We start from the raw sequence: 144179 nt of genomic DNA on the forward strand, positions 1-144179 counted from the left end.
ATCAAACTGATGTCGAATGATTAATAAGCCACAACCTCAGAAAAACTCTATTAAGAATTGCTACTGTAGAGGTGTGGTAAGGTTACAATAATGAAATCAACGACTCCCTAATACACGGTGCATGAATGCACTATATAGAGATCCTATAACCCTAATAAATGACGGTTAGACAGGCCCAAAACCGTATACATAATGGACTAAAGCAAAAAGCCCAATGACACAATCTTCTATACCCAACACTAGACATAAGCTGTGGGGTAGAAAGGGCAAGCCAGGCTTATGTTGTGGACTTGGGAGCAATCCAGACATAAGTTGTGGGCCTGAAAGGTAAGCCAGACTCATGATGTGGGCTCAGGGGTAATCCAGTTCGATGACTGTGGGCCAAGTATGAATATTGTTGTATTGTTGTGTGGTGGTATTCTGGGGAACTCACTAAGCTTTTACTTACAGTTTATGTGTTATGTTTTAGGTACTTCTGATGATCGGGTAAAGGCGAATGCATGATCGTACACGTCCTTCGGTGATATATTTTGGAGATTTTATGATATACTGATTTCATGATAATTCTATTGGAAACTTGGTTTCTTATGACTTGGGTTTTGATTGAAAACAATGATTATACTTTAACTAAAAATGAAAAAAATTATTGTGATTTTGGGATGTAACATTTTTCGTCCTCTTTCTATAGAGATCCATATTATATATAAAAAATGAACTTTTTTTTTCTTCAAAAAAATCAACTTCATTTTCTTGGTTTTTTGAAAAGTTACGGTCTATTTTTTATCGAAAAAATTAATAAATATATCAAAATTCATATTTTTGGTACTCTTTAAAGATAAATTCATATTGATGTTAAAAAAAATTGAAATTTCAGTTCAGATTCACATTGCGAATCTGTTCAAGTTCACAATGTGAATAATAGTAAGTCAAATTCACAAACTGAATTCTGAATACTAAATTATATGCAGTTCAAATTCACAATGTGAATAAATCAATTTGTTGATTTTACAAAACTAATTTATAAGTAATCAAAATGTTAAAATATTATAAAACTACATAGAAATATATTCCGATTCATATGTAAATTTCACTTCATTTGTGAATGATCAAAGACTTGAAATAATAAGTCAGATTCATATTGTGAATGTTAAAATTGAAATATTTATAATTTAGATTCACAGTGTGAATCTAAATTGATCGAGTTTTTTTAGTTGATGATGATGTTTATTAATATACGACAAGAAATTACGATTTTTTGTATAATTACTTTTTTTTATATAATAATCTTAAATATTGAAAAATAGCAACAAAACAAAGTTGATTTTTTTCGAAATTTTTTTTTGTTATATATATATATATATATATATATATATATATATATATATATATATATATATATATATATATATATATATATATATCAACATAGATCACTATGGAAAGATGACGCAAAATCGTGAACAACGGTACACTCAGTTTTTTTTTTTTTTTTTTTTTTTTTGATAAAAAACGTGGCTTAAAGAGGTGGGTTTTATGGTATAATCTGTCGTATGTGCGTCCAATGTATACGTGTACATCCATTCCATTGGTCGTTGATCATTTTGATTTCCAACGCTCATGATTGGTTCATTGGTTCCTTGGTTCATTGTTAATAATGGTTCTCTATTTAAATTCACCTCATATATATATATATATATATATATATATATATATATATATATATATATATAGGTCCAAATGTTTCTCATATCTATTGTGTTTTAGAATGCACCAATAGGAATTTAGTATTAATTATATGTATATTAAGTGATATCCATACTTATAACTTATTTTTATGGAAACTAATTAAATTTTTCATTAATGTCAACAATAATATTCTTTCAGAATGAATTCATATGTAGAAGAATGAGAGTGTATTCCAGCAGAATGAGAGTGTATTCTAGTAGAATACACTCTCGTTCTTCATATATTCCATGCAACTTTATTATATTTTAAGTGAGTGGGTCCTGAAACAAAATACAAACTCATATATAAAAATGTAGATGCGAATTCATTCTAAAAGAATGTTATTGCTGACATTAATGACGGATTTAATTAGTCTCCATAAAAAAAGAATTATAATTATGGATATCATTTAATATACATATAATTATGGAAATCATTTAATATCTATATTCATTTAATTAAATAATTATTTAATTTTACTAAATTCTTATTGGTGCATTCTAGCACACAATAAATGTAAGAAACAAAATAACCTAGCCATATATATATATATATATATATATATATATATATATATATATATATATATATATATATATATATATATATATATATATATATATATATCGATTGGTTCAAATGAGAATAAAAAACGGCTAGTAATTCTAGGAATTATTTTTTTCATTAAGGACATTTTAGACAAGTCAAACATTAATAATATATTACTCAAAAAATTTTATTCCCTAATTTACAACTAGTTGCCACTTGTTGTTGGACAGTCGTCAGATCACCATCGTACCACCGGACCGTCGCTGGACTAACACCAAATTCAATAACATTTTCTTGTCATATTCCCAGCTTAATGTAATAAACATTGTAGTTCTCATTTCTTTGGTAATACATTTTAATACATACCATTTTATTTTTGCAAACAAATATACAAAATTTTAATAAAAAAGTAGATTTAGGCCTTGACAAATTCAATTTCTTTTTTTCTAAATTGTAAATTTCTTTAAAAGTATTGTGTATAAGACATATTTATAATTTAAAATACCATATTTACAATTTAATAAACATATTAGTTCACCAATAAACATTTTAATATTTTCCTGCATACATACATTCATATTTTAACCGGAAATTTATGTAAAATACACAACTTAATATAATCAATTTTTGGTTTAATACATAAAATTCACAACATAACATAAAAATAATTCGTTATAAACTAATTCACCTATTTAAAAAAGTTCAACCAAAACTGTATCACCACCACCAACTACGAAACGCCACCACCAACCACCTATGTCACCGTCACAATCATCTTTCTTTCAAAATTAGATGTGTATATAAAATCATTGATTGATAGCTTAAAGATTATATTCACAAATTAATAAACCAATTAAATCACTTATTCATAATTTAATGCAAAATAATTATAAAAAGTAATATATTCTTACATATTCATACAACACAAAAAATAACTATATTCAAAGGAAAATTAACAAAAAGATTCATACAAAATTTATTCATATTTTAACATAAATATTATTAAAAATCCACAGCTTAATGCAATCATTTCATACTTCAGTACACAAAATTCACAAATGAATATAATAAATTCACAGTTTAATGCACAAAAATTTGACATTCACAACCATATTTTCAACCTAACACTTACATGTATACCTTCAGATCTATATGCTAGTGCTTCTTTCAAAGTTTATTTTCACAAATATTCACAATTTAAATTTTACATACTTTATTCAAAATTAGATAAAATCGTATTCGTGTATAATGTTTCTTCAATATTATATTTCAAAATCAAACAAAAATGTTATAAAAAAATCACAACTTAATACTAGTCAATTCAAAGCATAATATAGTCAATTTACAAATTAATACAAAAAAATCATAGCTTAATATAGTCAATTTACAGTTTAATGCAATCAATTCAGATTTTAAAACACAACAATAACATCTTAATACATAAAATTCACAATTTAATACACAAAAAGTATGCATTCGCAGCCATATTATCAACTTAAAACTCTTAATACAGTCAATTCACAACTTAATACAATCAATACATAAAATTCACAACTTTAATACATAAAATTCACAATTAAACACAAATAGCACACCTTAATACATAAAATTCACAACTTTATACAATAATTTAACAGTTTAATACACAAAAAGTATGCATTCATAACTTAATAACTTATCAAATTTTACTAAGGCATTTCATCAAACACCTTGTGTGCATCGTTTTTTAGAGCTTCTTTTTTTAAACACTATCATTTGAGACCATATCTAATGCAACGGTGGAACCACTGCCAACCAACATGAAATACATCATACACACACAAACACCAAATTTAACCTGAGAATGCACAAACACATCAGATCTGATGTCGATTTGATGGAGACGAGTCAGGGAGGAGGAGGAGGAGGCGGTGCATAACAGATTTGGTACAAATTTGGAAAATATTTCATTAGTGATGGAATAAATCAGAGAAAAAAATGACTTCAAGAGTTCTGGAACAAAAGGAGTTCAAGATTAGCTCCTGTAGGTTGCAATGATGACTGTGATTTGTGATTTTTGATGTTCTGACAATGACACCAACGGTGGTAGAACAAATTTGATGTAGATCCCATGATAGAATGATGAAATAGAAAGAAAAACCTTTATAAAATAACACAAAATTAGCAGATCTATGGTGTGAGTGATGATAGAGGCGGTCTCCAGTGGTCGTCTAAAGAACAAAGTAGATTTGGAGATGGTCAAACATATGGAGGTGATAAAGATCTTCATGCTTCGTCGGATATGTTATTATTGAAAGCAGATTGGAGAGTTTTTCTTGTGCTTCATCATATCAAGACATCAGATATATGGAGAAATATCATACTCATACTTAGAAATAGAGTGTGGTGTTTTTTTAGTGTTCCGGCAAAACAAAATGGTTGATGGTAGGCGCCGATCGACGTTGGTGACATAGATGATGGTAGAAGGAAGAAGTGAATCGGTGGTGGCAGTAGATCTAAAGGTAGAGGTTAAAGATTTGAAGGCAAAGGTTCTAGATCTAATGGTGGAGGTTCTAGATCTGTAGGCGACGACTCCATATCTTAAGATTATTGTATGTCGCCGACGACAGTGATGCCGATGATGGCGGTGAGAGAGAGAGAGAGAGAGAGAGAGAGAGATAGAGGGAGAGAGGGAGAGAGAGAGAGAGAGATGAGAGAAAGGTTGTTTTATTAGAGAATAGTAATTAGATATATGTCTGGTGAGTTAGGTTATAAACATACATTTGATAAAAATACCATTTTAGTCTTTATAAATACATATTTTAAAAAGTATAAGTGTACTATCATTTATAAGGAAAAAAAGTGGTTCCTAGGGTTTGTAACCTTTTAGGTTTCTCATTTTATCGTATGTATATATATATATATATATATATATATATATATATATATATATATATATATATATTGATGGTATTGGGTTGATTCACATGACCCAATAACTTGACAACCTGGCGGCCTGGTAGTAGTGCTGGCAAGCCCTACCTGGATGCAAACATTGCGTACCTGTCATCTTTGCACTACCACTCGACTGTCTGGCACTACCGCCAGCTAGAAGGGCCTAAATTAGGTTTGCCCAAAGCCTAACCAAATTCCCTTTGACCTAATTATCCCTTATAAATAGCATGTTTCCTCCTCTATGAAGGGGAACTTCAACAAATCTCTTCCACATTCCCTCAACCTTTATTATGCCCGTACATTCTCCTATCACACATAGATGGTTCCCTCTTGTCAGGAGGAACGATCTCCTCTCATACACCGATCTAACTTAATCGTCAGAGCATACTCCCGGGTTACAATACATGGGACATTTCTAATGGTCTTGTTATCTGTTGCAGCTACGAATCTTGTCGGGAACATGCTAACGGCACACATCTCCGATCCATGATCTAGATCTGACACTAAAACCCCAAATGACCGAATTCCAATGTCGCATACTTGGTGCCATCCTTGTGACCTCGAGTAAATAGTTACCATCTCGTTTGGTCCTAACCTTGTTTTCACCCGATATGTTTAGATATATTATGTTTCACCCCCAAGTTTGTCCAGATCTATTCATTTCGACCATCATCTGTTCGGATCTGGTGGGCTCTTGCTAAGATCTGTCGAAATCTGTTTCGCCATCACTTATATCTTTAGATCTGCTACGTTTTTGTTCCTTCGAACATGTTTTCAAGCTTACAAAGACCTTTTCAGATCTGTTTTGTTTAAGTTTTGGTGATCTCTATGGCAACCTGCGAAGAAAAGAAAATTTTATGAGGTTTTACCTGTCTCTAGTTCACATATTATCCGAAAATCCCATTTTAGATAAGGTTTTTCTATGAAATACTTATTCTTTGAAACACATGTTAGTAAACAATGTTGTAGAGCTTGTATATCCCTTAACCTCCAAAAAATCATATGTATTTTTACCCAAGCACACCTACTACCTGTACAACACAATATTGTACAAAGAATAGTAAAAATTACAAGAATGGTATCTTTTGTGTTCCCTTTTCAATCAACTGTAACATCCCATATATTAAATAAATAAATAGATAAGGGTTAATATGAGTAGAAACCCTAAAATAATTAATAATTTAGTAAGGTGTTGGTTTCGAGGAGTAATCCGTCATAATTTTAGAATTTGGGGGTTAAAAGCGTAAGTTCCGAATTGGTTTTGTGAATATTTATGAAGGCGGGGGCTGCAATTGTAAATAATAAATAGAAAAGGGGTTGCTTGGTAATTTTGGAGTTATTGTGAAATGAAACTATGGAATTAAGGGCAAATGTGTAATTAATGGATTAATATTGAAGGAAATCTAGTGAGGAGGGACTGAATTTGTAAAAAAGCTCGATTGTTTGAAAGTGAGGCACGGGTTATACCCATCACTCCTTCCTCGTCCTTTAACCCTAAACCTAGAAGCATATACTACAGCCTCCACCCTTATGAGAGCCTTACAACAACCACCTCCTTCCCATTCGTTTTTCCGATCAAATGAGGCAGCCAAACGGCTACCTTGCCATTGTAACGCCGCCACAACCCTGCTGCCGGCCGAAGACGTCATGGGCGGCTGGAAGGGCCGCCGAGATCAAGTTGGAGTTGGCTCGTCATGTGTGGCTGAGAACGACTTGGGAGCCATCGGTAGGTCACCGCAACCCACCTTCTTTCCTCTCTCTTGCTGGTTCTGTGGGTGCGACGCCGGAAGCGTCATGGCCGACGCTAGTGGCTGTAGGGCTGCTGTGTGCGTTTTTCCGGGGACTCCCACCACCTAGGCGGCGACTGTGTTGTTGTGTATTCGAGAACTTTTTGAGTTATGTGTTCAAGAGGACTATACAGTTGTGTTTGGCGTGAAAAACCCACCATGGTTGCCAACCATGGTGGCTGCCTCCTCCTGCCACCACGTCACCACCACCAGCCGCCATATAGTGGTGGCTGTGTGTATTTTTTGTGATGATTATGAGTATGTCTTGTGGAATGGGACTTGTGTTAGCATTTTTGGTGGAGGGATTGAGGGAAAAACCACCACCACCGTGAGGTGGTGGTCGCCGCCATGAGCCTCCCATGACCACCACTACCCGGGGTGGTAGTAGGTGGTGCTTGGAATAGTGAACCCTAATCGGACCAAATGCTTGATTTGGGCTTGTTGGATGGTTATTGGGCTAGAAAACCCTAAATTTTGGGTTTGTTGGTTTGGGCCGATTGGGACCCGCATTTGGACCAGTGGACTCAAGATATAACTCATGACGATTTATTGTATGATGGCTTAGTGGAATAATGGACTTAATGGGTTAAGTGAGAAACACTTAACCCTAATTGTCATTTTATGTGAAAACCCTAATTTTGCTTAGGCCTTGAGTTGGGCCTTTTTATTGGGTTTGGTGTTTGGGACATTGATGAGTCATACAAGAGCAGTCACGTGGACCAGATTATTTAGATGGGCTTTAGGGTAAGGCCCATGTGAGGGTTCGGGCCCAATTTGGAAAATTGGGCCATAGTTGGGCCATTAGAGGACTTTTTGTGAACCCATTTGGTATTGGGCCTTGGTGGGCCCATTGGGCTTGGATTATTTATGGACCGGATTGGTGAACCACATTTAGACCTAATAATGTGAAGGTTTGTCTTATATCCTAATGGGGTTATTTGTGAGTTTGGCTTACTGATAGAAGCCGGAGTATAGCAGCAGCATTTTTAGGATCTGTTCGCCATCCGAGGTGAGTCTTCTCACTATACTTTACCTAGAGTGGTAATTAGGTGTGACCAGAGGGTCTTATGTGCTTGCTTGAGTTATGCATTACTATGTGATTTGTGCTGTGTACCATACTATGTGATATTTAGACTGGACCAGTGGGTCCAACGAGCTATGACCGGACCAGTGAGTCCAACGAGCTATGACCGGACCAGAGGGTCCAACGAGCTATGGGACTGGAGGGTTCCACTGATACACATTGACCGGAAGGTCTTACCGAGCTATATCCTCGAGTGGCTGATTACTTGTGTGTGGTATTTTGGGGAACTCACTAAGCTTTGTGCTTACCGTGTTATGTGATATGTGTTTCAAGTTCTATCAGGATCGCGGGAAGGTGCCGGCTTGATTGTACACACCAGAGAAAGAGTTATACTTTCAGGATCCTGGATTTTATTCAAATAATTATGAACACGTGTTTTGATAATTGATATATTGAGATTTTGTGAAACGTGTTGATGTCATTTATGTGAATTTAAAATGAAAAATTTGTTTGAAAATTTACGTTGTTACATCAACAAAGCAAAGAAAATAAAGAAATTTGTCCCTACATTTGTCCAAAAGCTTGCAGAAAAGACAAGAAAAACCATACGTGGGCCCCACACATCTCAAATATGAAATACAAGACATAAGACTCAAGGTGGGCCTTCACTCATCTTCTCTATTAGAAGACCATACGATGTAATCTTTACAAATCGTGTCACCGACATTAGCAAACGGAGTCTAAACGAAAGTTGTACAGTATAATCTCACCTATGCGTGGATATAAAGAACGTTAAAAACGGAGCTCGTATGTGAAAGATACGAATTTTTGAAGTTTATGGCCCAAATATCAAGACTAGTCTGAGGAGGTACGCCCCGCGTAGAGGCTTACGCCCAGTGTTCGCATAGCAGGGCCTCGGATTGACCACGTCACCCGTCTTCGCATGGTAGCCACGTCACCCGTCACCCGTCTGAGCCACGTGCCCTCCTCTCTGAGAATCAGACGCATGTCTCGAATGCCCCGCGTACTGCGATGTCACACCCCAAAAACGATGGCGAAAACGTTCCGGGGCGGAGTGACGTCATGCGTAGTATCACAACAGTTGTATCATAGTAAGCGAAGTAAACACAACCATTACATTATAATATGAATGTTTACATTGTTTAAAAACATGATTTGTACATAACAGTATATAGCAAAAGTAAAAAGACGTGACTTTAGAATGTTCCGTCTTCTCTAAAAGTTGGCAAGAGTACCTGTCTATTGATGCCCTGAGAATACAAGCAGTTTTAAAATATCAGCATAAAGCTGGTGAGTTCATAAGCGTTTAATTATGGTGAAAGAAATGTTTCTTTGATTCTTTGAAAAGTTGTTTCTCAAGAAAATCCTATATTTTCTTATGAAAGAGGTTTGATTATCCATTAGTTACGCGTTAAACAGCCTGTATATGAGAGGTTAAGTTATCCCAGGAAAATCCTATATTTTCCTTAAGTGTTGATAGTCGATTTTTGATTCTGATACGAGGTGTACAAGTATCTACCATACTTGTATCGATAGATGTAGTTTCCTTGAAAAACCCTGGTTATTCGCTGTGAGATGTATTAGCCTTATTACATAAATAAAACTAATAAAATAGGTAGTGAACTATATCCTAAGGGCGTTACTGATGCCCTCTAGTAATCAAATCAGATATTACTTTGAGGTTAGTTCACTCGTTTCATTATGACAAAAGTAAATTCTCGTTACCTAAGTTGTGAGTGCCATAACTGTACTTAGACTGGATAAGGCACGAAACGGGGGCCAGTATCTTTTATGACTTTGTCACCCACGAACCTAATGGTTCCGCTGTAGCTAGCAGCGAGGGTGCGGGATAGTCAGTCCCATATAGATCTATACACAAAAGTCACGTTCTCCTCCAAGAGATTCTGGTTATAAGTCGTAGTCCTCCACTCACGAATCCGATGGAGTGTTACCAAGGACATGTCTCAAACTTAGCCTATCAAATTTACAAGTAACAATATCGAAAATCCTTTTTGTGGTTTGCATGAATCCTTTATAAAATAATACATATTATAACATGATTCACAAGTTTCTTGCTTTAGATTTGCAAACTGTTTCTACAAGTTGATTTCTTAATCGATTGGTAAAACGGTTTTCTGAGTTAAAAACATACTGAACATAAAATCATTCTATGCAAAATGAGATAATTTGAGCACAGTTTCCTTGTACTTTTGCTTGTATTCCCCCCCTGAAAACAGGAAAAACTCAGAAAAAGCGTAGGGGTATGAACTCACTGATTATCGTAGGATCCGAAAGCACAATTGGTTATGAGTGTTGAGTGTCAACCGATGTTTCGTACGCAAGAGGATCTTATTAACATGTGATAACACATATGCGTGTTAGAATTAGCGTGTTTCATGGCTAAACATTACAGGAAACCACCCTAAGGACTTGGAAATGCTTGTCGGGACCCTATATGATCAAATAACGGAGGTGTACGGCCATTTGAGTGGGTATGCGGTTGCACACAGGAGTGTGCGGCCGTACACTCCTCATTTGTGCCGAAATGTCGATTTTTGAGGTGTTCTTGTGCTAATACCAAGTCCTACTAGTGAATGAAGGCCAAACTCTTCACTTTGGAGAGCTTTAAGGTGTGTGCGGCCACCTTATGAAGGTGTGCGGCCGTACACCTTCAAAGGCTGAAGAACACGAAGAACACTATGAGTTTTTGGCTTAGATTCAAGTGTCTTACCAATATAACAAGCTGAATGATGAAGTAGTTCACGTTTTTTAGGCCTTTAGAGTGTTCTTGGATGAAGTTTTTAGAGAGAGAAAGTAGTGAGAGAAAGTAGAGTGCAGCCAAAGGAAAGAAATGAGTGAAGGGGGTCTCCTTATATATATAAGGGGGAGTGTGCGGCTGGAGGGTGGGTGTGCGGCCGCACACCCATGTGTGTGGCCGTACAAACCTCTCAGGAGGGTGTAAGGCCCGGTTTTGTCTCTATACGACTTGTTGACTCATTTCTAATCTCATTCCCGACTGTACTCAAGCTTACAACACTTAAACTAACTCTAAAACGATGTTAAAAGATGATAAAATCGAGTTTAATATTGATATACAGATCAATTGCACAGGATAAAAGTTTCGGGTTGTCACATCATCCCCCCGTTAGAGGGAATTTCGTCCCGAAATTTGAACATAGAATATAAATAGAGAATTTAGGGAAAGAGATAAGGATACTTCAGTTTCATCTGATCTTCGCGCTCCCAAGTGAATTCCGGTCCCCGCTTGGCATTCCAGCGAACCTTCACTATCGGGATGCGACTTTGTTTTGTTCGTTTGATCTCCCTATCCATGATTTTGATTGGTTCTTCGACAAAGTTTAGATTCTCGTTGATTTCAATCTCATCGAGAGGGATAACAAGAGTCTTGTCGGATAAGCACTTCTTCAGGTTCGAGACGTGGAAGACGGGATGAATGTTACCAAGCTCTTGAGGTAATCAGAGTTTGTAGGCTACATGACCGATCCTGGCGAGGATCTCGAACGGTCCTATGTACCTCGGGTTTAGCTTTCCACGCTTTCCGAAGCGTATCATGCCTTTCCAGGGTGAGACTTTTAGCAGGACAAGGTCTCCAACCTGGAATTCCAAGGGTTTTCGTCGTTTATCAGCGTAGCTCTTTTGTCTATCTCGAGAGGCCTTAAGTCGTTCTCAGATTTGTACGAACTTTTCTGTGGTTTCACGGATGATTTATGAACCAGTGAGAGTGCTATCTGGGACTTGCCCCTTGTCTAGCTGCGTGTCGCCCACCTCAGCCCAGCACAGAGGGGATCTGCACTTGCGGCCATAGAGAGCTTTGAAAGGCGCAGCCTTGATGCTAGTATGGTAACTGTTGTTGTAGGAAAATTCAACCAAAGGAAGATAAGTGTCCCATGACGCGCCGAAATCGATGACGCAGGCTCTTAACATGTCTTCCAAGTTTTGGATGGTTCTCTCACTCTGTCCATCTGTCTGAGGATGGTAAGCTGTGTTCATATCCAACTTAGTTCCAAGAGCCTTATGTAGTGACTGCCAGAACCTCGAAGTGAACCTACTATCTCGATCGGAGATAATAGACACAGGCACACCATGCAGTCGAACTATCTCTCGGATGTAGATTCTCGTGAGCCTCTCCATTTTGAAGTTTTCCTTGATTGGTGGAAAGTGAGCGGATTTAGTTAGGCGGTTAACTACTACCCAGATGGCGTCGTGCCCACTCGAATACTTGGGTAATTTGGTGATGAAATCCATAGTGATCCTCTCCCACTTCCATTCGGGTATATCTAGTTGTTGGAGTAGACCTGAGGGTTTCTGATATTCGATTTTCACCTTGGCGCAAGTCAGACACTTGCCCACAAACGTAGCGTTCTCTGCTTTCATGTTTGGCCACCAATACAGTTTCTTGAGATCGAGGTACATCTTGTCCGATCCTGGGTGAACGGAGTATCTAGTCTTGTGAGCTTCATTCATTACAACCTCTCTGTAACCACCAAACTTTGGGGTCCAGATTCGGTTCATGAAATAATAGACTCTGTCACCCTTGATCTCTAGGTTCTTATCCATTCCTCTCAAGGCCTCATCCTTGACGTTTTCTGGTTTTAGGGCTTCCAGCTGAGCCTCTCTGATTTGTGCGGATAAATGGGAATGGATAGTCATGGTCAGTGCCTTCACTCTACGACCTGAGTACTCCTTCCGGCTGAGGGCATCTGCCACCACATTGGCCTTGCCGTGATGGTAGAGGATTTCGCACTCGTAATCGCTGAGTAGCTCAACCCATCACCGTTGTCTCATGTTCAGCTCCTTCTGGTCGAAGATATGTTGCAGACTTTTATGGTCAGTGAAGATAGTGCACTTGGTTCCGTAGAGATAATGTCTCCATATCTTTAATGCGAAGACCACTGCTCCTAATTCCAGGTCGTGTGTTGTGTAGTTGACTTCGTGTGCTTTCAGCTGTCTTGAGGCATAAGCAATGACTTTTCCCCGTTGCATGAGCACACAGCCTAGGCCCTGATTGGATGCATCACAGTAGACAACAAAGTCCTCCGTCCCTTCGGGCAGAGACAGGATATGTGCGCTGCATAGGGCCTGCTTCAATGTTCGGAAAGCAACGTCTTGCTTTTCACTCCAACAGAAAGGTACACCTTTCTGAGTCATAGTGGTTAAGGGTTTGGCAATTCTGGAGAAATTTTGAATAAATCTGCGATAATAGCCAGCGAGACGCAAGAATTGACGAATTTCCGTGGGTGTCTTCGGTGCTGACCAACTCTCTATCGCTTTGATTTTGGAAGGGTCCACGTGTATGCCTTCCTCGCTTACCACGTGTCCTAGGAAGGTTACTTTTCGAATCCAGAATTCAAACTTGGAGAATTTCGCGTACAGTTTCTCCGTCCTTAAGGTTTCCAGCACCGATCTCAAGTGTTGTCGATGATCTTCTTCGCTTCTGGAAAAGACAAGTATATCGTCGATGAACACGATAACAAACTTGTCTAGGAAAGAACGGCACACTCGATTCATCAGATCCATGAATACTGCCGGCGCGTTGGTTAGACCAAAGGGCATTACTACAAATTCGTAGTGTCCATAGCGAGTTCGGAATGCCGTTTTAGGAATATCACCCTCATGGACTCGTAGCTGATGGTACCCTGATCTTAAATCTATTTTCGAGAAGTAGCTACCTCCCTAAAGTTGGCCGAAGAGGTCGTCGATTCGAGGAAGAGGGTAACGGTTTTTGACTGTGAGCTTGTTCAGCTCCCGATAATCGATACACATCCGAAAGGATCCATCCTTCTTTTTCACGAACAAGATCGGGGCTCCCCTGGGTGAGGAACTCAGTCTGATGAATCCTTTGCTGAGCAGCTCATTGAGCTGACTAGATAGCTCCTGCATTTCTGCTGGTGCTAGGCGATATGGAGATTTAGCTACAGGGGTATCTCCGGGGACTAAGTCGATACGAAACTCGACTTGGCGTTCAGGAGGGATTCCTGGAAGCTCTTCGGGAAAGACAACAGGAAAGTTGCAGACTTTGGGAATGCTCTCAAGGTCTTTAACTTCCTGTTTTTCGTTAACAACATGGGCTAGGAATGTATGACATTCCTTTCGTATAAGTTTTGAGCTTTGATGCACGAGATGATGCGAAGGTTTGTGCTAAGTTTATCGCCATAAATTACGAGGGTTTCATCAGAGGAGAGGTTGAGACGGATGGCTTTTTCGAAACAAAGGATATCAGCACGATTGGGGCTCAACCAATCCATGCCGATGATGACATCAAATCTTTTTATAGAGACTGGCATAAGATCGATGGGAAATGAATGGTCGTTCAGAGTAAGGGTACAACCCACGAATATGTCATTAGTGCTCTCTTTCTCACCGTTAGCCATTTCGACGGTAAACGTTTCGGTTAATGGTTGGGATTTATGTTTAAGAAAATGCTTGAATGCATGACTAACAAAACTTCTTTCAGCACCAGAATCGAAAAGAATGCATGCATAAGAGTTATCGAGGAGGAACGTACCCGTCACAACGGTAGGGTCAGCCACGGCTTCCTCTTGCCCCATAGTTAGTACTCTCCCGGTGTTGCCAGGTGTTGCTGCTTTGGGGCAGTTCCTCTTGTAATTCCCGACTTCCCCACAGCCGTAACAGGCTTGACCAACACCTGCTCCAGAGGCCTGATCGGTTGGTTGGACTGGGTTTTTGCAGCCACGAGCCAGGTGGCCTTTTTTACTACAATTGTTGCAGAGCATCTCACGACATGGACCAGGGATGCAGGGATGATAACTGCACTTATTGCACCAAGGGAGGGTACCAGTATACGTACTGGTAGGTGCTTGAGTTGCAGGAGCAGCGACAAGGGTAGTAGCAGCGTGGAGTGCCACCGTTTGTTGTCTCTTTGAGGGCTCTTGCAAAGATTGACCCTTTTTCTACTTCCAGAATTTTCTCTTCTCACCACTCCCTTTAGCCGGTTCAGGAGTGGCGGTCACTTCATCGAGATCGACTCCATGATCGATCAGAGTCTGCGCCAGCCACTTAGCACTGTCGAAGGTACTTGGCCTAGCAGCCAAGACATTTCCTTTGGTCAGCTGGGTCAGCCCCCAAATGTATCTTTCAACCTTTTTGCTTTCCGGGGTGACCATCCCCGGGCAGAGAAGCGCTAGGTCTTCAAACCTAGATGTGTAGGCGGCAATGTCAGAACCCTTCATTTTTAGGTTCCAGAGTTTGTGCTCCAGTTTCTGTATTTCGCCCCGTGGGCAGTATTCACCAAGCATGAGCTATTTCAAGCTCTCCCAACCCATAGCATTTGCTATTGGCAGGGTTAGGGACTTAACTCGAACATTCCACCAGGTCAGTTCCCTGTTGGCGAAGGTGCAAGCGGCGAATTTCACCTTGTTAGCTTTAGAACAAGAGCAGATTTCGAAGATGGAATCGATCTTTTCGAACCACTGAGTCAGGGAAATAACTCATCCTTTGCCGTCGAAAGATGTGGGTTTTGCGTTCATAAAGTCCTTATAAGAACACTCCTTCTGGTGTCCTTGACCACCTTCTTGATTTTGGGGATGAGTACCACCTTCTTGATTTTGGGGATGAGTACCACTCCTTCTGGTGTCCTTGAAACAAAATATATCTCATCCTAATAATAAAGTGTTCTACCAAGCGATAAGCGAAGGAAAGGTTACTAATGCAAGTAAGTTATCGCTAAGAAACGAATAGGTAGCAACACTAGGATTGAATTTCTACAATGTATTTGGCTCTGACTGAAATACTCCTATAGTATTTTAAGTTGTATGGATATCGGGTAAGTTTTAGGCCTGTTCCAACACCACAATCACTCCCAAGCACATGTTGGTCATGTCTCAAATGAATATAGTTGATCAGGCTATATTGACCCTAGACATGCTTACATAACTGCCCAGGTTTAACCGCAGTGTTCAACATCCAAAGACTTTTGCTTTGTTTTACTCATGTGGTCGTTTCCGGTACGTAGGTATACCTGTATACTTTTTGTAAAAATACTTATATTTTAGAAGAATACTTTTAGTTCAGAGCACTTTAGCCCCTTTGTGTTTATAGTTGCATACCATGTAAGGTTCGGTATACTTAGTTCACTATAAACAATAGCTCTGATACCAATCTGTCACACCCCGAAACCGATGGCGGAAACGTTCCGGGGCGGAGTGACGTCATGCGTAGTATCACAACAGTTGTATCATAGTAAGCGAAGTAAACACAACCATTACATTATAATATGAATGTTTACATTGTTCAAAAACATGATTTGTACATAGCAGTATATAACAAAAGTAAAAAGACGTGACTTCAGAATGTTCTGTCTTCTCCAAAAGTTGGCAAGACTACCTGTCTATTGATGCCCTGAGAATACAAGCAGTTTTAAAATATCAGCATAAAGCTGGTGAGTTCATAAGCGTTTAATTCTGGTGAAAGAAATGTTTCTTTGATTCTTTGAAAAGTTGTTTCCCAGGAAAATCCTATATTTTCTTATGAAAGAGGTTTGATTATCCATTAGTTACACGTTAAACAGCCTGTATATGAAAGGTTAAGTTATCCCAGGAAAATCCTATATTTTCCTTAAGAGTTGATAGTCGATTTTTGATTCTGATACGAGGTGTACAAGTATCTACCATACTTGTATCGATAGATGTAGTTTCCTTGAAAAACCCTGGTTATTCGCTGTAAGATGTATTAGCCTTATTACATAAATAAAACTAATAAAATAGGTAGTGAACTAGATCCTAAGGGCGTTACTGATGCCCTCTAGTAATCAAATCAGATATTACTTTGAGGTTAGTTCACTCGTTTCATTATTACAAAAGTAAATTCTCGTTACCTAAGTTGTGAGTGCCATAACCGTACTTAGACAGGATAAGGCACGAAACGGGGGCCAGTATCTTTTATGACTTAGTCACCCACGAACCTAATGGTTCTGCTGTAGCTAGCAGCGAGGGTGCGGGATAGTCAGTCCCATATAGATCTATACACAAAAGTCACGTTCTCCCTCCAAGTGATTCTAGTTATAAGTCGTAGTCCTCCACTCACGAATTAGATGGAGTGTTACCAAGGACATGTCTCAAACTTAGCCTAACAAATTTACAAGTAACAATATCGAAAATCCTGTTTGTGATTTGCATGAATCCTTTATAATATAATACATATTATAACATGATTCACAAGTTTCTTACTTTAGATTTGAAAATTGTTTCTACGAGTTGATTTCTTAATCGATTGGTAAAACGGTTTTCTGAGTTAAAAACATACTGAACATAAAATCATTCTATGCAAAATGAGATAATTTGAGCACAATTTCCTTGTACTTTTGCTTGTATTCCCCCCTGAAAACATGAAAAACTCGGAAAAAGCATAGGGGTATGAACTCACTGATTATCGTAGGATCCGAAAGCACAATTGGTTACGAGTGTTGAGTGTCAACCGATGTTTCGTACGCAAGAGAATCCTATTAACATGTGATAACACATATGTGTGTTAGAATTAGCGTGTTTCAAGGCTAAACATGACGGGAAACCACCCTAAGGACTTGGAAATGCTTGTCGGGACCCTATATGATCAAATAAGGGAGGTGTACGGCCATTTGAGTGGGTGTGCGGCCAGGGTGTGCGGCCAGGCTGTGTGTGCAGTTGCACACAGGAGTGTACGGCCGTACAGAGGGTGTGTGCGGCCGTACACAGGAGTGTGCGGCCGTACACTCCTCATTTGTGCCCGAAATGTCGATTTTTGAGGTGTTCTTGTGCTAATACCAAGTCCTACTAGTGAATGAAGGCCAAACTCTTCACTTTGGAGAGCTCTAAGGTGTGTGCGGCCACCTTATGAAGGTGTGCGGCCGTACACCTTCAAAGGATGAAGAACACTAAGAACACTATGAGTTTCAGGCTTAGGTTCAGGTGTCTTACCAATATAACAAGCTGAATGATGAAGTAGTTCACGTTTTTGAGGCCTTTAGAGTGTTCTTGGATGAAGTTTTTAGAGAGAGAAAGTAGTGAGAGAAAGTAGAGTGCAGCCAAAGGAAAGAAATGAGTGAAGGGGGTCTCCTTATATATATAAGGGGGAGTGTGCGGCTGGAGGGTGGGTGTGCGGCCGCACACCCATGTGTGCGGCCGTACACACTTCTCAGGAGGGTGTAAGGCCCGGTTTTGTCTCTATACGACTTGTTGACTCATTTCTAATCTCATTCCCGACTGTACTCAAGCTTAGAACATTTAAACTAACTCTTAAACGGTGTTAAAAGATGATAAAATCGAGTTTAATAGTGATATACAGATCAATTGCACAGGATAAAAGTTTTGGGTTGTCACATGCGAGTCTACGCCCCGCGTAGTAAGTTGCTTCGGACCCTATATAAGGGATGCGGGGCTGCCCGTATTTTGGTTGCCATTTTTCAATCTCTTTCACTCTAAAACCCCTTTCTAGCCTACTTTTAACCCCCGAAGTCCCGGTATCATCCCCGACACCCGAAGCAAGTCCCGACGCCCCGAAGTTCCCGAAAAAATCATATTTTCAGGTAGAAACTTTGTCGCGTAAGGCCCGGTTTTGAACTAAAATCTCTGGTTTCGTCATAGAAAGTCATTTTTAGAGTCGAAGTGGTGCCCAAATTATCATTTATTCCTTCGGCTATTTCACGGTGAGTTCAATATATAGGAACAATTGTATGTTATGTGTTATATGTTCAATGTGCTTTCCTGTGTTATTATGATAATGAGTTATACCTTAGACCACAAAGTGTATGACATAAGCATCACTTGGGTACATGTATGTAGCCTTTGGCCATAAAGTGTATGACATAAGCATCACTTTGGTATTGGCAGAATGCTAAGATAGGGCTGAAAGCCTGTGTATTCTAGCAAAAATTATATTCTGAAATTATATTTTCTGCGCTACTTGGGCTGAAGTCTTATTGATGTATATCAAGTATTGAAATTGTTATGTCTCATTGATTGTAAATCTTTGAATCAGATTATTCGTTGATATGGAAAGCATGTCATATGATACTCATCTGCCTTTGTTGTTCTTTGTCCCTCTTTGCTTCTGTCATATTGATATATATATATATATATATATATATATATATATATATATATATATATATATATATATATATATATATGGCATAGCGTTATTTTGTATCTATTATTGAACTCACTAAGCGTCACCTCTTACCCCTCTCAGTGTTTAACAATTGCAGGTAATAAGTATCCAGTTTAGTCATATACTGTTGGAAGATTTAGAATAGTTTATACTATTACTTTTGTACTTGGGTTTAGGTTTGTATAAAAGCTTTAATATCCTGGGTAGTTATGTAATATACTAAAAACTTTGTCGGTTTGTATCCAGTGTTTTGTAATCAAATTATCAATGTAAAATATTATTTTTGAATATGCATGTAGCATGTTTTGGAGTAACTTGGAGTAACAATGTCTTTAGTATGAAAGTTTGGGTCTTTCATTACACCTAGATGGTTCCCTCCGTCCAGGAGGAACCATCTCCTCTCACACACCGATCTAACTTGATCGCTGGAGCCTACTTCGGGGGCACAGTCCCTAGGAGGTTCTAACGGTATTGTTGCTTGTAGCAGCTAGGAATCCCATTGGGAACATGCTAACGACGCACATCTTCTATCCACGATCCAAATCTGACACTGAAGACCCGATGATATATATATATATATATATATATATATATATATATATATATATATATATATATAGATACTATATTATAAAGCATATATCTTCAAAGTCTTAATTACAAATTATAACGCCTAATGTACAATGAAATTCAACATCTCTTAAAAAAGTGTCTTAAAGACAACTTGTAGAGCATTGTGTACAAATGTCCAATGCTTGATCAGTTAGGCTCCAAAACCAGTCTTTAAAATTCGTTTTGATTTTTTTTTGAAATCTTGATTACCTCGCTAGGTCTACCACAGGGTCCATTCAAATCCTTCTCTACATTCAATTTCCCAAGAAACCCTAAAACTTTCCCATCTAAATTGATCCTTCTTTTCTTCCGGTCATCAGTCAGCCTGTGCTTAAAACCTTGCTTAACTAATGGAGTTTTTTATTTGCTTTTGTAGATGTAATAAGAGTTCCATGCGAAGATGAAAACTTCCCTGCACCCGTTCGTCTTTCCTCTCTATCTGTACAAACCAAGATTAGAAGAAAACACTATTTTTTCTTTCTTTGAGATCTAAAAACTTCGTTTCTTTCTTACAGGTAGCATTTTTTACGAGTTCAGACAACCTCCACTCATTCCCCTTATCCGACTCTGCGGAGATTACTGCTACATCGTCACCCCATTGGGTGATTCTGTGATGGTGGTGTAAGATCATGTATCCCCCCTTTCTCTCTCTCTCTCTCTCTCTCTCTCTCTCTCTCTCTCTCTCACACACACACACACATCACCAAATCATTAACGTCATGGTAAGATCTATTATATTCTTCGTCGTTTGTGATGGCATGGATGAATGTTAGGATGGGAGATCTTGGGTTTGTATGAAATTTTTTTATATCATCCATATTTTCATTTGTATTTCCTATTTCAAATTTCTTTGTATTCTGATTTTTCTTCTGATAAACGATTTAGGTCATTCGACAGACTTTGGATTCGGATGAAGGTTATGAAGAGAAATATAGATCTTGATAGAGGTTAAGAAGATAGATTTAAACACATCCAGATGCACAACATAATCTAACGGAGAGGTAATAGACTCGAAATATGAAGAGGGGAAGAAGGGAAGCAGATATGTGTTCTCTCTTCTTTTTTCTCGGTTTATCTCTCTATTGACATAAACACATACATAGATGTGAGCTTTTAATCTTTTTGACCAGGTACACTATTTTTTTGATTTGTGATTTTAGTCCCCTTTGACCTAAATTAGAGAATTTGTTTAAATGTCAAGACTTATGTGTGGTTCATGCATTTCAGGATCGGATGAAGAAGCAGATGGTGAAAAGAACAAAGATATAAGTACCAGATAATCAGAGTAGGTATTTTTTTCATTCAAACTTAAGTTTTATACAAACCATGTTCACAAGTTTGTTTCCTTAACATCTGTTCTTTCGAGTTTTAAGGAAATAATAGAATTGAATATATTCATATGATCTCTTTTTTTAGTGAATGATTCTTGAAAGAGGATCTGGTTGGAAGGGTAAATTAAAAATTGAGCTAACCATTAAATTTACCACCACTGGTTGGAATTTTGAGTGATTTCAAAATTGTTGGAATAAAGGGTAATTTCATGTCATGGTAAGAACATCTTGTAAGGGCATCTCCAACCCACCCCCAAACTCCATTTCTTCCCCCTTTCTTCTCCAACCCTACCCCATTTTCACCTCCATTTTTGGAGATATGAATAGTATTCCCCCATATATGGGGGAATACTATACATATCTCCATTATGGAGGTGAAGTTTGGTTGCCAATTTTAGTCCCTCTCATTTTTATTTTATACATTTCTAGTTTATTTTATCTACTAATTATAATTTAAATGCAATATTTAATATTTATAATATCATCTTATATACTAATTTATATTAATTAATCATGAATATAGAGTTTAATTAGTAGAGGATGTATTTGACAATATATATAAGTTATAAAAACGAAATATTCTAGGAATATACTTTTTGGGGTAAAAAATGGGGTAGAAAATAGAGTATGTTTGGAGATGAAACACTAATTACTCCATTTTTTACTCCATTTATGGGGGGGGGGGGGGAATACAAATGGGTTGGAGATGGTCTAAGGCTCAAGTTTAATTTAGATTTCTTTTTATAAGTTTGTAATTTTTGCAAAAGGGCATATGCCTTATACTAATTTTAGGACCAAGTTGCAACCTACTATTTTTGGTTTATACCATCTCCAACCCACCTCCATTTTTTTCCCCAAAAATGGAGTAAAAAATATGGCAAATAGTGTTTCATCTCCAACCCTACTCCATTTTTTACCCTATTTTTACCCCCAAAAAGTATATTCCTAATATATTCCATTATTCCAACTTACATACTCTACTAATTTAGTTTTAACAAATATATAATCTATATTTTTTTTCATTACATTAATATTAAATATAAACGATTATATTTATAATAAACTTATAACTAAATATTATAGATGCATTTATAAAAATATTACACATACACACTTTTAAATAAATATTAAATAAATAAATAATAGTATTGTCACTTGTTGGTTTTTATTAGATTATTATTGTAATATATAGGTTAACTACAAGTTTAATAGCATATGTTATCGTGTTTGTAATATATATTTTAATTATAAGTTTTTGTAAAATACGTTATCAATTTTTAAAATTTCAATATGTATTTAAATTTTTATATTAATTTGACGAACAAAAAACAAACTTTACATTTATAATTAATTAATATAATTTAATATATAACAAAATATTATAAGTATTAAATATTATATTTAAATTATAATTAGTAGGTACTAGAAATGTAAAAATATACAACAGAGGGACTAAAACCGATAACACAAAGTTCACCCCCATTTTGGGAGAAATGAATAGTATAACACCATATTTGGTGTAATACTATTCATATCCCCCAAAATGGGGGAATAAATGGGAGAGGGTTGGAGAAGAATGAGGGAAGAAATGGGGGAAAAATAGAGAATGATAGTGGGTTGGAGATGCTCTTACCCGTGCATTGTTTTTCAAACATGCATTAGCTTTTTCACAAGAATATCAAATTTGCATAAGATGGGTATGGTGAGTTAGACATTTTATAACATGTTTATGTTCTGAAAATTTATTTAAATTTTGTATCTAATTTGTAAGTTAAAGCGGTTTTGATGTTGATCAATAAACAAAGGATAAAGTATTTAGGTAAATATTTGGAGGTTAAACTTGCTTTTCCCATAATTCATGGCCTATATAAATTTTTGTTTGGTTTTGAAGGTGAATAAGACATTTAAATTGTAGAAGAGCATGTTTAATTTTTGGTCTTAACAGAGGCTGCCATGGCTGACCTCTGGAGGATTCAACAAATATGATCATTGTTGCTTCAAAGGGTATTTTTTAAATTAAATGGTTTTTATAATGATTTTGTAGTATTTAACGTTGCTATAGGACGGTGGTACTATTCATTTTGCGTTGTTTTGCCCATTCTTGTGGTTTACTTTCATCTGAATAGTCTTTGGATTGTATCGACTGCTTTTTCTATGCAATGTATATTGCTTTTAAAGCTATCTCGTAATGATTAATTGGCACAATAATGTAGACATATGTGGAGAGCTTCATGCGGTTTTTACCCTGTAAAATGACAGTTGAAGAATAATGTGATTGGTTTATCATATGAGTTTTTAGTAAACAGGACATTGATTTAGTGTTTAGCCATTTGTCATAAGCATTATGAAATTGATGGAAACAAATATAATCTGTATGAGAAATTTATATTCCACATAAAATAAGGTTGAGATACTGTAATAACTAAAAGATTTATCCTTATTATGTTACGTCATCTTAGTAAAATATCTTTTTTTAACCTAAAAGCTTTTTTTTTCTTAAAAACAATATTATATTTTTATTTGTAATAAAAAACAGACATAATTTACTTTTTAACCTAAAACTGCGATATGATTAATTTTTTTTAATACAAATCAACAACATATTCTTCTTGAAAGAAATTAATCACCACCATAAACAATTCGCTAAATGAATCACTTGGCTATCTTTAGCTGATAAAATTAAATAGTTTTTTTAATACGATGTTTTCATATTGAACTAATCGTTGAAAGAAAAAACCATTTACTGAAATAAACTATAAAAAAATCATTTATTATATTTAATCATCATATTAATTTGTTCTTTCTAAAAATGCATAATCCAATATATTTTGTATATTATGATTTAACAATAAAGGAGTAAGTACAAAATGTTTTAAAAGAACAATGAACTTTCATATATAATATAAAATATTCAAATATTTTTGTTTGAAACAAAAAAATAATGTGCTTTTGATTTGAACATAATATTAACTTTTTTATCCATAATAGCGACATATGTTTACTTATATTCTGAAAGAGTTAACCGATACAAAACTCATCGTCGAATAAAACTATTTGTCATCGTTGTATCTACGTACCTAGCTAGAAACTATTTGTCCAAATGAACTATCTGCCACAAAACAATCATCAAAAAAGTTGAATTGAAGTATCTGACACTAAAAGGAAACTAATAGCCGCATTAAAAATATCTGCCCAAAAAAACTATTTTGTGTCGTCGCATCGCACGAGTACTCTACTAGTATGTGTGTGTGTGTGTGTGTGTCTATATATATATATATATATATATATATATATATATATATATATATATATATATATATATATATATATATATATATATATATATATATATATATATATAGGGAAAACATCAATAGAAAACCATTGTTAATCAAGGGACCAATGAACCTATCCAAATCGTCGAAATTTAAAGCGATTGGTGGCCGAAGAAACGGTTGTAGATTGGTATATTGGAGGCAAATGCATCAGATTATACTAAAACTCATTTTTCTTAGTATTATTTATTTAGGCCATGTTGTTTGTCGAAAAAAACGTAATATACCATTGTTGATGATTTTTCTTCATTTTCAAATAAAGATCTGTATTGATATAAAAAAAATGATTTTTTTTTTCAAAAAAAAAAACTCATTTCATTTTATTTGTTTTTTGAAAAGTTAATATTTATTTTTTATCGAAAAAATTAAGAAATATATCAAAATTAATTATTTTGGTACTCTTTAAATATATATTCATATTGATGTAATATATATATATATATATATATATATATATATATATATATATATATATATATATATATATATATATTAAATTTTAGCTCAGATTCACATTGTCATTCATGTGAATCTGTTGAATAAAAAATATCACACAAAAAGTTTGCATTTTAGAAGTTGTTCGCAAGAATATATATATATATATATATATATATATATATATATATATATATATATATATATATATATATATATATATATATATATATATAAAGTAGTAACTCAAAAAATGGTAGAAACCGCGATGACAATTTTTGCCCTTAATATTGAAAAAATAAATTGCCAAGATTTGATTTTATTTATCGTTAAAATCTTACGAGATGATATGACATTTTGGTAATTAATTGCGAGATTTTGATAACTTTTCTGGAAATGTTAATTGTTTGGAGGGTATAAGTGACAAGCAAAAAGATTAAATGAAAAAAATAAAAAATATGCCCATGTGGCCTCTCTAGACGCTGATACCTGCCTCATCCAAGCATGACAAATGTCCAATCCTTATCGGCTGGTGGGTTTAATTCCATTCGCTTAGTTTTTCAGCCATAACGTTTTTTTTCTTTGAAAAAAACTTTTCTAAAAAAATCAAAGTACTTAAAATTTAATTCTCTACAAAATGAGCACAATTATGAAAATTTGATTTTTTTTTATTTTTTTATATTTATAAAAGTATTGTAGGAGCCCATTCGGACGATCGACTAGGTGCGGAATAATATGATCTTGTGATTTATTGATAACAAAATATATATGAAGAACATGAGATGAGTAATCATATGATTATAATAGAAAGAGAGGGTACAATATGAAGAATGAAGAACAATTTGGTGGGAGAGATCCCAACCGAGAGTTTCTTTCCAACTAAAACAAAAGACTACACATTTGGTGCACACTAAAACAATGACCATTCCATCTCTATTTATAGAGACGGGTACCAAATGTAACGCCCGCAGATTCGGGCTAGTCAATTTAGAGACAATAAACGTGAAAATATGAATTTTTGATGGAAGATTATTTAGAATGAATAATCTTTACCAAGTTATAGTATATGTTACAAGGATTCCATACATATAAAGAACGCCGAAATCCGAGTTATAACGAAGAAGTTATGGTCCGTCGAAGTTTTACGGCTAAACCGGCACGACACCGCGTAACGTAAAAAGTGAATTTTTGATAAATTACTTTTAAGCCTTAGAGATCTAAATCAAAGTTGTAGTATATGTTAAACCAAGAGCGTGCACAAAAAGAACGCCCAGATCTGACTTCGTATGAGGAAGTTATGATTTTTTTAAGATTTGACATAGTAGTGCACAGCCCGGAATTCGAATTTTAGATCGATCAATTTTTGGCCAACGCAACCTAAATGAGAATTGAAGATCTCCATAAAAGGATCTAAACGATAAAAAGACAGACGAAAACGGAGTCCGTATGTAAAAGTTATGAATTTTACACGGTCGTTTAACAGTATAATCTTCTCATACTGCTAAATTTAAAATCAATCGAGAATTAGCCAATAGAGTAAAAAGGAGAGTTGTAGAACTTGTCAATACCTACGCGTGGATACAAAGACCATCGAAAACGGAGCTTGTATGCGAAAGTTACTGGGTTTAGAAGCTGATAGGGTGCTGCTGCAAAAATGGTGACGTGGCACAATATAGGCCACCCACGTTTTGCCACAAGAATGGTGACATGTGGCTCCAACTCAACGAGTTGGAGGCCCAACTCGATGCGTTGAACCATATTTCAGCTATAAATAGAGGTGCGAAGGTGCCTTCATTCCTCACACCTTTACCCTCATCTTTCTCTCTCTACACACTCTCTAACTCCCCTAAAACCCCGCTAAAGCCCTAGGAAATTCCCCTAGTGCTAGAAGAAAGCTCCTGAGCGCCTGACGACTCCAAGAAAAAGAGTTTTTCGGGTTAGAAACTCTGCTCCAGCGGAGCACGGTTTTTAGCAAAACCCGCTGTAAGTGCAATACGCCTACCCTATTATAAATGTAGCTTATGTTTAAATATAATGTCGTTATTATGAACCTATGAATAAGATTTATCAATGATTGAAAGTCGTTATACTGATTGATCTACTTACGGTAATGATGTATAGGCTGTGATTTAGTGAGGTGTTTAAAGTGAGATTTCCAAACAGTATACTTCGTATACCAAACGGACCCTACCTCCGATATCATCCTACCTGGTTGTTCCTTACTTGATAGATCATGAAAGTATACTTTGAGTTAATGATGAATCTAGACTAATAATTAGTCGCAATAAAGATTAGACTAAAACTTAGCGATAATAATGTTAGGTTTCGTCGAAGGAAAATAGAATCGTTAGAGGCGAAGAGTTGCCCGAGTTTGGAATCATCACTTTGACAAGTGAGTGCATAGTTACTTTCATCTTACACATATATATGAAGTATTTTATATAAATTACGTGCTATGTGTGCATATTATTTGAATACTTGTTGTCTATGTTGGATGAACGATTTTATACATGTTTTAAATGAGTTAAACTGTATATATGTGTTTTATATCTACGGATATGTTGGGTAAAACATGGTTAAATGAATGAGGAGGGATGAAAGAGGATATAAGTAAACACTGGCGACTACGGACTTAGTGCCTATTGTATAAACCCTGGCGACTATGGACTTAATGCCTATTGTATAAACCCTGGCGACTATGGACTTAGTGCATATTGTATAAACCCTGGCGACAATGGACTAAGTGCCTATTGTATAAACCTTGACGACTATGGACTTAGTGCCTATTATATAAACCCTGGCGACTATGGACTTAGTTCCTATTGTATAAACCCCGACGACTATGGACTTAGTGCCTATTGTATAAACCCTGGCGACGATGGACTTAGTGCCTATTGTATAAACCCTGGCGACAATGGACTTCGTGCCTAATCTTTAGGATAATCCTTTGGAATGAATGAACGAAGAATAGCTAATTGTCATGGTAGAACCTAAAGAGTAAAGAAGATAATGGGGATAGGTAATTGGGTTGATTGTTTGATGTTTAAACATAATAACTATATTATTGTGGGTTGAAAACCCTATGTGCTCACCATGTTTCCAACCTGACCCACTCAGATTATTTGTATTACAGGTTTTGATACGAGGCTATATTACACTGAGAGATTAAAGAAGATGCGAATCACTAGTGTAAAATAACGTAAGGTCTGTTTATGCTTATGTTTCTGTATTGACAATGACATCCCGATGTTTTAAAATGAATAAAATACATTTATGCTGAAATGCTTTGATAACGTATTTATCATGTTTTTCTGGGAACAAATTCCACAACATTTTTCTTTAAAAGTTTACTTTGATTTTCAAACAAAGCATAAACAAATCGGTCTTTTCTAGCCGTGAAAATGGGGATGTCACACTTTACAAACAATAAAGGGCAATAAAATAACCTAACTTATCACTCATAATTTGTAGAGGATTTCCGTGCTCCAACAATCTCTCCTTAAATGTTGGAGCATGAAAGTGCTCTACAATGATGAGTGCGTATTAGGTTAGAATATTCTCTTGTATGGAAAGCATATTCCCTCCATTAGTATATAAAGTGGAGGTGAGGGTCATTTGTATGTATTAGTGCACTATGTAAACTTTAGAGAGAGAGAGAGAGAGAGAGTTTTGGGTGGGGGTACTCTCCATCCGCGTAACGTAAAAAGTGAATTTTTGATAAATTACTTTTTAGCTTTAGCGATATAAACGAAAGACGTAGTATATGTTAAACCGAGAGTGTGCATAAAAAGAACGTCCAAATCTGACTTCGTATGAGGAAGTTATGATTTTTCTAAGATCTAGCTTAGCAATACACAGCCCGAAATTTGAATTTTAGATCGATCGATTTTTAGCCACCATAATCTAAACGAGAATTGAAGATCTCATTAATCAGAACTCAACGATATAAAGACAGACGAAAACGGACGTCGGATTACAAAGTTATGAATTGTCAACGTATTTTAACTATCTAACTCTGCTAAAATATAACTTTAAAAATAAATTCAAAATTAGTCGGCAGAGTCGAAACGAAAGTTGTAGATTACGTCGTTACCTACGTGTCGATATAAAGAACGTCAAAAATGGAATTTAGAAGTTTATTAATTTATAAGAGGATGTGAGGGTGACATGTGGCACGAGTACTCCCCGCACAACCGACATTACGCCCCGTGTACTCGCATACGCGGTCCTAGCTTTCTCCACGTGGCACCATCCGAACACTTGCTTCCTCCCCATGGTCTCGCATGCGGAGCTGGCAACTGCCCCCTTGTATGCGCATCATAGCCTCTCGTACACATAGTGTGCTACGAGGATTACACCCAGCATAATATGAAGTTGCCCCTATAAATAAGATGCGAGGTCCCTCATTCTTCTTCACACTCTTCCCATTATTTCTCTCTCAAACATCTCTCTAAACCCCTCGCAATCCCTAGTACTTCCCAAGTGCTAAGAGGCGAGTCCCGGAGCGCCAGAAGGCTCCGAGAAGAAGAGTTTTCAACTCAGAAGTTCTGCCCGCGCAGAGCGCAGTTCTTCGCTAATCTCCATTGTATGTGATTTATGCTTACCATACTTTAAGTATAGCTTATGTTTAAGTTCATTATCGTTATTATGAACCTATAAACAATATACGCGCTAAGTATTATAAAATATAAAGTGTTATTATAATATCTTTTAACTTCTCATGGTATGGGGAATCTAGTTTGAAGGGCCGCATATGATTGTTGAATTTCAGAACAATTTAAATGCCAAAACACTATCGCTCGTAAGTCTAGACTAATAATTAGTCGCAATAAATATTAGACTAAAATCTAGTGGTAATAATACTAGGTTTTTTCGAAGGAAAAGACGATTGTTAGAAGCGAAGCGCTGTCCAAATTTTGAGTCATCACTTTAACAAGTGAGTGCATAGTTACTTTCATCTTACACATAGATATGAAGTATTTAATATAAATTACGTGCTATGTGTGCATATTATATGTGTTCTTGATATCTATGTTTGATGAACAACTTATACATGTTTTACTTGATTTAAATTGTATATGTATTTTTATACCTATAAGTATAATGGGTAAAGATGGGTAGATGAAATATGAGAGGAATGATGAGAGGTGAAAGATGATATAGATGATGAGAGGTGGAAGCTGATGAGAAGCGATGGACCAATCATCTAGCAGAGTATAGATGATGAGAGGTGTTATGAATGATGTGTTCACCATATGTACTCTTAAAACCCTGGAAGCTATGGACTTAGTGCCTTATAGATGAACATTGGAAGCTATGGATTTAGTGCCTTATAATTGAACATTGGCAGGTGTGGACTTAGTGCCTTACAAATGAACATCGACAACTATGGACTCAGTGCCTGTTATATAAACCCAGGCAGCGATGGACTTCGTGCCTATTCCTTATGACAATCCTTAGGAATAATAATTGAGGAATAGATGGATCTTAGGAAAGATTCTTAAGAACAAAGAAGATAATGGGGATGGGTAATTCGGTTAATTGTTTGATGATGAAACATAATAATTATATTATTGTAGGTTGAAAACGCTATATACTCACCATGTTCCCCTACCTGACCCACTCAGTTTATTTGTATCACAGGTATCGATACGAGGACACATTACACTGAGAGATTGAAGGAGCTGTAGATCATTAGATAAATGAATGGAAGGTCTGTTTATGCTTATGTTTTTGTATTGACGATGACATCCCAAAGTTTTAATATAAACAAAATACATTTCTTCGGAAATGCTTTGATAATATCTTTATCATGTTTTCTGGGAACAAATTCCACAATATCATTCTTTAAAACGGATACTCTGATTTTTAAATAAGCATAAATAAAAATTTTAAAATGGCCATGAATTTAGGGATGTCACAGTTGGTATCAGAGCATTAGTTTAAGCGAACTAGGAATAAGGATTTATTTCTAGACTTAAACTTAGAATGCTAAGCGATGATTGTGAGATGAGTGTCTGCAATGTTTTAGACTCAAGGACTAGATTATTTTAGGAAATATGCCTAAAATGCTTTTATGTGCTAAATGAAGTATGCCATAGCTAGAGAGATGCCTTATATGCTATTAATTGATCGGATCTATGGTATGTTGCCTACCAGATCTGGAAACTTTATGTGTTCAGATTTCTAAACGTTTAATTACGATATTAGAACTGGCATGTTTCTTTTCGAAATGATAAGGAGATTTATACATCAATCGTAAATAAAGATTTCCCTATCTAAATTCTCGTCACTGCACACCGAACTTCTTATTTGGTGTATAGATCGACATGGTGGGAACTAGAATCGGATTCGGAAACGCTAATGGAAATTATAATGCTAATCAGCAGCCTGTGATTGAGCGTTCACCAGAGGTAGCAGCTGCACCCGATCCAGTCACGATGGCAGGAGTCCAAGAAATGATTCTCGCTATGATGGTCAAACAAAGGGAGGAGATGAGGAAATTTTTTATTAATAGGGATGAACCTACTGTACTCATTGTACAACCTGAATTGAATGAGGGTCAGTTAGAAGAAGCAAACTATAGTAGAACCGTTGGCCAAGATGAGCCGCCAGTGGTTAGAAGAAATAACCACGACGAAGGGATTGAAAGAAATGGATGCAAGTACAAAGACTTAACGAAATTCAAGCCATCAAATTTCTGGGAAGGAAGATCCAATCGGAGTTATGGACTGGATCTCTGAAATGGAGCTAGTTTTCAAAACGTATGGTTGCAATGGCAAGCTATAAACCACTTATACAGTGCGTTAGTTTAGAGGTGGTGTCGTTCGCTGGTGGAACACCTTGGGGAAGACCATAAGCCCCAATGCGACACTACAAGTGACATGGGTAGAGTTCTTGGTCCACTTTAAACATAAGTTCTTCTCAGCCCAAAACATGTTGGAACTAGAAAACCAGTTTCTAACATTGAAGAAGGGCAACATGTCCATTGACGAGTATACCAATGTCTTCACAGACAAGATGGTGTTTGCTTTGCACATTGTCCCTAGCAAACTAACAAAAGTCGATAAGTATACGAAGGGAATACCATGGGCGTATGATGTGCCAGTACACTAGGCATCTACTCTTGAGGCGACTATCTGGGCTGCTAAGTCTGTTGAGCAGATGATCAAGAGTAGAGCCACCAACAAGGTTGAAGTTGGCGAGAAGAGAAAGTTTGATTGATCTTCAAGGTCTAACGAGAAGAGAAAATTCTCAAAGTCTGGTTCAAAGAAGTTCGGAGGAGGAAGAGGTGAAGCAAGATCGTGCGATAAGCGCAAGAAGAAACACTTTGGAAAATGTGGCGAGGAGGTGACATGTTTCAAGTTTGGAAAGACAGGGCATTACGCCAATGAGTGCACATTCAACAAGAAGGTGTGTTTCAGATTTAACGAAAAAGGGCATATTTCTAGGGACTGCCCGAAGAAAAATGAAGCAGCATGGCCAAATGCACCGCCAAAGCCAAATCAAGAGCATTCCAGCTGATCCTCGACGAAGAAGCCATATAGATAGTATCATGCGGTGTAGCCTAATATAAGAGGCCTAGTGTAGGGTGAACTTGAACAACTATGTAATCGTATCAAAAAATAATATAAACCTTAGTTATGTTGTTCGATGTGTTAAATGACTATGTGAAAAACTTGTATGGTGACTTGGAGAAATGCGAGACAATACTTGGGACGAGTATGAGTAGGTGTGAATAGTAGTAGAGGCCTATACTACTGGAAGCACAAGACTCACACTTGGATCAGGGAAAGTCACAAGGATACCAAGGCACTAGTAATTGATTTTGTTTGATTCATGTTTGTCGTTACCATCGTTTCGATAATGACTAAAAGGATGATCATTATTCCGACCCTAGTGGTCATATCAAATTGAGTCCGACTAAGATAGTATGTTATGTGGTTCAGAGAACCAAGTTCGATGTAGCTTCTGACTTAAGCCATAAAACTGAAGTAAAAGATAATCGAAGCGATCAATAGAAGTATCACAATCGTTGTTAAAGTAAGAAGCTTGTAGCTAGAAGTGCTACATGCTATAATTTGATTATATCACATGAGAACATGAAGGAAGGTATATTCCAAATCTAGAATCTGACACTAAAAGACATGAGTATAAGCATTGCATCATACGATGGGTGGTCATTAGAACATGACCCATCGGTCCATTATGGTAATCGAAGGAAATAACTTATCTTAAGCTTGTAAAGAAGAAGAAGGAGTTTCCAATGAGAATCGAGATTGTAACTTGAAGGTTACAACTGAAAGTCCAACATAGTACGAAGAGCAGATGCAAGATTGAGCATCGCCTGCAGTCGAGAAGTCCAAGAGTTAGATACTTATATGACAGGACAAAGGAGTTACGATTATTACCTAGGATGAAAAGATGACATATGGATTCATTATACAAGCCTTGTTTTGTTGATGATTCTAGGACGTAATCATCCTAAGGGGGAGATAATTGTAACGGCCGCAGATTCAGGCTACTCAATTTAGAGACAATAAGCGTCAAAAATGACTTTTTGATATAATATTATTTAGAATAAATAATCTTAACTAAGATATAGTATATGTCACAAGGGTTCTGTACATATAAAGAACACTGAAATCCGAGTTATAACGAAGAAGTTATGATCCGTCAAAATTTTACGGCTAAACCAACACGACACCGCATAACATAAAAAGTGAATTTTTGATAAATTACTTTTTATCCTTAGTGATCTAAATGAAAGACGTAGTATAGTTTAATGCAAGAGCGTGTGTAAAAAGAACGTCCAAATCTAACTTCGTATGAGGAAGTTATGATTTTTTGTAACATTTAGCATAATAGTGCACAGCCCGGAATTCGAATTTTAGATCGATTGATTTTTAGCCGACATAATCTAAATGAGAATTAAAGATTTCATTAATAAGAACTCAATGATATAAAGGCAGACAAAAATGGACGTCGGATAACAAAGTTATGATTTTTTAACGGATTTTAACTGTCTAAGTCTTTTAAAATATAACTTTAAAAATAAAGTCAAAATTAGCCGATGGAGTCTAAACAAAAGTTCTAGATTACGTCTCTACCTACGCGTGGATATAAATAACGTCAAAAACGAAGCTTGTATGCAAAAGCTACGGAATTTAGAAGTTTATTAATTTAAAAGAGGAAGCGAGGGTGACACCTGGCACGAGTACGCCCCGCACAAACGACATTACGCCCCGCGTACTCGCATACGCGGTCCCAGCTTTCTCTATTTGGCACCATCCGGACCCTTGATTCCTCCCCACGGTCTCGCATGCGGATCTGACAGCTACCCCCTCGTACGCGCAACGTTCTCCTAGGATTACGCCCAACGTAGTCCAAAGTTGCCCTTATAAATAAGATGTGAGGTCCCTCATTCTTCTTCACACTTTTCCTATTCCTTCTTTCTAAAACATCTCTCTAAACCCCTACCAATCCCTAGTACATCCCAAGTTCTAAGAGGTGAGTCCCGGAGCGCCAGAAGGCTCCAAGAAGAAGAGCTTTCGGCTTAGAAGTTCTGCCCGCGCAGAGCCCGGTTCTTCGCTAAACTCCATTGTAAGTGAGTTATGCTTACCCTAGTTTAAGTATAACTTATGTTTAAGTTCATTATCGTTATTATGAACCTATAAACAATGTATGCACTATGTATTATAAAATATAAAGTGTTATTATAATATCTTTTAACTTCTTGTGGTACGGGGAATCTGGTTTGAAGGGTCGCGTAGGATTGTTGGATTTCTGAACAACTTAAATGCCAAAATGGTCCTGCCCTCCGGTGTTTCATGTCTGGCCCCTATCTGTACATAGTAGTTGGAAAGTATTGTTTAACACTTATAAAACAATATCGCTCGTAAATCTAGACTAATAGCTCGTCGCAGTAAATAGTAGAGTAAAATCTAGTGGTAATAATAGTAGGTTTCGTCGAAGGAAAAGACGATTGTTAGAAGCAAAGCGCTGTTCAAATTTCGAGTCATCACTTTAACAAGTGAGTGCATAGTTACTTTCATCTTACACATAGATATGAAGTATTTAATATAAATTACGTGCTATGTGTGCATATAAACTGTGTTCTTGATATCTATGTTGGATGAACGATTTATACGTGTTTTACTTGATTTAAACTGTATATGTATTTTTATACATATAAGTATAATGGGTAAAGATGGGTAGATGAAAGATGAGATGTGAAAGATGATATAGATGACGAGAGGTGAAAGATGACAAGAAGCGTTGACCCAAGCGATGGCCCAATCATCTAGCAGAGTATAGATGACAACCACAAACTATTCTAGACAGTCCAAAGGAAGGCTAGCAGGCTCGTAACGTGTACGTGTTATGAATGATGTGTTCACCAGAGGTACTCTAAAAACCCTGGCAGCTATGGACTTAGTGCCTTATAGATGAACATTGACAACTATGGACTTAATGCCTTATAGATGAACATTGGCAGCTATGGACTTAGTGCCTTACAAATGAACATCAGTAGCTATGGCCTCAGTGCCTATTATATAAACCCTGACAGCGATGGACTTCATGATTATTCCTTAGGACAATTCTTAGGAATAAATATCGAGGTATAGATGGTTCTTAGGAAAGATACTTAAGAATGAAGAAGATAGTGGGGATGGGTAATTGGGTTAATTGTTTGATGATGAAACATAATAACTATATTATTGTGGATTGAAAACCCTATGTACTCACTGGGTTTCCCAACCTGGCCCACTCAGTTTATTTGTATCACAGGTATCGATACGAGGACACATTACACTGAGAGATTAAATGAGATGTAGATCATTAGTGTAAATGAATGGAAGGTCTGTTTATGCTGATGTTTCTGTATTGACGATGACATCCCAAAGTTTTAATATAAACAAAATACATTTCTTCGGAAATGCTATGATAATATCTTTATCATGTTTTCTGGGAACAAATTCCGCAATATCATTATTTAAATTGGATATTGTGATTTTTAAATAAGCATAAATAAATTTTTTAAAATGACCATGAATTTGGGGATGTCACACCAATCAAAAAATGAGTTGCTACAATCTCACGGGTAGATGTTCAATTCAAGCGGGAGCTTGTGATGCTCCATCATATCCGACATATTCTCTTCCCCGGTTTCATGATTATTTTTGATTTTTATTGCATGGTTGATCAAAAATAGGGGGAGAATCATGAGCATTCATTCTGATTTGTTATTGAAGTTTTGAAATTAGAGACATTTGAAGACGGATATTGATTTAGTATTGTGACGTGGCATTTGTTTTTGATCTTCTGATCACATTTTTGGCATTGCTAGACCATGTCTTCGGACTCACATTATTTATTATTCGGACTTCACTTTTGGATGCTTCACATTGTCAGCAATTTATTCTTTAGAGATTATTTGGTGCATTATCACTCGAGTTCGTAATATTAAAGACATTGTGTGATTCGACATTGTGCTCTTCGGTTCAACAATCGAGGGGGAGACTGTGAACATGATTGGTTTTGGGGGCTGATCACATTCGAAGATTGGGATTTCATATTTTATTCATAGTTGGTTCCTTTATATGCTTCAAATGGAGCAGCCTTTATGCTCGTGTGATAACTATTGTTATAGGAAAACTCGACAAGGGGCAAATGAGTATCCCATGCCTTCCCAAATTCAATCACGCAGGCTCGAAACATATCTTCCAAAGTTTGAATAGTCCTCTCACTTTGTCCGTCGGTTTGTGGATGGTAGGCTGTACTCATGTCCAACCTAGTTCCTTGGGAACTTTGTAGCGACTGCCAGAACCTCGAAGTGAATCTTCTATCTCTATCAGAGATAATGGATATGAGAACTCCGTACAGTCGTACGATCTCCCTAATGTATGTTCTTGTTAGCTTCTCCATCTTGTCAGTCTCTTTGATAGGCAGGAAGTGTGCGGACTTTGTTAACCTGTCAACGATCACCCAAATGGTATCGAGACCACCCGTTTTCATGGGCAACTTGGTTATGAAGTCCATCGTGACCCGCTCCCACTTCCATTAAGGTATCTCTGGTTGCTGTGTAAACCTGATGGTTTCTGGTATTCGACCTTAACCTTGGCGCAAGTAAGGCATTTACTCACGAAGGTAGCAATCTCTGCTTTCATGTTAGGCCACCAGTATAACTTTTTAAGATCCAGATACATCTTATCTCAACCTGGGTGGACGGAATATCGAGTGTTGTGCGCTTCGGTCATGACCAAGTCTCTGAAACCATCGTGTTTCGGTGTCCAGATCTGATCCATGAGATATAAGGCTCCGCCACCCTTGACTTCCAAGTTCTTATCCATCCCTCTCAGGGATTCACCCGCCACATTTTTAGGTTTCAAAGCTTCGAGCTGAGCCTCCTTAATTTGTGTGGACAAGTGTGAATGGATAGTCATAGTCAATGATTTGAATCTACGACCAGAGCATTCTTTCCGACTCAGGGTGTCAGCTACTACGTTGGCCTTGTCGGGATGATAATGAATTTATTGATTCTTAATCACTGAGTAGCTCGACCCACCGTCGTTGTCTCATGTTGAGCTCCTTCTGGTCGAATATGTGTTGTACGCTTTTGTGGTCTGTAAAGATAGTGCTTTTCGTACCATACAGGTAGTGTATCCAGATCTTCAGAGCAAACACTACAGCTCCTAACTCAAGATCATGTGTGGTGTAGTTGACCTCGTGCGTCTTCAGCTGTCCTGAGGAATAGGCGATGACCTTACCTCATTGCATCAGAACACAGCCGAGCCCTTGATTAGATGCATCGCAATAGACCACGAAGTCTTCTATGCCTTCTGGGAGGGATAGTATCGGTGCGGCGCATAAGGCTCGCTTCAGCGTTTGGAACGCTTTCTCTTGCTTCTCTTCCCAGTCAAAGGCCACGCCCTTCTGGGCAATGTTGTAAGAGGTTTCGCAATCTGCGAGAAGTTCTGAATGAACCTGCGATAGTAGCCAGCGAGGCCTAGAAATTGACGAATTTCCGTAGGCGTCTTCGGTGGTGACCAGTTCTCAATGGCTTTGATTTTGGAAGGGTCCACGTGTATTCCCTCTTCGCTAACCACGTGCGCCAAGAATTCGACTCTTCAGATCCAAAATTCGCATTTCGAGAACTTTGCATAAAGATTCTCTGATTCGCAGCGTTTCTAAGACCTGTCGCAGATGTTGACTATGCTCCTCCTTACTACGAGAGTAGATAAGTATGTCATCGATCAAGACAATGACGAACTGATCCAAGTAAGGACGACACACCCTATTCATTAAGTCCATGAATACTGCGGGCGCATTGGTTAATCCGAACGACATCACTATAAACTCGTAGTGCCCATAACGAGTTCGGAAGGCTGTCTTCGGAACATCCTCCCCAAGCACTCGTAACTGGTGATACCCGGACCTCATGTCTATCTTTGAAAAGAAGTTCGCCCCTTGAAGTTGGTCAAACAAATCGTCAATGCGAGGCAGAGGGTAACGATTTTTGACGGTTAGTTTGTTAAGTTCCCTGTACTCGATGCACATACAGAACGATCCGTCTTTCTTCTTGACGAACAAGATCGGTGCTCCCCAGGGTGAGAAGCTCGGCCTAATGAAGCCCTTGCTGAGCAGTTCGTTAAGTTGAATAGATAGTTCCTGCATCTCGGCTGGTGCTAGACGATAGGGCGATTTGTCTACGGGGGTAGCCCCTGGAACTAAGTCAATTCTGAATTCAACTTGACGTTGCGGAGTTAATCCTGGGAGTTCTTCTGGAAAGATGTCGGGAAAATCACGTACCACTTGAATGTTATTTATGTCCTTCGTCTCTTGGCTCACATCGACAACATGAGCAAGGAATGCGCGACATTCCTTTCGTAGGTACTTCTGGGCTTGTATGCTCGAGATGATGCGAAGGTTCGTGTCGGGTTTGTGGCCGTAGATAACTAGGGTTTCGCTAGACGGCAGATTAAGGCGAACAACCTTTTCGTAACACATGATGTCGGCACGATGAGAACTCAACCAATCCATGCCGATTATGAGGTTGAAACTTTTAATTGAGACCGACATGAGGTCGATTGGAAATGAATGGCTATCTAGTGTTAGTGTACATCCTATGTATACGCAGCTAGTACTCTCTGTCTCCTCATTAGCCATTTCTGCAGTGAACGGTTCTTAAAGTGCATGAGACTTATGTTTAAGCAAGTGAGCAAATTTTTGGTTCACGAAACTCCTCTCCGCTCCACTATCAAACAAAATGAATGCATAAGAGTTACCAAGGAGAAACGTACCAGTGACCACTGTAGGGTCGGCAACCGCTTCCTCGTGGCCTTTAGCCAAAACCCTTCCCACTCCGCCGGCATTCCCTGCCTTCGGGCAGTTCCTTTTGTAGTGGCCCACCTTGCCACAACCATAGCAAGCCTGGCCCACACCAGTGTCGGGGACTTGGGTGATTGGCCTTGCCGGAGCCTTGCAGAAACGGGCAGTGTGCCCCTTCCTGTTGTAGTTAGAGCACTGCATTTCCCGGCAGGCTCCATTGTGGTGGAAGCTGCATTTGTTGCACTTCGGCAAGTTTCCAGCGTACTGCTTTACCGGTGCAGGAGCGGCAGGTACTATCGCAGGATGAACCACTACGACCTGCTGCTTTTTGGCAGCTTTCTTCTTCTTGTCATCCCAGAACTTCCGCTTGTTATCAGTGGCTTTGGAGGGTTCTTGTAACACCAAAAATTTCATATAAAATTTTATCGTTTTAAATTCATATATGTCACATCAACACATATCACAAAATCCCCAAAATGTCAAATTATTAAAACACATGTTCTTAATTGTTTGAATAAAATCCAGGATCCTCTGAAACATAACTCCATCTCTTGTGTATAATCAAGCCGGCGCCTTCCCGTGATCCTGAGAAGTACCTGAAACACATAACATGTAACACGGTAAGCACGAAGCTTAGTGAGTTCCCCAAAATACCACACACATCTCATAAGCCTCTCATGGCCATACACAACTAAGACCCTCTGGTCAATGTGTCTCAGTGGGACCCTCTGGTCCCACAACACGGAAGGACCCTTTGGTCCTATCTCAACAATACGCAGGATAATATACAACAAAAATCTCAAGACAGAATACATTATATCACACGTCTCATTATAAGCACAAAAGATTAACATATACACAAAGTACTTTAACAACATAAGTCACAAAGACAATATGCACAATAAGACATATCACATTATAAACAAATAAGACCCACCGGTCAATAATGTACTAAGACCCTCCGGTCTACAATGTACTAAGACCCTCCGGTCAAGAATGTACTAAGACCTTCCGGTCAATAGTGTAAATAAGACCCTCCGGTCTGTAACAAGAATAAGACCCTCCGGTCACACATAAATTACCTCACAGGTAAGTACAGTGATAAGACTCACCTCTGATGGCGGATAGATCCTATAAATGTTGCTGTTGTACTCAAGCCTCTAACACTGAGCCAAACCCACAATTAACCCCATTAGGATCTATGACCAAACCTTCACATATTAGGTCTAAATATGGTCCACCAATCCGGCCCATAAATAACCCAAGCCCATTGGGCCCACCAAGGCCCAATACAAAAAGGGTCCACAAGGTCCACTAAAGGCCCAACTATGGCCCAATTTTCCAAATTGGGCCCAAACCCTCATTTAGGCCTCACCCTAAAGTCCTAACATCAGTCCACTGGTCCAAACGCGTGTCCCAATAGGCCCAAACCAACAAACCCAAAATTAGGGTTTTCTAAACCCTCATTAGGGTTTCTAGCCCAATCACAAAGTAGCCCAGTCCAAGATTAAGTGTTTAGGGTACATTACGGTTCCACTAGATTGGACACCACACACTGCCACCTCGGGCGATGGTGGTCGGTGGCGGCTCACGGCGGCAGCCACCACCTCACGGTGGTGGTGGGGGGTTTTCCGGCCATACAAACACTCATTCAACCTCATAATTTCCGAAATCAAGAATTACACTCAAAACCAAACACATAAACACACCCATATCCACCTCCCACGGTGGCTGGTGGCGGCGAGACATGGCAGAAACAGCAGCCACCATGGTTGGCTGCCATGGTGGTGCGCCCAATCCTCCGACCAGCAATAAAACGAGTCCAACAACATCCCATGAACCAAAATACGATGATTAACACAACTATCAACCACTATTTGAAAGCTGGCAGCGCCATGGGCGACGGTACCGGCGGTTGAGGCCGACAGCAGCAGCTGGGGCGTACTCACGTCACCCACACACGCCGGAAAGATGAAAGAGGAGGAAGAATCAGATTGCAACTAGCTTACCAAGGGTTTTCGGTCATCCAAGACTCACAACGTCGTTCACAGCTCCGTCAGAGGATTCCAGTGGCTCTTTCCGGCTTCACCCCTCATCACCGGCAGCAACATCGGCGCTCAGCGATGGGGCAGCAGGCGGCATCTTCTCCTGATCGGAAAAGTGAGGAGAAGGAATAGGTTGCGGCTGAATGCTTATGCTAGGGTTCACGATGCAACAGGTAGTGAACGAGTTTAATCCCGCATCCATTCAACTTATGCCCATTTGTTCACTTCTAACCCCTCCCCAACATTTCTTTTTCATATTAAATCCAATAGTTCCCTTTTGACCCCTGATTCCATAATTCATTACAATTTAAATCCAAAAATTACTCTTTTAACCCTCAAAATCCAAAATTATATCCATTAGCTCTCCAACACCAACACCCCGCTAACTATTATTTACTTTAGGATTATTATTCACGTTAACCCTTATCTATTTATTTATTTAATAGACGGGATGTTACAATTCTCCCCCACTCAAATTAGATTTCGTCCTCAAAATCTTTCCTCACCATCCCTTACACGCCCGACAACTTGAATGGCATGGCCACAAGCCCGAGCATAACCCCAACCGTTCAATCCAATAAAGCTATCTCGACCAACAGTGTATACATGCCATCCCTAAGTTCTCTTTACTCCAAGTAATGTTACAACCAATCTGTAGTCACACATCATTTTTGACCTCTGTCGCCTAACACTCACTAACTCCATTGGATGTTGCAATCCTTCTCAAGCCAATCGAACCGACCATCCCAGGTCTAGAACATCAGATGCAAACCATGACCACTAAAAATGAAATCCATCAGGAATCTGAAATCTCAACTCATCTATCCTTTACACAGATAGGGCCGAACTCAAGCTCGAGAATTTGGTTCGACAGCAACATTGGAACCACTCATATCCAATCTGATACTCAACTCACAACCCGTCATCCGCGAATCTACACACATACATTACTTCTCCAATTCCTTCCGATTTGCGACAACCTCTCCCCAATTTGGGATTTAACGGATCCCGACCATCATGGAGACCCCAGTCTCGCTCCTGGCCCGGCCACCAGGTTCCCAAAGACTCAGTCGTCAAGGCTACCAAAGCCTAAGAACTCCTATGCGTCATGCCATGACTAGTGAACACCACGGCTCCCCGCAGTGTTATAACACTCTCACACTGACTCATGAATGTTGCGGCTCCCCGCATGCTTACATCACTCACTCACTGACTCGTGAATGCTATGGCTCCCCGCATGCTTACATCACTCACTCACTCGCCATGCGCTATCCCCATGGTTTTCCCTGATAGTAGAAAGTGATTACTTCTACCTGGATCCTCCCACTCTCTTACCTTCCCACAATCTCATCATTAATCCATCACCATATTGCGTTTGCTAAACTCTTGCTCCGCGATCCATCATGGACAGGTGCACACACCCACCCAGATTAAGCATCACTACCCCTAACATGAATCGCTACTACAAAATTCTTTCCCTTGATACATCTCACATTCTTGGACAATCCCCATCTGATGACAATTAGCTTATGGGTTCCCACTGGAACAATAATCACTCGTTACTCCACTTGCCGCCTCACAAGCCCGAGTCTCAAAATAACCTAACAATTTTGGGTATCATACTCAGATACCTCGATACATAATCATAGGATCTCACGCTAGCTTGCCACTACCTCGGATCTTCCGCTTCTACCCCCCGGAACCCTTAAAACACTTTATCTCATACTTGAAGCATGGACGAATCATCGGTGACTGAGAACGCGTCAATGACAATCCGAGACCCTATACCCTACTGATCAATCCCATGCGAATCTACTCATACCGACGCTGAAGTTAATTGAAAAATCAAGTGCTGCCCCTCCCGGAGTATAGATAACAATCTATACATTGAACTAACAAATCTCAACAATCGAAACTGGACCTCAACGAACCAACCGTCTCGAACTCAACCATTGCAAACCCGAAGAGTCCTGACCATAATAAGATCCCTGACCAACGGCTACCCGCCGTGGACACAATCGTTCTTTCCTAATCACGTACAATATGCCTCATCTTGCTCTGCACCTTGCCTCGTCCAACAATAAACCCAAGGCTCATATGTTCGTACCGCAGATCCCCATAACCAAATCTTCTAACCACAGCTTGAACAGATTGTTGATATTCTCGACAAAATACCCAGTTCTCCCCCACTTAGGGTTCAATCTTCACCAATTGACATATCAACAGTCTATTCCACAGAATGTTTCCACCAATTACTCCCCACTTGACTCTTGGAACGTACTACGTAACATTTAATGATCTTCCAAAGTAGGACCAAGAAACTCCACGTATCTCGTATCTCAGATGAAATCCTCAGAACTTCCCATTGTGACTATCTCCAGTCACCCAGAATCTCGTCCGGCTGCACATGCGATTATTCCGCCGGTCCTAAAATAGCACTTTCTCCTTTTATGGAATAATGGACTATCACACACTTCATTCTATGAATCCACAATCATCACCCCACTGCAAGAATCGACACAGCACGGGAGGCCTCACTCTCACAGTCGATCTGCTGCATAGCCACGAAAGTCGTTGTCTCGATATACGCCTCTCGTTTTCCTAAAACAGTTGCTAATATACGACATACCAACTCAAACAAGGCGTACTCGAGCCCTCATTGTCACAGTCGCCACTGAGTACTCCTTCCTGGCATAAGAATGTAACTCAATGCTCTCCTACAACAAAATACTCTTGGTGCCAATTATTGCAACTACCTGGTGCCCCACAGGGTCTTCTTCTAATCTCTGACATCGGAAACTCACTCACCCATCCTCTCAAAAATGTGAAACTGGAATAATATGATCCTCAATATAGAACTTTGACATCACATGTCATCGCCCGACCACTCACTCAGACTGCAATTCTCTACTATGCATCATTTCTACCCCCTATTTGAGTCTTGCGACTCTAACTGGCACCTCACCAGTCAAAACACTCGAGATCTAATCTCAGATTCTCCCACCCAAGGCATACTCCATTTAAACTCAACCGACATGGCCCTCTGGCCCCACAATCTCCCATATCCACTCCAAGTCTAGACAATCACAACCGTATAACTGATAAAGGCGAAAACACACCCTGCTACGAATTATGGTATACGAATCATGTTATTTCTCCTCATCCTGCTACTCAGAACCTTTGGGATTCTCCCTGCTTCGAGTATCGGTCCTCTACTTTCAGTAGTACGGGCCCATACTACCTGCCACATCTACCCATACTTTCCACACGGATCCTCTCAGATTTTCTAAGTAGCTGCTCAACCTTCTCGATCACCCTTCCTGTTACACATGTTCGCTCTCGAGCGAATACTCACCTCTAAACAGCATACTCCTCAAACTAGAATTACTTCCCGGGTTCTCACACTTCTCTGCCATCAGCTGCTGAAGAACTCCTTATGATGCCAACCATCTACCTCCTGAATATCGTCATATTCACTTAGTAGCTGACTCCCATCATTCAAGAGTTTCACAAAGCACAAAGCAAACAGCATTCGGGCATCGAAAACCAGCACATGAAACCGCCCAAGCATACCACTCCACTCTCTCTTTTCATGACTCAAAAGGCATCACCGAACTCAGGCAGTCCTAGTTCTCATGGATCTCTAACTACTCTCCTAGATTCCTCAAATACTCCTTGACTCAAGACTCTCTCTAAAAGATTCCTGCTAGGCTTCTACTCAGTACATACATGGCAAATAGCAGATAATATCAACTAATAGCATCCCCTAAGGCATCATGAATCAGGCAACTCTAGCCTAATTTCTGAAATACGTAGCCTATCATCTAGCATGCAGCTCTAATATATCATAAACATCTCATAATACAACAAATAATGGTATTTTGGGAAATCACCGTTCGGGCTCTGGGTGATTGTACACACTCCTCCATCTCGTTTTCTCTTTAAAACTCTTACTCATTTTAGAAAAATCATTTCTTTTAAGAAATTTTCTGAAATCCTCAGTTTGAGTTCAGAGATACCCGAGAGCACATCTGAATCCCTCAAACCAAGGCTCTGATACCAACTTGTAACACCGAAATTTTCATACCAAATTTTTTCGTTTTAAATTCATATAAGTCACATCAACACATATCACAAGATCCCCAAAATGTCAAAATATTAAAACACATGTTCTTAATTTTTTGAATAAAATCCAGGATCCTCTAAAACATAACTGCATCTCGTGTGTACAATCAAGCCGACGCCTTCCCGTGATCTTGAGAAGTACCTGAAACACATAACACATAACACGGTAAGCACGAAGCTTAGTGAGTTCCCCAAAATACCACACACATCTCATAAGCCTCTCATGGCCAGACACAACTAAGACCCTCTGGTCAATGTGTCTCAGTGGGACCCTCTGGTCCCACAACACGGATGGACCCTTTGGTCCTATCTCAACAATATGCAGGATAATATACAACATAAATCTCAAGACAGAATACATGATATCACACGTCTCAGTATAAGCACATAAGATTAACATATACAATGAGTACTATAACAGCATAAGTCACAAAGACAATATGCACAATAAGACACCTCACATTATAAACAAATAAGACCCACCGGTCAATAATGTACTAAGACCCTCCGGTCTACAATGTACTAAGACCCTCCGGTCAAGAATGTACTAAGACCCTCCGGTCAATAGTGTAAATAAGACCCTCCGGTCAATAACAAGAATAAGACCCTCTGCTCACACATAAATTACCTCACAAGTAAGTATAGTGAGAAGGCTCACCTCGGATGGCGGACAGATCCTATAAACGTTGTTGTTGTACTCCAGCCACTAACACTGAGCCAAACCCACAATTAACCCTATTAGGATCTAAGACCAAACCTTCACATATTAGGTCTAAATATGGTCCACCAATCCGGCCCATAAATAACCCAAGCCCATTGGGCCCACCAAGGCCCAATACAAAAAGGGTCCACTAAAGGCCCAACTATGGCCCAATTTTCCAATTTGGGCCCAAACCCTCATTTAGGCCTCACCCTAAGGTCCTAACTTCAGTCCACTGGTCCAAAACGCGGGTCCCAATAGGCCCAAACCAACAAACCCAAAATTAGGGTTTTCTAAAACCCTAATTAGGGTTTCTAGCCCAATCACAAAGTAGCCCAGTCCAAGATTAAGTGTTTAGGGTCCATTAAGGTTCCACTAGATTGGGCACCACACATTGCCACCTCGGGCGGTGGTGGTCGGTGGCGGCTCACGGCGGCAGCCACCAACTCACGGTGGTAGTGAGGGGTTTTCCGACCATACAAACACTCATTCAACCTCATAATTTCCGAAATCAACAATTACACTCAAAACCAAACACATAAACACACCCACATCCACCTCCTACGGTGGCTGGTGGCGGCGAGACATGGCAGAAACGGAAGCCACCATGGTTAGCTGCCATGGTGGTGCGCCCAATCCTCCGACCAGCAATAAAACGAGTCCAACAACATCCCATGAACCAAAATACGATGATTAACACAGCTATCAACCACTATTTGAAAGTTGGCAGCGCCATGGGCGACGGTACCAGCGGTTGAGGCCGACAACAACAGCTGGGGCGTACTCACGTCACCCACACACGCCAGAAAGATGAAAGAGGAGGAAGAATCAGATAGCAGCTAGCTTACCAAGGGTTTTCATTCATCCAAGACTCACAGCGTCCTTCACATCTCCGTCAGAGGATTCCGGTGGCTCTTTTCGGCATCACACCTCGTCACCGGCAGCAACATCGGCGCTCAACGATGGGGCAGCAGGCGGCATCTTCGCCTGATCGGAAAAGTGAGGAGAAGGAATAGGTGGCGGCTGAATGCTTATTCTAGGGTTCACGATGCAACAGGGAGTGAACGGGTTTAATCCCGCATCCATTCAACTTATGCCCATTTGTTCACTTCTGACCCCTCCCCAACATTTATTTTTCAGATTAAATCTAATAGTTCCCTTTTAACCCCTGATTCCATAATTCATTACAATTTAAATCCAAAACTTACTCTTTTAACCCTCAAAATCCAAAATTATATCCATTAGCTCTCCAACACTAACACCCCGCTAAATATTGTTTACTTTAGGATTATTATTCACGTTAACCCTTATCTATTTATTTATTGAACACACAGGATGTTACAGTTCTGAGATGACTAGGGTTGTTGTTGTTGACGGGGTACGGACCCCATGGTCAATGAGTCGTGGTGCCAATCGCTTGGCACTATCGAAGGTAGTGGGGTTTGAAGCTAGTACATTCCCCTGAAATGGAGGCACCAGCCCCCAAATACGCCTCTCCACCTTCTTTGCTTCAGAAGGGACCATTCCTGGACATAGCGCTACCAGATCGCTGAATCTGGCAGTGTAGGAGACTATGTCGGATCCCTTCATGGTTAGGCTCCAGAGCTCCTGCTCCTAGTTCTGAACTTCGCTCCTTGGGCAGTACTCTTCGATCATGAGCTCCTTCAGAGCTTCCCAGCCGATAGCATTTGCCACTACAAGAGATAGTGACTTGACATGGCTATTCCAACACGTCAGGGCTCGGTCCGCGAAGGTGCAGGCGGCAAATTTTACATTGCTGCCTTCCGGACAGGAGCAGATCTCAAAGATCGACTCCGTCTTCCCGAACCATTGCGAGAGGGCAATGATTCTGCCAGTTCCATTGAAGGCCCTGGGTTTGCAGATGTTGAAGTCCTTGTACGAGCACTCCCAAGAGCGCACTGGAGCTTCGACAATAGTGGGAGGCACATTAGTCCCACTCCCACTAGTACCGGTAGTGGTGAATTGTGCTAGAGCTGCCATAACAGCCGCATTCACAGCAGCTTGAATAGCTGCTGGGTTGTATTGAGGAGGAGGTGTTTGATTTGGAGTTATTGGAGTAGTGCGCCTTGCTAATCAACGTGGAGGCATCTTGTAGCTATAAGATCACAAAGATGACGATATTGGTAAGAATTTAATTAGAGAGAATGATGAGGATGACTCATGGACTAACTCTCCATAGCCCAACAACACAGATGAAAGTAGGATTGAATAGAGATCTAGAACTAGAAAGATGAAAGCATTTGGATATTAATTTCCATGAGATTAGATATCTGTCAATAATACTGGTATTATAGATGAAACAAGTTCGGGAAAAATGACCTAGGAGTAGGTCTTACATCAAACCAAGATAAGCAAATTTTGACAGAATAAAGACCTATCGACCGAAAGTTCAAGGTCTTAAAATAACAGGAAATTACAGGGGAAAAGTGTTAATTAGAGCATAGATAAGAAGGCTAATCCTTAGACAAAAGGAAATTTGAGCAGAGCATTCCCTACTAGCGACGGGAACCCCTTGGGCGAACCCTTAGGTCAGCCAGCTGTCGCTCCATGTCAAGAAGGCGTCGCTCTTACACTCGCTGGCGCACGCGATGCTCTATGACTTCAGCCCTAGTCTCAGCTAGTGCTTGTAGTAGAGACTCATTGTCTCTTTCAGCTCTCTTACGAGCATCTTCCAGCCGACGAATGCGGACAGTATTGACTCCTGCATTGGCGTCAACTTCCGCAATTCGGTTGAGGGCTGTCCTACCCTGAATCTCATTACGAGCAACTCTGCGGACCAGAATAGGCAGGACTCTGTCCGCTGAGCCTCCTTCGCTCACATTGTAGAAACTCCTGTCTCCATTGTATGGGATGGGTTGGCCTTGTTCCTGACTCCATGTCTCCAGACTTTCCACCCACACAGGCGTCGGACCTTGAAAAGTCGGACGAGGGTTTGGATTTGGTTTTGGTGCTGCCAGGAGTTGATCGTTGACTTCTGGCTCGGAGTCAGAATCCTCCGGGAAGTTCTCAGCAAAGTCATCGTCCAGTGGAATTGCAGGTTCTTCTTCTGGCTCTACATCGAGCCATCCACCGTTACCTTGGTTGGGGAAGTACGGGTCGCCGGGGATATGGAATCCAGCCATGTTATCTACGCGAGAATAGGGGTAAAAGAAATAATTAATAGACGTACTAATTAAGATAATTATAACATGATCCTTACCAGTCACTCCAACATTTGCGTAGTGCATACCAGTCATAAGTAACCAAGACAGGACAGACCTTCGAATAAGTGACCCTAACTCTAAGCCCACAACCAAACAAGGAACATGAAGTAAAGCAAAGATCACAAATTCCAATTCTATTACACCCTAGTCACATATAACCTTAGCGTATCCACTCAGCAACTATTGACATACTAATAAAGACCTTTTTAGTTTGCACATAAGTAATTATAGTAACACAAAATACTCCTATAGTATTTTAAGTTTATGTTCTGTTCTAATGTTTTCATTGTAGTAGTGTTGGTAAGTTTTTAGTCTTGCTGCAACACCACAACCATTCCTAGGCACATGAAATCACTTCTCGGAAAGATATAGTTGATCAGACTATATCATTCCCAGATCTGATTATATGTCCCCAAGCCTACTTGTGCTGTCCAACAATCATAATACTTTTGTTCTGTCCTAGTGACACTGATTTTAGTATGAATGCAGGTATGTATACTTTGGTTAAATATTTTATTATTTAAAAGTATAAACTCTTGGTCAGAGTATTTTAATCTTGTTGTGTTTATAGTTGTATATCTTTTATGGGTTGATATACTCAATTCACTATAAACAAGGCTCTGATACCAATCTGTCACACCCCCAAACCAGAACGGCAGAAACGTTCCGGGGCGGGGGACGTCATGTACAGTATCACAACAATGCATAATAGTAAACAGGCAACAACATCATCCATTGCATTAATAGTATAATTTTAATAAAAGTGTGTTCTGTAGTTTATAAGACACCAAAAATGAATAATCAAAATAAAGACGAGTCTTGAAAGCTCCGTCTTCTCAAAACCTGGTCATCGGTACTTGTCTGCTGGCGACCTGAAAAATACAAGTTATCTTGAAATCATAGATCAGCATTAAAGCTGGTGAGTTCATAAGTATTTTAGTGTCATTGTTTGTATCAGTTTGAAGAAAGTAGTTGTAAAAGTTGATGTAAAATTTTGTAAGTGTTTGATGTAAATGTTTGTAAACTTCCTAGAAAATCCTATATTTTCTACTAAAATAGTCTTCTACCAAGACCCAACTGTTCTTTATGTTTGTTATTTTGTAAAAGTGAGTATTTTCCCAAAGTATGACTATCATTATCAAAATATAGTTTTCATTACCGTTTATGTGAGAAGATCACAATGTGAATGAAATGGGAAAAATAAAGATGTACTGTAGTTTTATCTAAGTAACTACCAATGTACTAACTACCTTAAACTTGTTAGTTTAATTAAGGTAAAATGTGATATGATTGTAACCATACTTGATTGACTAGTATAACACGACGTTCGAGACGTCGAAATAATATGACATTCGTCACCCGTAGACCTGCAGGTCCTACTGTAGCTAGCAGCAAGGTGTAGGGGGGTTAGTCACGTATAGATCTATACACAAATTCATGCTCTCCATCCAGGAGACTCTGGGTACGAAACGTGACGCATCAGTATATTGCCGAGCCATGAAGTAGTATCTCACATTATTGTTATAGTATTCTTGTATTTGTATAGTATGTTCTAGTGTAGTGTATGTTCTCTCTGTCTAGTGTGTACTATGTTCTCTAGTGTATAGTGTGTAGTATGTATTGTTTCTCGTTATAATATGATCTATCTGTTTCTCTTTATAGTGAGTATTGTATCTCGTTATAGTATGCTCTATCTATTTCTCTTTATAGTGAGTATTGTATATCGTTATAGTATGTACTGACTCTTGTATGTTTCATTGTTCTAGTAATAGTAAGTACTGACTTCCTAAACTATACCTATTATAGTTTACTAGCTATGTTGTTTGTATGAATGAACATGTTTATACACCTTTTCCACCCAAAGGTATTAAACTGAACGAAGAACTTAAATATCTATATACATATACATAATATATAACTAAGATTCAAACGACCTTCGGACAAACAACGATACCCTAAATCCACAACCAAACAAGGAACAGGAAATAAGGCGAGTTATCAGTCATAAGTCCTTTCAATCCTACTTATATAACTATATCTATATAGACATGTTTTGACAAAATATAAGTCTAAAAGAGTTTAATAGAAAGAATTTAACATGTAAAAGATTTTATAAAACGATTTGAAGCAGTTTGTTTGATAATACAGTTTGAAATGTAAGAAAATCCACTGGTTTGATAGTTATTAATCACATGTGATTGATATAATAACTATAATAGTTCTACTGGTATTCCCCCCCCCCCATAAAAGAATTTAAAATCATTTAAAAGATAAGTTAAGGGGTATGAAATCACCTGCAGTGAGTGATACGAATGAAAGATCGATTTGTAGGATGCTAAGTGCCAAGTGAAGCCTTGAGCATAATGGATCCTAATATGCATATAATGACACATATATGTATATAATTAGTGTATATACCAACTAATCATGTGAGGGAACCACCTTAGGGACTAGGAAACACTTGAATGGAAGTGCTACAATCACATATGATTGCTTGTTACGGGTGTATGGCCACACAATGGTGTTTACGGCCAAGGGTTTACGACCCTATGTGTTTACGGCCATAGGGTTTATAGCCTTATGTGTTTACGGCCATAGGGTTTATGGCCCTATGTGTTTATGGCCATAGGGTTTACGGCCCTATGTGTTTACGGTCGTAAACTCATGAAGTCTTGTGCCAAAGAGGGGAGTTAAGGTCTTACAAGAATCAAGGAAGTGTTCTAGACCCATTCCTAGCCTTAAGAATAGTTTATGGCCAAACTAGTAGCCTTAACAAGGGTTTACGGCCAAGGGAGATGCTCCTGGCCGTAAACTCTCATTGTTCTTGGGATTTGGTTGATTTCAAGGATGAAAATCAAGGGCTTCTACTAGATAACAAGTATAGGGAAAAGATACTTATGATATGGATGCAAAAAGGGTTGATTTCGGCCTAAAGAACTAGTGTGTGTTCTTAGTGTTGTTGAAGATCAAACCCAAAAGATGAAGTTAATGGATGAAATCAAAGGGTGATACTAGTTAATGAGATGTATCAACTAATCAAATGATGAAACACTTACATTTTTGAAGATAAAAATGAAGATCCTTGTGATACTTGAGAGAGAAATTGGTTTTCTTGACTTGAAATGGTGAATAATGAGGAAAAGTGAAGGGATCAAATGTTTAAGGCCATGAGTTTACGGCCACATTGAGTTTACGGCCGTAAACTCATATGATGTGGCCGTAAACTCCTCATGAAGGAGTTTATGGCTTTCTTGGTGGTTTTGAACTTCAGCAAACACTTCCTAACACTCATTCCTTGGATGTACTAGACTTAGAACGCTCAAACAGACCCTACACAATGCTAAAAGATAGCAGAAACAAGTCTGACTTTTGATTGAGTTGAAATGTTGTACAAGATAGAAATTTCGGGTTGTCACACTATGATTCAAAATAATTTGATTCAAAATTTTATGATCCAAAAATAATATAATTAAAAAAAAGTATAAACGGAAAATAATATAATCTTTAATATTCTTCTTATTTAAAATTTTATAATCGTTAAACATTAAAAACTCAAACCGATATTTAGATTAAAGAAGCAAAAAACAAATCAAAGAAGCAAAAAAAAATCAAAAAATAAAAACAAAAATAAAGAAAAAAACCCTAATATCTTCAAGTATGTAGTAAAGATATTAAAAAATGAAAAAAAAGGGAAAAAAATTTAAAAACGAAAAAAATAAAAAAAAAATAAAAAAATAAAAAGAATAAAAGTTAAAAACGTTTAAAATGAGCATATATTTATTTATTTAATTTTTTGAATTTTTTTAACAAAAAAATAAAAAACAAGAAAAAAAGCAAAATAAATGAAAAAAAAAACTCATTTAAATGACGATCTATTGACGTTCCTCACATACAATTATTCATTTGAGACCGTATTACGTTCCATGGACGTACGTGACTAAGCAATGAGTTTGACGTTTGGGCAATTGTCGAAATGATTGGTGAAGGATAGTACTCGCGGTTCCTATCAATTTTTTGGTTCATATCAGATCCAGACCATTATATATATATATATATATATATATATATATATATATATATATATATATATATATATTCTCATCATTACTAAGAAAATAATTTGATTTAGAGATTACTTTTAGAAAAGGGAATGACGTCTAAAAGTCCATCTTTTCATTAATTAGTTGGTAAAATGTTCACATTAGTGTTTATAACTTCTTAATATATCTAATAAGTTATTTTAATGAGATATTATGAAGACCAATATCATTTTATGTCATCGTTAACGTGTTGAAAAAGAAATAACGTGTATAAATCCATTTCGTATCCATTATTAGGTGTTGTTTGTTTTTTTCAGATACAAAAAGTCTGCAGTATGTAGATCATATTTGTAAGCATCTGTAGAATAAGAGGTTGACCAAACGTCTACAGTGTATAAGAAGAAAATTTGAAAGGTCTTGTCTTCGTGGTTTGGGCTAGGAAATCATATGTGTCGGTCTTAGTGGGTTAATGGTCATGTTTTGTGTGTACGGTCAGGATTGTTTGTACGTTCTGAGTTGTGTGTTCGCTCAAGATTATGTGTACGTCGTACACGGGTTTACGGCCGTAAACCCATGTACGACCAACTATCCCCTATATTTTACGGCCCTGCTATAAAATCGTGTGCATTGCTTGATTTATTTCTTATTCTACTTCATTCTCATTGTGTTTGATTGCTATTTGTTTGATTACTGGTTTGGATCTTCAGATTTAAGGGACTAACAATTGGTATCAGAGCCATTCCGGTGTCATACTTTATTCTAGTGTTTACTGCTAAAAAAATCTTTATCAATTTCGTGATTAATTCGAGTTTACTTGTTGGATATCTGCTTTTGATTGACATACAAGGCTTTTGAATCAGAATTTGCTTGGAAAACTGCTGAGTTTCGTGTGTACGGTTGAACATCGTTGAAGCTTGTACGGCCGTAAACCATTCAAAGTTTATAGACGGTACACTACATTTCGACTGTAATCCCTTCATTTACCGTGAAATCTTCAACTTTGACTGTGTACAGTTGTAAATTGCTGTGTACGACCGTAATCCTCGTATACGACCGTAATCCCCGTGTTCGAACGTAATCCCAGTGTACGGCCGGAATCCCTTGTGCGGCCGTAAACCCTCTCAGTTGTTGTTTGAGCATTTTAAATTTTAGCACCTTTCTTGTTAGCTTGTTTGTTTAATCAATTTAAAAAAAATGGACTCACAAAACTCAGCGATTCATCATGAACTGAATTCCATAATGGGAACAACCACACATATTCCACGTCTGTTATTTGCCGAAGGCTTCCCAGAATGGAAATATCGGATTGAGAAGTACATCAAGATGAAAGATTTCAAAGTATGGCTTAGCATTCTCAGAGGACGTGTCAGGATTACTACCACACTTGCAAATGGAACAATAATTGACAAAGTGTATGCAGACGACACTGATGAGGATTTTGAAAAGGTGGAAGAAAAAGAAAGGGCTCTGGCTACTCTGACCATGGCTTTATCTCCCGATATAGCTCAAGGTTTCAGAGAATATGATTCAGCCAAAGCACTATGGGAAGCTCTAGTTGAAGTCTACGAAGGAAACAAAGACATGAAACAGAGCCGTCAGGATATGCTAAGACAAAAATTCAATATGTTCAATCATATTCTTGGTGAAACCCTGGAAGCTTAGTTACAGCGATTTACCACACTCACTACTGAAATGAGTTCAGCCGTAATTTTTGTGCCTAATTCTGAAATAAACAAGAAGCTGCTCAATTCTCTGCCGAGGTCTTGGAATATGAATGTTGTTGTGATCAAGAAAACAAAATACCTCAATCGTCTAAGTTCAGCTGAAACAATGGCAATCATAAAAGCTTGTGACTTGGATGACAAGCAGAGAGAGATCAACCATGTCAATTCATACTCCTCTGCGAATCTCGGGATTCAATCCAACAATGCCTTTTCATCTTTCACCACTCCTTAAGTTCAACTGTTTGCTGCTTCCCAACCATCATCATATGTCATTCCATCTATGCAAAGTGTTCACTCTCCAGTGTCCAATCCACAAGTTGCTTCTTCTTCAAAGGCACATGCTCCAGCTCTCGCTCCAACCCTTGCTCCTAAAGAGAATGACGAAAATTTGGCTCTTGCAACTGGTTTAGTAAATTGTTATAATCCTTTTGTAGCCGGTGAAATACCCCCTCAATTGTCATTTGCCGATTTGGACCAAATTCATCTCGAAGATGTTGAAGAAATGGATATTACATGGCAGAATTGCGATGACAGTATTCAGGGCAAAGCAATTTTCAAAGAAAACTGGAAAGAACAATTGGGGAATGAATGCAGAAAAGAAGGTAGGTTTCAACAAGGGGAAGCTTTGTTGCTACAACTGTCACGAGCCGAGTCACTTTGCTCGTGATTGTTTGAAGCCTGATAGACGAGTAAACACTAATCGAACGATGGTACCAGTTGGGAACAATCGAGGAAATGTTGTTGTTAACAGTGAGACTGCAAATTTGGCAGTGGTAGCTCGGTCATTTGACTGGGAGGACCAGATTCAGGCCATGAATATTTCAGGATCTGAAAATGCTCACTTGGCTCAAATCAATGACACTCCTGGAGAGAAAGCTGAATTGGACACAGAGGAAGAAATGATGGAGCTGTAATTTGCATTCATGGTGTCTACCACTCCAAAGACTGAAAAGAAAGAGGTAAGTCAGACTTCTTGTTCTCAAACATGCATTGATAATGTTAAAAATCTACTTTAGCATATAGAATTGTTACGTAGAGAGAACGAGGACCTAAAATACCATAGATATCAAGTTAGGAAAGGACAGAAACCTCTGCAAGCACAATTAGAAGCAAAAACATAAGATTTTAAGAAACTTCAGGAAGAACACAACAATAAATGTGCAAACTATAGATATATAACAGAACAACTTGCAGAGTTAAGTGCTGAACTTGACGCATTAAAACATAAGTTTGAAAATGCGGATTTTAATTTCAGAAAATTTAATGCGTCGAGTGAAGTAGTTGCATCAATGATGGAAAATAGTTTGAGATTTAAAAATAATCAGTCAAAGGGTTTAGGGTATGATAAAGTGCCTCCTCCTTTTAATCATACCTATCAGTATAACCCTTTGACAAAAGAGGAAATGAACAGAGAGGCACATCTCAAATATGGCAAACCTACTGTATTTGTGTCGGGATGTGGTCCTCAGGTTGCTAGTACTAATGTTTCTACCTCTTATGCAGATCAACCTTTAAGTCAACTCAAGCAAGAAGCTGAAGAAAATGTGTCTGATAATAAGATTGTTTTGAACCTGATGTTTTTGTTTCTAATGATGTTGCTTTTGTTTCTGATTCTAAAACTAATGTTGTGTCTTGTGATGATTTTGCGTCAAAGTCTGATAACTCAAATTTCTTTGATATGTTTGATGATTTGTTTGACAATACTGATGTTCCTGTCTCAAGCACATCCACTTCACCCTCACCCAACACACACCCTGACCCTTGCACATGTACTTGTGGGAAAATTAAGGGCGTCATTAAAGAAAATAAATCAGAGAAAGGCAATACCAGTTTTCGTGATAAAAAACAAATTTGTTTTAACTGTGGTACTGCCGGCCATATTGCTCGTAATTGTTCTAACAGGGCATTTGTACATTTTTTCACACCAAGGAGAGAAAATGAGTCTCGAGGAAGGTCTTTAACGAGAAAATCCTCGAGATCTCGTCTTCGTGAAAATGATCGAAAAATTCATAATAATAAGAAAAGGGTCGATGTTAAATCAAACAAACAGGTTTTCTCTAAACTAGTCACAGGTCCTTTGCCGAAATCGACTACGGCTGAGCCAAGGTCAATTTCGTCAAAGGGTGCATCTGGATCTTTGACCAATCCTAGTCAAAAATCTAAATTCACAAAGAAAAGGAAAAATATTTCTAAATCACCTGTGTGTCTTTTAAAACCTAATTACCAGTGGGTGACCAAATCTCAACTTGTCCAATCAACATCATCTCCTGAGTGTATTTCTGATGATAAAGAAAAATCAAAAGATCAAAAAGGAAAATTTGTGGATGTTAAAGGTAAACCCAAGGTTGTAATGACCTAGGTTCCAAAATCTAATTAATCCCGCTCATCGTGCAGGAACAGCTGCGGAGGAATGTCGTCAGACCGTGCTATGTCGACAGCGGTTGTTCCAGGCACATGACAGGAGACATCTCCCAATTGCATGACATTCAAACATTTAATGGGGGTTATGTTTCCTTTGCGGGAGGGGATGGCGGCAAGATCACTCAAATAGGAACCGTTTCGCAGATTTGTGGGAGGGGATGGGGGTTTGTTGAGCGTCTCGCAGATTTGTGACAAGGGCTATTCGACGCATTTCACAGATAAAGAATGTCTAATTTTGAAGCCAGGCATTGTCATTACAAATGACTGGATTCTTGTAAAATCAAAACGGGATGGCAATGCATACATCATTGACATGAACAGTAATATTCCGGAACAAGTCACTTGTCTCTTCTCAAAAGTCTCCGAACAAAATGCTATGTTATGGCACCGAAGACTCGGACATGCTAACACAAAGAACTTGAATCGTCTTGCGAAGAATGATATGGTGCGTGGACTTCCTGTCAAAGACTTCATCACATCTGAAAAGTGTGTGTCATGCGCCCAAGGAAAGCATCACAGAAAACCTCACCTACCAAAACAGGTCAATTCAATCAACCAGGTGCTCCAATTACTGCATATGGACTTATTTGGTCCGGTCAATGTCCTTAGCGTCAACAGAAATTCATATTGTCTGGTTGTGATCAATGATTTCTCGCGTTATACGTAGGTCTACTTCTTGTCCAACAAAGCTGGGGTTGCTGATCTGAATAAGAAGTTCATTGTGATGATAGAGAACCAAACCAACCACCGGGTGAAGGCGCTCAGAACTGATAACGGGACAGAATTCAAGAATGATTTCCTTTATCATTTTTGTGCGGAAAAAGGGATTGTGCGTCAATATAGTGCTGCTCACACACTGCAACAAAATGGTGTTGCTGAGCGGCGAAGTCGAACGTTAAAAGACGCTGCAAGAACGATGTTATGTGACTCCAAACTTCCAGTTTTCTTTTGGGCCGAGGCGATCAACACATCGTGCTATGTCCAAAATCGTGTCCTGATCAACAAAGCTCAGATGAAGACTCCATATGAAATTTTGTACGGTCACAAGCCATCTGTCAGTCATTTCCGTATTTTTCGCTGTCCTTGCACCCTCCTTCACCTGGAATCCAACCCCAAATTCAATGTCAAAGTCGATGATTGTTACTTTGTTGGGTATGTTGCTCGCACGGCGTACAGGGTCTACAATAAGAAGACAAAGCAAATCGTAGAATCCTTCGACGTGCACTGATTGGAGGAGAACGAGACGGATGCTAGAGTCCGTCCAGATTGGTTATTTGACTACACATCTCTTTTCAAGTAATTTAATGGATTTTCAAATGATTTATCTGGTTCTAGTTCTGGTTCAAAGACTGTGATTTAAGATGAAGATGAAGAAGTTGTTTACAGACCGCCGGTGGTGTCCTCTTCGACTCCTCTAGGGGATGAACCTGTTCCAAGTGATTCGTCAGCGTCTCCATGTCAACAACATATTACAGATGCTGATGCTACTCCTCTTACTCCTGATGAAAGAGATTTCATGTCTAAAGATGCTTCCGCTGTTACTCAAACATTTATGGAACTGCTCTTTCCTGAACCAATCGCTAACGAGTTTGTGGCAAGCCCCTCTCTCGATGCAAGACCGTCTGAGGTGGATCATTCAGCAGATGATGGATTTGTAAATATTCATAACCTTCCTGTAACGCTCAATGACATCATCCAGGAGATACCTTCCAGAATTCAACGCGATCACCCGATCGAAAACGTCATTGGTCATCTGGGCGATGGTGTTCAAACACGGAGTCAGAGTGGAGATGTAAATACATGTCTCTATTCTTGCTTCATATCTCAAATAGAGCAAAAGAATGTTCAAATGGCTTTGAATGAGCCCAGCTGGGTGGATGTTATGCATGAGGAATTGAATCAATTTTAAAAGCTTGGGGTCTGGAAGCTGGTTGAATTACCTAAGGGCAAAAAGTCACTCAATACGCGTTGGGTCTATCGGAACAAGCAAGATGATTCAGGGGTTATTATGCGAAATAAGGCTGGATTGGTTGTACGTGGATTTCGCCAAATTGAGGGTCATGAATACACCGAAGTTTATACTCCGGTAGCTCGCTTGGAGGCCATTCGCATCTTGGAGGTCATTCGCATCTTCCTTGCGTATGCTTCCTACATGAATTTCACGGTTTACCAGATGGATGCCAAGACGGCCTTCCTGTATGGCGCTGTGAAGGAAGAAATCTATGTTGATCAACCTCATGGGTTTATCAATTCGAAGTTTCCGAATCACGTCTACAAGTTGGACAAGGCTTTATACGGGTTACATCAAGCTCCAAAAGCGTGGTATGCAACTCTACAAAGCACTTGCTTAAGCACGGCTATTCACAGGGAACAATTGATCAAACCCTATTCATCAAGCATGTTGGTGCCGATCAAATTCTGGTTCAAATCTACGTTGATGACATCATTTTCGGGTCCACGTATCCACAGCTGTGCAAAGAGTTTGAAAGCGTTATGAAGAAGAGGTTTGAGATGAGTTCTCTGGGAGAAATGACCATGTTTATGGGGCTTCAGGTCAAACAAGACTCAACCAGAATCCTGATACATCAAACCAAGTATGTTGAAGATATGCTAGAGAAGTTCGGGTTTTGAGACGCAAAACCTGCACCGACGCCGATGGCTGAGAGACCTCTGTTGACTCCAGATAATGAAGGCGAATCTGTAGATCAGACTGACTTGTGACACCAGTCAAATTTAGGTCAAATATAAATTGATCAAAAAGCATAATTGGGATGAACCAAGTGGTAGAGATTGTAACAAGGTTTCCAAAAATATAAAGAACACTGAAATCCGAGTTATAACGAAGAAGTTATGACCAATCGAAAATCCGCGACAAAACCGGCAAAACACTGTTCAGTGTAAAAAGTGAATTTTCGATAAAAGGCTTTTTAGCCTTAACCATCTAAATGAAAGTTGTAGAATATGTTAAATCGAGAACGTTCATAAAAAGAACGTAAAAATCTGACTTCGTATGAGGAAGTTATGATTTTTCTAAGTTTCGGTTTAGTAGTAGACAGCTAAAAATTCGAAAAATAAATCGATCGTTATTTAGCCGACACAACTTAAACAAGAATCGAAGGTCTCGTCAAAAGTAGTGCAACGGTAAAAAGACAGACAAACACGGACATCGGATGAAGAAGTTATGAATTTTTAACGGATTTCCTGTCCCGGTCTGTTAAAAAAAATAATATTAAAAATAAATTCAAAATTAGCCGACGAAGTCTAAACAAAAGTAGTAGAGTATAAATTTAGCTACGCGTACATATAAAGAACGCCAAAAACGGAGCTCGTATGCGAGAGTTATGAATTTCGCAAGTTTTTGGCACAAAAATCAAGAAAATATGGAAAACCGGGAAAAATCGCATGGCCACGTCACCCTCGCATGCGAGGCTTCCACGTATGGGACACGTGTCATCTGCTGATTGGACCGAAGTCTCGTGTGGTGCCTTCTGATTCGACCAAGTCCGCGGTCCACTTACCTTCGGACACCCCCTCGGACACATGCCTTCTTCCTATTGGACCGAAGTCTGGTCCAGTCCGAAGCCTCCACCTGTCCGAGCCTTGCACGTGGCCCTCGCTGCTGTCCGACGCATGGCTGCTGACTCCCCCTTCTCTTCGCCACCTGTCCGAGACTTCGGCCCTATATAAGGGTGCGAGGTCTTCCGAGGAATTCACCCTTTTCACCCCATTTTTCACCCTTTTCACATTTTCCACCCCCATAAACTTTCTTACGACCCCCCAAGGCCCCGATATCGTGTCTAAAACCCGAAGCAAGCCACGAAGCCCGGGAATTCTCGAGAAGCCAACGTCTTTCCAGTCGAACTGCTGCCCGCATAAAGCCCGATTTTTACTCAAAAACTCGCGGTTTCTTTGAGAAAGATCATCTATAGAAACAAAACGCTGCCCGAATCACCACTTATCAAAGTGAGTTCATACCCCTATAATTTACCTTTTTAATTGTTTTTAAATGCTTTTTAGGGGGGGAATACAAGTTTAACACAATATAAATTGTGTTAATAATTGTATGTGATAATAATCACACAAAGGCTTTTCGTATGCTTTTAAGAATTACCAAATACTTTCAAAATGACTTAAAGCCATGTTAAATATTTAAAGTCATGTAAACTCCTTTAAATTCTTTGAAAAAGGTTTTATAAATTATTTCAAATTATAATTACCAAAATCATGTGTATATATCTATAAATATATAAATAAGAATTGAAGGGCTTAGGACTAATGAATTATCTTATTTCCTTTTCCTTGTTTGGATGTGGAATTAAGGTGGTGTTTTTTGTTCGAAGGTCGTTTCATTCTTAATTATATATATATTATACATATATGAATATAAAAGGTTACTTCATTCAGTATCATTACCTTTGTATCATGCTGAGCAAAGGTGTTCATCCATGAGAAATCACGCTAATCAGATAGAACAAATAAATTATAATATGTATAATTTACGATTCAATGCTAAATATACAAGTATGATTCACATTCCAAGGAAATTACCAACAATTCATTTACCTATACCAAGATATGTATAATACTTTTAGTATATGGATAATATATTAAGGAAGTAATAATACATCTTACCGGGTTTGCATTAACAAAGGTACAATAAAGAGTACCATTGTTAGCAAACACGGGGTAATAATACATCATACCGGGTTTGCATTATCAAGGGTACAATACAGAGTACCAGGGTTAGCAATCACGGGGTAATAATACATCATACCGGGTTTGCATTAACAAATGTACAATACAGAGTACCATGGTTAGCAATCACGGGGTAATAATACATCGTAAATCTCGTTGAAACAATAAATTTGTGAGACTCTTCATGGTGTACTTATCTAAGTACGACCTTAAGTCCTGACTTATTAACCATAATCTCTTGTAGGGAGAGCGTGAATTTGTGTATAGATCTATATGAGACAGACAATCCCGCACCTTTGCTGTTCACTACAGTTTGGCCGGCAGGCCTAGGGTGTCAAATGTCATACCGTTTCCGATGCCTGAAGAACGTTATGACCAAATATACCTTCTGTTAGTTTTTACTTACAGTAAAAGCTACGTATCATGAAATCAAGTATGGTAAATATACTTGTACTTCTGGTTTTGGAACATTTAAAACCACAAGGCAGTATTATGGATAATATAATATTTTCCAGGATTAATATTAATGTTTTACTGTAGAACGGATAAAACTAAGAATACTTTTACAAATGAAACAGTTTATGGGATTAAACCACTTTTACAAAGGAAACGGTTTATGGGATTAAACCACTTTTACAAATGAAACGGTTTATGGGATTAAACCACTTTCACAAATGAGAACTTAGTCATTCACTTTCTGTAAACTAGTATAACATAAAGGACCTTTAGTGGTTAATTTTATAACTCCTTAGTTTCTACATCATAGTTATACATAAGTAATATCCGATTGACAGTGAAATATGTGACTTCCACCGTACTTCCTGTTCCTTGTTTGGTTGTGGGCTTAGGGAAGATACACCCATTTAACTGCCCATTCGATATTAGGTTATATATAATTAATATAAATTAAGTAATTACAAAGGGAAACTATTGAGGTTATCAGTTAATCACCTCAGGAAATATAGGATTTTTTGGAGGAACCAGTGAACTTATCCAAAGAACTTAGGGTATACTTAACTGAACTAAAATACTTATGAACTCACCAGCTTAAAGGCTGATCTACTCTTTCCAAATAACTTGTATTCTCAGGAATCCAGTAGACAGGTACACTCCCGAAGCTCTTGAGAAGACTACCTAGTACCGTACCGCGACTCTTGTCTTCTACTGTACCTACTTTGGTGTTTTAATATGTAATGTTTAAACACTTATGTAAAACTTATACTTATTAATGCAATTGTTGTTTGTACTTTGATTACTATATTGCATATGTTGTGATACTTACCTGAAGTCCTCCGCCCCCGAACGTTTCCGCCGTTCTGGTTTGGGGGTGTAACAGATTGGTATCTAAGCAGTGTTTTTAGTGAACTCAGTATATCAGTCATAAAATATATACAACTATAAACCCATTGGGATAAAAACACTCTGATCAAGAATTATACTTTAAAAATATAATAATATTTTATAAAGTATAAGTACAGGCAAAATATATATACTAGAATGAGTGTCACAAGAAGAACAAAACAAAAGTATTTGGATGTTGGACATTACAGTTAAACCTAAACAGTGACGTAATCATATCTGGGATCAATATTACCTGATCAACTATATTCATTCGAGATATGACCAATATGTGTTTGGGGAGTGATTGTAGTGTTGCAAAAAGTCTAAAACTTATCTAAGTACCAGAAGAATTCTAGAACTAAACATAAAGATTAAAATACTATGGGAGTATTTTAGGATGCCATAACAAGAAAACTGAAAACTTGTCAAGTTCTTATATCTAGAAGTCCAAGAATCAAACTTATAATTAAAATACCATGGAGGTATTTTAGATACCATAAATAACCTTGGGGAAATGTTAGAAAGATATTTTCTGATAAGCCTATAATTCCTAAGTGGATACATTAAGGTTATATATAGTTGAGATTTTATAGACTTAGAATATATGATTTTCACTCTACTTCCTTTTCCTTGTTTGGATGTGGTTTTAGAGTAGGATTACTTATTCGAAGGTCTATTTGATCTGAATTATATATAATCAGTACACACCATGTGATTATAGAAGGACCAGAAAGGATCACCTTCGTAAAAATTTAAATTTTCTCATAGATTCTTTAGACATTCCCATTCTCGTATAAACCCCTTAGATAGATGTAGTCACTCCAGCAATCAATAGAAGAGTCAAGGAGGATCCAACAGAATTTCATTAGGAGAATTCCGAGAAAGAAACAGATGATAAGTAAATAAACTATAGAAATCATTTAGTGCCTTTACCCTATTAAGGACACCAATGAGAGATTCACATGAATTTCCGAGATTCAAAATCTTCATTTCGAAGTAATGGGGATCAGTGTCAGAATCGGAAGTAATACAGCTCGGGAATTCAATATACCTACAGAGGAGAAGGACACCCTATAGATACCAGGAGGAAACAAATCATTAGCACCCAGAATAGAACAGAGAACAAAGGAAAACCACGTGTGATTCATGTGAAGTATTTGAGCACCTTTTCATCTAAGTAATAACTAGTAAATCGATTCAACCTAGTGAGTTAGTGATTTCATTACTCACATTAGGTTTTGAGCTTATCCTCTTTTCCTGTCACGACTAATAACAATAAATCAGATCACCAAATCTTAATTGATAGTGATTACTTCTCAAATTCATAAGTCTATTTTATGTAGACTTTATTATGAATTGTTTTAAAATCATTTCGAAAGTTGGAAAACGATATCCACCAATCGAAGGTAACTTAATTCAGATGATACTCGGTTCATAACCATTCTAGAAACTTATTTATGCTCTTTACCAGGACTGCATCATAGGGATGCAGGTTGAATCATTAAAAACAATATAATGAAACGAAAGATTTATACATAGATACAAATGGTTAGAATACATCTAAAGCCAACTATAGTCGCTCACGAGCTCATTTCTTATCATGTAACAGAATCATGCCTCCGAAGAAACGTAACCAACCCACCGGCAAAACACCAATCCTTCAAATAGATGCGGCTACGTTTCAAGCTGCAGTCACAACAGCTGTAGCAGCTGTCATGGCACACCTTAATGCTAACAACGCAAATGTTAGTGGTAATGCTATCGGTAACCCCGATCGTGGTGATGACCAAGTACAGCAACGAGTACCTATTTGTAAGGAAACTTCGAACTTTAAGCCTAATATCCTGAAACGGAAGTTTGAGGACAAGAAAGGGAGTTGTTAAGCTCAAAAAACTAACAGGGGGCAACGAACTGGGCCAGTCAATACCCCCCTCAGCCCTGTTATTCCAGTACCGACCACGCCGTACTTAGAAAACCTCCCACACTGCAGCAAGTGCAACTACCATCATCATGGAGTTTGCCGAGAGTTGCATTGCAATAGATGCAACCTGAAGGGGCATACCGCCCGCATCTGTAAAACTCCGGTTGAGTTCATCACTTCAACTGCCAATGTTGGAACCATTCCCATATGTCACCTTTGTGGTGAAATAGGACATTACAAGAGGGACTGTCCAACAGAGAAGAACGATGGGGCAGCAGGAGGAGTTTGACCCCAATACATGGGAAAACATCAAAGAACCCTGCTATATTTTGGTACGCTTCCAAACCCCGATAATTATCTATAATTATGATTACTCTCTCGTTCAAATTAAATCACAGCATTCGTATAAATTTTGGAACCGTAACAGGTAAGCTATGATGACTTAGTGTATACATAAGGGTCATTTATAATTAAGATTTGTAGACTTAGAGTGAGTAATCCCGCCTCATTTCCTGTTCCTTGTTTAGTTGTGGATTTAGGGCAGGGTTGCTCATTCAAAGGTCTTACCAATCTTAATTATACATGACTTGTATACACCAAGCAATTACAGAGAGACCTAGTAAGGATCGTTTCATGAAAGTTCATAATTTCAAATTATCAGAACCCTCGTATTGGTAGTACCCGACAATTTCGAATCAAAAGGGGTTCGTAGCAATAATAACAAAATAAAACCAGGAGCACTGAAAACTTATGTACATAGGATAATTTAACATCCTAGTAATCATTCCTCCCAGAACGATTTAATATCTATTTCGTCGGGAAAATTTCCGACATCCTCATCCAACATGGTTTGGCCTGGCCCTTACCATGTAAAAATTCTTATGCTGTATAAGAGAACTTTTTCCTTAATCAGCCGTAAGATGAAATTCTTCCAATCCATAACGCAAAACCCTTAGGTTGTCTCTCATTTCAAAACTTCAGAAGTACCCATGCGAAGGGTACGACACCATTCTAGCCTACTCATTAGACAAGAAACTTCAAACGAAAAGCACCGAAGGAGTCTTAGAAGTCAGTAACCACCGAAGTACCCCAATAGATCTCATAGGAAAACCATTGTACTGCAAGTCAAGTTCAAGAATAAAGACTAAGAACTCATTAGGTTAATCTATCACTACTAAGTGTATACACAAAAGTGGTATATAATTTAGACTTAACAAGATTAAGGATGTGTAATTTCGCCCTATCTCCTGTTCCTTGTTTGGTTGTGGACCTGGGGCAGAGTCACCCATCCGAACGGTTTGTGAAATCTAAATTATATATGACTTGTATACACGAGGTGATGGTGGATGAGCCAAGTACGAGTCTTATCATGAACTTCAGAGCAAAAGCCTTCATCATATATTCTACCACGTGGAATTCAACGTGAGGCCATGACAGTGGGTCGAGCTACTAAATGACTACGAATTCGAAATTCGTTATCATCCCGACAAAGCCAATATAGTAGCTGACACCCTAAGTCGAAAAGAGTACTCAGGGCGTAGTGCCAATCATTGACTATGATAACCCATTCAAATCTGTCCACACAAAGTAAGGAGGCTCAACAAGAAGCCTTGAAACCTGAAAATGTGGCAAGTAGAGAAGATAACTAGAACGTGTGAGTGCACGGTATTCCAATATCTGTTATCTCCGCTGAGATAATAGAATCATCTCCTAGTTCAGGCAGTCACTCAAAAATCTCTGGGAACTAGAGTAGTCATGAGCTTATGTGATCGACTATGGTAAGGAATGGGATACCCATTTACCAATTAGTCGAGTCCATTATCACGCTAGCATTCAAGTTGCTCCATTCAAAACCTTCTGCGGTCACAAGTGCAGATCCTATCTGCATTGAACTAAATTAGGTAATACACAACTAGTTAGAGATCTAATTTCCACACAGCACCTTCGCTGATCTGGAATTCATCCGAGAAACTACCAAAAACAAAATACGAATCAGGAAGCGACATAAAACTTCCAGAGTTAATCAGAGAAGCTACGGCTTCGATAAATAAAACCCTTGGAATTGCAGGATTGATGACCTTGTCATATGAAGGTCTCACCCCGGAAGGACAAGATATGCTTGAGAAAGCGTGGAATACAAAATTCAAGGTACATAGGACCATTTGAAATTCTTACCAGAATTGGTCTTGTACTTATAAACTTAAACTACCACAAAAACTTAATAACATTCATCCCACCTTTCACATATTTAATCTAAAGGGGTGTCTTTCCGATGAAACACTTGTTATTTCACTCGATGAAATCAAGTTAAATAAAAGTCTACACTTTGTAGAAGAACCAATGAAAACCATGGATAGGGAAATCAAAAGAACCAAGCAAAGTCTTATGTCGTTAGTAAAGGTTCGCTGGATTACAAACCGGGGACCTGAATTCACTTGGGAAAGGGAAGATTAGACCTAGTCCATGAGTATCACTTTAGACTTAATTTCGGGACGAAATTCCCTCTAACGGGGGGATATTGTGACACCAGTCAAATTTAGGTCAAAAATAAATTGATCAAAAATCATAGATGGGACGAACCAAGTGGTAGAGATTGTAACAAGGTTTCAAAAAATATAAAGAACACTGAAATCCGAGTTATAACGAAGAAGTTATGACCACTCGAAAATCCGCGACAAAACCGGCAAAACACTGTTCAGTGTAAAAAGTGAATTTTCGATAAAAGGCTTTTTAGCCTTAACCATCTAAATGAAAGTTGTAGAATATGTTAAACTGAGAACGTTCATAAAAAGAACGTAAAAATCTGACTTCGTATGAGGAAGTTATGATTTTTCTAAGTTTCGGTTTAGCAGTAGACAGCTAAAATTTCGAAATATAAATCGATCGATATTTAGCCGACACAACATAAACGAGAATCGAAGGTCTTGTCAGAAGTAGTGCAACGGTAAAAAGACAGACGAAAACGGACGTCGGATGAAGAAATTATGAAATTTTAACGGATTTGATGTCCCGGTTTGTTAAAAATAATATTATTAAAAATAAATTCAAAATTATCCGATGAAGTCTAAACGAAAGTCGTAGAGTATAATTTTAGCTACGCGTGCATATAAAGAACGCCAAAAACTGAGCTCGTATGCGAAAGTTATGAATTTCGCAAGTTTTTGATACAAAAATCAAGAAAATTTGGAAAACCGGGAAAAATCGCATGGCCACGTCACCCTCGCATGCGAGGCTTCCACGTATGGGACACGTGTCATCTGCTGATTGGACCGAAGTCTCGTGTGGTGCCTTCTGATTCGACGAAGTCCGCGGTCCACTTACCTTCGAACACCTTCGCATGAGACACCCCGTAGACACCCCTCAGACACCCTCTCGGACACATGCCTTCTTCCCATTGGACCTAATTCCGATCCAGTCCGAAGCCTCCACCTGTCCGAGCCTAGCACGTGGCCCTCGCTGCTGTCCGATGCGTGGCTGCTGACTCCCCCTTCTCTTCGCCACCTGTCCGAGACTTCGGCCCTATATAATGGTGCGAGGTCTTCCGAGGAATTCACCCTTTTCACCCCATTTTTCACCATTTTTCACATTTTCCACCCCCATAAACTTTCTTACGACCCCCCCCAGGCCCCGGTATCGTGTCTAAAACCCGAAGCAAGCCCCGAAGCCCGATAATTCTCGAGAAGCCAACCTCTTTCCAGTCGAATTGCTGCCCGCATAAAGCCCGGTTTTTTACTCAAAAACTCGCGGTTTCTTCGAGAAAGATCATCTATAGAAACGAAACGCTGCCCGAATCACCACTTATCAAAGTGAGTTCATACCCCTATACCTTTTTAATTGTTTTTAAATGCTTTTTAGGGGGGAATACAAGTTTAACACAATATAAATTGTGTTAATAATTGTATGTGATAATAATCACACAAAGGCTTTTCGTATGTTTTTAAAAATTACCAAATACTTCCAAAATGACTTAAAGCCATGTTAAATCTTTAAAGTCATGTAAACTCTGTTAAATTCTTTGAAAAAGGTTTTATAAACTATTTCAAATTATAATTACCAAAATCATGTTTATATATGTATGAATATATAAATAAGAATTGAAGGGCTTAGGACTAATGAATTATCTTATTTCCTTTTCCTTGTTTGGATGTGGAATTAAGGTGGTGTTATTTGTCCGAAGGTCGTTTCCTTCTTAATTATATATATATATATATATATATATATATATATATATATATATATATATATATATATATATATATATATATATATATATATATATATATATATATGAATATAAAAGGTTACTTCATTCGGTATCATTACCTTTGTATCATGCTGAGCAAAGGTGTTCATCCATGAGAAATCACGCTAATCAGATAGAACATATAAATTATAATAGGTATAATTTATGATTCAAAGCTAAATATACAAGTATGATTCACATTCCAAGGAAATTACCAACAATTCATTTACCTATACCAGGATATGTATAATACTTTTAGTATATGGATAATATATTAAGGAAGTAATAATACATCTTACCGGGTTTGCATTAACAAAGGTACAATACAGAGTACCATTGTTAGCAAACACGGGGTATTAATACATCATATCGGGTTTGCATTAACAAGGGTACAATACAGAGTACCAGGGTTACCAATCACGGAGTAATAATACATCATACCGGGTTTGCATTAACAAAGGTACAATACAGAGTACCAGGGTTAGCAATCACGGGGTAATAATACATCGTAAATCTCGTTGAAACAATAAATTTGTGAGACTCTTCATGGTGTACTTATCTAAGTACGACCTTAAGTCCTGACTTATTAACCATAATCTCTTGTAGGGAGAGCGTGAATTTGTGTATAGATCTATATGAGACAGACAATCCCGAACCTTTGCTGTTCACTACAGTATGGCCGGCAGGCCTAGGGTGTGAAATGTCATACCGTTTCCGATGCCTAAAAAACGTCCTGACAAAATATACCTTCTGTTAGTTTTTACTTACAGTAAAAGCTACGTATCATGAAATCAAGTATGGTAAATATACTTGTACTTCTGGTTTTGGAACATTTAAAACCACAAGGCAGTATTATGGATAATATAATATTTTCCAGGATTAATACTAATGTTTTACTGTAGAACGGATAAAACTAAGAATACTTTTACAAATGAAACGGTTTATGGGATTAAACCACTTTTACAAAGGAAACAGTTTATGGGATTAAACCACTTTTACAAATGAAACGGTTTATGGGATTAAACCACTTTCACAAATGAGAACTTAGTCATTCACTTTCTGTAAACTAGTATAACATAAAGGACCTTTAGTGGTTAATTTTATAACTCCTTAGTTTCTACATCATAGTTATACATAAGTAATATCCGATTGACAGTGAAATGTGTGACTTCCGCCTTACTTCCTGTTCCTTGTTTGGTTGTGGGCTTAGGGAAGATACACCCATTTAACTGCCCATTCGATATTAGGTTATATATAATTAATATAAATTAAGTAATTACAAAGGGAAACTATTGAGGTTATCAGTTAATCACCTCAGTAAATATAGGATTTTTTGGAGGAACCAGTGAACTTATCCAAAGAACTTAGGGTATACTTAACATAACTAAAATACTTATGAACTCACCATCTTAAATGCTGATCTACTCTTTCCAAATAACTTGTATTCTCAGGAATCCAGTAGACAGGTACACTCCCGAAGCTCTCGAGAAGACTACCTAGTAACGTACCGCGACTATTGTCTTCTACTATACCTACTTTTGTGTTTGAATATGTAATGTTTAAACACTTATGTAAAACTTATACTTATTGATGAAATGGTTGTTTGTACTTTTATTACTATATTGTATGTGTTGTGATACTTACTTGAAGTCCTCCGCCCCCGAACGTTTCCGCCGTTCTGGTTTGGGGGTGTGACATGACTACAGATCGATGATCGGATCGTTGATGTATCTAACTGCAAGCAGGCCAGATATTATGTTTGCGTTTTGTCAATGCGCACGATATCAGGCTAATCCTAAACTTTCACATCTTATTGTTGTCAAAAGAATTTTTCGGTATCTCAAAGGCAGCCCAAAATTGGGTCTTTGGTATCCGAAAAATTCTGAATTTGATTTATATGCTTTTGCTGACAGCAATTACGGAGGTTGTGAGCTTGACAGGAAATCAACCTCTGGTGGGTGTCAATTTCTTGGTGACCGGCTCGTGTCATGGCAGTGCAAGAAACAACACACAGTCTCAACCTCAACAACAGAAGCGGAATATGTCACTATTTCTGCTTGTTGTTCTCAAGTTATCTGGATACAACATCAGCTCATGGATTACGGTTTGAATTTTATTGAAACCCCTATTTTTTGCGATAATGAGGCTGCAATTCAAATTGCTAAAAATCCTGCCCAACACTCGAAAACCAAGCACATCGATATCAAAGTGCATTTTATCAGAGATTGTTATGAGCGTTCGCTCATTCGGTTGGAACAAGTTCACACTATTATTCATAATGTGGCGGACTTGTTCACAAAAACGTTTAACAAAGCTCGATTTGATGTGCTTGTCGGATTTTTGAAAATGATACGCTTTGAGGACTAATTTTTGTTTTTTAGGTTATTTTAAATTTGCGCATTTAGTTTTCATTCTCTCCCATGCACAAATTTAGGGGGAGAAATAAACAAAAACCAAAACAAAAATTAAAAAATTCAAAAAATCCAAAAATATTTTGTTTTTATTTTATTCAGATCATATGAAAAACCCAAAAATATTGTATGCTAACTTTGTTGTGTAGATGTTGTGAAGGGAAGTGATATATTCATGTGATAACAGGCAATTTGAATCTGTGTAACGTACCAAAGTTGAATTGTGTAGGCTCTGTGTTCGATGCACTGGTAGGCACGAGAGATTTAAATGGACTTGACTAGGCACAGATGAACTTAAGGAATCTAAAGACTTGACAAATTCTAACCTAGATAGATCCGTTTAGCCTGACAATACGACGCTCGGATAGGTTGAGCAGGGAGATATACGTGGGAATCTGCGGATACACTAAATGATATATATCTAGAACTGTGGATTAACTTCTCCTCGATGTGCGGACTCTGTCCTTAATTCTGGTATTGACGGGGTGACCGGGGAAATCCGATAAATTAGGTCTGTAGAAGGTTATTTTCTTGCTTTCTTTCTGTCAGTCATATGTTGCCTCCTCTGTGTGATCGAAAGATCCGACCTGGACTGCAACATATGCAATTCTATCTCTCTGCATCTCCTTCTATGGAATTTTTTTTACCTGTTAGCCATATGCTATCTCCTTTGCGTGATTAACAATTCGACCTGGAACACAGCATATGCACGATTCTACTTCTCATTCCCTCTAAACTCTAGTTAGTCATATGTTTCACCATTTGTGTGATTGGAAGAGATCCGACCTGGGTGTACAACATATGCATTCTAAATCTGTCTTCTCCCTTAATAATTGTCTGCTCACCTAAAGTAAGGAGTATCTCGGAAGTCCTTGATTATTGGGGCATGTCAGGAAAAGGGAAACATGTTTTAATACATCTAAAACTGAACAATTAATAGGTTATCTGTAGATCTCGCTGCTCAATTTAGGTGAACAACAATATCCTTGGTTGTCGTCAGATGAACGATCCTTAGGAATTTTTTCTAGGAACATAAGGTCTAAATGTCTTGTCACTTGTAGCATGTCCTAAATTTGTCAAAATCTTTCGTGTTTAAGTGGACCACAATACCAGCGATTGACCAGATCTACTCATGAACGGAGAGGTACCGACAAATGGATAATGGTTGTCTAATAACTTTGATACCAAACTCAGAAATTATTATCTGCTCTGGTGAAAAGTAGAAATTAGAATTAATTCATCTTAATTTTAATTTTAATTTTTTATTTTATTTTATTTTTTATTTTTTATTTTTATTTTTAATTTTATTTTTTAATTTTTATTTTATTTCTACTTTTATTTTCAGTCCTTAAAATATATTGTTTTAAAAAGGAGTTGTGTCATTGGGTTTGGAATTAAAGCTATTTGGGTTGCAGCCCATTAAAGATGGACCGGGTATGGGTCATGGTATATAAGCTAGAGTGTCCGGCCAAAAACACTTCTTCCCTTTCAATCTGAGTACGGCCGTACACGCCTCAAAGAACTCTCTCTCTAATCAGCTCTTCGAATCATCATTTTTTTCTGAAATTGTTTGTTGCTCCGTGTAGGTATCATCAAATCGACTTCAGTTATGCTAATCTCGAACAAAACCGACCATAAATCGAGGGTTAATTGAAGAAAGTCGGTATTTCGGCACTGTTGAAGGTGTACGGCCGTAGACCCGTGTACGGCCGTAGACCCCCAACTTTGCCCTAAAATGCAATTTTTTAACAACTTAAAATTAAAAGCTTAATCAATTGTTAAACGGGAAAAATTTGATGTTTATTGATTAAAATTTGTGTTTTTCTCACTTAGCTTGGTTTGTGCAGCACAAAATGGTTGGACTTAAGTTTGCTGATGCTCATAACTTGGCCATCTTCTTGGTTGATCCTCCAGAAGCTCACTCTGATTTCAAATCCATGGTCCATGGATTGAGAAAATGTTGTCTGTCTACTGCTCTTACTACCAGTCCTGTTATTTATCAGCAATTGATAAAAGAATTTTGGAGCAATGCAGTTGTACTTAAAGATGAGAAGGAAACAAAGTCCCTTGAAGCAACTATCAAAGGAAAGAAGATCTTGGTGACTGAGCAGATCCTCCGTGAGGCATTGCAGATTAATGATGAGCCAGAATTTCCAACGGAGATTGATATGGATCAGACTCAAGAAATAATTGATCAAATGGGATATGAAGGGGTGTTTCTTCCAACTCTTAAGAAACTGTTGCCTCCGTATTGTAGATTCTTAGCTCACATATTTGTGAGTTGTATTTCTGGTCAAAAATCAGGAGCTGATGAAATTTCCTTACTCAACACTGGTGCAACCCCAGCTCTTGCTTCGGGCATGGATTTCAATTACTCAAGGTTCATATTGAATGAGATGATTGGAAACATTGAAGGAAAGACAAGGGATAAGTTTCTTATGTATCCAAGGTTTCTTCAATTAATCTTCGACTTTAAACACCCAGAGATTGAGAGAAGAGGAGAAACTTTGGACCACAAGTCCATCGGATCTAGAGCTTTTGGTCTGATGAAACAGAACCGGAAGGGAAAATTTGTGTTTGAAGGAAAGTATCCATTGGTGAAGTTTGGTAATTTTGCTGAATTAAGTGATGGCTCCAGTTCTGACGATTTCACAAGCCCTATAGAGACTGAGGAAATTGTCATCTAAGCCTTAGAGCATGAACATGAGGAAGACAGAGCTCCTTCAGTCGCAATCGTGGTTGAGGAACATGAGTTGACATCTGTACAAATTCAAAGCGATTTCAGTGAAAGTATGATGGAAGATGTTTCTGTGAATGATGATGAGGATGATTCTTTTAATGATATTGATCTCTCAGGTTTTGATAAGGACGACATTCCTTTAAATTTTGGCAATGAGGGTCCCCTAACAAATGAATACCTCGACATTTTCTTTGACAATATCAATGATGTTACTCAACAAGCAACGAAGATAAGGGATCCTGAAGATGTTCAAGAAACTATGCCTCCTACCTCAAAGCAGATGGCTGTTACCTCAAGTCATATGGATGCAACTTCAGGGATTCCTCCCCTTGATGGTGCTATTCCAACTACTGTGCCATCTGTGAGTGATATTCTGACAACTCAAACCTCCCAGCCTTCGTTAAAAAGGAGAAGAAATGACCCAAGGTCGGGAGCACTGAGTCTGGAACAAGCCCCACCAACTCAATCAACAACAACAACAACTGCTGCTGTATCACACATGCCAACCCAAGAAGGCCCAAGCACTATATATGAAACTGGAGGCGCATCAGCTGCTCAGGGATCATCTCCTCCAAGGCATTCACATGATGCTGCCTCTGAGAGGCTTGCGATGCACTTGGCACAGCAACAAAGTTCAGTGCCTTCCTTTCGTGCAAAAGGAATATCTATTGAGGAAGGTCATTCAACGGATGATGATCCTTTAGTGTCCAAGCTTAGAGAGGAAATCGGTGTTCTCATCCAGCAAAACATAGAGAAAGACCTCCTAATTGGACAGCATGATATTCGAATCGTTGATCTTGAAGCAGATGTTGCTCAGAAGTCGGAGCAAATCTCAGACCTGCAAACGCATCTTGGAACTCTAACTGCATGTTACTATGATTTGAAAAGAAAATTGGCCGAGGAACTTGGAGACAAGTTCAAATCATCAGTTGAAGAGTCCAGAGCTGGCCAGTCTTCTCAAGACCCCCTTACTGACCCGCCCACTGTGAGAAAAACTCAAATCGTTAATCGATTTGAGAAAGAACCAATTCAAGCTCCTCATATGGTTTCGTTAAAACGTGCCAAATTGGCAGCATTTGCTGAGAAACCACAACTGTTATTCAAGAAGAGTTCAGATCAAAATGCTCGTGGAGATCAACCCAAATACACCGTAAATGATCTTGAAAAGAAACAATTTGGTCATGAGTATGGTGATAGATCATGAATTGTATCGTGGGGCTTTCATGACAGATTGAATATGTGGATTGTGAAACGTAAAAGTTCAAACATGGAGTATTACAAGGACTTTCATGATTTCAACTCAGGGACAAGGGTTGATCTCTCTGAACTTGCTAATGCTCCCTTCATCAATCCCTCTAATGATCCACGAGCAACTCATTTCAAACTTTTCCTGGAAAATCAAGTAATGAAAGAATTTACTGAAATGAAGATTGTTGAGTCTATCATCAGAACACACCGTCACATACTATATCCAAGTACTAACAAGCCTTTCAAGACAGTGTTGTGGCCACCTACCAACCAAGTGAGACAGATTCCAGTGTTGCAGCATTTTTGCGATGGTTCTCTGAAAAATATGCTCTACTGGGTTTATGATGAATCCACAGCTTCTGATGTCATCAAATTTCCAGATGGTTGCTTTCGCCTGTTTGACAAGAGAGATCTGCTTCAGTTTGGAAGGTGGGATATTCACCAGCTGGCTCAACATCAAATCAAGGTAGCTGAAGAGATTTTTGAGAATGCAGCTAAAGAATACACTGCAGTGGTTAAAGAGATTATCCAAAAGGAGATGTGGTTCGGTGCCATGGGGGGGGGGGGTCAGGTGTGCTTGTTATTGAAAAAGACTGAGTCAATGCTAGCCTCAAACCAAGGGGGAGATTGAAAGGTCTTGTCTTTGTGGTTTGGGCTAGGCAATCATATGTATAGGTCTTAGTGGGTTAATGGTCATGTTTTGTGTGTACAGTCAGGGTTGTTTGTACGGTCTTATAGTTCTTATAGTTTTACAACACTAAAATAAAAATCATATGTATAGGTCTTACAGTTTTACAACACTAAAATAAAAATCCATACAACCACATATTATTTCTAGTGTTATATTAACAATTCAAATCTATGTCAAAATTTTTCATAAGAACTCTTCTAAGTATGATCCATTAATCTTTGTGCAAACAAAGTCATTTTCTAACCACATTGTTTCATTCTTCAATACAACTTTCCAATAAACATTTTAGATACTCATTGATCCATTGTTGTTTCTGTCCTATTTCTAATAACCAATAACCAATATAACATATACAAATCAGATTTCACAAGGTATCACAACATTCAAAAAATTTATTTCATAAGGTATTCCAATACAAATAAATTTAACAACATGCATTTCATAAGATGTATATGCAAAAAATAGGCAATTCATTCACAAAAAACAACAAAAGAAGGTAATTCAACAACAAAAGTAGCTATTCATCAACAAAAAACAACATTTCAGCAATAAAAAACAACTATTCATCAATAAAGAAACAACATTTCAACAAAAAAAAAGCATTTCAGCAACAAATTTTTGTTACCAAACAAGAAATTTTTGAATTCTGATTCTTAACTCTTTAACAACAATGATAATATGATTTTTAGCATAAACAAACAATCATCTACTACTCAAATCAAATCAAATTTCTGATTTCTTACCAAAGCTTTAAACAAACATCAAACATCCCATAACATAATTTGATTTTTAGCATAAACAAACATAAATAAAATTCATATATCACCATTAAATTTAGATTTTGAAAAAAAAAACTAATCTTGAGAACAAAAATAAGATGCGTAGGTTGACTACGAAAAAAAAAACTGATTTCAAATTAGATGGGGAAAAGGAAAATGAAAATTGTTACCTGAAGTCGAAATGGGAGCTTCTCATCGTCGATGGTTCTTGTCTTCGGAGCTTCTGGTCGTCGGCAGGAGGAAGAGGACAGCGGCGGCAGGAAGTGAGGAAGAAGACGATGACCGGTGAAGCCTCTAGGTTTGTTGTCATAGTTGAGAAGGAAGGAGGCGCGGATGTTAAGAGAGCATATTTTTTTAGTTGCTTTTTAGGTTTTAAGAGTTGTGCAGATGTTGGAAGACACATGGCCAGGTCTGTATCAAGAAGACCACGTGCTTACTTTTTTACGCTTGCGCTCTTATAAAAAACAAACACATTGCAAAAAGCCTATGTTTACGCGTGGTCTGGACGTGTCACAACTAGCATTTTGGCTAGGAAATTCCGTCCTCATGAAAGCAAGGACTATTGTGAGACTTGTGCTAACACATTTAAGTGTACAGTATGAGTTCCTAATGAGCCATGTAGTGTTAGAATGCAAATCTCTCCAAGTATGTGAAATCTCTCCCAAATCTCTCCAAGTATGTGAAATCTCTCCCAAATCTCTCCAAGTATGTGAAATCTCTCCCAAATCTCTCCAAATATGTGAAATCTCTCCCAAATCTCTCAAAGTATGTGAAATCCCTCCTAAATCTCTCCAAGTATGTGAAATCTCTCCCAAATCTCCCCAAGTATGTGAAATCTCTCCCAAATCTCTCCAAGTAAGTGAAATCTCTCCCAAATCTCTCCAAGAATGTGAAATCTCTCCCAAATCTCTCCAAGTATGTGAAATCTCTCCCAAATCTCGCTATGTACCTTCCTCAGTCAAAAACAGCCCAAAACCGGAGGAGAAAACCCAAAAGGAACCTTCTTGGTCCGGAACCCTCTTGGGCCGGAACCCCTCCCCACTTCGGACCCTCTGATGGACTAAGGAGAAGCCTCTCATTCGGACAAAGATCTCGCATGTGCCTCGGAATCACTAGCCTCCTTCGCACCTCGGACCGGACCTGCTCCGCATCCTGACTCCGGATCCGAGGGAAATGCTCCAGAAATTAGGATTGCCTTCGAAACTCACCCAGCAACTTCGGAATTCATGCCGTGGCTCCGGATTTTACTATTTGGCTCCGGATTTTTGGCCATTTAGGAATTTTTCATCATTTTAAGGCATTTTGACGTCGGGAATTCCTCCAAACTCGTGTTTTTCATATTTTAGACCCCTTAAACCCCTATTTTATGCCAAAATAGATTATTTTAAACATATTTATATAAAGTAATACCCAATATTTTTCAAGGGATTCTAAGAAGATAAGGGCTGAATTTATGATGTGATGCATATTCTTCATTTCCCATGCCAATCCCAGTTAAACACAAAATATCCATGGATAACTAAGCTTTGTACACCAGTCCTCCAAGCAAGTGTCATGTCACTCTTATCCCTCTATTTAGAATACGTGAACTCCCTTCCCACATATTCCACTTCTCATTCTCATACTCAGTAAACTCCTAAGAAGTGCTCTCAACCCATTCAAGCTTCAAGTCTCATTCCTTCAAGGAAAATTCCCAGGTTTCTTTTTGTAAGTGTTCATCTTCTTTGACTAGTGATTCTCCACATTATTCCTAGAATTTCACTATATTTACACATAAAAATTATTCTTAGGATATTCTAAAGTTCAAACAACCTTCTCAAGTGTTGGAACTTGGAAGCTCCTTAACACTTCATCAAATCACCCACAAAACTAACTCAAGGTGAGCTTCATACACCCACTTTTTCTAAGTTTTTTTTTTATTGTTTTTGGGGGAGAATATAAGTCAAATCTTGTCTAATTCCATGGATAATTACATGTATTTTTATGTTTAGTGTGGGAGTTGAAATATGATTATATTATTTTAATCTTCATGAACGTAAAACTTCACAAATTTCATGAAAATCAGAAAAATGTTTAAAAATCACCACATAAAGAATACTTTGTATACAAAAAGAGCCTCTTAAGGTTTTGGGTGTGTCTAATATACCCCCTTATTCCATATCTCCATATCTAGAAATAAAAAGTTGCTAAAATAAAGTTTATAAGTTGTCACTATTTCTAGAATCTTTAAAGTTTGGAACTTTACGCCCTATAAATCACTTCTTGCAAACTATTAGGGAGTATTTTATAAATATTTGATATAAATATCTGCGTCAAGAAAATATACGAAAATAGAGTTTTCATGACAAAAATATTTGCATGTCATAAACTGCTGTCGTAAAACCTTCAAGAACATAATTAATGTTCTATATGTCATAAAACAGAAAATGCGTGTCATAACCTGCAGTTATAAATTTACACAAATTATAACTTGACACTTTTTCTCTTGACTAAAATGGCTTATTTTTCAATAAACGAATTGGAACGAACACGAGCACCCAGTAACAAGCACAATAAACGATATGGAACGAGAACGATATTTCTATTCAATGAGTACGAAATTCATTAGTTACCTAACGAATAATGGATCTCAAGCGATTGCTCAAAAGGTTCTTAATATTCTAGTCAGACAAATCTCAAAATGTACCTAAATATAAAAATATTAGTGTAAGTACAAAGTCCTGTAAGAAGTTATAGCTAGAGTCTCCTGGAGGGAGAGCGGGAATTTGTGTATAGATCTATACGGGGTTGACACCCTGCATCTTCGCTGTTTTCTACAGCTAGACAGGCCAGTCTAGGGTGACAAATGTGTTTGCCAAATCGAGGGCGCCTGAGAAACGCCAAAACAGGCTTCCGTCATATTAGTATGATTATAACGACTCACTAGAATATGTTATGTCATCTAGAAATTTATGTAAGGAAAAACCTCATAAATAAATTTTGGCACGTTGTGTTGACTGTCCTACACATGACAGGTGATGGTCCGCATTTGTTGCGTTGACTGTCCTTTTTCATCGCGTAGAATGTCCACAATTGCCATGTTGATTCTTTCACCTAACAAGTATAGAATCTTAATACTGCTACTTTACAAATCAGAAAACGTGGGACTTTATGGAAAACGTTTGTAAACGATTTTGAAAACAATAAACTAACACATTCATATGCAAGTTTACACAAGTGGAACCCGAACTTACAAATATTTTATAGCAGAAAATATAGGATTTTCTAGAGAAAACGATTTTCTACGATTTCGATAACGATAAACTAGAACGCACACTTCATTTTACTCGATAATAAGAACAAGATTTTCAACCATATTCTCTTTTTGAAAATAAGGGATTTCCTGGAAACGGTTGACTATTACTATTCAAAAGAACTATTCTCGAACACAGCTCGCCTTTATAAATTTCACTACTTTTCAAAATCATTCCTTATAAGGATGAACAAAAGTAACGACATGCACACATATATCCATGATTTTCAAAGCAAGGCTTCAAACGATTTCATAGAAAATATCGGATTTTCTTAAAGCACAATAAGAACGATTACAAACAAGTGTAAACGATTTTATACAAAAATGCTTATGAACTCACCAACTTTTTGGTTGACGCTTTTCAAAACGACTTGTATTCTCAGGGATCTAGTAAGCAGGTAACAAGGGACGCGGATGAAGGACTATTTAGCTGTAGTTTGGAATATTCTGCTTATGTCTCTTTTGTATAACTCGAAGAAAATAAATACAATATGTAAACAATGTAAGTTTGTTATCTCAATGTATGATGTTTGGATTGCTCTGTTTCATTTATATTCAATTGTTATGATACTGCACAATGAAGTCTCCCGCCTCTGGACGTTTCCGCCGTCTGGTCTGGGGGTGTGACAGGACGATGCAGACACAAGAAGTCACACAGATATGCGAGAATAAAACAATCAGCCCCTCTGCAAATTTTTTATTTTTCTTATTATTTCTATGAAAAAGATACAATTTTCTATTTGAACGTGTGACTATAAGAAAACTAAATTTTTTAATCATTTTATATGTTAAACCATGTTGAGATTTGATTTAGATTTCATCCAAAGATTACTTTGAGCACAACTTTTTGTTCAAACTGTTGAATGTGTAACGTTTCGATTTTTATCATAAAAATATTCATTTTTATTTATTCAATAAAATTAGAGTATACTGAAATTATGCGGAAGACATCGTGCCAATGCGTGTGTATGGTTGAGTGTTTCCTTTCTTATGATCCGAGAAAATACCTGAAAACATTTGTAATCAGCTTGGTAAACACGAAACTTAATGAGTTCCCCAAAATACAATACATAACAATAAATATACATATATACAAATAATGGCTCACGACCTTTAGCCGATCCACAAATTAGCTCACGACCTTTCTCCGATCCACCAAGAATATGTATATTTAGACTTACGGCCTACTTGCCATTCCGTCGTTAGCACACGGTACTTTAGGCTCCGGACCTGTCGCCGTTCTGCCGTCAATCCCTATTCTAATCATAACAAATAATTCAAGTACCATAACATTTAAGCACATAGTGGCTAGACTTTTGGTTTTACCTAATAACTCAAGTACGATAACTTTAAGCATATAAAGGTTATACTATTTGCTCTACCCTACTAGCTCCTATATCTTATCATACATGGATATATATATATATATATATATATATATATATATATATATATATATATATATATATATATATTATAATACATAATATAGTGAGGTAACTTACCCGATTTAGGGGGAAGATCCTCAGGAATTTAGCTTCTGTGTTAAATTTTCAGCTTATCCCGTTTAAACAACCTAAGTATGAATATTATTGTGCTTCAGTAATCATTTGTATTTATACTATTTCCTGGATTCATCAATAATCCAAATGAATACATCGAGATCTATCTGATACGGAACAACTAGGTAAGATCATATACAAATTATATTATTTGGAAAACCCACTTTAAAAACCTCACTAAATCTAGCCTAGACATCATTCTCGTAAGTGGATGTAACACCCGCAAATTCGGGCTACATGATTGAAATATAATAAGCAATAAAAATGACTTTTCGATAGAAGATTATTTAGGATAAATAATGTTACCCAAAGTTGTAGTATATGTGATAAGGGTTCCGTACATATAAAGGACTCTAAAATCCTTAATTTCTTCGAATATTCGCGATTAAACCGACATGGGTGTGTGTATCATAAAAATGGATTTTTGATTTCTTATTAGCCTAAGTGATCCAAACCAAAGTCACAGTAGTCGTAAAACCGAGAACGGGAATATAGAGAACGTCCAAATCTAACTTTGTGAAAGGCAGTTAGGATTTTTCGAAGTTTCAGCTCAGCAGTGCGGATGATATAAAGACAATATTATTGATAATTGAACATCTCTTGAATATGAACCCGTCGATATAAAGACAGTCGAGAACAGAGTTCATATGAAGAAGTTACCTATTTCGCACAGACTTTATCAATATAAACCGATCTAAATACAAATTTTTTTAGAGCAAGAATTAGACGTTGAGACCTTAATGAAAGTTGTAGAGCTCGCCGAGAGGATTCCGGGGATATAAAGAACGTTGAAAATGGAGCTCATATGTGAAAGTTATGGTCGTGTGAAGATCTATGAAAGATGCACTGTGCTGATGACGTGGCAATTGATGGGTTTTAAAGGTTACAAAAATCTTATTTTGGCGGAAAAACTTAAACCCTAAGCTCACATGGAACCTAAAGGATCTATTTTCTCACTATTACTTGCAACTAACAATTTAATATTAAGAACCCTAAAAGTACATTTCTATTTTCGAAATTAAGAAAGGGTTTATAGATATTACATACCTTTTGTTTATTATAGCAAATAAACAAATATTCCTTCTTGATTGGTGTTTAAAAAGCAAGCACCAAAAGTCTTATGTCTCTAATGGCTCACACCTAAACCCTAGCAAATTGGAATCTAAAGAGGAGAGAGGAGAGAGAAGGAATTCTTGGATTTTATCTCTTGGAAAATGTGAATTCCGAAAATCAAAATGCAAGGGGTTTATATAGGTGATAGGGAGATTGAAATAAGGCAGGTTCCTTTTAGATAACCCTAACGCTATTGCTTTCCCCCTAAGGCATCTAAGGATTTCTTAAATCCCAAGAAAACCTCTAATACCCCTCTAGAAACCGTCCCCCTCTTTGGGAGGTTCTAGACTTGGTCAATCTTCAACTTTTTGAACATTGTCACCTTTAGTCCTTCTACTTTTAAATAATCCAATTAATTCCAAAAATAATTCTAATTAATTTTTGATTAATTTTTAATTAAACAATAAAATTTCTAAGTAATATATTATTCTCATAATAAATTAATAAATTATTTATTTGATTACTAATTAATTTACTAATCATATAATAAATTAATAAATCAGTCTCTCTTTCTCTCTCCAAAAAGCATTCTAGTCAATTACTAGGTTTGAGGGCAACCCAACCGGACTTTTCTAATAATTCAAGATAATACTAATTTAGTTATTGGCTTAGACACCTAATCCAGCAGCAGCACCAGAGTGCGCCACTTGGCATGGTCAGCGGCTAGACTCTTCCTCAAGACAAGGTGACGTGGCACCACAAGAATGAGACATCTGACACCAGAAAAAGAAGACATATGGCATGGCCAGTTGTGGATTTAGAAAGGTGACGTGGACCAAGGCGGATGCGACATGTGGCATCAACCAACACCGGACACGTCAGCATTGTGTGCGGCGCACACAATCATAACGCGCGACACTGCTCATTCTTCCTCACAATTCATCCAAAACTTCTCTGGAAACCTCCCACTCTTTGAATACAATATTTTTTTCAAAGTTTCTTAGTAGTTTAGCGGGGCACTAGCATATCCATGAGTCCGTAGAAATAGAGCTTTCGGGTTGAGATTCTGACCTCGTAATTTCCCGGTTTTCGCTAAAATCTTTGTAAGTTAAGCAACACTTATTTTATGTCAAGTGTAACTCATCTGTATGTTCATAGTCGTTATTATGAACCCATGAATAAGATTTATCAGTGATTAAAAGTCATTATATTTATTGATCTACTTACGAGGATAATGTCTAGGCAAGATTTAGTGAGGTGTTAAAGTGGGATTTCCAAACAGTATATGCTATATACCAAACGGACCCTACCTCCAATATGATCCTACCTGGTTATTCCTTACTTGATAGATCTTGATGTAGAAATTAGGATTGTTGGACAATCTAGACTATCATTAGTCATAAGAAATATCAGACTACGACTTAGTAATAATCATACCTAGGTCACGTGAAGGGAAACATCAAAGTACTATGGCGAAATGTTGCTCAATTTCTATGGCATCCACTTTCAACAAGTGAGTACATAATTACTTTCAGCTTACACATAGATATGAAGTATCTATAAAATTTTATATGTGCTTACTATCTGTGTACCTGGTATTTGTGTAATAATATGATATTATTTTACTTATATAATTTACTTTATCATATTTGTGTTGGATAGTGAAGGGTTTTGGGAAAAATAAGAAAATGGGTTGGGTAATAAAGGGTTCTTGGGAAAAAGAAATAATGTTGACATGCCACACATTGTATTATCGGGACCAGTCATCTAACAGAGTAGAGGTGACGACCACTGACTATTCTAGGTAGTCTAGTGGAACACTAGCAGGTTCACCACCTGTAAGTGTTTACGATCATTCTTTTGAAGGAAAAAGAAAGTTCTTCTTTTGGCTACTCTATCCCATTTAGGGTTGCCTTAGTGAGACATATTGCTATGGATTCCCCGAAACAAGATTGTCTACTCACAGAGATCCTTTAGGGTAGGTCACGTGAGATTAGCATTAGGGATTAGAGAGTAAGAATAACATGAATGGGTAATAAGGATTATTTGTTTATTATGAAAAATATATAATTACAATATTGTGGGTTGAAAATCCTATGTCCTCATCAGGCTCCCAAGCTTGACACACTCAGTTTCTTTGTATCACAGGTAGTGGTACGAAGGTACAATCCATTGCGAGATTCAAGGAGTGTAGGTCATTAGTACAATAAGTTAATGTAAGGCATATAATGATTTCGTTTATGCTTATGTTTTGTATCAGTTATCACATCCAAGTTTTAATGATCAAGGAAAAACATTTTCTTCGGGAATACTTTTTTACGGAACATATTTGAATTTATAAAGATCACACTGATTTAAAATAAACATAAATAAAAAGGTCTTTCAAACCGTGAAAATCTAGGACGTCACAATTGGTATAAGAGAATTAGTTTAAGTGAACTAGGAATTGTGAGGACTTCTAGACTTAAACTTAGAACGCTAGACAATGATTGTGATGTGAGTGCCTGTTTTATTTTATGTAGTATACCTAAATTGAAACAAGCACTAGAATACTTTAGAGAATGTGCCTTAATTGTTATTATGTGCTAAATGACTTATATTATAGCATGCTTTAGGTTGCCTACCTAGATTCTCATTATTTAAAAGGATCTATAGTTTATTGTCGATCTTGTTGGAGTAGTGTCTAAGTCAATAACTATATTTGGTATATACTTGAACCGACTCGGCATGGTCCATTTGGGTTGCATGGCATCATGCATTTGGATAGACTAAAATGTGAGAAATAACACTTAAGGTTTGTTAATATATTATAAGTTCTAATATATTAATAAGATTATTTAATTAGTATTGATCAAGAATTAATTTGGAATTAATTAAGTGATCAAAAGGAGACTAATTAAATATATGGGTTGATTGTGTAAATCATCCAAACTTGTATAGTGGGCTAATGCTCCATGGACTATCAAGTTGGGTTGAAACCCATAGGATGCTCCATGGTGATTTTGTACCCATGGATCATGGAAATGAAAGGCCATGACAATTAGGGTTTACATGGTGTAACCCTAATTATGACACACTATATAAGCATCTTATTCTTCCCAAAGTTGGCAACCATGTGAGACTATAAAGAAATGGTGAGGGCTAGCCGATTTCATGAAGTGTTCATTTCTCTCTAAGTTATTCCAAGTGCATTTGATGTTGTGTGAACCATTTCAGGTGTCACACTTGGGGCACTCTGCTCTTAAGCATCAAGGAATCAAGCTACATAAAAAGGTATGTCTTCTAACTAGTTTTATTACCCAAGTATCAAAAGATTGTATGCTAGATAGGGTAATACTTTGGAATAATCATATTTGCTTGTATAATAGAGAAAACATAGATCCAAGGTATTTAGGGTTGCATGTACACTTAGGAGTGTTAGAATGCTTAAAACCCAACAGTGGTATCAGTGCCTAGGCTTGTTTTCAATTATACTTGAGGCAAAGTGCTGAAAAATGCTGAAAAAATCGATTCTCGGGCTGTCTGGGCACTGGACTCGCCGAGTCCACTGATGGACTCGCCGAGTCCATTAGGAAACTCATCGTACTCGTCGAGTAGGTTCATACACTCGACGAGTAGGACCCCCTGACAACATATTTTCGACTTTTAAGGATGGAATTGGACCAGAATCATTACCCTAAGCTGTTTTTGAATCTATAAACCTGTTTTTGATGTGATAATGTACATTCTAATCCAATTTCAAAGATAATTGTCATTAGATTCATGTTTTGTATTAGTTTAATGGATAGGCTAATTACATGAAAATTTTTGATTGAAGTATCTTGTTCTTATGAGTTGCTTAGATTAATAGGAATGTTATGTGAAATTGTAGTTTTCAATCCAAATTAATCTAAGAGTTTATTCTAAAATGTGTTTTTGTAACTTGTCCTCAAGTTATATGAAAAGTCACATTTAAGATTCATAAAACTCATAAATATTTCCATAGGTTATGAATAAAGAAAAGTCATATTCTTTTAATAGTTTAAAGTCTTCCATAACTTGTCCTCAAGTTATGGAACTTGAAGAGTTTTTTGAATTAAAACTACTTTAAACACATAAGTTATGGAATTGAAAAGTTTTTGAATAGTTCAAAACTTGCCCTTAAGTTTTGGAATTTGAAAAGTTTTCTTTCATGAATACTTTAATTCCAAATTAAGCCCTTAGTATTTTAATAGTTAAAATTCATCCCTTATAATTTATAATATTATAAGTGAATAATATATATATATATATATATATATATATATATATATGTATGTGTGTGTGTGTGTATGTGTGTAAGACCAAGTCGTCTTACCATTAGTAGGCCTCATTCACGAAGCCGATCTATAAGGGGGGTATAAGGTTACTGCCTATAAAATGGCAGTTTAATGGGTGTCCACTCTCACCCGCCGCTTCCTTGACTGGTGGAGGGTTGTTAGCCGAACGGGTAGGACAAGGACAATAATTCTCCCTTCATTAAAAGTATTAATGATAAATACTAAGTAACTAAACCTTTTATAAACTCCCAATAGTTACTTAGGAAAATGTGAATTTGGTGCTAACCCATGAAATTACACTTTGCACTTTGCTTAAGTCGGTTAGTGGAGCGCGTGTGGTTAACCGGCACACTAGCTTTATTTACCAAGGTTGGCAAAGGGTTTCTTAAAGTTTATCATAGGCCGGTGGAGCTGTGTGGTTAACCGGCACATCGGTTGGGTGATAAACATTTAAGAGTACCAAGTAATTTGCATGGTTATTTCACAGCTTGTTTTGTGTTCCTCGGCATCCCAGTCACAAAACCTGAAGGGCACAATCGAGATTGAAACATGCCATTGAACAGTTCAATAAATCTCAAAAGAATCTAGGAGTTTCAAAACCAATTAAAACCTAATAAATTATTTCGTTTTCATGGTGGAAATTGTTGAATCGTCATTCACCTACCTTCAAATATTCTATAGCTTGGATTACGACATCCCTCTTCCAAGTTATAAAATATTGTGTTGGGTCCTAGCCTTAATATTTCATATTGGGTGTTATATTAAGGACTTTAAATCAACTATCTTGAATATCTCCCAAAATATGTCTTGCTCAGACATCTATGATCTTCCCAAATCTCTTGGAACTTTACTTCCTCCACCTCCTCCAATTATTCTCCCTAACCCACAAGTTCAAGGTCACTCAAGCCTATTGGCAAGCAAGGTCTATATGTGCTCACATCATGGAGATGAAGTCACATATTGACAAGCCGGGAGAGTTGGGTGTCAAAGTCTTAAGAAAGTCGGATGTTCAATCACTTTCTAAGTCACATAGTTAGTTCCTTTGGGACTACTATGTAAAAGACTATGACATGACCCTTAATGATCTTATCTATTTGCTTTGTGCTGCTTAATCAGCAATGATTTGGAGCACTGGCAGAGCAAATCTTATTAGAAGATCAACTTCCCAAACCTTCAATGGACATTAACAATGGTAACATTGGATACCCAGTAAAACCTTTCTCTTCCCAATGGAAAGGGATCAGCCATAGTCAACTCGGTTGACCAAATGGTAAAGAGAATGGCTAAGTCTGAGAGAGTCCTACCAAAGGGTCCATATGTGTCTATTGCCAAAGGAAGGGGCATTGATTGCGAAGCTGCCTATTTACCTGAAAGATTATAAGGTTGATGAAGGCAAGAAGTTTGACTCTATTTCAGGTAAAGTCCACTATCTAACTCTGTTAAGTTTCTATTATGAGATTCTTGTTACATGAGGTGACTGGGTCACATGTTGTGTGACAACCCGATATTTCAAGTCGATATAATGACCTAAAGTCAAGTATGGTAATCTATTTTGATATAATAAATGTAGCGTCAAAAATGAAATGTTCAAAAGTCTCAATTGGGCTGCATAAAATGATAGATATCGTGTCAGGGTTTTCAGAAATATAAAGAACACTCAAATCCGAGTTATAACGAACAGTTATGACCAATCAAAGATGCGCGTCAAAACCGGTAAAACACTGTTAAGCGTAAAACGAGAAATTTCAATAAAATACCTTTTAGCCTTAGGTATCTAAATGAAAGTAGTAGATATCACTAAACCATAAGCGTACAAAAAATGAACGTCAAAATCTGATTTCGTATGAGGAAGTTATGATTTTTCTATGTTTCGGATATAGCAGTAGACAGCTAAAAACTCGAAATAGAGATCGAGCGACTTTTGGCCGAAACAATCTAAACGAGAATCGAAGATCTCGACAATAGTAGTACAACGGTAAAAAGACAGACGAAAACGGACATCGGATGAAGAAGTTATGGATTTTTGACGGAGTTTTCCTGTCCCGACCTACTAAAAATAAATATAATAAAATTTAAATTCAAAACTAGCCGACGAAGTCTAAACGAGAGTTGTAGAGCATAATCTCACCTTCGCATCGATATAAAGAACGTCAAAAACAGAGTTCGTATGCGAAAGTTATTAATTTTTGAAGTTCGGGGCGCGAACCCCAACACTGTGTCAGAGTTCACGACGTGAAAAAAAAGGTTCACGACGTGAACTCAGTGCTGACGCCTTCTGGAGCCTGACAGACGCAAGTTGCGATGACGCGCCTGATGACTACTGAACTCACGACGTGAATATGTGAAATTCACAACGTGAGTCCCGAAAATGACCCTATAAATAGAAAACGAAGGTCTCGGGTTTAGGCTGCTCATTTCTCTTCTTCTGGCCACTTTTACTCTGCGTTTAGCATCCCAAGACTACCCCGACTCCCCAGTTACGCGTCCAGATCCCGACGAAGGCTCGAAGTCCCAAAGTTCCCGAGAAAAACATTCTTTCCAGTCGAAGTGGTGCCCGCGTGAGGCTCGTTTCTTCACCAGAAACCCGCGGTTACGTCAAGAAAGATCATTCCTAGAAACGTCACGCTGCCCGATCCACCACTTATCAAGTGAGTTCATACCCCTATGGTTTTCCAAGTTTTTCATGTTTTCAGGGGGGGAATACAAGCAAAACCACAAGTAATCTTGGGCTTAAAGTATATTATTTTGTTTAAGATAATTATATTTTCAATATACTTTGAACATGGAAAATAGTTTTTACCAAATGGGTTAAGAAATCAGCTCGCAGAAACGGTTTTCAAAACTAAGACAATGAACTTATGAATCATGAAGTAAAAGTTATCATTTTATAAAAGGATTCATGATAATTACAAAAAGGGTTTTCAGCATTATTACTCGTAAATTTGTTAGTCTAAGTTGGAGACATGTCCTTGGTAACACTCACCACCGAAACAGAGTGTAGGACTAACACATATGACCAGAATCTCTTGTAGGGAGAGCGTGACTGTTGTGTATAGATCTATACGAGACTAACTATCCCGCACCTCGCTGCTAGCTACAGTGGGACCGGCAGGTCTACGGGTGACAAAGTCATAAAGGATACTGGCCCCGATACGTGCCATATCAAGTTAATGTATGGTTATAAAACTCACAACGTAGATAACAACTATTTACTTACGTAATAATGGATCGAGTAAACTAACCTCCGAGTAATAACCAATTGATTACTAGAGGATATTGATAATACCTTCATGATTTAGTTCACCGTATTTTTATTAGTGTAATGAGGCTAATATATCTCACTGGGCGTAACCAGGGTTTTTTTCAAAGAAAACTACGTTTAACGATATAAGTATGGTAAATATTTGTATACTTCATTTTAGAAGGGATAACCAACAACCTACTTTTAGGGAAAATATAGGATTTTCCCAGGATAACACGGTATTTTCATAAACGGATGGTTTAACATTGAACTAATGGATATTCATATTCATTCCATGACTCCCTGGATTGTACGTTTCTGTATGAATCTGGAAGTCATGGAAGGAATGGGTTTCAAACATGCTTTTATTAAGAAAATATGGGATTTTCTTGAGGAACACTTTTCAAAAGGATCAAAGAACATTTTCCACCAAAACCAAATGCTTATGAACTCACCAGCTTTATGCTGATACTCTTTCAAAACTGCTTGTATTCTCAAGGATTCAGTAATACAGGTAAATCTTCAGCTTTTGGAAAAAGGGACGCTAAGACGTCAGTCTTAAAACTTATTAAATCATCATATTGTAATTTATTTTGAGACATGTATTGTATTCAACAATGTAACTTTTAAATTATATTTATGATGGTTGTGTTTACTTTATTTACAAATATTCAACTGTTATGATACTACATGAAGTCATCCGCCCCCGAATGTTTCCGCCATCCTGGTTTGGGGGTGTGACATGTTGATGTTTTAATAATCAAAGAAAAGTGAAGAAACTTAAAGGAAGTGTATGCTGATTCTGATCACGAATATGGATCTCGATTGCATGGTTCAGTGATCAGAATTTTGAGCTGTTGCTTAGGAGTTATCATATACTGCTTAGGAATAGATAACAACAAGCTTTTCATATACTTTTGCACTGTAAGGATAAGTTTTTCCGCAAAGTTTTAAAATTAAAGGAAAATTTTGATTTTATTTATTCTAAGTATCCTTACAATGGCATTTGTGAAAAAATTGTTGCTTATATGATTCCATTGATAGCAATAATGGAAAATGGATTTGTTTCTTTCATTTGTGGTAGTGTCAAAATTTACCAAATAAGGAAAGATTCTCATCACCCAAGGTTTCAGTTGGATAGAAACTTGGAAATCATGCAACTTGTATAGTATGATGAATGAGAATTTTCATCTTTGGAAAATTAAGACTAATTCCTTGTTCACATGTGTATGTGAGTCAAGTGAAGGACTAAGGGATCGAGTACACATTTAGGTGCACCGGTCAAGTCCACCACAAAAGATCGATAAGACTATTCATCATGATTTACTAAAGTTTAGTAAATATAGTTATACTTACAAGTTTAAGTATAATTCTGAAGCATTGGAAAAATTTCGATGTATGGCAGAACAAATGAGAAGAATCAAATTAGGCAGAAAGATAAAAGTTTCTCAAATCTGAAAAAATGGGAGAGTACTTTAGTATCATGTTTTGTGATCATCTTAATGATTTAGAAATCATATCACAATTAGTCCTCTAAGGAAATCTTAGTGCATTCCTATGGCTAAGAATGGGAATCAAGAATTGTTGGAATGGTTAAATCAAGAAGATGAGTCATACTTCGTTCCAAAACAAGTCTTAGAGTCATACTCCAAGACTATAAGTTGAGTGACATATCTTAAAGAAAGGTTTAAAACACATGTAAATTGTAAGATTAAAAGTGTCATGCTCTTGTACATTTGAAATTGGTAAGTTGTGATGTTTTGGATAAAACAGAGACCAACTAAGGCCAATTGTGTGAAGTGTTTGTCTTGATAAAGAATCCGCACTATCTCTTGAATATTTAGCAAGATAGTTTTATATGTCAAGACGACAGTGGGAGTCTAAAAGATTATGAAAGTATTTCAAGAACTAATCAAGAATAAAAACTTGTATTTCATTACTAGCACACGAGTAGAGGTTTATAACCTATTGTGTTGACAATTCTGTGCCCATTCCAGTTTCCACATGTTCTCAATTATTTGCATAACTACTTGGAAGCAATGGCAGGCCCTGTACTGGCAGGTGACAAGAAGTTAAGATTGCACAAGTTCAATCCATATGAGTTTGGATTTGTCACTAACCTAGTCTTGTGATTATGGTTTTGACAAATTCATGTGGATAAGAACACATACACCATAAAATCTAAGGGTCATAAGGTTTCTCTCCGATTCATGAAAACGATGGTGAGAAACACTTCCACCAATTAGTTTTTAAGTAAGATAGCAATTGTGATCTTTGCAATCTCAAAGTCGTTAGTGGAGCATGCGTGGTTAACCGGCACACTAACATGGACTTATGAGAAATGGCAAAAGTCTAAACAATCGAGACTATGATTACGACATCCCTTTTCATAGTTGTAAAATTGTTTAGACACACCTGTGAGCTATCTAAGATAAGGTGTATGTTTTTGATAAAGTCTTATCAAAGCAATCTTGTATACGAAATCTGAACTTTGGTAAGAAAGTCAATAAAGTATTGATTTCTAGAAGTCCAGCTGATTTCTGAGTACATGTCAAAGCTAGTGGGAGCATAAGTGTTATGCTAATAATTTTCATGTTAGTGGGAGCATGATAATTATGATAAGTATTCCAAGTTAGCAATATTAGTTACAGAAAACAAAAGTTTCAATTCGTGAAGTTGCAGGGGTTGAAAAGTTGTTTTGCTATAATTAAGGGAGAGGAAATTATACTTCATTTCAATTCTAAAATCTTAGATTGAGGTTTTAATCATCTTTAGTCAATGATATATATATATATATGAATTTTGTGTTGGAATGGCTCAACATAAGGAAATTCTATATGTGAGTCCATTATTTGCGTTCTAAAATTCGATTATGATTACGACATCCCTTTTCATAATCTAAATTATGAGAAATTGGCAAATAGACATAGAAATATTATAGCAAAAAGACTGGTCTAGTATCATGTCTTTATGTGAGACATCATGAATCGTGTCCCATATGCTTCGGATATAGGATCGATTGCATGTGCTATAATATTCATCATTTCTAAATTTTCCAAATGCTCTGGGCATTAAGGGGGAAAAATCTAGAATTGGATATGACTAAAATGATTAAGCAATTGTCGAGAACAATCTAAGGATTACCAAAGATTGGTTGCTCAGGGATAATTGGAAGTATAGTGTTAAATTTTGGAGAGGACCATTTTGACATATTCTGAAAAGAGGCAACTCTTGTTCAGAAGTGACAGTCAAAATGGGAATATGGAAATGGTTCATAGTTGGAAGTTATTCAATCTGTGTAAGATTAGAAAAACTTAATGCAAGAAGGATGTTTCTATGGAGTTGATCTCCATTGGAATACTCTCTAATGTCTGTTGACAAGTCTTTGTGACTTTGTGCATAATCATTACAAGAGGATCAAGCATATACGTTTAAAATCTAACAGATTTCGGTAAATGATACGAATTTGGAATTCTTACATTTTCGATAAGGATTTGGGAGTGTGAAAAGAGAATCATTGAAAATTAAGTTCAATCGATCTAGTTCACAAAGTAAAGATCCTAGACAAACATAGAGTGATTACTTGGTGTATGGCAAAGCTATTGATTAGAAAAAACATAGTGTACATGCTTGGAGCACGAGACAACCAGTGTTTTTAATTCAAGTATAAAGTTGATAAAACCGAAACAATGAATAATGAGTAATGAGTATGGTGATAAATAAAAAGTGTTCTATTTATATTCATAGGTTTTGATACCATACTAGATTCAATTATTCTTGTGTTTTATTTTGCATGTTTTGACATCCAGAATATACTAGGTCATTCTTCCCGAATGACTAAGTTATTCAAACCATCCACAGTCGGTCATATGTTGGAAGTAGATATGAATCAAGACTGTCATGAGTTGGCTTGTAGATGTCAAAGATGTTGGACATAGCAAAGAGGTGCTACAACAGTCATGAGTGCTCATAAGTTCTGAGTATTGGATTCAACCCACGCTCATTTGAATCACTTCATGGATTTTATCACGAGTGATCATGAGACGATAATATCTTATATTCTTCAAACCTAGAGATATGAGTTGTTACTATGAGTTGGTTGTACATTGATTGCGCGAAAACGCATTGGTAACTCGATGTTATAAAACGTGCTTTTGTGTATGATTCAACAAGTAGTAGAACAAGCCATATGAGTCGAAGTTTATCCATTCCTTTTACCTTCGGGATAAAAGCGATATTTGTGGGCCCCTCGATGATTTAGTGATGACAAATGTAAGTGCTCAGCCGGGCCTGGACTGATTTGATTTGTTCAATTAGTCAGTCGTCATAAATCGGAAATCGGGAAACAAAAAATGGATAGAGAGAATGATTTATAATCTATGTGTCAGTCCATATGATATCTATAATGGAGGAATATATGATCCCTTATCTAATGGACAAGTCATTGACGAGATCAGAGTTCATTTACAATGTCAGAGTACGACATCGGCTTAAAGAGCTACGATTGCCAGTCGGTTCTTGAAGTCATACTCAATAATAGTTTTAGACTTATCCAAGTGGGAGACTGTTGGATTAGTGTCTAAGTCCATAACTATATTTGGTATGTACTTGACCCGACTCGGCATGGTCCATTTGGGTTGCATGGCATCATGCATTTGGAAAGACTAAAATGAGAGAAATAACACTTAAGGTTTGGTAATATATTAAAAGTTCTAATATATTAATAAGATTATTTAATTAGTATTGATCAAGAATTAATTTGGAATTAATTATGTGATCAAAAGGAGACTAATTAAATATATGGGTTGATTGTGTAAATCATCCATACTTGTATAGTGGGCTAATGCTCCATGGATTATCAAGTTGGGCTAAAACCCATAGGATGCTCCATGGTGTTTTTGTACCCATGGATCATGGAAATGAAAGGCCATGACAATTAGGGTTTACATGGTGTAACCCTAATTATGACACACTATATAATCATCTTATTCTTCCCAAAATTGGCAACCATGTGAGACTATGAAGAAATGGTGAGGGCTAGCCGATTTCATGAAGTGTTCATTTCTCTCTAAGTTATTCCAAGTGCATTGGATGTTGTGTGAACCATTTGAGGTGTCACACTTGGGGCACTTAGCTCTTAAGCATCAAGGAATCAAGCTACATAAAAAGGTATGTCTTCTAACTAGTTTTATTACCCAAGTATCAAAAGATTGTATGCTAGATAGGGTAATACCTTGGAATAATCATATTTGCTTGTATAATAGAGAAAACATAGATCCAAGGTACTTAGGGTTGCATGTACACTTAGGAGTGTTAGAATGCTCAAAACCCAACAGATCTGGATCTAGGAAATTTTCTGTGTTCAAGATTCTAAAACATATAATTTATATACTAGAACTGGAATATAAATTTTCGGAGTAATAAGGAGGACTTATGCGTCTAAACATAACTAAAAACCCTACCTATCATAATAAACTTGGTATGTTGAACGTTTGCTTCGGTGTATAGAACGATATGACGATCACGAGTAGCGGTAGAGTCGTCAATAACGAAGGAGGTCCAACACCTCAAAACGTCAGAGCAGGAGCTGCTTAGCTCCTGATAGTTGAAGTTTGATTGATGATGCAAAACATGCTAGATCAGAAAAAACGTGAGTTTATGGATCTCCTAACTCAGGTGCTAGCGAATATTAGAGGCGGAGCGCTTTTGATCAACAAAGCAATAGTCATTGAACGAGTCAACAATGGACCAGTTCTGTCTCATCCAACAACGGTTTAGGAAGGGAACGATGACTCGGCAGTCATCAAGGACCACTCCCTCCTCTAGAAAACTCGAAGATTCGAAGGAATAATGCGCCTAGAGGCTACTACAAGTATAAGGACTTCACAACTTGAAATATGCCATCATTTAGTGGGAAAGAGGATCCAGTAGGGGTCGTGGACTGGATTTCAAAAATGGAGCTAGGCTTTATAACTTGCGGTTACACGGAAAAGTTGCAGAACACCTACGTTGTAAGGCAATTCAAGGGTGCAATGATCCATTGGTGGAATACGTTGGGAAATACTTTAAGTCCTAACAAGTGTCTACAACTGACATGGGAATAATTCTTGACCCACTACAAGCATAATTTCTACTCAGTAGAAAATATGTTGGAGTTAGAGAATCAACTTCTTACAATGAAAAAGGGGAGCATATCTGTTGATGAGTGTACAAATGCTTTCTTGACAAAATGAACACACATATCCCAAATGGGTCAAACAACATCATAGTTACTTGCAAACAAAACTCATATAGAACGGCAAGCCATCATATACATCACATAACCAACACAATTTTGTTCAATTATTATTTTTCTTCTTTTAGAGCTATTACAATTAGTTAATCTTGTTTATTCATCTTTGTAGCTAAGTACTAATTCATTAATCATAATAATATTATTCAATAATATTAACCTTCTTTTTTATCCTTAATAATTACATCCGCTAGCTACCTTTGTAATTATTACAATAATACCTCCTGGTTTGTTGTGTTCGCTACTCCGATGTTGCACATACACATACATTCAGTGTCGTTGAGGATTCATAAAAGCGGTGCCAATTCTACCGCGTTACACCTCCCAAAGCCCACGAGATGTTTGCGTCAGCTTTCCTTATAGAGCCAACATCACTCTAGTCCACCTATCTTTACGTGAACCATGTTTCAAATTGGTCCTCTAGAATAACCATCCAATTGGCTTTCCTCGTTGAGCCAACATTAACTGACTTTCCTCATAGAGTCAGTCCTAACCGACTATCCTCGTTGAGCCGTCACTACTTGGCTATCCTCATAGCACCAACAAATATTTTGTTTCCTAATAGAGCCAGCTATAGTTGGCTTTCCCATTGAGCCAAACCTAAATGACTTTCCTCGTGAAACCAACACTACCCTTCGCTCTGCTAGTGTATTCCCTTTTAATTAATTTATTATTAATTCATCTTTTCAAGAATTACACATTGGACTTCCCTAAGTAATCATGCATATTTATTAACATCTATGTCTAGAATATTACTTCTGTGACAACCCGAAATTTCTATTCTGTACAACCAGTCACTTCAATGGAAGTCAAAACTGTTTCTGCTAACTCTTAAGCATTTTGGAGTCAGTCTGAGTGTTTTAAAGTTAGTGCTTCAAGAGATAACATGAGAGAGGATGCCCTAGGGTTTATTGTGCAACAATAATGTCCCAACACTCCAAGAGTTTGGAGTTTACGGCCTAAACAAGGTGTTTACGGCCGTAAACCCCAAGAGGGTATAAATATGGCACTTAGCCATTTTTAGCACTTTTTCACATTTCAAGATCCAAAACTCAAATCCTCTCAAGTAGCATCCGAATTTTCTTCTTGATCTTCAACTATGTAAGTGTTTCTTGCCCTAAAAAATTAATATCTTACTTAATCTAGTGATCTTACGTGATTCCATCCATGAAATCATTCCGTTTGTGTAGATCTTCAAGTGTTCTTAGTTTCACCAAGAACACACACTAGTGTTCTTGGACTTTTAACACCTTTTCAAGCTTCTACATAGTAAGTACTCTTACCCTAGTGTGTTATAAGACTTGCTACACTTCTTAATCATCTAGAAAACATAAGGAAACACAAGATCAAAGGTGTTTAAGGTCCAAGATGTTCTTGGACTGTAAACCCTAATGAAGGGGCCAAAGTGTGCCCTAGTCCCTTACCAAGCCTTGGATACTAGTCTAGATACCATCCTTGATGTGCTTAGGACTTAAAACATCAAAAAGACCATAAACCATTTGGGTTTACGGCCGTAAACCCAAGGAGAAATGGTCCAAGGACCGTAAACTCCACAAAGGAGTGAAATGGTGCCCTAATCACTTCCAAAGGCTTAGACTTGAAGTAGGAATGCTTCTTATGACCTTACAAGCTTCAAATCACAAAATGGTAAAAGTACCATGAGTTTACGGCCGTAAACTCATGGGTTTACGACCGTAAACTCCAATGGAGTTGGTCCCAAAACTGTAAACTCATAAAGAGTTTACCCTTGGACCCCAAACTCAATAGCCAAGTCCTACAACGCTTAGATGCAATCCTTAGTACTTATAGCACTTAAATCAAGTGTTTTACATGTCTTAGGATGTCTTGACTTGGTTAATTAGTTGTTTAATGACTAATTGGATACATATATGTGTTATTATATGTTAACTAGGATCCTTGTGTGTGTTCAAGTCTTCACTTGACACTTAGTATCCTATACTATCCGTTCATCCAAACCACTCACTACAGGTGAGTTCGTACCCCTTAATCAATCTTTTAAATTATTTTAAATGCTTTTATGGGGGGGGGGGATACAAGTTGATCTTTTATAGTTATTATATCAATCACATGTGATTAATAACTACCAAACAAGTGGATTTCTTACTTTCAAACTGTGTTATCAAAGAAACTACTTTTCAAACTGTTTTGTCAGACTCTTTTACATGTCCAATACTTTTATCAAACTCTTTTACATGTCAAATACTTTTATTTAATTTCCTTTACACTTATATTATGTTAAATGTATATCTTTATAGATATAGTTATATAAGTAGGATTCAAAGGACTTAGGACTGATAACTCACCTTACCTCCTGTTCCTCGTTTGGTTGTGGACTTAGGGTATCGGTTATTTGTCCGAAGGTTGTTTGAATCCTAGTTATATATTATGTATATGTATATAGATATAAAAGTTCCTTCTTTCTATTCAATACCTTTGGGTAGCAAAGGTACACAGATATGTTCATACATACAAATCACATTACTAGTAAGCTACAATAGACGTAGTTTAGGAAGTTACTAATACTATTACTAGAACAATGGAACATACAATGAGTCAGTTCATACATGAGTCTATACATTACAATACAGCTAGTACATACTATACATTTTACAAGAAAACATACATGCTAGACAGAGAGAGAACATACAATACCGTACAGAGAGAACATACATACATTCTAGACAGAGAGAGAACACACAATACAGCTAGTACATTCCATACATATACAAGAATACTATTACAGTTATGTGAGCCCCGTAACGGGGCATGGCACTACCTGTCATGACCGTTTTGTATCCAGAATCTCCGTAAGTGGGGAGCGTATGAGTTTGTGTATAGATCTATACTGGATTGACTATCATACACCTCGCTGCTCGCTACAGTGGGACTTGCAAGTCTACGGGTGCCAAACGTCATTTCTTCCGACATCTTACATTGTCGCGTTCTATAGTCGGTAGCAGGGTACAGGCCGATCACATGGTACTTTAAATAACAATTGGTTTAAGGTAGTTAGTACAACAGTAGTTACTTAATACAACACTACATTACTATTTCACTTTGTAGAAGGCTACTTTTAGTAGGAAACATATGGTTTTAGTAGGAAACATATGGTTTTCTTGGAGATTCAAACCTTTTTTCAAATTCACACATCACTTACTTACAAATACTTTCATACAAATACAGACACTAATATACTTATGATCTCACCAGCTTTAAAACTGATACTCTCTTTCAAAATAACTTGTATCCTCAGGTCGCCTGTAGACAGGTACCGATGCCAGGTTTTGAGAAGATGGAGCTCGTTCAAGACTCATCTTTTATTTTGATTCATATTTTGGTGTCTATTTAACTTGACAGAACACACTTGTATTAAAATTATATTATTAATGCAATGGATGATGTTGTTGCTTGTTTACTACTTTGCATTGTTGTGATACTGTACATGACGTCCTCCACCCCTAAAGGATTCCGCCGTTTCTGTTTTGGGGTGTGACAGATTGGTATCAGAGCACTGTTTATAGTGAATCGAGTATATCAACCCATAAAAGATATACATACTATAAATACAATGGGATTAGAATACTCTGACCAAGAGTTTATACTTTTAAATAATAAAATATTTAACTAAGTATACATACCTGCATTCATACTAAAATCAGTGTCACCAGGACAGAACAAAAGTATTACGATTGTTGGGCAGCACAAGTAGACTTAGAGACATATGGTCAACCCTAGGAAGATATAGCCTGATCAACTATATTATCCGAGGAGTGATTAGCATGTGCCTAAGTGTGGTTGTGAGGTTGCAACAAGTCTAAAAACTTACCAACACTACTACAACGAGAACAGTAGAATAGAACATAAACTTAAAATAGTATAGGGGTATTTTGTGTTACTATAAACTACTTATGTGCTAGATTCTTATATCCCTTTTATCGCGTAGATAACATGGCTAGATTCCATCCCCACGACAACTTGTACTTCCCTAACCAAGGTAATGGAGGAGGGTTTGAAGCCGAGCCAGAAAATGATCACCCAATCCCTGTGGATGGTCACCAGGCTGAAGGCTTTGCAGATGGTTCTGACTCCGAGCCTGAAGTTGAGAATCTACCCCCGATGGCTCCTGTCCCAAATCCTAACCCTCGTCCGGCTTTTCAAGGCCCGACACCTCCATGGGTAGAAAGCTTGGAAACATTGAGCCAAGGGCAGGATCAGCCCATGCCATTCAATGGAGACCGAAGCTTTTATGACCTAAGCGAAGGGGGCTCAGCAGACAGAGTCTTGCCAGTCCTGGTCCGCAGAGTGGCCAGAAATGAAATTCAAGGCAGGACAGCTCTCCATCGAATCACGGAAGTTGACGCCAACGCGAGAATGCATACAAGCCGCACCATTCGTCTGGAAGATGCTCGGGAGAGATCTAGAGTAGATCATGAGACCCTGCAGCAAGAGATAGTTGAAACTCGAGCCGAAGTCATAGAGCTCTGAGTACGCCAAAGGGTGTACGAAAGGTACCTACTTGATATGGAGCGTCAGCTGGTTGAACTGAGGGTTCACCCAAGGGATAACCATCACCAGTAGGAGATATTCTACCTTTCTCTCCTTGGTTAAAAGAATAGTCTTCCTATCTATGCTCTAAGTACCACTTTTCTAAGTAACTAACTCTGTACTGTAAGTACTTTCTAGTTAGGCCAGTATGCTGTCAAAACTTTTTCTACTTCGGATACGATGTAAGTGATGGGTTTTGCGCATTCTAACACTCCTAAGTGTACATGCAACCCTAAATACCTTGGATCTATGTTTTCTCTATTATACATGCGATTATGAACTTTCCAAGGTATTACCCTATCTAGCATACAATACTTGATACTTGGGTAATCAAATGGATAGAATACATACCTTTGTTTAATGTAGCTTGTCTCCATGAAGCTTGAGTGCCTAGTGCCCCAAGTGTGACACCTCAAATGGTTCACACAACACCAAATGCACATGGAATGACTTGAGAGAAATGGAACACTCCTTGAAATCGTCTAGCCCTCATATTTACACATTATTGCACGATTTCTTGAGCCATGGGATTCTGTTATATGGTGGCTATTAGGGTTACACCATGTAACTCATAACTTTACCCATTCCTTATGCTCCATGTATTTTAACCTCCATGGAGTATCCATGGGTCACCCCATGGACTTAGTCCAACATAAGGAATCTTGGATCACAAGCCCACATATATAAGAATGAATGATTTACACAATCAACCCATATATTTAATTAGTCTCCTTTTGATCACTTAATTAATTCCAAATTAATTCTTGATCAATACTAATTAAATAACCTTATTAATATATTAGAACTTATAATATATTAACCAACCTTAAGTGTTATTTCTCTCATTATAGTCTATCCAAATGCATGATGCCATGCAACCCAAATGGACCATGCCAGGTCGGGTCAAGTCTTACCAATTATAGTCATGGACTTAGACATTAATCCAACAGTATCCCACTTGGATAAGTCTAAAACTATTATTGCGTATGACTTCAGGAACCGATCAGCAATCGTAGCTCTCAAAAGCTTCTGTCGAACTCTGACCTTGTCGATGAACTCTGACCTTTGTCAATGACTTGTCCATTAGATAAGGGATCATATATTCCTCCATTCTAGATATCATATGGACTGAGACATGGATTATCAATCATTCTCTCTGTCCATTTGTTGTTTCCCGATTTCCGATTCATGATGACTGACTGATTGAACAAATCAAATCAGTCCTGGCTTGGCCAAGCACTCACATGTATCATCTTTAAATCATCGAGGGGCCCACATATATCGCTTTTATCCCGAAGGTAAAAGGAATGGATAAACTTCGACTCATATGGCTTGTTCTACTACTTGTTGAATCATACACAAAGGCACGTTTTATAACATCGAGTTACCGAATGCGTTTTCGTGCAATCAATGTACAACCAACTCACAGTAACAACTCATATCTCTAGGTTTGAAGAATATAAGATATTATCGTCTCATGATCACTCGTGATAAAATCCATGAAGTGATTCAAATGAGCGCGGGTTGAATCCAATACTCAGAACTTATGAGCACTCATGAGTGTTGTAGCACCACTTTGTCCACCAACTTGGACCTCTACAAACCAACCCATGACAGTCTTGATTCATATCTACTTCCAACATATGACCGACTGTGGATGGTTTGAATAACTTAATCATTCAGGAAGAGCGACTTAGTTATTTTGGAAGTCAAACCATGCAAAGTGAAACACAAGAATAAATGAATCAAATATGGTATCAAACCCTATGAATATAAATAAACACTTTTATTTATCACCATACTGATTACTCATTATTCATTGTTTCGGTTTTATCAACTTTATACTTGAATTAAAAACACTAGTTGTCCCATGCTCCAAGCATGTACACTACGTTTTTCTTAAACAATAGCTTTGCCATACACCAAGTATGCACTCTATGTTTGTCTATGATCCTTACTTTGTGAAATAAACCAATTGAACATAATTTCAATGATTCTAATTTCACACTCCCAAATCCTTATCGAAAAATGTGAGAATTTCAAATTCCTATCATTTATCGAAATCTGTTTAGATTTTAAACTTATATGCATTGACCCTCCTGTAATGAATATGTACAAAGTCACAAAGACTTGGCAACAGTCATTATAAGGTATTCCAATGGAGATCAACTCCATGGAAACTAAGTCTCATATTCAAAGTACATTGCTTTGGACATGCTTCTTGCATTAAGTTTTATAATCTTACAAAGATAACTTCCACCTATGGAGACAACTCCATATTCTCATTTTGACTATCACTTCTGAATAAGAGATGCCTCTTTTCAGAATATGTCAATATGGTCCTTCCAAAATTAGCACTATACTTCCAACTGTCCCTGAGCAACCAATCTTTGGTAAACCTCAAATTGTCCTCGACAATTGCTTAATCATTTTAGTCATATCCAATTCTAGACCTTTTCCCTTCTTAATGCCTCTGGGCATTTGGAAAAATTTAGAAATGACAAATGTTATAGCACATGTAATCGATCCTGTACCCAAAGCAAATGGTACACGATTCATGATGTCTCACATAAAGACATGGTTCTAGACCAGTCTTTTGCTACAATATTTTTATTTGCCATGTTTTCAAAAATTGACTATGAAGAGGGATGTCGTAATCATAATCGAATTTTGAGAACGCAATATATAGAATTTCCTTAAGTTGAACCAATCCAACATGAAATTCATATATATATTCTTGACTAAAGATGATTAAGGTCTCAATCTAAGCCTTTAGAACTGAAATGAAGTATATCCTCTCCATTAATTATAGCAAAACAACTTTTTCAATCCCTGCAGCCTCACAAATTGAAACTTTTGTTTTATATAATTAACATTGCTAACTTGCAACACTAACAATAATTATCATGCTCCCACTAACATGATGATTATTAGCATAACACTTATGCTCCCACTAGCTTTAACATGTACTCAGAAATCAGCTGGACTTCTAGAAATCAATACTTTATTGACTTTCTTACCAAAGTTCAGATTTCTGATATGAAATACTTTGATAAAACTTTATCAAAATCATACACCTTTCCTTAGGTAGCATGCATGTGTGTCTAAACAATTTCAGAACTATGAAAAGGGATGTCGTAATCATAGTCTCAATTGTTTAGAGCTTTTGCCATCTGCTTCAAATCTACTTGGTGGAAGTGTTTCCTCACCATCATTTCCATGAATCGGAGAGAAACCTTATGACCCTTAGATTTTATGGTGTATGTGTTCTTATCCATGTGAATCGTCAAAACCATAGTCACAAGACAAGGATAATGACAAATCCAAACTCATATGGACTGAACTTATGCAATCTTAACTTCTTGCCACCTGGCAGTACAGGGCCTGCCATTGATTCCAAGTTGTTATGCAACCAATTGAGAACTTTTTGAACTCCTATGCAAAGCAAACTTTAACTGGAATGGGCACAGAATATGTCAAGACGATAGGTTATAAACCTTAAGTCGTGTGCTAGTGAAGAACCTCAGGTTTTATTCTTGATTAGTTCTTGAAATTCTTTTTAGGATCTTTAAGACTCCCACTGTCCTCTTGACATATAAGACTATCTTGCCAAATATTCAAGAGATAGTGCGGATTCTTTATCAAGACAAACACTTCACACAATTGGCCTTAGTTAATCTTTGTTTAATCCAAAACATCACAACTTACCAACTTCAAATGTACAAGAGTAGGACACTTTTACTCTTACATTTGACAAGTGTTATAAACCTTTCTTTAAGATATGTCACTCAACTTATAGTCTTGGAGTATGACTCTAAGACTTGTTTTGAAACAAAGTATGACTCATCTTCTTGATTTAACCATTTCAACAATTCATGACTCCTCTTCTTAGTCATAAGAATGCACTAAGATGTCCTTAGAAGACCAATTGTGATGTGGTTCTTTAATCATTAATATGATCACAAAACATGATACTAAAGTACTCTCCCATCTTTTCAGATTTGAGAAACTTTTATCTGTCTGCCTAATTTGATTCTTCCCATTCGTTCTGCCATACATTGAGACTTTTCCAATGTTTTAGAATTATACTTAAACTTGTAAGTATAACCATATTTACTAAAATTTAGTAAATCATGACGAATAGGCTTAACGAGCTTTGTGGTGGACTTGACCAGTGCACAAGAATGTGTACTCGATCCCTTTAGTCCTTAACTTGACTCACACATCCATGTGAACAAGTCTTAATTTTCCAATTCTTGAAAGTTCTCATTCATCATACTATTCAACTTGCATGATTCCAAGTTTCTATCCAACTGAAGCCTTGAGAATGAGAATCTTTCCTTATTTGGTAATTTATGACACTACCACAAACGAAAGAATCAAGTCCATTTTTTTTTCAAATATTGCTATCAATGGAATCATATAAACAACCATTTTTCACAAATGCCACTTGTAAGGATATTTAAAATAAATATAAAATTAAAAACTTTTATTTTATTTCAAAACTTTGCGGAAAAAACTTATCCTTATAGTGCAAATGCATACAGAAAAACTTGTTGTTATCTATTCCTAAGCAATATATCATAACTCCTAAGTAACAGCTTCAAAATTCTGATGCGATCGAAATCCACCTACGCGATCAGAATCAGCATATACTTCCTTTAAGCTTTCTCTCTATTCTTTGATTCTTAAAACATCAACATGTGACCCAGTCACATCATGTAATGAGGATCTTAGAATAGAAACTTAACAGAGTTAGATAATGGGCTCTACCTGAAGTAGAGTCAGACTTATTGACTTTAACATCCTTAGGTAAACTTGGCAGCTTTGCAATCAACGCCCCTTCCTTTGGCAAAATAAACATATGGACCCTTTGGTAATGGGACTATCTCAGACTTAGCCTTTCTCCTTACCATTTGGTCAACCGGGTTGACTATGGCCAATCCCTTTCCATTGGGAAGAGAATGCTTTTTCTGGATTTCTAGTGTCACCATTGTCACTGTCCATAAAGTTTTTGGGAAGTTGATCTTCTAATCAAATTTGCTTTACTATCGTTCCAAATCATTGCTGATTCAGCAGCACCAAGCAAATAGATATGATCATTAAGGTTCATGTCATAATCTGTTTCATAGTAGTCCCAAATGAACTCACTATGTGACTTAGAAAGTGATTGAACATCCAACTTTCTCAAGACTTTGACACCCAACTCTCCCATCTTGTCAACATGTGACTTCATCTCTAAGATGTGATCACACATAGACCTTGCTTGCCATTAGGGCTTGAGTGACCTTGAACTTGTGGGTTAGGGAGAATAATTGGAGGAGGTGGAGGAAGTAAAGTTCCAAGAGATTTGGGAAGATCATAGATGTCTGAACTAGACATCTTTTGGGAGATATTCAAGATAGTTGATCTAAAGTCCTTAATATAACACCCAATATGAAATATTAAGGCTAGGATCCAACAACCTATTTATAACTGGAAGAGGGATGCCGTAATCCGAGTTATAAAATAGTTGAAGGTAGGTAAATGACGATTTACCAATTTCCACCATGAAAAATGAAATAATGTAATTAGGTTTTTAATTGGATTTGAAACTCTTAGATCTTTTTGAGATTCATTGAACTTTTCAATGGTATGTTTCAATCTCGAGTGTGCCCTTCAGGTTTTGTGTCTGGGATGCCGAGGATCACAAAACAAGGTGTGAAGTAACCATGCAAATATACTTGGTACCCTTAATATTTACCCCTCAATCGATGTGCCGGTTAACCACACGAGCTCCACCGATACTATGATAAATATTAAGTTACCCTTTGCCTACTTTGTTAAATCCAGGTTAGTGTGCCGGTTAACCACACACGCTCCACTAACGGTTTAAACAAAGTGGAAAGTGTAATTTCATGGATTAGCACCTTATTCACATCAAATTTTTTTTCAAGTAATTAGCATAACTTTTAAACTAATACAATTCGATTTTTCAGCTAATTTTGCAAGTATAACAAGAAAACAAGCCTTGGCTCTGATACCACTGATGGGTTTTGCGCATTCTAACACTCCTAAGTGTACATGCAACCCTAAATACCTTGGATCTATGTTTTCTCTATTATACATGCAATTATGAACTTTCCAAGGTATTACCCTATCTAGCATACAATACTTGATACTTGGGTAATCAAATGGATAGAATACATACCTTTGTTTGATGTAGCTTGTCTCTATGAAGCTTGAGTGCCTAGTGCCCCAAGCGTGACACCTCAAATGGTTCACACAACACCAAATGCACATGTAATGACTTGAGAGAAATGGAACACTCCTTGAAATCGTCTAGCCCTCATATTCACACATTACTGCACGATTTCTTGAGCCATGGGATTCTTTTATATGGTGGCTATTAGGGTTACACCATGTAACTCATAACTTTACCCATTCCTTATGCTCCATGGATTTTAACCTCCATGGAGTATCCATGGGTCACCCCATGGACTTACTCCAACATAAGGAATCTTGGATCACAAGCCCACATATATAAGAATGAATGATTTACACAATCAACCCATATATTTAATTAGTCTCCTTTTGATCACTTAATTAATTCCAAATTAATTCTTGATCAATACTAATTAAATAACATTATTAATATATTAGAACTTATAATATATTAACCAACCTTAAGTGTTATTTCTCTCATTATAGTCTATCCAAATGCATGATGCCATGCAACCACCATGCCGGGTCGGGTCAAGTCTTACCAATTATAGTTATGGACTTAGACATTAATCCAACAGTAAGACCTACTCCAAGGTCATTTTTCCCAAACGTATTACATCTTAAATATCAATGATATTGACAGACGGCTAAATTTTGTGCCAATCCTTGTTCAAATACTTTCTTTTGCTATCGTCAGAATCCTATCAAAACACCCACTGCATCAAATTTTAAGCTGGTGAATTAGCTCAAGGATTACTTCCAATTCTTGTCAAAGGTTGGATTCGGTTATTCACCAACCAATGATAGTCTAGTTCAAAATAGCAAATGTCTAGTAAACATTCTACGAACCTACTTCAACTCTTTTCCAATACTGCATCATAAGGATGTAGGTCAAACCATCTAGAATAGTTTAACAAAACAAAAACCTTACAATTACATGATTGAGTAGAATACATCTAGGGCCGACCATAATCACTCACAAACTCCTTTTCTTGTCAAATAGCAGAATCATGTCATCACCTAGAGGTAATCCGCCGAACGACACAACCCCGATCCTTCACATAGATGCTGCCACCTTCCAAGCAGCGGTATCAGTTGTCGTGACAGCTGTCCTTGCACACCTCAACACTAGTAACGGAAGCAAGGCTGAAAAAGGTGTTCACAGTTCAAATTGTTGTAACCACCCTGGAAGTCAACAAATGATAACTGTTGCGAACACCCAAAGCCACAACTCAGTGTTTAAGAAACGAAAACGTCAAGCTCAAACGGAACGCAAGCGATTTCAAAGGCTTGCCATGCAACGACAACCAGTGGCGACCCCTGCCACCTCAGCACCGGTTAAGCGATATGAGGGAACACTCCCGAAGTGTAACAAGTGTAACTATCATCATAATGGAGCTTGCCGGGTATTGCAATGCCTCAATTGCAACAAAACGGGGCACATTGCTCGTTTCTGTAGAACCACCTCTACCACCGGAGCCAGCCAAGTTTGCTATAGTTGTGGTGAGGCAGGACACTATCATAGGAATTGTCCAAAAGGGAAGATCAACGAAAGCAACCGTGTCCACATAACTCCGACCCGACACTTTACTTCCACCACTGATGCTGGTGCTAGCCAGATATGTCACCTATGCGGTGAGATAGGACACCTCGAGAAGGATTGTCCAATAACAGAGAACTCTGGCGCAAACGAGAAGATACTAAGGATCACTACCGCAGGAGAGACTACTCCGGACCCACGTTGAAATATTAGGGCGTTTAGTTTTAGTAGACTTATAAACTGTTAAAAACTAGTGCAACTCGAGTCTTATCTTTTGCGAGATCCCGTCAGGCAAGGGACTCTCGTGTTGCGTGTACTTGCTTTGTAGTATACCTTGTTCGCAGCAGTAGTCTTATAGGTAAAACTAAAGTACCGAAACTCTTTAAAAGTTGCACCATTATGTTTTTGTAACACCTTTATGATCTAGTCTAACGCCTTTTATTCCGAGTAGTCCGACATTATCGTTTAACTTGAGTAAATCCGACCCTCACAATACTAGTTTCATGCATAAATTCTTTTCTCCGAAATCGCCTTTCTAGCAAAGCCGTCATTCCAGAACTCCGAGGTACTCATGCAGAGAGTACCTTATGTTTAGTATCCTTCCCGAAGACACCTCAACGAACCTCCCCGGAGTACCACTCATACAGTACGTCAAGTTCAACCTGAAGACCCATACGGTTGATCTATCGCTGGAGAACGTATACGCAAGGGTGGTATATAATCAAGGTTCTACAGGCTTAGAATTAATGATTCCGCTTTAACTTCTTTTCCTTGTTTGGATGTGAGCTTAAAGAAGAATCATTTATTCGACTGCCTTTTCAGTCTTAATTACATACGACTCGTATACACGAAGCTGTGATTGATGAACCAAATATGACTTCTGATATGAACTTTAGGACGGAGACTGCCCAAGATTACGAGTGATCGTACTGCCATGTGGATAAACTTAGAATCCAATCAAATGCCTTCTCACCGATCGAGACAGTAGATTCAGGTAGAACAGAAAACTCCCAGGATTTCCTCCGCAATGTCAAGGCGAGTTCAGAATCGACTTAGTTCCACGGGCTACCCCAGTAGCCAAATCGCCCTATCGTCTAGCACCTGTAGAGATGCAAGAACTGTCCTGTCAACTTAACGAACTGCTCAGCAAGGGCTTTATAAGACCAAGCTTCTCACCCTGGGGAGCTCCAGTCTTGTTCGTTAAGAAGAAAGACGGATCGTTTCGAATGTGCATCGACTACAGGGAGCACAACAAACTGACCGTCAAAAATCGTTACCCTCTGCCTCGTGTTGACGATTTATTTGATCAAATGCAAGGGGCGAACTTCTTTTCAAAAATCGACTTAAGATCCGGATATCACCAGCTACGAGTACTAGGGGAGGATGTCCCGAAGACAGCCTTCCGAACTCGTTATGGGCACTACGAATTCGTAGTGATGACGTTCGGATTAACAAACGCACCCGCTGTATTCAGGGATTTAACGAATAGGGTGTGTCGTCCTTGCTTGGATCAGTTAGTCATCGTCTTCATCGATGACATACTTATCTACTCTCGTAGTAAGGAGGAGCATAGTCAACATCTACGACAGGTCTTAGAAACACTACGTTCGGAGAAGCTTACAAGAACCTACATTCGGGAGATTGTACGACTGCACGGTGTTCCCATATCCATTATCTCGGACAGAGATTGTAGGTTCACTTCCAGGTTTTGGCAGTCGCTACAAAGTTCCCTAGGAACTAGGCTGGACATGAGTACAGCCTACCATCCACAGACCGACGGACAAAGTGAGAGGACTATCCAAACCTTGGAAGATATGTTGCGAGCCTGTGTGATCGACTTTGAAAAAGCATGGGATATTTATTTACCCCTTGTCGAATTTTCCTACTACAATAGTTATCACACGAGGTTAAAGGTTGCTCCATTCGAGGCCCTCTATGGCCGAAAGTGCAGATCCCCTCTGTGCTGGGCTGAGGTGGGTGATACCCAGTTAGCTAAAGGACGAGTTCCTGAAAGCACTCTCACGGGTCCGGAGATCATTCGGGAAACGACAGAGAAGATCGTTCAGATTCGGGAACGATTGAAAGCCTCTAGAGACCGACAGAAAAGCTACGTAGATAAACGACGGAAACCGTTGGAATTCCAGGTGGGGGACCGTGTTCTATTGAAGGTCTCACCCTGGAAGGGCTTAATACTCTTTGGAAAGCGTGAAAAGCTAAATCCAAGATACATAGGGCCTTTCGAGATTCTCGCTAGAATCGGCCCTGTAGCTTACAAACTTAACTTACCCCGCGAGCTCAGTAACGTACATTCTACTTTCCACGTCTCGAACTTGAAAAAGTGTCTGTCCGACGAGACTCTTGTAATCCCACTCGACGAGATCGAGATCAACGAGAGCCTCAACTTCGTGGAAGAACCTGTAGAGATCATGGACCGGGAGGTCAAGCAAACGAAACAAAGTCGTATCCCAATAGTTAAGGTTCGCTGGAACGCCAAGCGAGGACCTGAATTCACTTGGGAGCGAGAGGATCAGATGAAACTGAAATATCCTCGTCTTTTTACTTAGTTATTGTAACTACTTAATTGCTTAAACTCTAATTTCGGGATGGAATTCCTTCTAACGGGGGGATGATATGACAACTCGAAATTTCTATTATGTACAACCAGTAACTTCAATGGAAGTCAAAACTGTTTCTGCTAACTGTTAAGCATTTTGGAGTCAGTCTGAGTGTTTTAAAGTTAGTGCTTCAAGAGATAACAGGAGAGAGGATGCCTTAGGGTTTATTGTGCAACAATAATGTCCCAAAACTCCAAGAGTTTGGAGATTATGGCCTAAACAAGATGTTTACGGCCGTAAACCCGAAGAGGGTATAAATATGGCACTTAGCCATTTTTATCACTTTTTCACATTTCAAGATCCAAAACTCAAATCCTCTCAAGTACCATCCGACTTTTCTTCTTGATCTTCAACCATGTAAGTGTTTATTGCCCTAAAAAGTTAATATCTTACTTAATCTAGTGATCTTACGTGATTCCATCCGTGAAATCATTCCGTTTGTGTAGATCTTCAAGTGTTCTTAGTTTCAACAAGAACACCAAGAACACACACAAGTGTTCTTGGACTTTTAACACCTTTCCAAGCTTCTACATAGTAAGTACTCTTACCCTAGTGTGTTATAAGACTTGCTACAATTCTTAATGATCTAGAAAACATAAGGAAACACAAGATCAAAGGTGTTTACGGTCCAAGATGTTCTTGGACCGTAAACCCTAATGAAGGGGCCAAAGTGTGCCCTAGTCCCTTACCAAGCCTTGGATACTAGTCTAGATACCATCCTTGATGTGCTTAGGACTTAAAACATCAAAAAGACCATAAACCATTTGGGTTTACGGCCGTAAACCCAAGGAGAAATGGTCCAAGGACCGTAAACTCCACAAAGGAGTGAAATGGTGCCCTAATCACTTCCAAAGGCTTAGACTTGAAGTAGGAATGCTTCTTATGACCTTACAAGCTTCAAATCACAAAATGGTAAAATTACCATGAGTTTACGGCCGTAAACTCATGGGTTTACGACCGTAAACTCCAATGGAGTTGGTCCCAAAACCGTAAACTCATAAAGAGTTTACCCTTGGACCCCAAACTCAATAGCCAAGTCCTACAACGCTTAGATGCAATCCTTAGTACTTATAGCACTTAAATCAAGTGTTTTACATGTCTTAGGATGTCTTGACTTGGTTAATTAGTTGTTTAATGACTAATTGGATACATATATGTGTTATTATATGTTAACTAGGATCCTTGTGTGTGTTCAAGTCTTCACTTGACACTTAGCATCCTATACTATCCGTTCATCCAAACCACTCACTACAGGTGAGTTCGTACCCCTTAATCAATCTTTTAAATGATTTTAAATGCTTTTATGGGGGGATACAAGTTGATCTTTTATAGTTATTATATCAATCACATGTGATTAATAACTACTAAACAAGTGGATTTCTTACTTTCAAACTGTGTTATTAAACAAACTACTTTTCAAACTATTTTGTCAAACTCTTTTACATGTCCAATACTTTTATCAAACTCTTTTACATGTCCAATACTTTTATCAAACTCTTTTACATGTCAAATACTTTTATTTAATTTCCTTTACACTTATATTATGTTAAATGTATATCTTTATAGATATAGTTATATAAGTAGGATTGAAAGGACTTAGGACTGATAACTCACCTTACCTCCTGTTCCTCGTTTGGTTGTGGACTTAGGGTATCAGTTATTTGTCCGAAGGTCGTTTGAATCCTAGTTATATATTATGTATATGTATATAGATATAAAAGTTCCTTCTTTCTATTCAATACCTTTGGTTAGCAAAGGTATACAGATATGTTCATACATATAAATCACATTACTAGTAAGCTACAATAGGCGTAGTTTAGGAAGTTACAAACACTATTACTAGAACAATGGAACATACAATGAGTCAGTTCATACATGAGTCTATATATTACAATACAGCTAGTACATACTATACATTTTACAAGAAAACATACATGCTAGACAGAGAGAGAACATACAATACCATACAGAGAGAACATACATACATACTAGATAGAGAGAGAACACACAATACAGCTAGTACATTCCATACATATACAAGAATACTATTACAGTTATGTGAGCCACGTAATGGGGCATGGCACTACCTGTCATGACCGTTTTGTATCCAGAATCTCCTTAAGTGGGGAGCTTATGGGTTTGTGTATAGATCTATACTGGATTGACTATCCTACACCTCGCTGCTCGCTATAGTGGGACTTGCAAGTCTACGGGTGCCAAACGTCATTTCTTCCGACATCTTACATTGTCGCGTTCTATAGTCGGTAGCAGGGTATAGGCCGATCACATGGTAGTTTAAACAACAATTGGTTTAAGGTAGTTAGTACAGCAGTAGTTACTTAATACAACACTACAGTACTATTTCATTTTCCCATTACATTCACTTTGTGATCTTCACACAATAAACAATAATGTAAAAACTATATTTTTGGTTAATGATAGTCAGACTTGGGAAAATACACACTCTTACAAGAGACACACACACAGATACTAGATGCCTTGGTAGAAGGCCACTTTTAGTAGGAAACATAGGATTTTCTAGGAGATTCAAACCTTTTTACAAATTCACACATCACTTACTTACAAATACTTTCATAAAAATACAAACACTAATATACTTATGATCTCACCAGCTTTAAAGCTGATACTCTCTTTCAAAATAACTTGTATCTTCAGGTCGCCTGTAGACAGGTACCGATGCCAGGTTTTGAGAAGATGGAGCTCGTTCAAGACTCATCTTTTATTTTGATTCATATTTTGGTGTCTATTTAACTTGACAGAACACACTTGTATTAAAATTATATTATTAATGCAAAGGATGATATTGTTGCTTGTTTACTACTTTGCATTGTTGTGATACTGTACATGATGTCCTCCACCCCCGAACGATTCCGCAGTTTCGGTTTTGGGGTGTGACAATTGCACAAGTTCTTCTTTTGTAAACATGAAAACTATTAATTACAAGTTATAACATTTTACATCACATACAATATTCATGCACATATCATCTTTATGGATATCACCTTACTAGTATGCTTTGTCCTAAATCATTATAGACAAATATTTTCAAGAAATCACAGCATGCACACATCAAATAAAATCAACACAAGACACTCTTTCTATCATGCCCCTAACACCCCTCTCACATCAAAAGAGTAAGAATCTATCATATATGAATCATAAATTTGCATACACATATGGAATCATAGCAACCAATAGCATATCACACTCAATAGGGGTACATGCAACCTATTTGCTCCTCACTAGTCTACTGGCCCCACAATTTCCCTTGACTGATTCACAAACCCTAATTATGTGTTGCTGGAAAACCCTTCAAACGTGCTTCTTTAAAAGATTCATGCCGGAACACTAGCTTCGCCGGAAAACTCCAGAGTCGACCACCTCTTTGCCCCTCACTAGTCTATCAACCCCACTGTTTCCCTTGACTGAATCAAAAGGACCAATCAATAAAAAGATAATGCTATCTGGATTCGCAGGTAGTCGCCAGAAAAATGACCTTGTCATAGTCGATGCCCCTCGCCAGAACCATGTATAAACATTGTCTTGACATCAAATCGTTATTATTCTTTTCCCTCGACTTCACATGTGCTAAGTAATGGAACCCTTACAACTCAACCTTCATTCTCACTGACGTTGGTTTCCCATTGTTGTTCTCTGTCGGTTCCACTTTTGGAACCCCATTAAGCCACCACAACCGTCCCACCTTCTCCTCCATGTAGTACGATGTCCCTTATTTAGTACTTCAAATTCCAAAATACGTAATGCTACTTATGGCTAATTCATCCATCTCCAATCCCCTCTCGAGCCCTACATAAATTGCATAAGTAGTTATAAGTTGTTACATGATTGGGTGGGACCGAAAAAGAAGTACTGGAGCGGCGTACGTTATATAACCTGGATTTATAACTTTTATTAAAGAAATTATTATATAATTTTTTTCCTCCACTAGGATACTTATTCACAATCTACCCTTTTATTTTAATTAAATTATTTCTATCTATATTTATACTAACATGGGTTTATAACTTATATATACTAATTATTCCACCAATTAAGGGGTTAATTTATGTATCTTTTAAATGTTACTTAAAATCATTTAAATTTTAATTAACACCCCTTTCTTATTTAGTATCTTTCGTTTTATACCTTTGAACCGAATAACTTAACAAAATAAATGTTTGTGTAACGGAGACTAATCTCGCTGACAGAAAGTAATTTCGGGTCCTTATAATTCTCTCCTCCTTAAAATGATTCCGTCCTCGAAATCTCTAACTTATTGCATCATCTTATTTCAGATCACATCTTCGTGTTATGCTCCACTCTTTATCATGACATGCACTCTGCATGTCAGTCTTGTATACATACTCAACCACTTTGATAACTTGCTTTAACTAGATGTGGTTATCATAATAGTGGTGACAACTCATAGAAAGCACATCTTGTAAACTTTACATATCGCGTTCTCTCCTTATTATATGTAACATCATGTATCTCTTTTCAAATAGATGGAAACTATAATACGATTCCTGATATTATGAATTGTCTTGCGACAAATCACATACTCTGACACATATTTCACAATGTCCCTTTTCATCCCTGGTTCAAATCATGAAACATCTTAGTAGTTCTCCGGTGAACCGAATATTTAGACTTATGAATGTCTTGTGATAGTGTGTCACGAACACTTCTAACCTTAAGGAGCCAAAGTCCTCCCCAAAAGGTCTCAAGTTCTTAACTATCCTTCTACTTAGTAACCTATTGTTTAACCATCACCTCATCCTTCATCAAGTTTTATCAAACCTTTAGAAAATACCAGGGATAACCACATACTCATATATTTAAGAGGGAAAATGACACAAATTCCCTACGACCTTCCTAGGGTTTACCGTTGAGTCCCTAAAGTTTTTGTCGGGCTTTATGGGTCCCTAAACTAGGATACAACCTGCTTTTTTATTCCATGTCAACCTGTAATAGCCGGTTCACCATGCGACAGGTACCATTTAGACCAAAAAAACTCACATTATTCCCCTATAAAGCCAAAAAAATAAGTTCGGGGATCAAAATGCTTATGCCACAAGATCGAAGTGATTTGGGAGAAGAATGAAAGATAGCAGCCCATTGGATTTCTTGTGTGTCTTCGTGGATACCAGCATCCAACAATAAAAGTTGACTTTATTTGCTCTCCTTCTTTTCTTCTAAAGCCGATTCACACTCAATTCTACCCTCCCAAGAAACTGACCGTTGCTCTACTTTCGTCTTCACCCGTAATCGTTACACACACTCACCGAAGATCACAACCAACGTCTCCTTCTAATCGATTCTCGATCACAACCCCCTTCCACTGTTTTCTTTGATTCGATTTCAGCTCTTCAAGGAATTGACCCCTCCTTCCTTCTTCTCTATTCAAAATTACATAAGCTAACTCTCCTTCTCCCTCCGAGTTGCAGGTTTGATGGATGTGAGGTTAAGAAGGATGTGTGGGTTTGATGAGGTTTATAGAGAAAACGAGAGATAATTTTTTTTCTTTGATTTGCAGGTGAATGGTTATGGTGGCTGACTGGTGGTTTTGTGGGTTATGGGTGCTCCGGTGGTGGCTGATTTCAGGAGACAAAGGGGAGCAATAAGGGTGGTTGGATTAGGCTGTTGTGATATTGATTCATTGGTGATTAAGGTGGGTTATGGTGATTATAATGGCTAAATAAAATATTGATGAGCAGTTGGTTCAGGTAAGGTGACGAGTTGACAGAGGAGGTTGTGAGGAATGTGGAATAAGGGTGGTATTGGGAGGAGATGAAGGTGAGACTAGCATTTTGATCCCCAAACTTATTTTTTTTTTGGCTTTATAGGGGCACAATGTAAGTTTTTTTTGTCTAAATGGTCCCTTTCGCATGGTGAACCGGCTATTAAAAGTTGACAGGGACTAAAAAAAGCAGGTTGTATCCTAGTTTAGGGACCCATAAAGCCCGACAAAAACTTTAAGGACTCAACGGGTAAACCCTAGAAAGTTCGTAGGGAATTTGTATCATTTTCCATATTTGAGATGGTGTGAGCAATTGGGTTCTTTGCGACCCAATACATCGGCTACCACATGCATCTTACTAGGGTGGTAAATTATCTAGAATATATAATCGACAAGCAGCTCTATCCAACGCTTTTTTCTTGAATATTACTTCATAAGTTCTTCTGATGTAAACATGCAAACTATTAATTATAAGTTATAACATTTTACATCACATCCAATATTCATGAAAATATAATCTTTATGGATATCACCTCACTAGCATGCTTTGTCCTAAATCATTACAGACAAGAAGTTCCAACAAGTAATGGCATGCACACATCATGTAACACCCGTTATAGGTATGAATTTAATTTACAAAAATCAAATATTATTTTAGGTGGCCTCAACGTGGGGAGTCTCACTACAGCGTGGTAGTACTGTATGGTCGCGTGCTTTTAATGGACCGCCACTATGTGGCTATAGGTTCCACGGCGTGGTAGCCGCTATTGGTGAAAACCCTAATTTTTAGGGTTTGAGCCCTTTTTAAGCGTCATTAACTCCCAAGACCTTTTCCCTCGTCAGCCTCCATTGCCCTCTTTGTCCCTTACAATCCCTAATCTCCATTTGTGGTGTTTTGAGCTCATTGTGGTGTTTAGTGTCCACTTTTGAAGGATGGAAGCCTTGGAAAGCAAGGAAGGAGCTCCAATCTTGTAGATATGAGTTCTACACTTCTCGAGAAACCCCCAGGAGGTACAAAGTTTTGAACTTGATGATTATCTCTCTAGATCTTGCTAGTTTTAAAAGCTATGTGCTTTTAGTCCCATATTCTTGGTCTATATGAGAATGCCATTTGGGCCTAGAACTAAGTTTTGGAAACTTTATGACTTAGAATGTCATTCTAACTCCGATCGATGCCTGTCAGCATAAATTTTATGCCGACTCTAAGTTGTCTGCAACCTCTGCCTAATCTGTTGAATAAGTTTCATTGTCTGAAGAACCACCTTAGTCTTTCCTATGACCCCGTGACCAACCTTCTCCCAATAGAGTGGGGTACAACACTTCCTTCCATATAGAAGCTCAAACGACGTCGCATCGATACTGAAGTGATAATTGTTGTTGTAAGAAAACTCAGCTAGGGGAAGGTAAGATTCCCAACTCCCACCGAAATCTATAACACAAGCTCTCAATATATCCTATAGTGTCTAAATGGTCCATTCACTCTGGCCGTCAGTCTGAGGATAATCAGCACTGCTAAAGTGCAACCTCGTGCCCAAATCCTCGTGGAACCTCTACTAAAATCCAGAAGTAAACTGAACATCTCGATACGATACAGCAGAAACAGAAACACCATGACAAGTGATGATCTCATGCACATAAACATCCGCCAATTTCTCAGCCGAGGAGCTCTCCCAAATAGCTAAAAACTTGTCACTCTTGGTCAAACGATCTACTGTAACCCAAATCGCACCAAACCCCTTAGCCGTCTGTGGTAACTTGGTGATGAAATCCATGGTGATCTATTCCCATTTCCATATGAGAACCCCCAAAGGCTGAAGCTTTCCATACGTCCTCTGGTGCACGGCCTTGACCATCCGACAGGTCAAAAACCTCTCAACATACCTAGCTATCTCCCTCATCATACTTAGTTCTGTGTGACAGGTTTTTGACATGTCAGATGGTCAAGGCCGAGCACCAGAGGCCGTATGGAAAGCTTCAGCCTTTGGAGGTTCTCATATGGAAATGGTAACAAATCACCGTGGATTTCATCACCAAGATACCACAGACGGCTAAGGGGTTTGATGCGATTTGGGTTATTGTGGATCGTCTGACCAAGAGTGACCACTTCTTAGCTATCCGGGAAAGATCCTCGGCTGAGAAATTGGCGGATGTTTATGTGTGCGAGATCGTCGCCTATCATGGTATTCCTCTTTCTGTTGTATCAGATCGAGATATTTGGTTCACTTCTTGATTTTGGAAGAGGTTCCATGAGGAGTTGGCCATGAGGTTGCATTTTAGCACTGCTTATCATCCGCATCCTAACGGACAGAGTGAGTAGACCATTTAGACACTGGAGGATATGTTGACAGCTTGTTTCATAGATTTCGGTGGGAGTTGGGAATCCGACCTTCCCTTAGCTGAGTTTTCTTACAACAACAACTATCACTCCAGTAACGATGTGACGTTGTTTGAGCTTCTCTATGGAAGGAAGTGTCGTACCCCACTTTATTGGGAGAAGGTTGGTCATGGGGTCATGGGAAAGACTAAGGTGTTTCTTCAGACGATGAAACTTATTCAACAGATTAGGTAGATGTTGCAGACAACTAAGGGTTGGCATAAAAGTTATGCTGACAGGCATCTATCAGAGTTAGAATTCTAGGTCAGCGATATTGTTTTACTGAAGGTATCACCCTAGAAGGGTATAATACGCTTCAGGAAGAGGGGTAAGTTGGGGCCCTGATATATTGGTCCATTTAGAGTATTAGCGAGGGTAGGCAGGGTAGCTTATCGGTTAGATTTGCCTGACGAGCTCAATTAGATTCAAAACACCTTTCATGTTTCTCATCTTGCGAAGTATGTAGCCTGTGAGTCAACAGTAGTGCCTTTGGGTGATATTCCGGTTGATGATCGCCGAACTATGTTAAGAGACCAGTAGCGATATTGGATAGGAAGACGCAGGCCTTGTGCAACAAGATGGTACCTTTAATCAATGTCCATTGGTAGCATAAGAAAGGTTCCGGGTGGACTTAGAAACCTGAGGCAGAGACGTGTGAGCCCCACCCTGAGTTATTTGTAGTTGATGACTTAAAGGATGAAGTCTGATTCAAGTGGGGGAGAATTGTAACACCCATTCCAGTTATAAACTTAATTTACAAAACTAAAATGTTAATTTGGGTGGCCACAACGTGGGGAGTATCACCACGATGTGGAAGTATTATATGGGCCACATACATTTAATAGACCGCCGCAACGTGGCAATAGGTGCAATGGCATGGTAGCTGCTGTTGGTGAAAACCCTATATTTTAAAGGTATGAACCCTATTTAAGCATCATTAACTCCTAATACCTTTTCCATCATTGGGCTCCATTGCCCTCTTCGTCCCTTACAAACCCTAATCTCCATTTATGGTGTTTTGAGCTCATTTTGGTGTTTAGTGTCCACTTTTGAAAGAGGGAAGCCACTGGAAAGCAAGGAAGGAGCTCCAAGCTTGGTAGATCTGAGTTTTACACTTCTTGAGTAACCCCCGAGAGATATAAAGTTCTGAACTTGACGATTATCTCTCTAGATCTTGCTAGTGTTAGAAGTTATGCGCTTTTAGTCCCATATTCTTGGTCTATATGAGTGTGGACTACTGAATACCAAATGATTTGTCACTTTGGACGTTTTGGAGTGTTTAGAGTTACAAAAATGGGATCTTGACCCTTCACTATTATGTGGCTTGAAGCATTGTGAAATATTAGGGTTTAAGATTTGGACACTTTATAGCCATGTAAAGTCATAAAGTAGGAAACTTTTTCACTTAGAATTCCATAAAAGTTATACTGACATGCTGAGGTTGCCCGGTATGGACTACTCAAGACCCAATGAGTTTTCCTTTTGGACGTTTTGGAGTGTTTAGAGTTATAAAAATGGGATCTTGACCCTTCACTTTCTTCCATGCATGTATTATGTGGCTTAAAGCATTGTGAAATATTAGGGTTTCAGATTTGGACACTTTATAGCCAGTCAAAGTCATAAACTTGGAAACTCTATGACTTAGAATGTCATTTGGTCCTAGAAATGAGTTTTAGAGGAATGGAATTTACGGATTAAGAGCTTATTGCTTAAGCCATGTTGTGCTTTTGCTTATTGCTTAAGCCATGTTATACATGCAACCTAAGCAACCTATGTTCATTCCAATCCATCTAAGAAATGGAATTCCATAACAAAGTACTAAAATTCCACAAGGATTAATTCACATTTTCCTAAAGCTCCATTTTAACACCTTAAATCTTCTAACTACTTGAGTTATCCTGATTTCCCCTCTAAAAATATGAGGATGTGTCGTCACTTTTGTAGGTTTCCCTCACCATTTCATGTAATATGCATGGTACCATCAAAAATAACCATAAACAGTTACAAACCCCCAATGACGTGTTACTGGAAAACCCTTCAAACTCGTTGCCTTAAAAGACTCCTGGCGAAACACTTGCTTCTACGGAAAACTCCCCAGCTAACCACCTTTTTGCCCCTCACTAGTTTGGTGGACCCACTGCTTCCCTTAAACAATTCACAAGGACCAGTCAACAAAAAAATGATGCTAATCAGATTTGCAGGTAGTCGCCAGAAAAACGACCTCGTCGGAGTCACAAGTCCTTCCCGGAACCATGCATAAACATCCTCATGACAGCAAATCGTTATTGTTCTTTTCACTCGACTTCAATTGTGCTAAGTAGCGAAATCCTTACAAACCTGCCTTCGTTCTCACCAGAGTTGGTTTCCCATTGTTTTTCTCCGTTAGTTCTATTTCCAGAACCATATTAAACCACCAACTGTCCCTCTTCTCCTCCAAGTATTACCCTCTCCCTTATTTGGTACTTTGATTTCCAGAATACATAACGCTACTTATGGTTTATTCAACCATCACCAACCCCCACTTGAGCCCTATATAAATTGCATTAGTAGATATAAGCCATTACATGATTGGGTGGAAGCGGAAATAAAGCACCGGAGCTGCGTACGTTATATAACATGAGTTTATAACTTTTATTAAATAAATTATAATTTTGGTGTCTCTACTAGGATACTTATTTACAATCTACCCTTTTACTTTTAATTGAACTATTTCTATCCCCTTTTATATATATATATATATATATATATATATATATATATATATATATATATATATATATTATAAAGCATATTAGTCATATCTTGAATTTTAAGAGGTATAAATTACAAAGCTTTTTGTACAAAACAATTATGCATATATAATTTATTAATACTTGTTAAAATTTTGAAGACTTGAATTAAGGAAAGTAATTAAGAAACTGAATTCGGAGCAAAATCAAAAATTTAAAATATTAAATTTATGTACATAAAGGAGTTGTACCTTCGTGGTTTTCTTTTAGATCGAGTTCATGTGTCTCATTTTCTCTCACTATGAATTAAACATCTCTTCGATTGAATCTTAATCTTTGTTTAAAATCGATTTCGACTGGAATTTGTGGTAAATAGAAGCTAAATTCGATTTTGACTGGTTTTATTTTGAAATCGTTTGAATATCAAGTCAAATTGAAAGTCAAAATCAAATTCTAATCGTTGTTCTTATATGCGAATGTTGATGAGTCAAAACTGAAAGTCAAAGGACGATCGATTAACAAATAGTTATCGATTGTTGATGTTGTCTACTGATGAGTTTGGGTTTGGAAGTCAAACAGAAAATCGATATTGGGTTGATGTTTCAATGGAAGAAGATGAAATTCTAAGAAGCTATTTCGGTTGCCCACCAAGTGTTTGATAAAATGCCCAAACCAGTTTTTCTCGTGTTGCAGCCTTATTGTTCAAGATAATGTAGTTTGTTTAGTTTGGATGTTTCTTGTGCACACCAACAGTGTGTTGGTGTGCCATTTCCTTCCCTTCCTCGTTAAATATTGCTTCATAGTTTTAGCTTCATCTCGAGGTTTGTTCTCTAGTATGGCTTCTTCTTCCACAAGTTCGAGTGATATTTGTCTGTGCCCGTTCAGAAGCTTCCATTGTTGCCCAAATGGTGTAGTGGGAAGTAAGGGGATTGGCCGTATGATTTCACACATCAAGAGGCATCATTTACCTACTGAATACCGTAAATGTGTGTTACATGAAGCTCTTTCTAGTGATGTTGGTTTATTTATGGCAGTAGAAGAAACTTTGAAGGGCTTTGGTCAATGGATGTGTGGGAAGTATATGACTTTGCAGGCTCTTAGCCGTTACTGTCATCACCCGGATGGTCGTGCGAGGTTTGTTACAGGGGATGACGGCTCGAGTCCTTACATTGTCGGTATTCTAAAGCCGTCAACTAAAGAGTCGGTGACAAATGCTCTTGGAGGTTTGGTTTTTGATGTTGCGCTCCTTGATCGTGTTTTTAAAGAGCCTATCACTACTTTCAAGAGTATTCCCCATAGTTGTCGCCTTGCTTTCTCTCAGGCATTGAAGACTGCTCTTTACAAGGTGATTGCCCAACCTGGCTCGGTTGAGGCATGGATGTGTTTGTTACTTCTTCCTCGTTGCACACTGCAGGTGTTTAGACCCAAAAATAGACAAGAATGTAGGTCTGGGAATAGAAAATCCTTACAGCAAATCTCCATCCTGAAGTCATTGGATACATGGGGGAATGAGGGTGGTATCACGAAGTTAGTTCAAAATATGTTAGACAATCCCGAGGTTGAAGCTATGAGACAGGGTGGAGGCCTCCTTCAGAAGGAGTCTACATCAAGTAACACCAACATCAGACAATATCTCTGTAAGGTTGCAGATGGTCATTTTACCGCAGCAGTGAAAGTGTTATGCTCATCCGGTGTTGCACCATATAATGGTGATACTATTAAAGCTTTGGAGGACAAACACCCTTTCAGGCCACCCCCATCCATGTCGAGCCCCATTATTTCTGAACCTCCCCTTGTAGCCGACTTTGACTGTGTATTTGGTTGCATCAAATCCTTCCCTAAAGGAACTTCTTACGGGAGAGATGGCTTGAGGGCTCAACACTTATTAGATGCCCTTTGTGGAGAAGAGTCTGCTATTGCCACAGATCTCATACATGCTATCACTTCAGTGATTAATTTATGGTTAGCAGGAGGTTGTCCAACCATTTTGGCAGAGTTTGTTGCGTCCGCTCCTCTCACGCCTCTACTTAAACCTGACAACGGGATCCGTCCAATTGCAGTAGGCACCATATGGAGACGTCTGGTTTCCAAGGTTTCCACGAAAGGTGTGGGTAAAGAAATGGCCAAGTACCTTAATGATTTTCAGTTCGGGGTTGGTGTATCTGGCGGTGCCGAGGCTGTGTTACACAGTGCCAATAGGGTGTTGAGTGAACACCATGCTGATAGGTCTCTTGTAATGCTGACTGTGGATTTCTCGAATGCCTTTAACCTGGTAGATCGATCAGCATTGCTCCACGAGGTTAAGAAGATGTGCCCTTCCATTTCTTTGTGGGTGAATTTCTTGTACGGGCAAGCAGCAAGACTTTATATCGGAGACCAACATATATGGTCTGCCACTGGGGTGCAGCAAGGTGACCCCTTGGGCCCTCTTCTTTTTGCCCTTGTTTTGCACCCGCTTGTGCATAAGATTAGAGACAATTGTAAGCTCCTTCTCAATGCTTGGTATCTAGATGATGGGACTGTCATTGTGGATTCAGAGGAGGTGGCTAGAGTGTTGAACATTATTCGGTTGCATGGTCCAGGTTTGGGTCTTAAGTTGAACATGAAGAAAACGGAGATTTTTTGGCCTTCCTGTGATGGTAGGAAGCTTCGTGCCGATTTATTCCCAACGGATATAGGGAGACCTTCTTTGGGGGTGAAGCTCCTTGGCGTGGCTGTTAGCAGAGACGCAGGGTTTATTAGCGGGTTGGACATGAAGAGAGCAATCAATGTTGTTGATTTGATGGGCCTTCTTCCACAACTATGTGACCCGCAGAGTGAGGTCCTTTTGCTTCGATCATGTATGGGCATTGCAAAACTTTTCTTTGGTTTAAGGACATGCCAGCCGGTACACATAGAAGAGGCAGCTTTGTTCTTTGACAAAGGATTGCGCAGGTCTATCGAGGATATGGTGGTATGTGGAGGCCCCCTCTTTGGAGACATTCAGTGGCGCTTGGCTTCCTTACCTATTCGTTTTGGTGGTTTGGGTTTGTATTCGGCATACGAGGTTTCCTCCTACGCATTTGTAGCCTCGAGGGCCCAATCTTGGGCATTACAAGACCACATCTTACGTGACAGTGGCGTATGTGGTATGGACTCGGATTACCTATGTGCTATGACTCGTGTGCACGATACGATTCCTAGATTTGACTGTAGCGGTTTCATTAATAAGGACACCCCCCCCCCTAAATCCCAAAAAGCTTTGGCGTGTGCCCTTTTTAGCAAAATGGGCTAGGATATGGAAGTCGACTTCGACATGACTGTCAGACAGAAAGCAGTCTTTGACTGTCTGCGGGCACCTCATGCTCAGGATTTTCTGCGAACTATCCCTATTGATGGTCTTGGCTAGCATATGTCTCCTGTGGAGTACCGAACTATCCTTCGTTACCGCCTCATGATTCCCATATTCCCAATTGACGAGATATGCCTAGTTTACCGCAAGGCATGTTTGGATACCTTTGGGGAACACGCGGTTCATTGTAGAGAGCTCCATGGTTTCAAGTACAGACATGATGTGGTTCGGGATGTTCTCTTTGATGCTTGTCGGCGTGCTGGTATTTCTGTGAAGAAAGAAGCGCTGGTGAACTTTTTGACGGATCCGCAGGATGGAAGGTCCACACTTAGACCGGCTGACATTTTGGTCTTTGGATGGATAGGAGGGAAGCATGCGTTCGTGGATCTTACTGGGGTCTCTCCTCTCGTTAGTTTGGGGAGCGGGGTTTTCACAGCTGGGCATGCCGCTTTGAAAGCCGCTGCATGCAAAGTGGTAAAGCACGAGAATGCATGTATAGAAAATCAACATGTGTTTGTGCCTTTTACATTCGATACATTTGGTTTTCTCGCACTAGAGGCGGTGGAGCTCCTCAATAGATTCCAACGGGTCATGCATTCTAATGTCATATCTCCTAGATCCACAAATGTTGTTTTCAAAAGAATTGGTTTTGCCATCCAGAAAGGGCTAGTGACGCAGCTTGTTGCCCGTTTGCCTTCAATCGATATGTATTGAACCTTTATGTTGATATATATCATATTGAAATTGGTTGCAAAAAATTTATTAAAGTAAACACCAATATTAATTAATTTAACTCAATAGTATAAACAGACAATATAAACATAAGGTTTAAACAAAAACAAAAGGTATATACATAATAACTAATAATAAAATTTAATAATTATTTTCTTGTAAGAAATTATTTGCTGAAAAAGCTATTTATCACCGCCGCTTTGCGCGGGTACACATCTACTGTGTGTGTGTGTATATATATATATATATATATATATATATATATATATATATATATATATATATATATATATATATATAAATTACCACCTTAACAACTTCAACTCGTAAGAGGTATACTTATGCTAATTTTTCCACCGATTAAGGGGTTAATTTATGTATCTTTTAATTATTACCTAAACTCGTTTAAATATTAATTAACACCCCTTTTTTATTTAGTATATTTCGTCTTAGAACATTAAACCGAAATAACTTTACAAAATAAATGTTTGTGTAGCATAGACTAATCTCGCTGACGGAAAGGAATTTCGAGGTTTTATAATTCTCCCCTCCTTAAAATGATTTCGTCCTAGGAATCTCAAAGTCACTACATCATCTTATTTTATATCACATATCCGATTTATGCTCCATACTTGATCATGACTCGCACTCCACATGTTATTTTTATATACTTATTCAACCACTTTGATTACTTGCTTTAATTAGAAGTGGTTTTCATGGTTGTAGAGCAGATGTAGTAGACCTTACATCTCGTGTGCTCTCCTCATGATATGTTACATCATGTAATTCTTTGCCAATAGATAGAAACCATAAGACGGTTCCTGATATTATGACTTGTCTTGCGACTAATCACGTACTCTGAAACATATTTCGTAATGTCCCATTTCTTCCCTAGCCACCAAGAACTAGGTTCAAGTCATGGAACATTTGAGTAGTTCTTGGGTGAACTCAATATTTAAACTTATGCATGTCTCATGACAGTGTGTCACAAATACAACTAACCTTAGGGACCTAAATTCATCCGTAAAAGATCTCAAGTTGTCAACTATCCTTCTACCTAGTAACCTACTGTTTAACCATCACCTCATCCTTCATCAAGTGTTCTATCAAACCTTCATCCTGAGCAATTCAGATCTACTCAGAAAATACCAGGCACAACCACCAGGCTCATATATTTAAGATGGTATCAGTATTTGTGTTTTTTGCGACTCAATACATCAGCTACCATATTCGTCTTACCAGGGTGGTAACTTATCTACCGAGCATAATCGACATGCAGCTCTATCCAACGCTACTACCTCGCATTCAGATCTTTCCTGTACTAAATGTGATGTAGGATTTTATGATCTATGTATAGCATACACCTTGTACCTAACAAATAATAACACCATAACTTAAGAGCAATAATCACTGTCACTAACTCCTAACCATACACCACATGATTATCCATGACAATCTTTTTCTATAGAGGAGCGTACACAATCATCTTCCGTTGCTGCCTCATCTCACATCCCAGACAAGAAGAGGATGTAGATGCCTATTTTTTTCATCTTCCTCATGTTCAATCTTAGATAATCGATACCCAAACACATGCATCATCTTTCTTTATATAAATTGGACTGGCATTGGTTAAATAAATTCTAACTCAAGCAACTCGTGAAACTACAACACCATTTCCTTCTTTTTCGAATGAGCCAACCTAAAAGGTGTTTTGGCTCTAAGAGCTAGACCAGGAAATAGGTTAACTAGAACTCTACCTGACGTGGTGGTGATAAACCTGACAACTCCTCAAGAAATAACATATATATATATATATATATTCCCTAATAAGCTCCACATCATAGAGAGTCATCGTCTTCCTTAAACTCTCAGTCGCACGAGTCAAGAATAACTCACATTCCCTCGCCAGGCACTTACGTTCCATCAACACTGAAATGATAGGAGTAGACCTTAGAGTTTTCTCACTATGTCATAGACATATTCTACCTCGACAAGCAGTATACACACACACTTAAGGCAATAGAATTTTAGTCTGGGTAGTGGACAACCACAACATAACAACGATACCATCACACGACTTGATCTTGATCGGAGTCCAAATCAAAAGAGAAAAAGTGTGTACAATCATCACATTAGAACACTAATCCTACATATCTTTAAACATTAACACAATATTCTCTACCTCTATCTCAATTCCAAACACAAAACAAGCACATAAGGCAAGACATGAAATATATACAGTAGAAACTAGTTCTTGCAGTTATATTTCTTTTCTTTATTTTAAAGTTTAAGTGTTGGGAAACTTGGTCCAACGTGGGGCGTAGGATAGTCTCCTACACAACATGTAGGAGGGAAACTTAGATACGAGCTTAAGTGACCTACGTAGGGCGTAGATTTAGTTATGCATGGCGTAGCAGCCCAGAACCAAAACCCTAATCTTGGAGTTTTGAGCCCTATTTAAATGCTCTAATCCCTGAACGCCCTTTCAATTCTTAGCCTACATCCTCTTAACGATCTCCTTTGAAACCCTAATCCTTATATGTGACTATTGAGCCTTTAGAGTGACTTGTGTTCACTTGTGAAGGAAGAAGAGCATTGTGGAACCACTTGGGAGCTCAAATTAGTGTAGATCTAGAAGTTTCATCCACTCATCCATCTCCAGATGGTATAAAGCTTCCACCTTGATGTTGTTTTGTATTAGATCTATTTATGCTTAAGAATTTCATGCTTTTGTCCACATAATCTTGGTTCTTACGAATATGATCTAATCTAGACCATGTGTGTATCATTTCCAAACGTTCTTAGAGTAGTTAATTCAGAAATATGAGAGTTTGGTCACTATCATCCATCTATGCATGTGTTCTTGAGAAATAGTTGACTTTATGGACCTAGGTTTAGGATTTGTGCTCCTTCTGACCATGAAAATGGATACAGTCAGATACTTTATCCATTAAGACATTCATAAGATATAAATCTAGATGTTGGAAGAGCTGATGGTTTGTATTAAGGACAAAATAATTAAATTAGGTCATCATTGGTCTATGTAGGGTGTAAATCTCCTTTACGCTGGCTGTAGCCCTGATTTTTCCGCATGTTTGCTACCTTAGGCTCTACGCTGGGCCTAGAGCTTCTACGTTGGGTGTAGATCGGCTGCAAGTTGACTGGTTACTTTTTAACCATTGACTATTGACCATTAACTTTGACCAAGTTTGACTTTAGGTAAAATGGAGCATTTTGAGTTATATATTGCGACTTGGTACATGTTTGTTTTATAGGTGACCTATAAAGCCGGTATTTGGATCTGTGATCAGTTCATCTATCTTCTAGACTTCAAGGTGAGTTTTCTCACTATACTCGTGGATCGAAGGCACCAATGTTGGTCCACTAGATTGTGTTATGTATCCATGTGTATATGATGTTGTTATGCTATAGTCATCTGTTATATTGGTAAATTTGTGTGATTTCCTAAACTTGTTGGCTATTGACTATTGTTTCCATATGTTGACATAAAGTCGTTGGGTTGAGACGGTCCTACTTGGTGCTAAAGACCAAGATACTCGGGCGGTCCAGTTGATATTGTAAACCCAAGGGAGCGGTCCAGCTTATGTGGTAGGGTCAGGAACGGTCTAGCTTATTGATGAAGGTGCATGAGGTAGTCCAACCTTATGTTTTAGGTCTTGGGTGCATGAATTGTGTATGTGTTGTGTGTGGGGTATATCTAGGAAACTCACTATGTTTTGGCTTACAGTTGTTGATTTCATGGTTTCACCTACATCAGATGATCGGGGAAAGGCAAAGGTGTGATGGTATACATCATCCTGCTGAATTATGTTTTTGAGAGATTTTGATACTCTTTTGTTATGGGTTGTTTGGAAACAATGACTTACTATCTACGGTTTTGTGAAACGTCTTTATAAAAATCAAAAATTTTGTCATGGTTTTTGGGATGTTACAAGTTAGTATCAGAGCTCTGGTTTGAGAGAATTGGATGAACACCTGTGTGATTCTAGACTAAAAGTATGGAATTGCAAAATATTTTCATAATTAAATTTAAATTAATCAAAGGAGAGGATGTGATGTGTATAATCACCCGAAGCCAAGGAAAGTTATTCCCCAAGATACCCACACCTGTACTGTGTATTACTGATATGATAGAACTGCATGCTAGTTGTAGGCTATGGATCTTCAGGAATTACATGATAAATTGACTGATATATGATGTCAGATAGCCTAGGAGAACTTCTTGATTTGTTATATGGAACTGACCATATTACTGCGGTTGCATAGTGTAACACTCGGGTCAGGTGCACATTATTATTATTATTATTATTATTATTATTATTATTATTATTATTATTATTATTATTATTATTATTGTTGTTATTATTATTATTATTATTATTATTATTATTATTATTATTATTGAGTTAAAGGTTTTCAATTCCCCTCCCCCCCCCCCTCACGACGTGAGCAATCTAATGCTTACGACGTGATAGTAGTCTGAGGACCAAAAACCCTAATTTTCGGTATTTAAAGGAAAGAGGGGGCTAGGGTTGTTCACGCTCTGCCTCCCTCACAATCTAAGCCCTGGAGAACCCTGATTTTTTATCATCCTTGAAGTATTTAGCCATTTTGGTGCCATTTCTAGCTTAAAGAAGGAGAGAAAAGAGGAAAGGAGTAATCTATTTGTGGAGTGGACAAAGTAACAACATTATCATAATCTTTTCTTGCTGTTGGAACTTTGTAGGTATCAAATATCCTAACTTTCTTACATATCATGGGTAGATCTAGGATTTTGTCCATTTTTCTTCATGTTTAGAATGCTTGAGTGAAGTAAATCCATAAACTTAGCAACTTTACCGATTCTAAAAGTTCCTTGATCATCATATTGTTCAGATCTGGAAGTTGGTGAGGTATAAGAGGCATACATGGGATTTAAAGCATATTTCTTCACTTTTGATTTAGAATGAGTTGGATCATGAATGGTGCAAGCATGGCCATAAAGGAAAGATTTTTATGGACCTTAGGAGTCCCCTTTAACTTCTGGATGAGATGGATTCGAGGACTGAACGGAACAAGGACTTAAAATGTTGACTTTTAGCTTGAGACGGTGCTCATGACGTGAGACATAAGATCTCACAATGTGAGATTTGAATAAACCCTGTTTTTGTTAATATCCTTGGAGCTCACGACATGAGAGTGGTTGCTCACGTCGTGATGTCAGCTCAAGTGATTTCTTTGGCTGTGTTGGCTAGGTTGGGTCGAGTTGAGTTGGAATCGGACCGTGTGGACTATCACGACGTAACCAAGGTCTAGTCTTGACGTGAGGATGGATATTTGATATTAAGGGTTGTTGACTTTGACCAGGGTTGATCAAGTTTCACTTAAGGGGCATTTTTGGTATTTTGAGCTATGTTAAGCCTTGGTCTCCATCTTATGAATAGGTGACCTATAGAGCCGGTATTCAGAGCAGTGTATTGTTCAGCTATTCATCGGACTGTGAGGTGAGTGCCTCATTGTTCTTGTGGGTCGAAGGCACCAATGCCGACCCCTTTAGTTATGTATCCTGGTATATGGGATGTTGTTATATAGTAGTGATCTGTAAATCTATCTTCTAGTCTGGTAACTGGTTATATGATTATCCGTTGTTGAATATATGATATTTGTTACGTATATGTCGACATGGTATAGTAAGGTTGAGACTGTACTGCTTTGTGCTGTAAGTCAACAGATCGGGGCAAGCCAACCAAAAGGTTGTGGGGCAGGGTATTCCAAACGGAAGGTTGTGGGCCGGGGGTAATCCAACCAGGAGGTTGTGGACCCGTTACGTATTGGGAAAGCCAACCGAAAGGTTGTGGGCCGAGGAATTCAAACCGAAAGGTAGTGGGCCATGGGTAATCCAACCAGGAGGTTGTGCACCCGTTATCTGTTTGATTATATGTTTGTGTGGTGGTACTTTGGGAGAAATCACTAATATTTGGCTTACAGCTTTAGTTTATGGTTTCAGGTACTTCCGAGGATCGTCGGAAGGAGAAGGCGTGATCGTACACAACTTACTATTTTATGTATCTGGGTCTTGGGCAAGACCCTTGTGACATCCCCATTTTCACGGCCAGAAAAGACCGATTTTGTTTATGCTTTATAAAAATCAGAGTACCTCTTTTAATAAAATTGTTGCGGAATTTGTTCCCGGTAAAACATGATAAATACGTTATCAAAGCATTTCTGAAGAAATGTATTTTTATTCATTTTAAAACATTTAGGATGTCATCGTCAATACAGAAACAAAAGCATAAACAGAACTTACATTCATTATCACTAGTGATTTATATCTCCTTAATCTCTCAGTGTAATGTAACTTCATATCGACACCTGTGATACAAATAAACTGAGTGGGTCAGGTTGGGAAACCTGGTGAGTACATAGGGTTTTCAACCCACAATAATATAATTATTATGTTTAATCATCAAACAGTTAACCCAATTACCCATCCCCATTATCTTCTTTATTCTTAAGGATCTACCCTAAGAATCAGCTATTTCTTGTTCATTCATTCCTAATGATTATCCTAAGGAATAGGTTCGAATTTCATCGTTGTCAATGACACATCTATCAAGCACAGCTGCTAGTTCTATCACTTAGGTGCATATGCCAAAATTGTAACATTCTCTACGAGGCACATCTGCCTGTATTGTCCTTTAGGCGCAACTGCCATGGTTATCATGTTCTCTATTAGGCGCAGCTGCCTATACTATCCTTAGAGCGAAGCTGCTAGGATGTTTAGAGTAGATCAAAAACATCTACAGATTGTGGCGCAGCTGCCAATGCTCATCTATAGGGTACTAGGTCCATTGCTGCCAATGTTCACCTATAGGGCATTGTGTCCATACTGCTAATGTTCCTCTATATCAGCTTTCATCCCTCATCATTCATCTGCCCATGTTTTACCCAACATATTTTGTAGATATAAAATACATATACATTTTAAATCATTTAAAACATGTATAAAATCATTCATTCAGCATAGACAGCAAGTATTTAGATAATATGCACACATAGCACGTAATTTATATAAAATACTTCATATCTATGTGTAAGATGAAAGTAACTATGCACTCACCTGAAAGGTGGTGACTCTGTACTTGAACAATGCTTCGTTATCTCAAAATAATTTTCCCTTGACAAAACCTAGTATCAATACCACTAGGGTTTAGTCTAACTTTAACCGCGACTAGTTAATAGTCTAGCTATTATTACTATTATATAAGCGTTAAGCAACAGTCTTATATAACTCATAATAATAGCCTAAATAATTATTTTAAGGTCCTAATAACATTACTATATTAAAACATAAGTTATACTAAAGATAGGTTAGGCGTAGCTCACTTACAGCGGGTTTTTCTCAAAACCGGGATCCGCTGGAGCAGCATTCCCGAGCCGAAAGGCTCTTCTTCTCGGAGCCGTCGGGCGCTCTGGGGCTTCCGCCTCGTGCTAGGGAGGTTCCCTAGGCTTTTCGGGGGGTTTCAGGGGCTAAAGAGAGGTTCTAGACAGAGAGGAAGAAGTAGGAAGGTGTGAGAATGAATGGAGGCCTCACCACTTATTTATAGGGGCTGGAGGAAGGTTCACGTCGTGAATCTCTTGATTTTCACGTCGTGAGTGAGCTTGGGCTCCAAGTCACAGCCTGGTGCTGACAAGTGGCATCGCACACAGGGTGGAAATCAGCCGATTTTCAAAAATTCATAACTTTTGCATACGAGTTCCGTTTTCGACGTTCTTTTTTTCCACGCGTAGGTAAAAACAAGATCTACAAATTTCATTTCGACTCCATCGGCTAATTCTCGACCGATCTTAAATTTAAGAGTAGGAAGAGATTAAACTGTTAAATGACCGCGAAGAATTCGTAACTCTTTCATACGGACTCCGTTTTTGTCTGTCTTTTTATCGTTGAGTTCCTACTAATGAGATCTTCAACTCTAATTTAGGTCGCGTAAGCCAAAAACCACTCCAACTAAAATTCGAGTTTCGGGCTGTGCACTGCAATGCCAAATCTTAGAAAATTCATAACTTCCTCATCCGAAGTCAGATTTGGGCTTTCTTTTTATGGACGCTCTCGGTTTAACATATTCTACAACTTTTGTTTAGATTTCTAAGGCTAAAAAGTCGCTCTATCGTAAATTCACTATTTACGTCTCCCGGTGTCGTGCCGGTTTTGCCGTAAAACTTCGACGGACCATAACTTCTTCGTTATAACTCGGATTTCAATGTTCTTTATATGTACGGAACCCTTGAGACGTATTCTACAACTTGGTTAAGATTATTTATTCTAAATAATCTTTTGTCAAAAAGTCATTTTCGACCCCTATTATCTCTAAATTGACTAGCACGGATCTACGGGCGTTACAACCCTGATTTCAAATAACGCTTTTAAAACAATGACTATTTTGTAAACATTGTTGATCAATGGTTTATTTAGAAAATTTTAAATTTATTGTGATTTTTGGAGTGTTACACATAGTGTGTACATCATAGTCTTACATAACTAAGATTTTATAGCCTAAGAATGTTTGATTTAGCCTTATTTCTTGTTCCTTGTTTGGTTGTGGGCTTTAGGTAGAATAAATTATTCGACTGTCTATCGAGTTCAATGTGATGTATGATTAGCATACACAACGCGACTACAAGGTTAATGGAAGTTTCATAAGTGAGTATGGTTGTTAGAAGGCTAGCATAAGGAATGTTTAGCGACTATGAAGAGGGTGAGTATAGGATGTATGCATATCCTAGTTGTTGGGCTTTAGGGCTGGATGTCCGTGACGATCCTTGAGAAAAATGCGAGTAAGTGTAGAAGATAGTACGGGCATATACTACCATAACCACAAGATCCGTACGTGTATCAAGGAAATCATGAACTCCAAGGATTTAGTGATCTAGTAGTGATGTACTAGTATGAATTGTGATTTTTTCTGATGTATTCTGGTTTATTTTTAGTATGGTGATCACTACAGGTTCGGGATCAGTAGATGATGGCCCGGAGAGGCCAAGATTGACTGACGCTGAGATCCACAAGATGATCACCACTCAGGTGACCAAGGTAGTCAGGGCGATGATCCCGGAGATGTTTGGGTCTGCCAAGACCGCGGTGATTGAGCTTTTGATGAGCGTTATGCCACTGCCACTGATATATAGCCATAATTAACTATATATTTTATGCCATTATCCTAATGTATTTGAGTAAAAATGTTATATTTTAAGATATATGATACTTAATATGCTTTGAAATGTTTAATTACAGTTAAAATGGGAGTTGGAATGAAAAAGGAGGAGAAATGAGCTAAAAGATGCAAAGAGGATGTTGCTTGACCCCTCATCAGTGTTTTGTCCATATCTCATGACTCGTAACTTCGATTGACGAGATTCAAAATGTTCTGAAAACTAGACACAATTTCGGATAAGTTTCGTGTTTTGAGCAAATATTGATTCCCACTTACCACGACGTGTTAAATGGAATCTTCGCGATCGTTGAGATGACTTGGAAAATATGGGATATCAATGAAGACCATGACGTGGTGGCTATCAGCCACGCCATGGTGACGTTAAAAACTATAAATAGAGCCAAAAATTACCCATAATGACATGTCTTAAACCCATACATCATTCCCTACGACTATAAACCTTATAGAATCCGGTTTGAGGGTATAGCAGGCTGTAGGAGGGCCGTTAAGCTGATATGGAGCAAATATCCTAATGATTAGAGAGTGGATTCATGCCAAAAATCATTTTTTTGTCGTGTTTATCATGATTAGCATTCCAATGTGATTCCATTTGTGTTAAGTTTCTGATTTGGGTGTTAAAATCCATTGCTTTTTGTTTATGACTAGATGAATCTTTGAGATTATGGATTAACTGCTATTTGGATTGTTTATTCTTATTTAATTTATTTTGTCAAGTTTGATTGCAAGATCCATATGTGTAAAAGATTGTTATTGTATTCCCTATTGCTGAATTAATAGAGTTCAGACGATCGTTCTGATTGTGTTAATTTGAATCATAGTTGTCCATGATCATTGGTAATTATGACTAGAGTTCGATCAAAACCTAGGGTTAGGAAATAAAGTGGTGAACTTTAATGCGTGTGCATGAGTAGATGATCATTCTATGCATGATTTAATTCCTATGATCATTAGGATTAACATAGATCAAATCTTGCTTAATACGAACTCAACACTGATTTGCATAATTGTTTGTTCACTTATCATTGAATTAATAGTTGTGTTCAAATCAAAGGATTAGTAGTTTCATCATGATGCTAGTCATATTAGGAATCGGTGAATAATGAATAAATGTCCATTACACTAAGTAGTTAGCCAGTATTTTGAGATGAAATCAGTCTAAACCAAAGTACCTAAAGAGATTTGTCTTGAGTACGTTTATCGATAATTGTTGTTTAATTGTTTATTTGAGATTTAATTCCATAAAACCCTTCTTTACTGATTTTGTGTGTGTTTAGTGTAACCTATAATCAAAAACTCCAAATTAATTTACTACCGTTCCCCTTATGTTCGACACACTTGCTTATCAAACCTATACTCTACTCGATCATGTCCACTGCCTGTAAGGTGTGGTTTATATGTGATAAACTAGGAATTATAAATAAAAAATCTAGTGCATTAAAATAACACAACAAGTTTTTTGGCGATGTTGCCGGGGAACAAATTTCAGTTGATTTGGTTTGTTTGATTATCCGTTATTTGTTTTTAATTTTTAGTTTAATTTTATTTTTTTCATTTTCGTTGATATCATGTCACTTGTAGGGAAGGTTTTGTTGTTATTTTGCAGGAATTCGTGATCATACGCATTGGTTGGTTTTACTTTTTGCATGTGTTTCGAGATTGAAAGCTATTAGGTAATTCTTGACTTTTTTAGTCTACTACTTTAGTGATTTTTCCAACTTAATCCAAGAGGCCGAACTCTTGCTACTCTTGACTAGTTGGGTCAATTCTTTATCTACTTATTAGTTAATTTCGCATAGAAAACCAAGGAAATAGTCTAACGTGTCGTGAAAGTATTTGTTTTTACAAACCACTTCTAGCATGCAATGGATTCAATCAAAAACTGAAGCATGATAGCGACAAGGACGAGTGATCGTGATATCCTAGTTATTTATTTTAGTGTGCTTTTATTTTTATTTTTTTAGTTTTTTTAATTTTGTTTTCTATGTTGATGCTCTTTGATCTTTTAGATTTTTGCAGAATTTTCGCCCTTAGAAAGCTGGCAGTAAGTTCAGCCGCTAGGTCCGAATGTTGATTTGTCACGATAGAAAAAGTTGAGAGTCTGAAGTTGAATATTGAGAGCCAAGGTTTTAACAAGTATAGGGTTCCCACTTGATGAAGATAAGAGTTTTGAAGGAATTTTACAAAAAGAAAAGGTCGGGAATGGTCCTAAGCCATTAAGAAGAAAAGATGCATTATTTTGGCTCTTAAAGACATTTTGAGAAGACACCACGACATGGCCATCATCTCCACGTTGTGGCATTTGCTATTATCATGACTGCATCAGACTATAACCACGACGTGGCAACACTAAACTATGCCGTGGCGTTATTATATTTCGCGATCATGGAAAACTCTTTTTCGACACCACGACGTGGCGTTGTTTTCCCAATTCGTGGCTAATGTTCAACACACTTCTAGAAGTCGGTGTTCTTGGTTTTATTTTCTGGCACATTCAAAAGCAGCAATTCCAGTTTCTTGTGTTTAGCAAATTTTGGAGCAACTTTTAGCAGCCCCATTCGATCTTGCCACTACTACCCCAGGGGGGTTTGTTCCTTTTTCTCCCTCTTTATTTTTATGTTCTTTAATTGTTTATGCATGAAATGGGGACACTGGATGATTTAATTTTCAGTAGGGGGTCAAAAGCTAAAAAGAAATTTCAAGACTAATTGACATTGCTATATTGGAAAATTTTGTAAAAATAATAATAATAAAGACTTGTAAAAATAGTCTAAAATTAAATCTAGTTAAAAAAATGTTGTATTATTTTGTTGAGACCTAGGTTACTAGTGTTGTGTAGGATGATCCGATGCGAGCCTCGATGTTTATTTGAGTCAACATATGTTCTAGTGTATTTGTGGCTTCTGTGTCCTAGTGAAATCATGGGACAAAAACACGACATTACTTAGTTTGAGGGACATAATGCGTTTATCATCGTGTACCAGAAATGTATCCAAGAGATCTTAAGTAGACATTACACTCTAGACTAATGCATTTAACCAATAAGGGTTGAAGATTTAGTTCCCTTGCTGAAACATATTTTTCATAGGTTTTTAGTTTTGTGTGAAAAAAAGTGAGTTTAAAAAAAAGGAAAAAAAAAAGAAAGAGAAATGTTGAGTGAATAAAAGCTTATAAAGTCTAAAGACGGAAGATACTGAAGAATTAAACCAAAGCCAAATGTTATTTTTCTATATATATATATATATATATATATATATATATATATATATATATATATACTTGGGGCTTAATCAAAAATTACCTTGAGGTTAAGAAAGATTTATGAGGATATATTCGGAGGGATGCATAAAATGAATGTTGTTCAAAATAAGTAGGGGAGTGTTTATGACGATTATGATAGTTAGGATTGGGGAAGTTTATAGGAATTAGACACAAATACATGCATTGCGATCTTGATGTAATGAAGAAGTTTAAAATGGATTGTCTTGTGTGATATTGGTGGCTAGGGTTTTGAAGTGATGGTATGATAATAATAAAATCAGTTTTGCCCGGGGACAAGCAAAAGAATAGTGTGTGGTACTTCGATATACCTATATTTAACTATATATTTTATACCATTATCCTAATGTATTTGAGTAACAATGTTATATTTTAAGAGATATGATACTTAATATGCTTTGAAATGTTCAATTACAGTTAAAATCAGAGCTGGAATGCAAAAGGAGGAGAAGGGAGCTAAAAAGACGCTAAGAGGATGTTGGGCAGCTTGATCTCTCGTCAGTGTTTTGGCCATATCTCATGAGTCGTAACTCTGATTGATGAGATTCAAAATGTTCTAAAAACTTGACAAAACTTCAGATCATTTTTGTGTTTTGAGAAAATGTTGATTTCCAATCACCACGACGTGGTGGTCACCACCATGACGATGTGGTAAATAGAAACTTCACGATCGTTGAGCTGACTTGGAGAATACGGGATATGCATGAAGACCACGACGTGGTGGCTATCAAACACATCGTGGTGACGTTAAAAACTATCAATAGAGCCAAAAATTAACCTTAATGACATATCTTGAACCCTAATTCGTTCCCTACAATTATAAACCTAAGAGAAGCCGTTTTGAGGGTCTAGAAGGCGGCCGGAGGGCTGTAAAGCTGATATGGAGCGAAAATATGAAGGATTAGATAGAGGATTCATGCCAAAAATCATTTGGTCTATTGTTTTGATCATTATTAGCATTCCAATGTGATTCCATATGTGTTTACTTTCTAATTTGGATGTTAAAACCCTTTGCTTTGTGTTTATGAGTAAATAAACCTTTGAGATTGTGGATTAATTGCTATTTGGATTGCTTATTATTATTTAATTTATTTGGTTAAGTTTGATTGCAAGATCCATATGTGTTAAAGATTGTTACTTTATTTTGTATTGCTAAATTAATAGAGTTAAGAGGATCATTCTGACTTTATTCCCTATTGGTAAATTGATAGAGTTAAGATGATCATTCTGACTGAGTTAGATCAAAACCTAGGGTTAGGATATAAATTCGTGAACTGTAATGTGTGTGCATGAGTAGATGATCATTCTATGCATGATTTAATTTATGTGATCAGTAGGATTAATAAAGATCAAATCTTTCTTAATACGAACTTAACACTGATTTGCATAATTGTTTGTTCAGTCGATCACTGAATTAATAGTTGTGTTCAAATCAAAAGATTAGTAGTCTGATCATGATCCTTGTCATATTAGGAATCGGTGAATAATGAATAAATATCCATTTCACTTAGTAGTTAGCCAGTATTTTGAGATGAAATTTGTTGGATTAGTTGTCTAAGCTCATAACTATAATTTGTATATACTTGAATTGATAGTAGCACAGTCCTTTTAGGTTGCCCTCAAAACTAGCAACTAGACATGATGACTTTTAGAGAGAGAGGTTGAATTTATTATTTGATTAATAAATTGAAATAAAAGATTTATTAATGTACTATGAAAATAATATATTAATTAGAAATTATATTATTTAATTAATAGTTAATCAGAAATTAATTGGAATTAATTTTGGGATTAATTGAATTAATTAAAAGTGTAGGGGTTGTTTGGAAACTTATTGATAGTTGAGGAAATGGGCTCTAGAACCTTCCTTGAAGAGGTTGGACGAAAATCTCTAGGAAGGACCTAGAATATTCGTCCAATGGCTCTTGGATGGGGATTTTTGGGCTGCTTGGTCCTTAAGCTAAGGGAATTAGGGTTTCCTCCTAAAACCCTAGCTTTGGCTCTAAGCTACCTCACCTATTTCAAGAGCCTTACCCCTTTTCATTTTAGGCCACTTGATTCCTTAGGGGAATAGCCAAAATTCTCAAGCCTCCTCTCCTCTCACCTCTCTCGTCCTCTTGCTAGTATTGGGTGTGAACCATTAGAGGCGTGACACTTGTGACGCTTGCTCTCAAAGTTCAAGAAGACTATGAATTCATTGTTATTGCAATATAACAATTAAGATATGTATTCTAACCCTAATTATATGAATTTCAAAAATAGCATATACCTCCTAGGGTTTTCCATTGATATTCAAATGTTGTATGTTCAATTAGAGAAAACATATATCGGGAAAATTAGGTTTGCATGGACACATAAGTTTTTTTTTGTTATGCTCAAAACCCATCCGTGGTATAAGAGCCTTGGCTTGTTTTCTATTGAATTTGATTGCAATTGTTTGAATTTGTTCAATTAGGTCTTATGGCAAATAAACCCTTTGGACTTAGGTTTTTCGCAATTAGGGTTTCTTAACCCTAGATTTCAAAATTTTAGAAAAGGGTTTTAACCCTTCCCCTTGTCCTACAATTTTCGAAAATTAGGGTTTCCTAACCCTCTTAATTTTTGAAATATGGCAAGGATTTAAATCCTTGCCTTCCTCCACAATATTTGCTATTTTTGAAAATTAGGGTTTTTGGTAGGATTCTTATTTTTGGTAATTATCTCCTTATTTGATTAACTAGATAATTATAAGATTTGAAGAATTCCTCCCATGATTTTCGAAATTTAGGGGGAGTGGATTAGGTTAAATTATATTGATTAATTTAATTAGCTAATCCCTATCTGATTTAATAAATTAATTAAATGTTTAATTAAGATATATTATTAAATCATATGGTTTAATTTTAAATTTAAATTAAAGGTTTTAATTTTCGAAATTTAATAATTAAACCTAGTATTTTGAAATATTTAAAATACACCTTATACTATATGTGAAATTAAATGTTTAATATTTACTATATGTATAAGACAGGTCAGTCGAACCGCTAGTACGCCTAATTCACGAAGCCGATCTATAAGGGGAGTTTAAGGAAGCGACCTTTAAAATGACCGCCATTGGGTATCCACTCTTGCCCACCGCTCCCTTGATTAGTGGAGGGTCGTTAGCCGAACGGGTTTGATAGGACATAACTTCATTAAAAAATATAATGATGAAAAGTAACTAAACTATTTTCTAAAATCCCACTCTTAGTTTCTTTTGGAAAAATGTGAATTTGATGGTAATCCATGAAACTTCACACTACACTTTATAAGTCGTTAGTGGAGCGCGTGTGGCTGAACGACACACTAATATGGGACTAATAACGGGTGGTAATGGGTGTCTCGAAAATTATCGTTGATTAATGGTGCGTGTGTGGTAAACTGACACATTAAATGTGATGATAAATGACATCAAGAGTACCAAACTAATTTGCATGGTTATTCACATCTCGTTTGTGATCCTTGACATCCCAATCACAAAAGTGAGAGCATGATCGAGATTAAACATGCCATTGATTAGATTCAATGAATCTCAAATGATCTAGGAGTTTCATGATATTGAAATTGGTAAATTTTTTACCTACCTAAAATAGATTCGAATTTGATTATGGCATCCCTCTTTAAAGTTCGAATCTAAAATATGGATCCTAGCCTTAATTTAAATTTATGGGTTAATAAATAAGGATTAAAATCAACTAACTTGAATTCTCTATTCTCCCATCATAGATGTCAAGTTCAGACAACAATGGTCTTCCTAGTCCTTCTGGAAACGTTTTCCCTCTATTTGAAAATGCTCTTCCACATGTTGATCAAGGTGAAAGAATGTTCCCTTATTTAAGCAATGGTGGAACTTGAAATAATGCTTCTCCAACTCTTCCTCCTCCTCCGCTAGTTACTCTCCACAAGTCATGTTTCCTTCAAGCTGTAAAATACGAAGTCACTCAAGCCATGTTGGCATGTAAACATCAAGATGGAAAGTCTGTGTGTGTGCATGTTCTAAACATGAAATCGCACATTGACAGATTGGGGATGTTGGGTTTCGTTTTCCCAAGGGAACTGGCCATTGACTTGGTTCTACTTTAGCTTCCTGAGTCATATAGTCAGTTCATTAAAGACTACTATGTGAGGGACTACGACATGACCCTAATTGATCTGACACATATGTTGATTGTTGTTGAAGCAAAAATGCTTAATAGCACAAGTGAAGAAAAAGTGTATGAAGAATATGTCCCCCAAATTTGCATGGACATTGACAATGGAAATGGTAGTCCAGAACAAATTTCTCTTCCCAATGGATAGGGATCATTCAAGGTCAAACCATTTGACCAGATGGTAAAAAGAAAGGCTAGTTCTGAGATAGTCCCATGTGCTATTCCTGAAAGGTCCATATGTTTCTTTTGCCAATTGAAGGGGCATTGGATGCGAAGTTGCCCAGACTACCTGAAAGATATTAAAGATACTAAATTCAAGTCGTGTGACTCTACTTCATGTACATCCACTATCTAA

Source organism: Lactuca virosa, chromosome 8 (assembly GCF_052849685.1).
Source record: "Lactuca virosa cultivar CGN04683 chromosome 8, Lactuca_virosa_CGN04683_v6, whole genome shotgun sequence".
NCBI classification, from domain to species: domain Eukaryota; kingdom Viridiplantae; phylum Streptophyta; class Magnoliopsida; order Asterales; family Asteraceae; genus Lactuca; species Lactuca virosa.